We start from the raw sequence: 144,179 nt of genomic DNA on the forward strand, positions 1-144,179 counted from the left end.
CAAAAAGATCTTGAGACTAAAAGTTTATGAATTTTTGCTTTCAATTAAAGGCTAAATTCTGTCTGAATGTTCATCAAACATCACAGTTTGACCACTGTATTTTTTTTATTCATTTTTTTATTTAAGAAAGGAAAAATTAACAAAACCATAGGGTAGGAGGGTTACAACTCCACACAATTCCTGCCACCCAATCTCCATATCCCATTCCCTCCCCTGATAGCTTTCCCATTCTCTATCCCTCTGGGAGCATGGACCCAGTGACCACTGTATTTTTCTCCAAAAAATCTGTCTCTGTTACTTACTTATATTCTAAACACATTGAATTTTCTATTTTATGCTCTCTCATGCTCTTCTTCCTGCTAGAAATCTCTTTTTCCCTTTACTTGACTAGATCTACCTCTCTCAGCAGTTATCACAGGAGCCTATAATCACATGTTCTATTTGCTTCTGTCTTATAAGATCATAACTGATCTAAGAGCAAGAACTATGTTTTCTTAGTTCATCAAATAATAATGTAGCAGACAAATGTTTTTTTAGATGAATTAAAAAGTTTTTTGATGTTTACCTAGATACAGAATACATAAAAGATTAGAGAAAACAACATCTTTTCATATGATAAGACCACAAAGAGATTTGGAGCAAGTGAATTTTTCTAGTAATCTCAAAATAAATTCTCTTACTTTGGGCACAAGATATGTTATACCAAATGCTGTGAGTAATGGAGTTGTCAGCTAACAGAATTATGATACCTTTAATTCCATACACATAAATCCTTCAGTCCTGAGATTCTTAAGGATTTGACCAAGAAAGTCACCCAAGCATTGTAAAACAGAATCTGCTTTATAACTAGTAGTATACAACCACCCAGTCAAAAGAAGAAATCCATGAAATTGTTTAATGAGACAGCTGAAGAACTTTTTGTGGATAGTAATCTGTACTTGGCAAAACCAAAACACAACTCATTTTTTTCTAGTTCTTATATTAATATCCTCAAGTGTAATGATTAAGATCTTGTTACTTATGAAACCTAATGGGGTTAAAGAGGATTGGACTGAATTGATAAAATGATAATTATCTCTTTCTATGTTGTGCTATTTGCATTTGATTAGGGACACATTTAATTTTCTTGCAAGAGTAGGAAATTAAAAGGATGCAGTTCTAATTGGCAAGAGATGTCTTCAAGTTTAAGTGGGAATTTCTCACATAAGTCACAGGAGAGTCAACATTACAAAACAAGTTGTAATGAGCAATTAGGAATGATTAAGCTTTATATTTAAGTCTAGAGAAATCATAGGAACACACCTAGTTTCCCAGCCCTAATATCTGTTACCATTCTGAGGCTTGGGGTGATTGTATGATGAATTCATGTTGTGGCTCAATGTGGACATAGACCTTAATCATAAGTGGTTACCTGGGAGCTTGTTAGAAATGTCACACTTACCTACTGTATTATTTACGGATTGCTATAGAACAGACTGACACACATTTAACAGTATAAATCAACAAGTTACTTCATTGTTGTGCCTTAAGAGTCTGGTCACAGCTCATCTGAATCCTCTGCTAAGGATTTCACAAGGCAGCAGTCAAGATGTCAGCCAGAACTGGAATCTGAAATGAGACAAGTCTTCTTCCAGGATCATACTTATATTGGCAGAACTCATAATCTTAGTCTCCTTCCAGGCTCATACTTATATTGGCAGAACTCATAATCTTACTTCATCAAGGCCCAGAAAGTTTCTGACTTCCATATGTGTGTGTGTGTGTGTGTGTGTGTGTGTGTGAGAGAGAGAGAGAGAGAGAGAGAGATACAGAGACAGAAACAAAGACAGAAGCACAATAGCATCACAAGGGAATGAGTCCAGGGCCTCAAGCTTGCTTGATACACCAGGTCAGTCTTCCCACTTTTTGCTAGAGAGATAGGGAGATAGGGAGACAGAAGAGAGATAATACAGTACCAACTCACCATCCATAGGACTATCATGGTGCCATTATTGCTTCTCCCATGTAATACCAGGCCTGAAACCCACTATCTCATTCGTGAAAAGGCACATGTTTAACTCAATAAGCCATCTCCAGCTCCTAGTCCCTCACTTAAGGGATCCGATTGTCTTGATTAGATCAGATTCACCCAGAATAACCTCCCTGTTGTTAGCTCACAGTCAACTGATTTGAAGTTTTAATTATAGGAGCAACATCCCTTTGCCTTTGCTATAACATAAACCTAATCATGGGAGTGATAGCCTATCCTATGCACATTTGCTGCCTATGCATGAACAAGGGGTGGAAATTAAACAAGGTCTGCACACTTAGGTGCAAGAAACTTGAAAGCACTCCTAGAATTCTGCTTATAGAATTCTGCTTACAAAATTCTGTTTACAATTTTATAGCCACAGATAAGCATCTGCATTTTAATAAGATACCCAGGTGATTGTGTGCTTATTAAAACTTGAAGCATTGTGATCTATCACCTTCTGCAATATGAGAAAACCAAAGCAACCACACAGGTTAACTAATTTATACTAATGTCATAGCTTGTTAGTAATGAAACCACTTAAACCCAAGACTTTAGTTATTGATGAACACAAAGTGTTCTGTGTTGATCAGGCCCCAGAATTGGGAGGATGAAGTCCCTAGGGAAGGTGGAATTTTAGGAAGCCACTATGGAAGAGAAGCTAATGTTTGTTGAGTAGTAAGTACTATGTACAATGCACTATTCTTGCCACTCCCATGTATGCCACTGCATGCAATGCTCACAATTACCTTACCAGTGGATAGTAGCAACATTATGGCATTGATGAAAATAGTGAGGAGGAAAGTGGCTATCATCATAAGTGGACCTAGGAATCAAATGGTTGTTTTTTCTTTCTTTCTTTTTTTTTTTAAATAATAAATTTAGTGAATGAGAGAGAGATACAGAGAAGATACACACAGAGAGAAAGAGAAGCAAGAATATTGCAGCTTGGGTTTATGGTGGTGCTGGGGATTGAATCTAGGACTTCAGAGCCTCAGGGATCAAGTTTTTTTGTTGTTGTTGTATAATCATTATGCTGTGTCCGCAGCCCAAATAGATGATTTTTCTACCACATAGCAGTCTCCAAAATAGAAGAAAAGGAATGCCTAAGCAAAAAGCACATCACCCTAGAGAAACAGTTTCCAGTATTAGGGTTTTGAAGATAGCCTTTTATTCTGTTGCCACCTTGAACTTTTGAGCTCCTTGGAGCTTTCTAGAATCTAGTAAATGGTGATACAAGGTGTAGCCTCTGCACTTTCCATTGGGATCACCTAGGAGAAAGCAATCCCCTGACTGTCAATATTCTGAGAAAGAAGGCTTAGAGAATGATGCCTGAGGGTGAAAGGGAAGACTGTGTGTTTGTTAAGTATATTTACATTCTTGAAAGTCAAAGTGGAGACAGAATGGTTGACATGTAAACAGTGATAGTAAATTTATTAGTAAACACAGTGAAAAACCTTTCTTTCTTCATTCCCACAGTTTGTTTCTAGTTCTTTCTTTCTACCTTTCTTTCTCACAGAGTAAATTTCAAAAAATAATATCACAGATTAACTGGGTAGCCACATAAGACAGGGGTAAAAATTGACTTAATCTTGGCAAAGACTTTGTGAATGTAATGTCAAAAGCCAAGCCTGAAAAGGAATGGAAACAAGTGGGACTTTATCAAATTAAAAACCTTCTGGGCAGGAAAAGAAATGATTAACAAAATTGTAAGAAAATTTAAGTAGTAGGACAAAGTATTTGTGAACTGAACATTTTATAAAAGTTAACATAAAAACAGCTTGAATGGGTTTTATCATAGAAAAAAATGCAGATGGTCAACTGGTATATGAGAACGTGTTCATTATAACTAACCATTGGGGAATACAAATTAAAACTATAATGGTATATTACCTCACACTTGTTAGAATGACTGCTATCAAAAGAAAAGAGATAACAGTGTTCAGGATTTGGAATAAGGAACCCTACTGTTGGTGAAAATGAAAATTAGTACAGTCACTACTGGGGAAAATATGGTGGTTCCTCAAAATATTAAAATTAATGGTGGGAAATGTTCAAAATTCTATTCCTCATAATAACCTAAATATTTAAACAACCTAAATACTCATCAAAAGGTTACTGGATAAAGAAATTATAGGACATATGTACTCCATGGAATACTACTCTGAAATTAAAGATAATATTATGTCTTTTTTTGACAAAATGGATAGATTTAGAGGTAATTATTTTTTGTTAGTGATATAATAGTGATTTACAAGACTTTAAGATAATAGGGTTATAGTTTCACATCACTCACACCAACAAAGTGCAGAAACTGAGAAATACACAGAGAGGAATGGCAGAAACTCCTAATGACCAGACAGACACAGATGTGGGGAAAAAAATAGAACTAGAGTTCAGAAAATGCATTATTAAATTAAAGAAACTAAACATACAGACACAAATTCAAGAACTCACAGATAATGTTATCAAATAATTACAAAGTACAGGGGAAAAAAACCTCCAAACAAAGCTGTAGTGCATCAGTGACACTTTGAATGCAGTTCAGGCTGAGGTATGAGGTCTAAGATGTAGACTAAATCAGGTGGAGGAGAGAATATCAATACTAGAGACATAATCACCACATTCTGTGAATTTAAAGCTTTTGGAGAGGTAATGAATGCTTAGGAAAAAAGGAATCACTTCTCCATGAAACAGCAGACTTCATAATAGAGATGAATATCTGAGTTATTGGGATCCCTGAAGAAGAGAGGTAAAGAGTAAAGAACATATTCAAAGAAATTATAGCAGAAAATTTTCCACACTTGAGAAATGTTCAAAACATAGAAATACAAGAAGCAGGGAGTTGGGCGGTAGCGCAGCGGGTTAAGCGCAAGGACCGGTGTTAAGGATCCCAGTTCAAGCCTGTCTCCCCACCTGCGCGGGGGCGCTTGATTGTCTTTTTGAAGCCTAAGACAGCAGGAACCTCACATCTTCACTATAGAGCCCCTACTTCCCCCAGTCCTGGCACCCATGGATAGGGCTCACTTTCCCGTATGCTTCTCCCAATCCATACCAAATAATATTGCATCCGTCGATCACAACCTAACCAAAGCAACGATTGCCATCTCAACATGCTTCACCTCAGAGTGTATCCAGAGACTTCACGTGTGGAATGACAACCCTTCAGCTTCATTACTCGGGTGAGACCTTTCCTTTTATAGTACACTCTAATTTCATCTCAGGTAGTTCACTTTCTAACAAAGTCCCATAACCTAGACATACACCAGTTTCTGTGAGAGAGAGCGTATGCGCACACGTATCCATAAACTACTGCAAAATATATACCTGAAAGCAGGATTACACTAGAGTTTGCAGTGAGTACCTCCCCAACACTTCCTCTCCACTATTCCAATCTTGGGATCCATGTTTGCTCAACAAATTGTTTGGCTTTGTATGTTAACTCTCTTTTCAATCACCAGGTTCCAGATGCCACCAGGATGCTGGCTAGGCTTCCCTGGATTGAAGACCCCACCAATGTGTCCTGGAGCTCAGCTTCCCCAGAGACACACCTTACTAGGGAAAGAGAGAGGCAGACTGGGAGTATGGACCGACCAGTCAACGCCCATGTTCAGCGGGGAAGCAATTACAGAAGCCAGACCCTCTACCTTCTGCAACCCTCAATGACCCTGGGTCCATGCTCCCAGAGGGCTAGAGAATGGGAAGGCTATCATGGGAGAGGGTGGGTTATGGGGATTGGGTGGTGGGAATTGTGTGGAGTTGTACCCCTCCTACCTTATGCTTTTGTTCACTAATCCTTTCTTAAATTAAAAATTTAAATTAAAAAAAAAAAAAGGAAAAAAAAAAAAAAAAAAAAAGGATCCCAGTTCAAGCCTGTCTCCCCACCTGCACGGGGGCGCTTCACAGGCAGTGAAGCAGGTATGCAGGTGTCTGACTTCCCCTCCTCTTTCCATTTCTCTCTGTCCTATCCAACAACAATGACATCAATAACTACAGCAATAAAAACAACAAGGGCAAGAAAAGGGAATAAATAAATTTTATATATATATATATATATATATATATATGAAATACAAGAAACAAAACATACACTTAAACTCCTGAATCCAAAATTACATATGCCAAGGCAAATCATAATAAAACTATCCAAAACTAAAGGCAAAGAAAAAAGTTTACAAACTGCTAGGGAAAGTGAGGAAGAAAGCCACATACAGAGGCATAACCACCAGACTTTTATCAGATTTCTCATCATAAACCCTAGAGGCAAGGAGGAAGTAGAATGGCATATTAAAAGTATTAAAAGATAAGAATTGCCAGACACAAATACCATACTCTGCTAAATTACCTTTCAAATATGAGGGAGAAGTAAAGATCTTTTCAAACATTCAGAAATTGAAGGAGTTCACCAAGACCAAATCCTACCTTGCAAGAATTATTGAGAGGAATCCTACATGAAAAGAAGAATCAAGTGGTCCAGGAGGTGGTGAAGTATATAAGGCATTGGACTTTCAAGAATGATGTCCTCAATTCAATAGCACATGTACCAGAGACTTGTCTGGTTCTTTATATATAAAGATTCCAATGGTATTTTTTAAACAAATTGAACAACTTTTCCAAACTACAAAAATCACAAAAGACCACGAATTGCCAAAGTACTGAGAAAAAAGGAAAAAAAATATGGAGGCATAACTTCCCAACACTTATACTACAAAGCACTAGTAATCAAAACAGCATGGACAGGAGTAAAATTGGACACTTGGATAAATGGATCAGAATTGAGATCCCAGAAATAAGTCCACACATACAACCACTTAATGTGTGAAAAAGAGACCAAAACCATTCAGTTGCATAAAGAAGGTCATTTCTCCCAGTCCTGGAGCCTTTGGGACTTTGCTTGTATTTCTTTATGCTTCCTATCTTTATCCCTTACCTTGTGATATTACTTCTGCTGTTCCCAACTAAATCAGCACAGCCAATGCTACCACACCATGTTTCACTTCAGTCTGTATCCAGAGGTGCCAAGAATGAGATGTCAACCTCCAACTAACACATGGGACTCCCTCACTCCATTTCAAATGGAACACTCCCTAAGAAAGTTACAGAACCTGGATATAGACCAGGGCCTAAGGGACAATGTACATGTGCACTTGTATCCATACATTAGGATATTCAAAGTAAAAGTGCTCAGTTGTCTGCTATGAATAGATTTAGATTCAGTAAGTTAAGCAAGCGAGAAGATAGAAAGAAGACGCCATGAAGTATCTAATCAAATACTTATTATGTAGGCCTGAAAACCCTCCTTTCCTACCCCCTATGTCACTTTAAATCTAACCTCATTAGATAAAGTATGGACTACAAAATCTGGATTAGGGCAAGAGACTGGAACAATTTAATGGTGGCCCTTTTGGTCAATACCAGGCCAGCTCATCATCTAGGGATCTCATCAGGGAATCCTTGGATTTCCATATAGATATGATGGGCCTAGACCATAGATCCCTCTCTCCACCATCACTAGTCACTTCCTGCCAGGATAGTCTGAGGGTGCTTCTTCCTGAGCTAGTGCTTTTTGGGTTGGAGAGAACTCAACTGGAGCCGATCTAGGCTGCTGTGTGGGAGAGGGATCAGGAACTCGTGCCGCACTAACTTCGCAGAAGATACACTCTGGAACTCTCGGAGCCAGAAAGCAATTTCCAAGTGTCTTTAATCAGAAGAGCAGCTGTTTTTATACTCTCCAAGTAGGGTGGAAACAGGATGTGACATAGAGAGGGTGGAGCGAAAAGTGACTGGTGGAAGATCAGGGTGTGACAAGGAGAGGGGGCGGAGTAGGCGAGAATTCTATCACTGAACCACCAATGCCCTGGAGGGAAGGTGGTGCTTTATGTAAATGTAAAAGTGATTTATGTAAATAGACCACAGCTTTGAATGGGATCAAATTAATCTCATACAGACATACTGGTGTTTAAGCTGGGGGGGGGGAGCTGGCATACTATCCAACAACTTCCATCAGGAACATCATCTATAGGACCTTCCCTCATTGCAGAACAGCAAAGGTAGGGACTGCCCCTCTCTCTGAGGGGAGGCTGGGTCAACATACTTTCACACTAGAAGAAAACTGTTCCTGAAATCAGGTTTGTCTAGAATGTTCCTACCTGTGACCATGAACTGTGACTTAGACTGACAGGGACTCAGAGTGTAAATTCCTGTGCTAAATATGAATAAATATGGGCCCTAGGTCAGATCAATGGGATTTACAGTTAACAGTATTTATATACTTTCTCCATATTTGGGAGCTACTCTCTTCCCTGATCCAGCTTTCTAGTCCTTTTCTCAACTCTGACACCCTATTTCCAGACAATACTTTTAGTTCACCTGCATGTTAGCTATCAGGTTCAGGCAACAATTACTAAAGTCATAGGCCCCATGGAACATAACTAAAATATACTTTCTAGCTTCTTCCCACACGAAGACCCCTAGTTTCATTTGCTCTGTTCCTACCTTTGGAATCCTTTTCATTGAACAATTTGCTTTATATCTTGCTGCCTTTCAGTCACCAAGTTTCAGGTGCTACCAAGGTGTCACCCTGACCTCCCCAGGCAAATGACCTTGCTACTGTGTCTAGGAACCTCACCTCTCTAGAGCCCCACCCACCATGGAAAAATAGAAACAGGCTGGGGGTATGTATTGGCATGCAAACATCCATGTTCAATAGAGAAGCAATTACAGAAGCTATATATTCCACTGTCTGTACTCCATAAAGCATTTTGGTAAATATTACCAGAGGGATATACAGTGGGGAAGCTTCCAATGAAGTGGATGGGGCATAGAACTCTGATGTTGGGAACTGTGTGGAATTATACCCCTATTATCTACAATTTTGTTAATCATTATTAAATCATTAATAAGAAAAATTTTAAAAAGAGGCAGGTACCATAGCATCAATGCAGTGGGGATGGGCTCCAAGTTGGTCCCCATGCATGGGAAAGTAGATACACTATTCAGCTTAGCTATCTGACAGCCCTCACATAAAATAAATAGAAAAAAAATAAGAAGGTTTTTTTTTTTTTCAACAATGGGTGTTGGGAGCAAGAGTAAATAAATAGGCTTGCATGAAACTAAAGAGCTTCTACACATCAAAAGCAAACTACATAAGCATAACCAGGCAACCTAGTAAATGAGGGAATATATTTGCACATAGCACATCTGATATGTGGCTGTTATTTAATATTTATACAGAATTGGTACAAATCTACAAAGAAGTAAAAATGGCCCAGTAAAAAAGTGGGTCAAAGAACTAAACAGTTTTCTAAAATGATTCACATGGCCCATTGACACATGAAAAAAATATTCATGGGACTGAATGGCACACCTGGTTGAGGGCACATGCTAACACGCTCAAGGGTTCAGGTTCAAGTCTCTCACACACCTTTCAGGGGTGAAGCTTTGCAAGCGGTGAAGCAAGAATGCAGTCTTTGTCTCTCCCTCTCTAACTGCCCCATCTTTCTCTCAATTTTTCTCTGTCTACCCAATAAATAAACAGATATAAAAAATAAATACTTCACCAAACTTATCCTTAGATAAATGTAAGTTAAAACTACAGTGAGATACCATCTCACATCTGAGAAAATGATTTCCAACAACAAATCAGGAAGTGATAGGTCTTGGTGAGATTGTGGTGAAAAAAGAAGTCTGCTACACTGCTGGAGGGGAATGCAAACTGTAGCAGAACCTTTGGAAGGTTCTGTCCATAATGACTGTATGGACAGTCATTAAAGAAATAAAGATGGAAGTACTTTATGATCCAACAATACCACTCTTAGGTACTTATTTAAAGGACACTGACACATTAATTCAAAGGTACATATGCACCCCTATGTTTATAGCTGTTTTATTCACAGTAGCAAATGGGTTGAAACAGCCTAAATTTTCTTCAACAGATGACTGGTTAAAGAAGTTATGGAAGATGTATTCTACAGAATACTACTCTGCAATTAAAAAGATGACATTGTGTCCTTTGGAACCGAGTTAATGGAACTGGTGGTGAGTGTGCTGAGCAAAATAAGTAAAGAGATGTAAGTTCCTGATGGCTTCACTCCAATGTGGAGTCTAGAAATATGATACACATAAACTTGAAAATAAAACAGAAGCATTAGACTGTTTCTAAGACTTATGAGAATTATAGTGGTTATTGTTTGGAGGTTGGAGGATGGGAATACAGAACTTTGATGGTGGGTGTAGTGTGGAACTATACACTGAATCTTACAATCTTGTAACCTATTATTAATCACAAATAAAAATTGGAAAATGAATAATAAACTAAAATATGATTGATAGTATTATTCATGAAGAAAACTAAAATTAAAACCACAATCTGGTAACAATCCACAACTATCTGAATGACTTCAATATACATCACATCTCTAATACCAATCCTTAGTAAGGCTGTTGATCAGCAAGTCTCTCTCTTTTTTAAAAAAAGAATAAATCATAAAAAGAATATTCATAGCAACTTTAGTAAAAGAAAATTAGAACTGGAAAGAACTCTAATGTACGTCACTGTGGACATGGCTAAACCTATGGTGATATATTCATACAAAGTAAAAATGATCCAAAAAGAAACACTTTTGAAAAATATTTTACTTATTTTATTTGAATGAAAGATACACACAGAGGGAGAAAGAGAACAGAGAACTTTTCGATTTTGACTTAATGTGGGAATTGAACCTTGGACTTCTGAGCCTCATGCATGAGTCTTTTGCAGAACCTATAAGCTGTATCCCTCCTTCCTTACAAAAAAAGGGACAGTTTATATATACAAACTATGATTTGATCACACCAACAATTTTCTGAGTGATAGAAGCCAAGGATAAAAGTGTAAAGGCTGTGTGATTGCATTTATATAAAGTGTTAAAGCAAGCTAAAGAAATTTATGGTGAGCAAAATCTGATTAGTGTTTGGGGGAGGATAATCACACAGACCTTGAGTTTATCAAAATTAATTAAGCCATACCTCTAAAATCAGTGCATTATATTGTATGGAAATTATATCTCATTAATCAAACAAAGGAGACCTTGTACAATTTAACTTTGTCAACCATCAGCAATGATATCTTAAGACTGCATAGCAATTCTATTTGAGTGTGAGAAGCAACTGGGATTTAAAAAAAAAAACACCATCATATGACTCATTACCAAATAACTGAGCAACCCTGACATACCATGAGAATCATTACTCTAACAACTGGGAAGTTGTTACTATAATAGCTATATTTTCACATTATCTTGATACAAAAAAAAAAAAGTCCATCCCCCTGATCAAATGAACTATTCCATGCCTACTTGGAACTGTGAATTGTTGCTGCAAGGATGTAGCCACAATATTTACAGTTATGCCGCACATTCCAGAATAGATTCCACTTGCCATGAGACTGTCAAGAGAGGATTTCTATTTGCTAATTTTATTCTAAATGCAATGGGGTGGGGGGTGCGACAACCCAAACTATGTCACTATACGCTATTGAACTACAGATGGTTCTATAAACCCAGCCTCCTTCACAGCTCTCATTAACAGAATGTTTGTTTAAAGTGATAATGAACTCTCTTCGAGGATATATATATATAATACAGTAAACATTAGCAAGAGAATTAAATAGATACCTATTTTTTGGTCATTGATACAAAGGCTATTACTGGAACTCAATACCACTTCTCCCAGTGCTTTCCCCCCCTCTTTTTCTTGGGGATAGAGAAATTGAGTGGGAAGGGGGCCATAGAAAGTGAGAGAGAGATACACCTGCAGCACTGCTCTACTACTCCTAAAGATTCCACTCTTCAGGGACTTGAAGCTATGTCTGTGCACTGTAATGTTTGTACTCTACTAGGTGTACCACTGCCTGGCCTCTGAAATATTTTTTTTTCCAAAAACTAGAAGGGGCCACAGTAAACTAAAGCTGACACCACCAGTGGAGAAGGAAATAGAAGGACTGGAAACTGTTTAGAGAGACAACAATATGCCAGGATTATCTGTTTCCGATGTAAAAGGACAGCCTTAGAAACAAAACACAAAACTCATTTCTTTAATTAGCAATTTAATAATGGTTGATGAGATTGTAGGATAAGATGGGTACAGTTTCATACATCTTCCACCATTAGTGACTTGTCTCTCATCCCCTCTATTGGAAGTTTCCTTATTCTTTATCCCTCTGGGAGTATAGACCAAAATTCTTTATGGGGTGCAGAAGGTGGAAGATCTGGCTTCTGTAATTGCTTCTTTACTGAACATTGATGTTGGCAGGTCAATACATACCTTCAGCCTGTTTCTATATTTCCCTAGTGGGCCAGGGCTCTGGGGAAGCTGGTCTTCCAGCTGAGGTCGTCAGCCCAGGGAATTCAGGTTGGCGTCATGGTAGCATCTGCAAATTGGTGGCTGAAAAGCATTAAGATACAGAGCAGGACAAATTGTTTAAGAATAAGGAACCAAAAGGTAAGAATATAGCAGATGAGATTTGGGTTTTTATGTTGGAAGAAACTACAAAGTCTATTTTAGGTATATTCCAAGGGTCCCATGGCTTTACTAATTTTACACAAGCCTGACAGCTAACATGCAGGTGGGCTACACGTATTATCTGTGAAGATGGTGTCAGAGTTGATAATAGGACTAGAAAGCTGGATCAGGGCAGAAAGTAGTTCCAAAATATGGTAAAAGTATATAAATACCATTAACTGTAAACCTCATCAATCTGACCTAGGGCCCATATTTATTCATATTTAGCACAGGAGCCTGCGTAACCTCTGAGTCCCTGTTAGTCTGAGATCATAGTTTACGGTCACAGCTGGGAATATTCTAGGCTACACTCACTTCAGGACAAGGAGCATATGTTAACCCAGCCTCCCTTCAAACTGCACCACCACAGCAGTGTGATTCAAAATATGCAGAATAGAGGAAAGTACCTCTGACTAAATTTATGATAACTAGAATCGCAGACTAAAGCAACTTTTGCAAAGCGTCTTTTCTCCTCTGAGTAGTTTCACCTTTATGAAGTGAAGGGATGTGGTCATTTGTATGACTGATCTATTTTGGCTATTGTGACACAGTTTCAACTCCAGTGTATACTATTTTCCATGATATGAATGTACCTCTAACATAGTGGCCCTTGGGTCCCAGTAGAAGAGAGGAAAAGCTGCGGACTGGGCTTTGATATGTATAAGAGAGGTGAAATAACAACTGAGGAAATCAATGCCAATTTGGTTCAGTTGGATTGTTTCCCATCTTTCTTTGCATCTCTAAACTTTAAATCTCAGCACACAGAAAATAGGTTTACCTTACCTGCATCTTAGCTGTGGTGCTTTGGTAAAAATTAGTAAAGTCATGGGCCCCTTGGAATATATCTAAAACAGGTTTTCTAGTTCCTTCCAACATGAAGACCCCAAATCTCATCTGCTATATTCTTACCTTTTGGTTTCTTCTTATTAAACAACTTATTCTGTTTTATATCTTACTGATTTTTGGTCACCAAGTTGCAGATGCCACCATGATGCCTACCTGACTTCCCTGGGCAGGCGACTTCATCAATGTATCCAGGAATACCACCTCCCCAGAGTCCTACCCCACTAGGGAAATACAGAGACAGGTTGGGGGTATGGATTGATCTGTCAACACCCATGTCCAGTGGAGAAGCAATTACAGAAGCCATAACTCCCACCTTCTACACCCCATAAAGAATTTTGGTCCATACTCCCAGAGGGATAAAGAAAAGGAAAGCTTCCAATGGAGTGAAGCAGGTATGGAACGCTGGTGGTGTGAATTCTATGGAATTGTATTTTGCTTATCCCACAGTTTTGTCCTTTATTAAATCACTAATAAAGTAAAAAAAAAATCTCAACACACAAACTAGTCTTATTCTCTATGTTGTATTGCAGCAGTACCCAGGAAATCACTATCTGATAGACTGTTATTTGTAAAGCCGTGACACTGCATTTTCAGTAGAGATAAGAATTTCTTTCTTTTTTAAAAAAAATATATTTTATTTGTTTTACTTAATGCAAGAGAGATATAGAAAGAGAGACAGATACAGAGTTGGGGTGGGGAGAGAAGAGAGCAATACTTAACTCTGGCTTATGGTGGTGTGGGGATTGAACTTGAGATTTTGGGGCATCAGGTATGAAAATCTATGCAACAGCATTATCTCCCCCCCCCCACCATCCCTGTCCCAGATTGAGATAAGGATTTCAATAAATGCATGTGGGTGTGGGTTTAGAGTGGTGGTTTCCATTTATGAATAGGATTCTTGCATGTGTTCTGAAACTCAGCATATCAAGCAGCATGGTGGCTGAGTGTTTATAATATTTTACATGAGCTATGCATGCAGATAACTGACACAGAGCAACTACAACATTTATAGTACTTTGAAATTCTATGAGGGTGTTTTGCTTAGCTTTCTAGCATCTAGTCAGAAAATTCATATCAAAAGATCAGAGCTGTTTGTGGTCAAATTATTAACAATTATGCCCTTTAGGTCACCTGAAATGAGTTCTTGCCTAGAGAGATAACAGCAGGCTAATTAGCTTCTCCACTGGTAGTATTAGCTCAAAATGGAAGACAATCTTGTCCAGGAATAACTCTCTCTCTCTCTCTCTCTCTCTCTCTCTCTCTCTGTGTCACACACACACACACACACACACACACACACACACACACACACACACACACACACTTCCATTACAGGTCAATAATATTCCAAAACCAAAGACCCCATACGAGTGAATAATACTACAAACAATATTCTCTCAAAGCTGGGGAAAGAAGAATTTTTTTAAAATTCTATGGAAATGGCCAATAAGCACAGATAAAAACATGCGAAATATCATGGCTAATCATTATTCTCCCTAATGCAAAGAGCAATTTTGATGCAAGAAGACACCATTTAACAAACATTTGATTGGGGGATGATTGGTGGCACAAATGGTAGAGTGCACACATTACAGTGCACAAGAAACCAAGTTTGGGAGTCAGGCGGTAGCACAGCTGGTTAAGTGCAGGTGGCACAAAGCTCAAGGACCAGTGAAAAGATCCCAGTTAGAGCCCCCGGCTCCCCACCTGCAAGGGAGTCGCTTCACAGGTGGTAAAGCAGGTCTGCAGGTGTCTGTCTTTCTCTCCCCCCTCTCTGTCTTTCCCTTCTCTCTCCATTTCTCTCTGTCCTATCCAACAACAACAACAGCAATAACTACAACAATAAAAGAACAAGGGCAACAAAGGAGAATAAATAAATATAAAAATATTTTTAAAAAAAGCAATCCAGGTTTAAGCCCCCAATCACCGTTTACAAAGGGGAAGCTTCACATGTGGTACAGCAGTGCTGCAGGTGTCAGTCTCTTTCTCTCTATCTCCCTTTCCTCTCTTAATTTTTCTATCCTAACAGAAGAAAGGGGGAAAATCAGAAGTCCACTGGGAATGGTGCAGTCATCAAGCAGGCACCGAGCCCCAGCAATGACCCTGGAGGCAATTAAAAAAACCTTGGACTTGTGATGATCAAGAATATATCTTAGCATGAAAAGCCCAATGTTTGTCGCCTACTTTTGTTTTCAAGTTGCCATTTATTTACTAAGCCTGAACCTAGGTGAGAAAGTGAACGTGAAGGAGAAAATGTCTCCAACTTGTCCCTTCCCTAATCTCACCTTTGGTAAGAAAACTTGCATGGTTTAATGGAAAAGGTTTTGAGTCCAGAAAGATGAAAAGCCTAGATAACTTAAGGGACTTTGGAAGAATTCCTTTTCTCACTTGGCCTCAGTTTCCCCATCTGTAAAATGACTGAATTAAATTAAATGATTTATCAGTATCTTTCCTACACGGAGAGTCTTGGCATTTGATTATATTGGAAAGAGGTCCATCTACTCAGCTCCTGGAATGTATCTGAAGGTATACACAGGCACAATAGAGTGCCAGACTCTCACTCATATATACCTCTTTGGGATAGATAGATAGATAGATAGATAGATAGATAGATAGATAGATAGATAGATAGATAGATGATAGATAGATAGACAGATGATAGATAGATATAGAAAGATGGGGAGAGAGTTAGAGACAGAGAGAGAGAAAAGAGAGAAGAGATCACAGACCAGAGTGGCTTTCCTTTGGTATCATAGCTGCTCCCTTATGATTCTAGGTCCCAGATCTGGGCCACACATATGACAGGGCATGCACCCTATCCTGGTTAGCTATCTCTCCTGTCCTGAAGATCCCACATATCTGATAACACATCTCCAAGTAAGTATGTAGCATGTAGGACTATCTCTATAAAGTCTCTGGCTATACTTGCCATTTTCTCAGCAACCCTCATTGTGATCAGTAAGAAACCACACAACATCAATTCCCTTTTGAAACTATAATGTGGAAAGTTGAATTGGTTTATCAAGACCAGAGAGAGCACACAATAAAGATCTTTGTCTCCTAATTTCTTTGTTACCATCCTTTTCAGTTATTCACTACCTCTTTAAATATTTGCTTTAAGCTAAATACTTAGATTGTATATCCACTCCCCCCACCTCTGTTTAAGATAAGGTTTTAACCTAATTCTCCTATTATCATTCGGGCATGGAATTACATAGTTGCCCCCATTCTCACAGGAAGTTAAATTAATGAAGAAAGAAGAGTGTCACTTTGCCAGCGTTCACTCTTCACCATCTCTCTAGAGAAGGATATTAGTGTTATCATCCTTGGTGGAGGATTCGTTTGCATTTCCTTTATGAAAAACAATTTCATTATCTAATAAGCCACATGATTTTCAATTCTCATCTGTGCTAATTGATTTTTCTCTATTTATATCTTCAGCAGCTGGGAGAGTGTTTCTCTAGATAAGGTAGATTTCATTTTTGAGTCTTCATTATATTCACAACTTCACTCTGTTGGCAAGTTCTGCTATTAGAGTTGAAGATCATTGTGCCCTAACTTGTTCCTATTAATTAATCACTATCTTTATACATGTAATAAATGGTGTGACTGCCAACAGGAAAAAAATGGTTAGTCTGAAAAAAAAAACAGGTATTTTTGTTCCTCTGAAAACAACTTCAGACAGCATAAATATTGACCTCAGTATGATGCTTTGCTGTATAAATAAAATAAATTGTCTGAACTTTCTACTTTCAGGCTCCAGTGGAAAAAAGACAGGACTACAATTGGAAACCGAAACCTTCCACATCAAGCTAAGGCTAGATACAGCTCGAAGGTGGTTGTAAGCACCTTCATTAATTAGCATCCTATCTGCACTTGTCCTGAACTCTAATCTTTTGTTTCCATAGAGGTTATTTTTCTATCTGTGCATGGGGAGTGGTTAATGCCTAATAAGAAACTGAAATTTAACAAGTTGTGAATCACATATCTTGCATTTTCAAAAGAGAATCCATTATGTTACTTTTTTTTTTTTTTTTTTGCCTCAAAGGTTATCACTGGGACTCAGTGCCTGTATTAGGAATACAATGCTCTTGGAGGCCATTTTTCCCCTTTTGTTGCCCTTGTTGTTTATCACTGTTGTTATTATTGTGGTTGCCATTGCTGTCATTGTTGCTGGACAGGACAAAGAGAAATCGAGTGAGGTAAGGAAGACAGAGAGGAGGAGAGAAAGATAGACACCTGCAGACCTGCTTCACTGCCTGTGAAGCGACCTCCCTGCAGATGGGGAGATGGAGGGTGGAACCGGGATCCTTATGCAGGTTCTTTTGCTTTGTGCCATGCGTGCTTAATCCAATGGGCCACCACTGGGTCACCGCTGAGCCACCACTGGGCCACCGGCCACCCACCTTATGTTGCTTTCACATGTAGGGTTGCAGAGCTGTGATTCTCAGAAGTACCCAAGTCCATTTAAGTAGATAATCATGAGCCAAGGCCCAACAGGATCCTTGACCATACATTTTCTTTCATTTATTTTTTTTAATGAGTGCAATATTTATTATTATTACTTTTATTTTTTTAATTAGAAGATAATGGTTTATGGTATACTATTAGTTATTATTGGAACACGTGCCCTCAACCAGGTGTGCCACCACCCAGCCCCACTATTAGCTACTATTGATATCAGATGGTGGTTTTTAAATTAATGTGGACCTCAACTAGAAAAAAAAATGATGATACTTGAAAGAGGACCTCTCATGTATGTGTGGGTTTTTATTTTGGCATTTTCAAATGGATTTAGCACACAAAAGCTACCTAAATGGAGAGGGTGGGGTGGGGTGGAAGAAAATACAAAAATCCAAACACATTTACTGATACATTGGTGCTTGGATATTGTGATATTCATTGCCTTAATGAGTCACTACTATGCATGGGGATTTACCATAGCAGTCAGATGCTATTACCATAGACTCACATGGAATAATCTTAACCCTTCTCAGACCCTTCCTTTAAATAACCTACCAAATCATACCACATATGAATGTCTACCCTTGTCTAGCAAGGGGAATTTATATTAATTAGATTTACTTGTATTTTTTTTCTGCATAGCATGCTCTTCCTTAGTATCTTTGCATGATTTATACCATCATTCCCTCCAAGTTTTTCTATTCAACAGAGAAATCTTCCCTTGCCACTTTTCTAAAATAACAACATGCTACCTTACCATCACCATCTCCTTACCTTGCTTTTTCAGAGGATTGATTTACCACAGCCTGAAATATTAATTGGCTGTTTGTGTTTGTTTATTCTCTTTCTCCTCTGACTAGACTGTAACACTTTACTTCATTCATTATTCTATCCACCGGGGCTAGCACATGGTTGGCATTCAATAAATACTGACTGGATGAATAAATACGCATTTATAAGCATAACAATGTGAGCAGCAGGCTATATTTTAAGAAAACACCCTTAGCCCCTACAAATAATTTGGAAAATGTATATTTATGCAGATGTATGGGCACTATTAAATATGCAAACTAATACATGAATGCAATAGATGCAAAAATCAGAAATGCATGAAAACTACCTCTCTGCCTTAGAGATTTCTCTTAATATAAGACTCTCCAAAGAGATCTTTCCAACTTCTCAATTCAGGAAGTGTTCTGTATCATCAGGTATATATACCAAATACTTTGCATTATTGCTTAAGTACATATCAAATGTGCTGATCTTAGAAAGGGAAAGGGCATTTTTTAAAACATCATTCTATATTTTCCATTCTATAGCACAGTACCTTGAACATGTTAGACAGTTTCATAACATGTAATAGATTTATTATTTACTATATATTATCCTACTGTGTGCATAGGGAATAATACTTTTACCTCATTTGTGTAAAAAAGGGTTGAACTAAATAATCTTTTAAAAATTTAATATTTATTTATGCCCTTTTGTTGCCCTTGTTGTTTTATTGTTGTAGTTATTATTATTGTTATTGACATTGTTGTTGTTGGATAAGACAGAGAGAAATGGAGAGAGGAGGGGAAGACAGAGAGAGGGAGTGAAAGACAGACACCTGCAGACCTGTTTCACTGCCTGTGAAGTGACTCCCCTGCAGGTGGGCAGCCGGGGGGCCCGAGCCGGGATCCTTACGCTGGTTCTTGCACTTTGTGCCATATGCGCTTAACCCACTGTGCTACTGCCCGACTCCCTGAACTAAATAATTTTTAGCATTTTCTTCTGACTGGTTCTCTAGGATTCTATAAACAATATACCTTCAAAACACACACACATACACACACATATAAACACACACACACATATATATATAACTTAGATTTTTTTACTTCAACTATAATAAGCAGGAAGCGTTACTACTTAATTCCTAACAAAAGACATTTAGTTAAATTGGTTAAAAATTAGCAACTGTCTGACATGTCAAGCTGAGTGTAATAATGAGCTGAGTTAAAAATAATTTAATGAATTCATGTATCCTCTTAACACTTATAATTTAAGATGGGCTAAAAATGACTTCTATGAGAATGGACGATGCTAAAATCTCTCTACCACATAACTTAATCTTTTTGTCTTGTTATATTGGGCCCAGATGCTATCATAACCTTATTACCAAAGAAATCATTTTGATTTTCTAACTTTATCAGATAATTCTGACCTTGAAGTACAAGCCTGGTTTAACTACCATCTTTTAACATCTCTATTTTGGATTTTAAACAATAACTTTATTTAACTATATCTGTCTTCTCTTCAATCAGGTCATGTTGTGTTTGTATGTTTTCAATTGTAATTTCACTTGTAATCTCATACTGCTAGTATGCCTCGTTAGCCACCCACAGGGTCAAAAGAGGGGCTCTCACCCCAATTCTGCAATAAGGAACCACTTTTACCAAACGTCTCTGCTCCACGTAAAGCATACACATTTCTCCTTGAAAGCAAACACTAAACCATCTCTAGGATCTACTTAATTCCCACACTTTCACTGCTTTGTTAGAGTACCAGTATTCCCCTCACCCCTACAGAAATGACAGCAATGAACTCTATGTTAGGCCAGTAGTCAAAGATGGAAGTTATCAACCATCATGCACCAAGACAACAAAGCCCCTCCCACCTTCTCCCTGCTCTCCTTCACCAATGTCCTTTGCTTTGGTGCAATACACCAAACCCAGAACAAGTTTTATGTTGTGTTTCCCTTTCTGTTTTTCTTTTTTTTTTTTTTTTGTTTTTCTGCTTTTCTTCTTTCTTTCTTTCTTTCTTTTTGTTGTTCTAGTTCACTTTTTTTTTTTAAGTTGGAGGTGAAGTGTTTTGCAGACACTTGTCATGGTGTGATGAGAAATTTTACCCATGCTACTCTGCCACTCAAGGAATACTAGCTCTGAAATGTGTGCAGCCTAGAATGTTACCAGCTGTGACTATGGACTGTGAGCTCTGTCTGACAGGAACTCAGAGGTTGTACAGGCTCCTGTGCTAAATATGAATAGATAGAGGCCCCAGGTTAGATCATTGCAAACAATTAATTACATTTATATATGTTCCTCAAATTTGCAAGCAATCCTCTGCCCTAATCTTGCTTCCTAGTTCTACTCTCAATTCTGACAAAGCAAAGATTATTAAAATATAGGCTCCTAGGATCACTCCTAAAACAGACTTCCTAGCTTCCTTTTACCCTACAGTTCCCTACTTTCATCTGCTCTATTTCTACTTTATGGTTCCTGTTTATTAAACTTTTTGTTCTATTTTCCATCTTACTGTGTTTCAGCCACCATGTTCCAGATGCTACTATGATTCTATACCGACTTCCTTGGGCAAAGGACCTCACCAATATATCCCAGAACCTCACCTCTTCATATCCCAACTCCACTAGGGAAGGACAGAAACAGACTGGGGTATGAATCAATTTGCCAATTCCCAGTGGAGAAGCAATTACAGAAGGCAGAACTCCCCTCTTCTGCACCCCAAAAATAATTTTAGACCATAGAAGGTCTAAACTCCAATTCCATCAGGACCTGGGGGAAGTAGAGGAAGAAAGGAAGGACATTTGGAAGTAGCAGTGGGTGTAGGTGTGACTTAAGAAAGAAGGGAAAGAGATGGCACACCTGATTGAGTGCACATGTTACAATGCACAAAGGCCCGGGTTCACGCTCTCAGTCCTCACCTGAAGTTTTGCAAGTAGTGAAGCTGTACTACAGATTTTCCTCTGTCTCTCTTCTTCTCTATCAACCCCATTTCCCTCTCAATTTCTGGCTGTCTCTATCCAATAAATAAATATAAAAAATAATTTTAAAAAAAGAAAGGAAGGGAAGACAGGACCATAGAAGAAGTGGACCAATGTATATAAATACAGATAGATAATTTAAAAAATAGTAGTAAACCCACATCTGTGACCTTGAGAGAATTATTAAAGTTTTCCAGTGGAGGGAGCAGGGACACACGATGTTGGGAATTGTGCAGAAACATACCCCTGTTATCTCATTATTTTGTAAATCAGTATTAAGTAACTAATAAAATAAAAATAATTCTGCTCCATACTCCCAGAGGGATAAACAATAAGTAAATTTCTAGTGGAGAGGATGGGATATAGAACTCTGGTAGTGGGAATTGTATGGTCTTCCTGTCCTATGATCATGCCTCTTAACTTTGTATAACAAAAATATTCCCTTTGTTTTAATATACAGAAAAGAACTATGGGGAGAGGGTAATGTTTATCACAAATGGTAGAATTTCAGGCACAAAAGAAAAATAATCTTCATATAATCATCAGTAATCACACTAGGTGGTAATATAACCAGCTGAGCATACATTACCATGCATAAGGGACCCAGGTAGAAGCCACTGGTCCCCGCCTGAACTGGGAATCTTTCTGAGCAGTGAAACAGTGCTGCAGGTGTCTCTCTAGCTCTCTCCCTCTGTATCTCCTTATCCTCTCTCATTTTCTCTCCATCTTATCAAAATAGAAATGGAGGGAGGGAGGGAGAAAGAGAAAAAGAGAGAGAGAGAGAGAGAGAGAGATGGAGAATGGTTTGGGGAGGGAGAGAGAGAGAGATGGAGAAAGGAAAAAAGAAAATGGACAACAGGAGTGGTGGATTTGTCTTACAGGCACTGAGTCCCAGCAATAACCCTGGCAGTAATTAATTAATTAATTAATTAATTAATTAAATCTTCACTTATACCCTACATGCCACTACTACAAACAGACTAGTTAATTGAGACTTATGTGTATGACTACTTCTGGTCTGCCATACTATCACACTGTCTGTGGATACTGGTACCTTGAAATTATGTTTTTGGTCCCCACCTGTAGGGGGAAATCTTTGCAAGTGGTGAAGCAGGACTGAAGGTATCTCTCTGTCTCTCCGCTCTCTATCAACTCCTCTCAATTTCTGACTATCTCTATCCAATAAATAAAGATAATAAAAAAGTGTTCTTTTAAAAAAAGTTAGTCATCAGAAAACTATATAACTCAGTAACAGAAGTATTAAAGGCCTATAACTGATTTATATTCAGTATATTTTCCAGTAATTCTATACCTCAGTTTTCATTTTTAAGAAGCAATCATAGTTATACACAAACATTTCAAACAAAGAGCTGGAAAAATAGCTCACTTGGTTTGTGTGCTGCCTTCCCATGTATAGGACTCAGATTTGAACTCTCATTCCCAGGGCACTGAAGGAAGCTTTGGAGCTGTAATTTCTTTTACTATCTATCTTGTCTTTTTTTTTATTATTTAAGAAAGTATTAATTAACAAAACCATAGGGTAGGAGGGCTACAATTCCACACAATTCCCACCACCCAATCTCCATATCTATAGTGGAGATGTGAGGTTCCTGCTGTCTTGGGGTTCAAAAAGACAATCGATAGTTAATGTTATCATCACATTATTTGATAATTGGCTTAACTTTGAAAAGTCCTTTTGTTAGGGTTTGCTGTACAGTACCCATTATCTTGTACGTAGCTGTGCTATCGGTTGCTTCTGATCTACTTGGTCTAGGCTTTTGAGAGATTCTGCATATCAATTACACTGCATATATTGAGAAAAGATTCAGTTTGTGTTTTGAAAAACTTCGAGACATACAATTAATTTTCCCCCTCTCGTATTATTTAACTAGTGATGTATATGACTACATTTTACTAGAGAGTGTACATAAACACCATTCCCACCACCAAAAGACTGTGACCCATCCCTCCCACCCACACTCACCCCCCACTGTCCCAGGAAGCTGCATGTCTACCCCTCACCTCAGGGTTATTACTTTGGTGCCCTACTTACAATTTGGTCAGGTCCTGCTTTTAGTTTCCCTTTCAGATCTTCTTCCTCCACTTCTGTTGATGAGTGGGATCATCCCATACTCATCTTTATCTTTCTGACTTAGCTCACTTAACATAATACCTTCTAGCTCCGTCCAAGATGGGTATCTTGCCTTCTATCTCAAAAAGAAAACAAGAAAGAAAGGAAGAAATAAATAAATAAATTAATTAATTAATTAATTACAGGGTGAGAGTACATAGCATAATGTTTATGCAAGGAAACCCTCATGCCTGAGGCTAAAAAAGTCCCAGGCTGAATCCCCCACACCACTATAAATTAGAGCTGTGCAGTGCTCTGGAATAAAATAAAATAAAATATAAAATAAAATAAAATAAAAATAAAGTATGTTTAAACAAATAAAGAAATTTCAGGGAGTCAGGCTGTAGCACACCGGGTTACAGGTGGCGCAAAGCGCAAGGACCAGCGTAAGGATCCTGGTTCAAGCCCCTGGCTCCCCACCTGCAAGGGAGTCCCTTCACAGGCGGTGAAGCAGTTCTGCAGGTGTTTATCTTTCTCTCCCTCTCTCTGTCTTCCCTTCCTCTCTCCATTTCTTTCTGTCCTATCCAACAAGGATGATATCAATAACAACAACAATAATAGACAATGATAAAACAACAAGGGCAACAAAAAGGAATAAATAAATCTTTAAAATAAAAAGAAATAAAGAAATTTCAAACCACTAAATTCCAACAGCTTTATATATATATATTTATTTTAAATATCTATTTATTTATTCCTTTTGTTGTCCTTGTTGATTTATTGTTGTAGTTATTATTGATATCATTGTTGTTGGATAGGATAGAGAGAAATGGAGAGAGGAGGGGAAGACGGAGAGGGGGACAGAAAGATAGACACCTTCAGACCTGCTTTACCACCTGTGAAGCGACTCTCCTGAAGGTAGGGAGCCTGGGCTCAAACCAGGATCCCTACGCCGGTCCTTGGGCTTTGCACCACCTGCGCTTAACCCGCTGTGCTACCGCCTGACTCCCCAGCTTTATATTTTTATATTAGCACAGTAAAAATAGTTGAGCAATCACCAAATAAACTACATTGCAGCTACTCTGCAGAAGATCATACACCTATTTTTTTATTTGTATTTATAAAAAGGAAACACTGACAAAAACCATAGGGTAAGAGCGGTACAACTCCACGTAATTCCCACAACCAGAAATCCATATCCCATCCAATACCCTGATAGCTTTCCTATTCTTTATCCTTAAGAATATGGACCTAGGGTCATTATGGGATGCAGAAGGTGGAAGGTCTGGCTTCTGTAATTGTTTCCCCACTGAACATGGGCATTCGAAGGTCAATCCATACTCACAGCCTGTCTCTCTCTCTCTTTCTCTAGTGGGGCAGGGCTCTGGGGAAGCAGGGCTCCAGGACACATTGGTGGGTCATCTGCCCAGGGAAGTTCGGTTGGCATCATATTAGCATCTGGAACCTGGCGGCTGAAAGAAGAGTTAACATATAAAGCCAAACAAATTGCTGAATAATCATGAACCTAAAGGCTAGAATAGTGCAGATGAAGAGTTGGGGGTGGGGGGTTTTGCAGATAGTTAGTAGGTCTATTTTAATTATATTCCAAAGGGTCCATGACTATACTAGCTTAATTTTTTTCCCCCTGAGCATGACATCTGCTATGCAGGTAGATCCAAGTTATTGTCTGGGGAGATGATGTCATAACTGGCAAAAGGACCAGAAAGCTGCATCAGGGAAGAGAGTAGCTCCAAAATATGGGAAAGGTGTATAAATATTGTTGACTGTAAATCCCATTGATCTGATGTGATCTGGGGCCCATATTCAGCTTAGGAGCCTATGTGACCTCTGCATCCCTCTAGATCTGAGCTCACATTCTGTGGTCATGTGTAGGAACGTTCCAAGCTGCCCCAATTTCAGGACCCAACAGACATGATGGGCCTAGACCTCAAATAAATCCCTCTCTCCACACACCTATTTTTTTCTTGCCTATTTCTTTTTTTTAATTTTTAAAATTTATTTTAAAAAGGAGACATTAACAAAACCGTAGGATAAGAGGGGTACAGCTCCACACAATTCCCACCACCAGATCTCCATGTCCCAACCCTCCCCTGATAGCTTTCCTATTATTTATCCCTCCCTAGGTCATTGTGGGAGGCAAAAGGTGGAAGGTTTGGCTTTAGTAATTGCTTCCCCGCTGAACATGGGCGCATAAACAGAAGTTGAGAAAGAAGAACAGAAAGGGAAACTAAAAGCAGGGTTTGACTAAATCTGGAGTAGGGCACCAGAGTAAAAACCCTGGGGTGAGGGTGAGGGTGGATATTTGGCATACAACTATTTTTAAGTGTGTTTTCTCCACTTGGATTCAGCCTTAGAAAATGCATTAAAGAAAATTATATTTCTAAACCCTATATACACATGATTCTGACTTTGTTTTATATTAATATAGAGAGAATAAATAGGAAGGATAGATATCAAAGAAAAGTTAACAGAGGTTATCTCTTGAGTTTATGAGATGAAAAGTGATACTTTTGAATACTTTCTCACCTCACATTTTCAGAAGAAAACAGTTAATAACATATATATAATGACAGATAAGATCCTCTGGCTTTCTAGACTGACTGACCACAGGCATTTATCTCCAATACTTCCAAAGACTACATTAAAATGACAAACAATGAAAAATGATGTGCAAACACCAAGCATTTAATAGAATCTAAGTGAATAAAGGTGTGGCATTAGCACACCAATGCCATGGATAAGTTCCTGGCAGCAGACAGAGGTCTGAGAATTCACAAAGCAGGGTAAAAAGGACTACCACCTGGAGAAAGAGCAATTGGCCTTGGCTGCTGTTGGGGAAAAGGGGGACATTCTCCCCCACCCCAGCTCTCTGGGCTCTTCTGAGGCTATAGGAACTAACAAATGAACTTCAAAATAGTAGTAAGAGAAAAGGACCAAAGGGGACCTGCTGGTTGAGCACACTTTACAGTGTACAAGTACCTGGGTTCTAGACCCCATCCCCACCTGCAGGGGGAAAGATTTAGGAGTGGTGAAGCAGGGCTGCAGGTGTCTGTCTCTCTGTCTCTCTATCTCTCCATACCCTCTCTATTTCTGGCTGTCTCTATTCAAGATAATAAAAAAACACTTAAAAAAAAGAGAAAAAGACCGAAGTCAATCACAGACATATGGAAAATTTGCATGAATGTCAATTTTAGAGTAATGAGAAATATGGGGACTTATGTAGCCAGAATCAGGGCTGGATCTTGGTGCACCCAGTAGCGTACATATGTTACCATGCACAAGGACCTGGGTTCAAGCCACCTGTAGGGGTGGGAGCTTCACAAATAGTGAAGCACTGTTGAAGGTGCCTCTCTTTTTCTCCCTCCCCTCCCCTCCTCTCCCCTCTCCTCTCCTCCCCTACCTTCCCCTCTCTTCTCCTCTCCTCTCCTCTCAATTTTTCTCTGTCCTATCAAGTAAAAAAATAAACAAACAATGCTATATAACCTGAACCAAGGGATGGGTCAGGGTTGCGTCACATGAGAGAGAGAGAGAGAGAGAGACCAGGAACTCGTGGCAGAGAGGGAACGCAAATCTTTATTCATTTAGGAGCTCCAGAGTAGGATGTGAGCACAGTGGGTTTAGGTCACGTGGAGCTAGCAAAATGGCCACCTCCCACTGTGCACACCAGCCCTTCTCCAGTTCTGGGTGCAGAAGAGAAAAAGAGCAAATTCAGGAACAGCAGTGGGCTTTATAGAGTAAAAATGGAAGTGGCAAGTCAGGAACGGGATTGGGTAGGAATTGGGATGGAGAAAACAAGACACTCTGGGAAGGTAGAGAGCTAGCAGGATTATTGTAACCTGCAGACATGGGTGGGGATCTTTTAGGCAAAACAATGATTATGTAAATAGGCCATAGTATCAATCAGTGCAGGGGAGCTGGCATAATGTTCAACAGGGATGGGGCCTGGAGCATCAAGACAGGGAATCTAACATGACAAGGAGAGGATGGCTTATGATACAGCCAGATGCTCTGAATGCTTGTCTTGAGGTTTCTCTGAATTAGGTCTCTTTTTGGAGATCTCTCTAAATCTAGATTATTTAAACTCTTAAATATTGCAGTATTGATTTTTCCAGACATGCAGAGGTGATATTTAGATTAAAAAAAAAAAAGCCCCAAAACTTGTTCTGGATATCTTGGAAAAAGCATAGCTGACAGTTTTCTTGTTGGTGTTGTTGTTGTATTTTACTCATTTGTTTGTTTTTAAGCTGAACCTACAAGGCACATTGAAATCACCTGCTGAAGCATCTACCACAGCCCATCCCTACCAGCCTCATGAGATTCTTATTTAATTGGTTCAGGGTGAGGCTTGGAGCATCCGTTTTTTAATTTATCTTTATTAGTGATTTAATCATAGTTTGCAAGATTATAGAATTACAGACGTACATTTGCACACTGTATTCATCACCAAAATTCTGTGCCCTCCTTAGCAACAAACACAAAGCTCACTAAGCATCCCCCCTGCAGACGGGTAGCTGGGGCTCTAACCCAGATCTTTGCGTGGGTCCTTACATCTAGTTTCTATGTGGGCTTAACAGCACCACCCTTCCTTCCTTCCTTCTTTCCTTCCTTCCTTCCTTCCTTCCTTCTTTTATTTCTTTCTCTCCTTCATTCTTTCTTATTCAATGTCAACTCTTTAGATTCTTCATATGATTGAATATCATATGGTAGTTATCTTTCACCTTTATACTTACTTCACTATGCATAATCAACTCCAGCTCCATCTGCTTTGTCCCAAAGGGACACGATATCATCCATTTAAATTGCAGGATAGTATTCTGCTTAGTATATATCCCATAGCTTGTTTATCCAGCCATTTGTTAACGGGCATTTAGGTTGCTTTAATTTCTTGGATATTATGCACAATGCAGCTATGAACATAGGGGTACCAATGTTCCTTTGAATTAGCATTTTCATGTTCTTTGGATAAATGCCTAAAAATATTATTGCCGAATCATAAGGCAGGTTCATTTTAATTTGTTTGAGAACTTTCCATACTGTTTTTCTTTTTTAAAATTTATTTATTTATAAAACGGAAACACTGACAAGACCTAGGATAGGAGGAGTACAATTCCCACCACCAGAGCTCTGTATCCCATCCCATCCCCTGATAGCTTCTCTATTCTTTAACCCTGTGGGAGTATGGACCCAGGGCTGTTATGCGGTGCAGAAGGTGGAAGGTCTAGCTACTGTAATTGCTTCCCCACTGAACATGGGCATTGACAGGTCAATCCATACTCCTAGCCTGTCTCTTTCTTTCCCTAGTGGGGCATTTATTTATTGGATATAGATATAAATAATTCTGGAGATGTATGAGCAGAGGCAGCATGGTGACACACCTGGTAAAACATGCACTTTACCATGCTCAAGGCCCTGGGTTCAAGTCTCTTGTTCCCACCAGTGTGAGTGTCATGAGTGGTGAAGTGGTGATGCCAGTGTCTCTCCTTCTGTCTCTCTCAACCTATCTCTCTGTATCTCTATGAGATAAAAAGGGGAAAAAATAAGTCCACTGGGTGCTGTGGAGTCATTGTGCAGCTTTTAAGCCTTCCTAGTAGAAAATAAATAAATAAATTGGGGAGAAGGGGCAAAATTTATATTTCTAATTGCTTTCCAAGTGTTGTCACTGCTACAAGTCCCTCCATGGACAACACATTCAGAGCCAACATTTTCACTTTGTTGTTTCAGTTTAGGAGGGAGATGCATTGGATCGACCTTCCCGTGGTGCATCTCGTGAGTACCCATTCATTGGGGAAACTGACGATCCTTCCTAGCCGACTGAATCCACATGGATCCCAGTCACTTTCAAAGCCAGCAACAAGCAGCTCCTGACAGCTTTCAAGCTGTTGGTCCTGCTCTTTGAGTCCTCCAACTTAATGTTGAGGGGCTGTCCTTTGCCAAACGCGTTCTTATTGGTCAATTGGCGATACAACATCAGGCAGATGTTATCTGCCTACAAGAAACACATATAGCAGTCGATGAAGCTGCTCAATTCACCATCAGTGGATTCAATTTAATATGCTATAATCTCCATCCTAAACACGGCTGAGCCATCTACGCCAAATCCTGTCTTGCGGACGTTTACCATACGGCCTCTTTGACCTTCTACGACTCCATTACTATTGGAACTATTCAGCTCGTCAACATATATAAGCCTCCCAGTGCCTCATGGGATAATGAGGTCCTGCCTAGCCCGAATCACCCAGCCATTTACGTTGGAGACTTTAATAGTCATCACCAAGACTGAGGATATTCCTCCACTCGTGCTGACGGCTCTATCTTAGCCGACTGGGCTTCAGCGAATGACCTCTCCCTATTATACGATCCCAAACAGCCAGGCTCTTTTCACAGTGCTAGATGGAATAAAGACTCGTCACCCGACCTGTGCTGGATTAGCACAGTCAATGGCCAAGCCTTTCCCGCTACAAGACAATTTCTCAAGGACTTCCTGCACGGTCATCACCGCCCAGCTATCATCCACATTGGTCTCCAGCTCCCACTGATTCTGTGCTCGGAGAAACTAAGATGGAACTTTCGGAAAGCAAACTGGCGTCTGTTCAGTGATCTTACCAACAAATCTATTCCTGCAATTCCAATTAACTCTATCCCCTCTGAAGATTCCTACAGGCGCTTCCGCCAAGCCATCTTCAAAGCAGCTTCCCAAGCCATTCCTCGTGGGAGACTTGCTAACTATACGCCTTGTCTTGATCCTGAATGCGAGCAACTACTAAAGCAGTATGATGAGTCGGGCGACCCAGATGTGGCTGACCATCTCATTGCCTCCCTGGATGCAGCACGCCAAGCCCGCTGGCAACAACTCACGGAAAGTCTGAACTTCACCCACTCAAGTAGGAAGGCCTGGAAGCTTCTTCACAGACTGGGTGCCGGTAGCCAACCTCCTCCCGTCTCCCATCTCATCCTCCCGTATCTCCAAACTCAGTGGCCAGTCACCTAACTCAAGTTGGACGTGCTAAGATCGACCCAGTCTGGAAAAGAGAAATTTCCCATGAGTGGTCATCCCACTTCTGGTTATCTTGTCCATCTCCAAAACTCTCTCCCTTTACACTGTCTGAACTGGAAGACACTTTGAAGAGGGTTAAACCGGGAACAGCTGCTGGCTATGATAACATCACCCCAGAACTCATTCTTAACCTGTGTCCCATGGCAAAGAAGTGGCTCGCTTCATTCCTGTCCCACATCTTGGAATCTGAGTCTATGCCCAAAGTTTCGCGTCCTGCGAAGATAATAGCGGTTTTGAAACCAAAGAAAGACCCAACACTGGCCGCCAACTATAGACCAATTTCTCTCCTCTCCCTGTGTTACAAATTCCTTGAGAGGCTGCTTCTGTCACGTATTTCTCATCTTACAGAGAAATTCCTATCACCCGCCCAAGCTGGTTTCCGCCCAGAAAGATCTACCTGCGAACAAGCCCTGGCCCTCTCAACTTACATTGAAAATGGATTCCAGAAGAATTTAAAGATGGGTGCTGTCTTTGTTGATCTCACAGCAGCTTATGACACGGTCTGGCACCGTGGTCTCCTAGTCAAGATCTCAAGATACCTGCCTCCATGGGTAGCCAACACTATATCGTTTCTTCTCCAAAACAGAAGATTCCAGGTGCATCTGGGTGACAAGTCTAGCAGATGGAGACTTGTCTCAAGTGGCCTCCCCCAGGGCTCTGTTCTGGCTCCTACGCTATTTAATATTTACATCAATGACCTCCCAGAAACTTCTTCAAGGAAGTTCATCTACGCCAATGACATCTGCTGTGCAACTCAGGCATCAAAGTTCGACATCCTCGAGGAAACACTCATGAAAGACATGTCTCTGATATCTGATTACTGTAAAAAATGGTGACTAATCCCTAGCACTGCAAAAACGGTATCATCTGTTTTCCATCTACACCATGCCTCAGCCTCTGTGAGCTTAATGTGCAGCTTTGCGATACGAGAATCCGGCATGAAGCCCAGCCAGTCTATCTTGGCGTTACTCTCGATCGCACCCTGTCATTTCACAAACATCTCATAAAGTGCAGCAAAGGTGGGCGCGAAGAATAACATCATTGCAAGACTGGCCAGCTCCTCATGGGGTGTGAGCGCTTCCACACTATGATCATCATCTCTGGCATTATGCTATTCCACTGCAGAATACTGTGCCCCAGTATGGTTCCGTAGCCCCCATGTCCACTTGGTCGATTCCAAATTATATTCCTCCATGAGTATAATTTCTGGAACCACCCGTTCCACCCCGGTTCCATGGCTGCCAGTTCTTAGCAACATCGCCCCGCCAGATATTCGTCGGGATGTGGCATCATCTAAGTTCATTTCCCACGTCTATGCTCGACCGGACCTGCCAATATACGCAGATATCTTCGCCCACCCTGTCCAACGCTTGACATCTCGTCACCCAATCTGGTCCCCTACGCCTACACTGAACTTCTCTGTTCCAGACTCTTGGAAACAGAGTTAGCAGTCAGCTGAGGTAAAGAACAAACACCTCATCACAGACCCCTGCAAACGTCAACCCAGCTTTGACCTAGCACGTTATGATTGGGCCCTCCTCAATCGCTATCGAACAGGCCATGGCTGGTGCGCCGCTATGTTCCATTGCTGGGGAGCCAGAGACGACCCGAACTGCCCCTGCGGCTACAGACAGACTATGACCCACATAGTCAACGACTGCCACCTCTCCAGATTCAAAGGAGGTCTCGAAGCTTTACATCAGGCTCAACCTGATGCTGTTGACTGGCTACAGAAGAAGGGCAAATGCTAGAAGAAGAAGGAGGGAGATATTACATTCTCCAATACTCTGCAGAGTATTGGATCTACCTGAGATACCATTTATTTATTTATTTTTTGATTCTGTTTATTTATTAATGAGAAAGATAAGAGGAGAGAGAGAAAGAACCAGACAGCACTCTGGTACATTGTTACCAGGGATCAAACTCAGGACCTCATGCTTGAGAGTCCAATACCCTATCCACTGCGCCACCTCCTGGACCAATATTTATTTATTACTTTTTTATTTATAAAATGAAAATAGTAACAAGACTATAGGATAAGAAGGGTACATTTCCACACAATGCCCACTCCCAGAGCTCCTTATCCAATCTCCTCCCTTGATAGCTTCCCTATTCTTTATATCTCTGGGAGTATGGACCCGGGATCCTTGTGGGGTACAGAAGATGGAAGGTCTGGCTTCTGGAATTGCTTCTTCGTTGAACATGGAATTTGGCAGGCACTTCTATCTTTAATTCTATTCCACTTAAGACTCCTGACAGCCAAGCTTCACTCTTTCTATATTATAAAAACAAAAATACTCTAAGTCTTTTCCCTAAAGCAATTGTCCAGTTCTAGAGCAGTCTTATGAATTTTGGCATGTATTGTCCTCATGGTTTGAAAAATAAGTCTTTTTAGATTTGAAACAAAATACCCCCACCCCCATATCATACAATCTCTGAGTTTTTATTATTTTTTCCTGTTTTATAGCAGAAATTAATAGAATAACATGAAATAAAATAGTAAATCTTCACTCCTCCTCACCCAGTGGTCTTAAAGAGAAGCGGCTTAGAATTTTCACTGTGGTTCAAATTCTCATGTTAAGTTCAAGAAACTTATGAGCTCTTAAAAAACAATTCTGTGCTGGAGAATGAATCCATTTGGGTATAGTCCAGAGAAAGGAAATATGAATATCGTGGTTTTATAACATGGTGTGTTAGTCTTTGAACAAGTAAACATCATAAAACAATTGAGCTGAGCAGATTGAGAAAAAAAGTGTGAGGGAGTTAATTTCCTCATTTCTCATAGCAGAGAGTTAACACAAGCATAGAAAAGTGAAGAAAGGCTACAGCTTCATAAGCATTATCTTGTGTGTGAGAGACCAGAGCAAGTGCTTTTTTTTCTTCTTTCTTTCTCTCTCTCTCTTTCTTTTTTTTCTTCTTTTTAATGAATATCTTTCCTTTTGAGGTATCTCTGATTTACAAGTCTATAAGTAATTTCTTGTTTTTTACTCAGCACTGGCTACTTCGGAGCCTCAAGCATGAGCATCTTTTCGCATAACTGTTATGCTATCTTCTCTACTTTCCTATAAGTGCTTTTGAAGTATAATTTTTACCTTTCAAAATGTGCCACCTGAACCTCTACCATATCACCAAAATCCCTTCACCAAAGTCCTATGAGCCACCCTGCCACAAGCCCACACCCCATGAGCCATTGTTCCAGCCCCACTTTTTTTTTTTAACTTCAGTTCTGATGTCCAAGTCCATAGACCCCATTGGATTTTGCTTATATTCCTTGTTTTGCTTATTTACCACCTATGGGTGAAGTTTAGGTTTTCATTTCATGAGTCTCTTCAATATTTCTTGTGGTTCTACTTCAGTAGTGATACAGTCTTCCAGCTGTCGCTTGTCTGAAAAAGTTCTCTGTACCTCCTTTTTATAACCTAAAAAGGATAAAGTATTCTTGTGCAGTAGCCTTTTCCAGTAAAAATTGTTTTTACTGTGTCTTGCCAATTCTTTCAAGCCTTTATAGTTTCTTTTGAGAAATCAGATGACAATCTTATGAGATTTCTTCTGCTTTTTTCAGAATCCTCTCTTTGTCTTTGATCTTTGCCATTTAAGTTATTATGTGTCTTGGTGAACATACACTTGGATTCATTGTTCTTAGAACCCATCGAGCCTCCTGAATTTGGGGGTCCATATCCTTTAATCTGAGAAAATTATCAGCTGAAATATCTTCAAATATAGTTTATGAACCTTTTTATTCACCTTCTTGTACCCCCTATGGGATGAATGTTATTTCTCTTGATAATGTCTCATAATTGTCTTACATTACCCTCAATTGTTTTAGTGTTTTACTTTTAGCTCATTTTTTTTCAGGGGGAGGGTGACATCTACCTTGTGTTCATGTTTTCTATTTCCATTATAGGTGTCTATCTTCTTGCAGGTTTTATTTTTCATTTTTTCCCTCGAGATAGCTCCTGTTTTCTTTCAGGGTTTCATTGGTTATTTCCCCATTGCTGATAGTATTTATTTACTTATTTTTCCCTCCAGGGTTATTTCTGGGACTCAGCGTGTGCACTAAGAATCGACTGCTCCTGAAGGCTATTTTTTTCTATTTTGTTGCCCTTGTTGTTTATTTTTGTTGTAGTTATTATTGTTGTTGTGGTTATTGTTGGACAGGACAGAGAGAAATCGAGAGAGGAGGGGATGACAGAGAGGGGGAGAGAAAGACATCTGCACACCTGCTCCACTGCTTGTGAAGCAACCCCCTTGCAGGTGGGGAGCCTGGGGCTTGACCTAGATCCCTACAACTGTCCATGTGCTTCTCGCCATGTGCACGTAACCTGCCTGCCCTCCCCCATAGTATTTTCCTCACTCCTGTGATAAATGTACCAATTAATATTTGGATATTTTCTTCATTTTTCTTCTGGCTTACTTGAATTTTCTTTTCTATTTTCTTCTGGCTTACTTGAATTTTCTTCTAGGTTCCTCTCCTGACTCATTGCTGTAGCTGAATTAACTGTTTTTGATTCAACCATATATGTGTGTGTATGTGTGTGTGTGTGTGCGCGCGCGCCCTGGCTGTTGCTGTTTAGTTATTGTGTTGTGCAAGGAAAACACAAATGATATTGCTAATACAACAACAGCAACAGAAGCAAAGGTTAATTAAACCAGATAGTAGGAAAAAAATAAATGAGTAAGATAAAAGGGGAAAAAAGAAACAAAAACAGAGAAAAAGCTCCAACTAGACTCAGCCAAATCCCTCCCACTGCAGAGAACACCACCCACTACCAGCCAATACAACATAAGCAACCCCAAAAGCTTAATCAAGCCAGAAAGAAGGAAGAAGTTAAAAAAAAAGAAAAAAGAAGACAAATAAGCAAATAAAATCATAAACAAATCTCAGTAAATATAATAACAACAATAGCAGCAGAATATCGAATTGGTCAAACTGGAGGGGACAAAGAAAACAACAAGAAAGAATCAATAATAAAAACAAAAAAGCAGCTCCAAGCCAAATGCCTCCCCCAAAGAGAGCCACATCAACCACTATCCAATGTAATAACCACAACAAAGGTGAAAGGAAAGATTGATCAAGTCAGAGAGAAAGAAGAAAGAAAAAGAAAAAAAGAAAGAAAAAAGGTGTGTGTGGGGGGCAAACTGCTACAACACAGATGCCTCCCACAGGCGAGATCACAAAAACACCCTTAGACAACAACCAATAACAAAATAACAAGCTATCTATCTAATACAATAACAAACAGCCTGTAACTCAAGTCAGACCATGGGGACTGATATCCATCCCACCCATACTGTTCCTTGGTAATGTTTTAGGATGTAATCCAGTGAGGCAGCTTTATATGACTCCCCACTGATTTCTGGTAAAAGGTTTCCCTTAAAAATTTTGCTTGCTGATTTTAACTCCACAGGTGAGTGGGCACCTTAGTTTCTGCCCTATTTCCCCAAGCAGGCCACATCTGGCTTGGGAGCTGGGTGCTGGGGGGGAGACTCACAGTTTTGCTTCCTTTGTTCTTTAAGCTCCTTTTTACTGGCTTCTTCTTCTTCTAGCGTTTGCCCTTCTTCCATAGCCAGTCAACAGTGTCAGGTTGAAAGCTGTCAGGAGCTGCTTGTTGCTGGCTTTGTAAGTGACTGGGATCCATGTGGATTCAGTCGGCTAGGAAGGATTGTAAATTTCCCCAATGAATGGGTACTCACGGGATGCACCACGAGAAGGTCGATCCAATGCATTTACTGGCTTAGGATGAGTTATAATTTTACATTGTGGTTCCTTTTAATTCCCTCCTTTATAGTTTATCTCCTATAGGTCTGAAAATCCTGTTTCTGCTTAGAATTCCCAAGGTTGGAACCAGTTTTTTGGAAGAGTCTCTCTGATTCTTGCCTTCAGGTCTCCATCTTGACTCTGCCTTTATATGTTTTATTCCTTTGGTGTGTGGGGGGGATGATGGTGGTGTTTATGTGTTTGCACACATGTGCGTGCTCACTGTGTGGTTCTATTCTTTATTCCTCTCATCACTACTGTGAATTTATCTATACAATATTTCTCTTAATTTATTGTAGTCCTCTTTCATAATTCCTCTTAATTCAGTAAGCATCTCTAGGACTGTTGTTTTCACTGGGCTATGTTGTTTTCACGGGGCTGGCTTCACGGGTGGGTAACAGATGACCAGGGACTCATGGTTGAGCTGTAGGCAGTATCTCCTTATTCATGCAGGAGGCAGCACAATCTAAGCCGAGCTAAGCTAAACTCAAGGTACAGTAAAACTCACAATGCTGTCTTTATATATACTTGCCAAGTAGGGTAGAAACAGGATGTGACATAGAGAGAGTGGAGAGAAAAGTGACTGGTGAAAATCAGAGTGTGACAAGGAGAGGATCAGGGTGTGACAAGGAGAGGGGGTGGAGCAGGTGAGAATTCTATCACTGAACCACTAATGCCCTGGAGGGAGGGTGGTGCTTGTTAACAGCGGTTATGTAAATAGAATGAAGTGGTTATGTAAATAGAATAGTGTTAAGCAGGGGGGATTTAAACCAAATGAAACAGAAGGGGTTTTTAAAAGCATACCAACATAGGACCATTGCTTTGAGTTCTTCACTTGGAGGTTTATATGATTTTGTTAAATTGAGTGGTTTCTTTAAATAAATTATTAGTTATTTAATATTTATTTATGAAATTATGAGATAATTGGTATAATTTTGCACAGTTCTCATTACCAAGGTTTTGTATCCCATTCTCTCCATTGGAAACTGCAGTAGTTCTCCTAAGGTCACAGATATGTGTTGACTATTATTTTTAGAACTCTCTCTCACCATATATATATAATATATATAACATATACAATATATATAATATATTATATATAATATATGTAATATAGAATATATATTATATATATTGTATATATTACATATATCATATATCGTATATTGTATATTATATATAATATATAATGTATATATATATCCATTTTTCTATGGTCCCGCATTATCTTCCTTTCTAAGTCACACCTACTTCTGAATGTCCTTCCTTTTCCCTCTTCTTTCCCCAGGTACCAATGGAATTGGAGTTCAGAGCCTTCTGTTCATCTTCCCCCTATTATCCCCCCCCTCTTTGGGAGTATGAACCAGAATTCTTTTTGAGGTGCAGAAGGGGGGAGTTCTAGCTTCTGTATTTACTTCTCTGCTGGACATGGAAGTTGACAGATCGATCTGTGCCCCCCAGCCAGTTTCTATCTTTCTCTAGTGGGGTAGGGGTCTGGAGAGGTGATATCCTAGGACACATTGGTGAGGTCTTTTGCCCAGGAAGGTCAGGATGGAATCATAGTAGTGTCTGAAACTTGGTGGCTGAAAGGCAGTAAAATATAAAGCAGAAAAAATGTTTAGTAGACAAAATCCATAAAGTAGGGATATAGTAGATTAGAATAGAGATCTTAGGGTAGAGAGAAGCTAGGAAGTCAATTTTGGGTATGATCCTAAGGGCCCATGACCTTGATATATTTTTTTTCTTGAGCTTGATATCTAACACGCATGTGACCTAAAAATATTGTCTGGGAAGATGGTGTCAGAGTTGGGAATAGGACTAGAAAGTTGGATTAAGCCAGACAGTAGCTACCAAGCTCAAAAAATGCAATTAACTGTTTATCTCATGCATATGATCTAAGTCCCACATATTTTTATATTTAACACAGGATCCTGTGTAACCTCCGAGTTCCTGTCAGTCTGAAGTCACAGTTCATGGTCTCAGCTGGGAAAATTCTAGGCTGCACTTGCTTCAGGGTCAGTCTTCCTTGAGTGGCAGAGTAAGAGGATTCGGCCTCCCTTCAGAGAGTGAGGAAGTCCCTACTTTATAGTGATATCAAGATCCTGGAGAGGCCCACAAGAAGGTTTGTGATGATGTTCTTGATGGAAATGATCATAATGGTAAACAGAGTGATATATTAATGGTCTAGGCCCATATTATCTATGTGGAAATCCATGAATAGATTCCATGAATAGAACCACCAATGATACACCTTGATATTGATCAAAAAGGCCATCCTTACGTGAGCCAGTCTCTTGCCCTTATCCAGCTTTTGTAGTGTTTTTTTTTCCTTCGGATGAGTTTAGGCTTTCTCTTCAGTTTTTAAAGTGTTGAGTGTCATTTATTGTACCCAAACCAGTATTATGTTTATAAGGTCTGGTCTCAATTTAAGGAGGAAATACACCTCAGATTTTTGTGGGGTCTAAGTTAAACTTAAGTTGTTTTTTTATTGGTGATTCAGTAATGATCAACAAGATTGTGGGATAAGAAGGGTACAATTCCACACAATTCCTTCCACCAGAGTTCCATATCCATTCTTTCTACTGGAAGCTTCTCTATTCTTTTTCTGTCTGGTAGTATAGACCAAAGATCCTTATGTGGTGCAGAAGGTGGGTAATCTTACATTTTTGCTGAACTTACTTGTCTGACGATTTTAGTAAAGGTTGTCATAGGGACAATAATTGTCCTGTAGTTGGTATGTACTATATGCCAGTATATCTCTTGGTCAGTTGTATACAGTATTTCTTCATTTATTTATTTTTAATTGTGTTTTAATGATGATTAACAAGATTGTTAGATAAAAAGAGTACCATTCCACATAGTTACCACCACCAGAGTTCCATGATCCATCCCCTCCATTGGAAGCTTCTGGCTTCTGTAACTACTTCTCTGTAAGACATGGACATTGTCAAGTCAATCCATACCCCCAGCCTGTTTCTAACTTTCCTTTGTGGGGTAGGGCTCTGGAGAGGTGAGATTCTAGGACACACTGGAAAGGTCTTCTGCCCAGGGAGTTCAGGGTGGAATCACAGTAGTGTCTGCCACTTGGTGGCTGAAAGATAAGAGGATATAAATAACGGCAAAATTGTTTAATAAACAGGAGCCGAAAGGTAGGAATAGAGCAAATGAAACTAAAAGTCTTCGTGTGCAAAGAAGCTAGGAAGTATATTTTAAGGTATGTTCCAAGAAGTCCAAGATTTTAATAATTTTTACCTGATCCTGTTAGCTAAAGTGTGGGTAGACTAAAAGTATTGTCTGGAAATATGGTGTCAGAGTTGAGAATAGAACCAGAAAGTTGGATTGGGGTACAGAGTAGCCTAACATGAGAAATTGAGAGGAGTATAGAGAGGGAGAGAGACAGAGAGATACCTGCAGCACTACTTCACCACTCATGAAGCTTTCCCCTGCAGGTGAGGACCAAGGGCTTGAACCCAGGTCTTTGTGTACTGTAGTATGTGTGCTTAACCGGGTGAGTGGGCCCTCTATTTCTCTGTCTCTATCTAATAATAATAAATTTTAAAATCCAAAAGATGTCAACAACTATACTGTAAGTGATTAACCCTTCCCAACAAAATGATAAGAAAATAAAACAAGAAGCCCAGCAGTGGCACACACAGTTGAGTCCACATATTACCATGTGTAAGGACCTGGGTTTCAACCCCTGCTTCCCACCTGCAATGGGAAGCTTCAGGTGTGGTGAAGAAGTTCTGTAGGTGCCTCTCTTTCTCTATCCCTCTCTGTTCTTCTTTCTTTCTTTAATTATTTATTGGATAGAGAGGGAGAGAAATTGAGAGGGCTGGAGGAGAGAGAGAGAGGGAGACAGAGAGACACCTGCAGCTCTGCTTCACCACTCGTGAAGCTTTCCCCGTGCAGGTGGGGGCCAGGAACTTGAACCCAGGTCCTAGCGTATTATGTATGTGCACTTAACCAGATGCACCACCCTCTCTTTTCCTCTCTATCTTGCCACTCCTCTCTATTTTTCTCTGTCAGATCAAATAAAATACAAATCTGAAAAGAAAAAATGGACACCAGGAGTAGTGGATTTGTAACGCCAACATCAAACCCCCAGCAATAACTTGGTTGTAATAATAATAATAATTTTATTTTGTTAATTTTTTCTTTAATAAAAAAACTTAAGTCTTGTGTATCAACTGTGAAGCACATGCATTTCACACATGAGTCCTTGGGTTTGATCCCTGGTACAGCATGAAATGGAAAAGTATTACTGCTTTCTCTCTCTCTCTCTCTTTCTCTCTCTTTATTTTCCTCTATATATCTCAATAAGTATATAAAACAAATGTATAAATAAAAATTATTATAGATTATTAAATCAAACTTAAAAAATTCTATAACTTATTTGTTTGGAAAGACACATTTTGTCACTAACCTTGCTATTTCGTTGTTGTTATCATCACCAAGGCTTCACTGCTCCAAGATGAATTTTTCAAATAGAGAGAGAGAAAGAGAGAAGGGGGGCAGAGAGGAAGAGATACAAAGAGGCAGAACAAGAGAATCAAAGAGACCACAGCATTAAAGCTTCCTTTAACATGGTGGGTGGCTGTGTACAAATCTGGGTCATGCACATGGTGAAGCAGCACACTACCCACGCAAGCTATTTTGCTGGCTTCCCTGCTACTTGTGATGGAACAAACCACAGGAGAGTTTTGAGACTTACACAAGAAAGCAGAGGAAGAGGCTGCCTGCTTGTCACACACATCATAGGACTTTATTAACATGCAAGCAAAACTATTTTAATGCATAAACACTTCACCTCATCATGTAGTTGCTTCTAGTAAGCACACAGTTTATACTCATTTGTCAAAAAAGATTATCTCTCACTAATGCCATCCGTGAAGTGATAATTAAAGATAGAAGATTTGTCCCATTTTCTCCAGCTCATGTGCTGCTATCTTAGAGGAAAATCACTTGACATGTTTATGTATGCAATGAAATTCTGAGTAAAATCAAGATAGTTTAAAGGATGCTTCTCTTCAATAACCTCCCAAAGGTACCAGTGGCTTCTTGATCAACTAAGGGGATACTCAGCCATGCCTTAAAACCATCAATATAGTTGAAGATTTAGTCTGAGAACAGTTTTGGCACTATGTCAGCCCAAACAACCCTATCAGTGCCTGACAACCCCCATTCCTAATGGCAGATAAGGCTGGCTTTAAGGATACATATCCAGCCTAGGAAAGTACAATAGATCTGCAAGTGACTCAAAAAGAGTGCTTTACATATTAACATTGGGGGACCTAAGTAAACCTTTGAATTGTTCCACAGTGAGCTGCTTTCCACTGTCACAGTTCAAACTTCTTAAACACAGAGACTCATTTCTCCATTGTAGACATATGCTAGTCATCTTGAAACTATGCTTGCTGAGAGCATACCAAGCCAGCCTGGAAACAATCACACTGTACTATATATCAAAGAATAGCCAGATGTTTGCCTGATGTGGGTTTCTTTGGCAGGTGTCACCCTAAGAAAGGGGTTCCAACCAGGATGCTGTCAACACTCAAAAGGCATGTCATACACCTTTTCACAGTGATGGAGTAATCAGTCATTCCCTCCAGATTGGAAACAAAGACCAGATGGCACTTCTTTTCAGAAGATGTTGCTAAAGTATCTTTCAGGGTTACCAAATGATTCTACCACTCCTTTTATTATAACAGACAGTTACTAATGCCATCCTCTGAGCAGTTTGAAGGCAAACACTTGATTGCCCAAATTCATATTTCTTGAACTCCATTGTTTAAAGCAATGCTTAGTGCTTATGGCTCTTACAGGAACATTTGCTTGAAGCTTTGGTTGAAATACAGCAGAGAAAAGTAAATTTAAATGTAAAAGAAACACAGATGGGAAGCTAGAGAAAAATTAGTTTTTAACAGTGAGCTTTGCATTGCATTTTCAAGTCTACTTTTTCATTTCATGTTTTCTACTCAGTAATAGCATCTTAATGATTATATTGACAGGCTGGAATAGGGTCCACCTCAAAGGAAGAGCAATTTCCTTGTGTTTGCTTATTATTTTTGGAAGTACACACACACACACACACACACACACACACACACACACACACACACACACACGTGAATTACAAACTCAAAATTTGCACCTGCAAAAAAAATTTAAAGTATCTAACCCTAGGGAGAAAATGAAGGTAAGCAATCTGTAATCAGTCTAGAATAGTATTTCTCTGTGAATTCTTGAGACTAAATGTATTAGAATATCACTGGGATACTTGTCAAAAGATACCCAGGTCTGGATATATATACCCAGTGATATTTACATCACTGGTATTCAGCATTAGTAATATCCAGATACTATTGGGTAGTGCTCATAGAACTTAGGTGATTATGGCTCCCCTTATAGTATGAGAACCACTGTTCTTAAACGAGATATATGCTGCTTTATTTAAGTGCATCTGAGGCCCCAATTTCACCTTGAAATTCATTTATTAGAATCTCTGTTTTTGTTTATTGTTTGTTTTCTGTTTGACTTTTACCAGAGAATTGCTCAACTCTGGTTAATGGTAGTACTGGGCATTGAATTTGAGACCTTTGGTGCCTTTGGTATAACAGCCTTTTTGCATAACCATTATGCTGTCTTTCTAGCCCAATTACCTGTATTTTACTCAAAGAAAATAGGACCTTTCTTATAAAAATAACTCACTAAGGCCACCTCCCTCCCCATGATTCCAAAGTGACCATAGTTCAAATGCAAGTCTCTTGTAAAACTGTCCATGTGGAATAAAATCTAAAACTGCTCTGGGAAAACTTGAAAGCAACTGCTAGGGATTGCAGGGGCTGGAAACGGACCCCTATAGTGTGAAGTCCTAGTGCTTTTAAAAGGAGATTGGACATCTTCCACTGGTATAACAAACTATTCTTCCTGACATTCAATCTGAAAATGTGAAAGGCATCTTACATCTTACTCTTTTTTAATTCCTTAGCTCCTATAGCTTTGAAGTCTGTCATTTGATGACCAGACATAAGCCCTCATAACTATCCCCTTCATACCTATCTTACTTTTTGCCACCATTCTGCAGCTCTACTAAGAGACAAGATTGGATAAAGCATAAAACTGCTCAAAGACTTCAGATAATTCCTTATTTCCTGAAGGAGCTGCCAGGCAATATGACAAAAAAGTTTTTCCTTTCTTTCTGTCAATGGAAATCTTGCCTATTCTTCCATTTGGCCCTGGTTTATTTGAAAAGACAAGTGATCACATGAAGCAGTATTTATACATTTTATTTAACTCAGTTCTAAATTTCTTGGGGGCCTGAGAGTGAGTTTTTGCAGTTCCCTCAAAACCAAACATAGCACTACAATATTTGCTAAAGATTGAATGACACTGGGTTAAGCTACCAGCTTCCATTCTCACTTCCTGACCAGAGGTGCCACATAGCAGTTCATGAAGTGTCTCTGTACTGAGCAACCATAGGAATTCAATCTTCTTCATCACCTCCCCACGCATTCTTCAACTGTAATAAACTGATCACAGAAGTTTGGGACTGTTTCTTAATATATGCAAAACCCAAACAGTCCTGCAAGAAGGGTTTATGTTGGGAAAACAATACAAACTCTGTGTCTAGCTGGTTTTTCTTAATAGCTTCAAATGCCAGTGTGAAAACTGTTACAATCTTTACCACAGTGAAAATTAAGTGATGTGTGAACTACTTGAAGAAATTTTCCATCTCAGATCAATGACAGAGCAGACCATACAAAGATTTTAGTGGCTACAGATGCTACCGATTTAAGTTATTGTAATAATTCCTCCAAAGGCAATAAGATCAACAGTGTCAAACAATGTATTAGGGCTAATGTACATAAATTCCTAGTTTGTCTAAGTAACAGAATTGCTAGATGTTTCCTTTAAAAGTTGTGTCAAATAAAATCATTTTATGGTTAATCTATAGTTGAATCCAGAGACTTGAAAAAAAGTTTTGCATAAATTTTTGTCCAAGTATGCATAATGAAAATAATCAGAATTTTATTAGATTATTTTAACACTCTCAGAAAATTTGCTTAGTAGTTAGCATTTAGAGGTCACATTTATTTGGATTAAAATTAATGTTTTATATCTTTTTATAGAGACAGAGAAATTGAAGGTGGAGGGAGAGGCAGAAAGGGAGAGGAAGGCACACATACACATCTACGTGCAGCACTGCTTCATAGTTTGTGGAGTTTCTCATCCTGCAAGTGAGGACTGGGTACTTGAACCAGGGTCCTTGTACACTGTAACATGAGTACTCAACCAGGTGTATTACTATCTGGCCACTAAAAGTTAATTATAAAAATCTTTAAATTGCAGTTGAAGTATGAATGAGGAGTGCCCTGCAAGAGACCTAACATTAAGCATTCAATATACAACCAGATTTTAAAATGTCATATTTATGGTCAACACGAGAGCTCACCTGGGAACATACCAGCTTTGGCATGCAAATGACCCAGGTTAGAGTCAGGTCCTCAACACACTGGAGGAAGTGTTGTTTCTGATAGAGATGACAATGGAGAGAGGGATTAATTCAAGGTCTAGGCCCATCATGTCTGTTTGGGAATCTCAGGACTCCCTGACTTTACTAGTTTTTGCCTGCTCCTGACAGTTAACATGCAGGTGGACCCAAGGTATAGTGATTGTTATGAATAAACCTCTCTCTTGTTTAAACCTAAACTGAACCATGTGTTGATTTTACAATAAATGTCATCATTCATAGGTGGGTCTTAGGAAACAAGGACAAAAAGAAAAAACACAGGATGCAGCATGAACTAGGTGTGGTCTATTGCAGCAAACCAAGGAATGTGGGGCTACAGGAGGTGAGACAGAGTTGAGAGAGTAGTAAGGACTTAGTGCATGATGATGGAGGAAAATTTTTTCTGTTTTATTTTGTAATCCTTTTATTATCCTTTTTTAACAAATGACCCCAGGGATAGGGGGCCAGGGGAAGGGGGAGGAGGGGAAGTGAGGCCCTAGCCCCACAATCCCTCCCCACCCACCCCTTTTCCTGTTATATATTTATAATCTATATACTACATGCTCCAGGGGTAGGGGTGGGGGGGTAAAGGGAATTTCCTAAGTGGGGAGAGGGTAACCCAGGTTCCTTGTCTCCTTGGGACCCAGGTTTCTCTGCTGGCCGGGAGTGCCTGTCTCTAGAAGGTGAGCCTTTCTCTGGAAGGTGGCCTTGTTTGCTCCCAAGGCTTGGGCATCCAGTGCAGGGCATCGAGTGGGGAGGTCTGCTGGTAGAGGTCAGCACAGTGGGTGCGGAAGACACCACTATAGGTGGAAGGTGGGGCCTTTAGGCGGAAATTGAGGCCAGAGAAGGACCTGCCAGCTGGGGGAGCACATGATGACCCGGGTCCCCCAAGATTGCTGCTCAATTTTTGATAATCCTGGAAGGGCTTTAGTTCCACTGTGTGAAGCTCTGCTTGCCCTAAGCTAGGAAGGAAGGGCCTGGCAGGTGGAGGCAGCACCCGAATACCAGGAGCAGGTGGATGCCACACAGCTGATGGAGGAAAATTTAAGTTGGTGGTGTGAGTGATGTTCACACACCTATCATGAGGAAATAAGAAATTGTACTTATGTGAATACTTTCTTGTACATCATTATGTCCTTAATAAAGCACGTTTAAAAATTAAGCTACTGTTTTGATCTATCAAAAAAAAAAAAAAAGAAACTGTACATCTGTGATGACAGACATATAAACCAACATTTCCTCAGTAAAGTGAGGAAAATTATTTCTCACACAAAGTTTTAAGCAGCATAAGACAATATCTTAGATAAATTCTGATTTTTTTTTACTTTGGGGGGTAACGTTTTATATTACAGTTGTTGACAGAAAAATCTCATTTCTCCATGATTAATGTCTGCAAGACACTGTAACCCCCAACTGAGTCCTTTTCCATCATTGTGTTCCAGGGTCTCACAGTCCCTCCATCTCAACTCTTTCCTCAGAGTCCTTACATTTACCTAGTCCAAGTGCCACCTTATTTTTCCTTAATATAATGTTTTAATTTCCCCATATCAGAAAATGTGAATTTTAAATGTCTTATTAAATTTTTACTATATCCTTAATCCATAATACCCACTGGATACATTTGAATAACAGTGGTTGGGTTCAGGGACTATACCAATAATCATTACATACTGCTCTTTCCTGGATATAATTTTATAGACAGTTCCATTAATAAACACATACTTAGTGTCTTGTTACCTCAGCTTTAATTGGGATACACTCAAATGGATAAACATGGTTCTGGACAGAGTATCTCCACTAGATACTTGAGTATGTGCAACGTGTTGCAATTGTGGAAATACAGTCTTTCAAAATGCTGGATAGTTGAATAAATTAAACTAAAATTTTGCATGAGTCCCTTGAAGTCCAATCCCTTTCTTTTGTATACAGAGAAACTAATTCCAGAGAATTGAAATGAATCATCAGCAGTTAGCTTCCAGGACAGGATCAGTTATCTCTACCATTATTTTCTCAAGCTTTCTCTTGTGGGTAAATTTTAATTCTAGGTTGGGTTTGATGGGTGGACTTGGGTACTTGCTAAGTTTATTTTAATAGCAGACTATTAATCTCAAATGGGCACTATACGGACCCATCGCTCAACTGTAAAACACAGGGAACATTTTAAACTTAGTTTTGGTAAACATAGAAGGGAATTTAAAAATCTGAGTTGTAGAGCTTAAACCTAAAATTCCCAAGCTGAGCTCTTTGAATATGTTTGTACCAGTTTTTGAAATGCATCTTGTTCCTGTTATAGCCATGTCCGGGTTATTGTCCATACATTCAACTCCAAAATCACTATGCCAGTAAGTTTGTTTACTATAGCGTTAAGAACAAGGGTCTTTTAACAAGCTTAAAAATGGATTTAATGTACAGTAATAAACTTTGCAAAACGTAATCATGAAACTATTTATTTTAAAAAGAGAGAGTGTGAGAGAGAAGCAAGAGCATATCAGTATTAGCATATGTGGGACCTTATATACAAAATTTTAAGGGAACATCTATAAAGAAATTAGCTGCCACACCTGATTCTGCATATAAACACTATCTTCCAGCTTCTGTTAAGGCTAACTTATGAGCCTTCTTTGACTCCTCCACCAACTAAACTGCCTTATGAAAGCTGCTCAAGAAAGAGATTTGGTTGCTTGCACCATCAGGACATTTCTTAATGTCCTTTAAATTTTTTTCAAAGCATTATACCTGCTTTCCTGAGAAATCATGAAAGGATGCATTTCTGGGAAAAGAAATGAAAATGGTGACTACCTGAATGATGAGCATGACAATGAACTCAAATCAATGAGTATAATGTTCTTTGGAAGTTTTTCGTAAAGATCCTTTATCACATGAAGAAGTTCACTCCCATTCCTAAATTGTTGAGGCTCTCTATCATGAAAGAATGTTAAACTTTTCAAATCTTTTTCTGCTTCAATCCATATAATCGTGGGCTTTGTTTCCTTCACTTTGCAAAGTCACATATCCCAGTTAGTCTATTATGTCCATCCCTAGATTCCTGGGATAACATTTTCTCCAGATATATAGTCACATAACACGCTGCTAAATCCATACAGTTGGTATGTTGCTGAGAATTTTTGCATCTTCATAGAGATATTAAGTTATATTTTTCTTACGATGCCTTTATCTGAATTGTATATGTAACTTTTATATCTGACATGGGGTTAATACCTAAAATACAGAAGCAACTCATGTAGCTCCACACCAAAATATAAAATAATTGGAAAGGACATTGTCTCCAATGAATTCATATAGATGGCCCACAATTATATAAAGAGATAATCAACTCCACTAATTACAAAGGAAATATAAATCAAAACTATAATGAGCTATAACCTCATACCTAATTCAATGATTGGAAGACCTATACCCCTCTTATAATTTTGTAAATCACTAGTAAAAAGTCTAAAAATGATAAAAGATAACAAGTGTTGATATATTTGGGAGCTACTCTCTTCCCTGATCCAGCTTTCTTGTCCTTTTTTCCAGCCATGTCATCATCTCCCCAGATAACAACTTGGGTCCACCTTCACATGAGATGTCAGGCTCAGAAAAACAAAACAGAGCACACTAATATAGTCAGATGCCCTTTGGAATATAACTAAAATAGGCCTATTAACTATCTACAAAACGAAGACCCCCAAATCTTCATCTGCACTATTCCAGACTATAGGTTCATGGTTAGTCAACAATTTGTTTGGCTTTATATGTTAACTCTTCTTTCAGCTACAGATTCCAGATGCTAACATGATGTCAACCAGACTTCCCTGGGCAGACAACACCACCAATGTGTCCTGGAGTCCTGCTTTCCCAAAGCCCTGCCCCACTAGGGAAAGAGAGAGACAGGCTAGGAATATGGATCCACCTGTCAATGCCCATGTTCAGCAGGGAAGCAATTACAGAAGCCAGACCTTCTACCTTCTGCATCCTATAATGTCCGTTGGTCCATGCTCTCAGAGGGATAAAGAATAGGAAAGGTATCAGGGGAGGAGATGAGATACAGAGTTCTGGTGGTGGGAATTGTGTGGAGTTGTACCCCTCTTAGCTTATGGTTTTTGTCAGCATTTCCTTTTTATAAATAAAAATTTTTAAAAAAGCATTGCTTCTTTGGTGAATTTCTTATTTTATTTTTAATTTTGAAATATAAAATTTCTATTGCCTTAATAATTTTCCTTTGTTAACATCTCCCTTTGTTAAAATATCATTGTCTTAGCTGTAGATACAGCTCCGCTGGCATGTTCCATGTTTGTGATTCAAGTTTGAGTCCCAGAACCACATGGGAGGTGCTATGGCACTGGTAGCAGCTCTGATGCCATAGTGTCTCTCCGTCTTCATTACTCTGTATCTCTAAATGAGTGAAAAAGCAGCCTAGAGGGTCAAATTATCATCTTACGCAAATAACAAAACAAAATCCCCCCAAATAATGGTCTTACTTTCTGTAATTATTTAGGCATAGTTTTAGTTATTTTATTAAGTTAGCAATAGGCTATTATAGGGTTTTTTGGTATTTTATAGGAAAGTCACCACCTAGGTCTCTTCAGGGCCAATTTCTATTGACCACAGGGATCAACTTTCCTGTTTCTACGTGTGCCTCATGAAATTTCATCAAAAACTCAATGTTTCTGGTAGTGTCTTGCGGCATCACCTGAGATAAAACATCACTCCCTTAGTTTTTGTTTGTTTGTTTGTGTACTGCTTGATGACTTTTCTGAGCTAATCCTGTACTGTAAAATCTGTATTCTCTCTTTTATGTGTGCATGTATGGTCCTACAATTTTAGTTTATTGGTCAGTTAATGATTGAGCTAAGATTTCCTTAAATGATTGGAGCTGGTACATTTTCCAGCCTTTGCCAAGAGTCTGTGTGTGTTGAATCATGCTGTCAACACTCAACCTGGTGGTTTACAAGTCTGCTCCATCCTCTCTGTGCAAGGTTTCAAGGTAGGAGATGACACTTTGTTTTCCTTTCCGTAATTACTGAGTGTGTACACATCTACGGCCTTCTAACCTGCCTGGGAATATTTTAGAGCTTTAAAAATTCCCCCCCACAATATATTTCTCCTACATCATTCTTTCAAGTGTTACAGCTGTTTCAAGAAAGTGTGATATTAAGCAATTGTCACTGATTGTTTTTGACAAATGCTCTGGGCGTAGAGCTGTTCTGCAAAGTAAGAACTGAGTTAGGTTGAATAATAACACACTTGGAGTGGGGTTTATCCAGGGAGTTGTAAGACAGGCCAAATAACTACAAAATTCTAGAAATGAGAATGCTCTTGGAATGGACTTCTTGAGCTCTAGGCACAGTCTGCACATTCTTGTAACTGAAAGTCTGTTGATTTTTTACAGCAACCATTATTTGTAAGGCTGGTGATTTTCAAGGGTACTACATAGCTGCAGAAAATGTGGAAAATGGGAACTAAGTTATAAAACATAAACGTTGCTTTATTTTCCCCTCCAGGGTTATTGCTGGGCTCGGTGCCTGCACCATGAACCCACCACTCCTGGATGCCATTTCCCCCCCTTTTGTTGCCCTTGTTGTTGTAGCCTCTTTGTGGTTATTATTATTGCCATTGTTGATGTTGCTCATTGTTGGATAGGACAGAGAGAAATGGAGACAGGAGGGGAAGACAGAGAGGGGGAGAGAAAGATAGACACCTGCAGACCTGCTTCACCGCCTGTGAAACGACTCCCCTGCAGGTGGGGAGCCGAGGGCTCGAACCGGTATCCTTATGCAGGTCCCTGCTCTTTGCGCCACATGTGCTTAACCCACTGCGCCACCGCCTGACCCCCTAAACGTTGCTTTTATAATCAACATTCAGCAGTCTTTCTTGAATATATAGTCCTCAAGTTGTTGCAAGTCTTGAGTTAATCTCCAGGTTTTTTTAATTAAAAAGTTTTATTGTCTTTATTTATTTATTGGATAGAGGCAGCCAGAAATTGAGAGAGAATGGGTAATAGAGAGGGAGAGAGAAAGAAAGACCTCTGTAGCACTGCTTCACCACTGGCAAAGCTTTCTCCTTGTGAATTGTAACATGCTCTCAGCCAGGTGCAATACCACCTGGCCCCAATTTATTTCTTTCCTTCTTTCTTTCTTTCTTTCTTTCTTTCTTTCTTTCTTTCTTTCTTTCTTTCTTTCTTTCTTTCTTCCTTCCTTCCTTCCTCCCTCCCTCCCTCCCTCCCTCCCTCCCTCCCTCCCTTCCTTTCTTTCTTCCTTCCTTCCTTCCTTCCTTCCTTCCTTCCTTCCTTTCTTTCTTTCTTTCTTTCTTTTTTTCAGTTAACTTTGACAGTTTTCCTAGTGGTTAGGATAATTTTTATGGAGAGGCCCACTCACTAACATATGTCTTTATTACTCTGTGAATAAGTTCTGCAGTGGTTCACATGCGTGGCAATTATTACACATTATTCCAAACTCTGATAATAAGGTTTATCTTTCTGTCCCCATACCATACCAAAAAGAGAAGAGTCTGATTTAACTGGAATACTAAATATAATAAAAATTATAGCATATGTACTGATGTCATACAGTTTTATAAATCTTTATTTATAAAAAGAAACACTGACAAAAACCATAGGCTAAGAGGGGTACAACTCCACACAATTCCCACCACGAGAACTTCGTATCCCATTCCCTCCCCTGATAGCTTTCCTATTTTATTCATACATTTTGAAAATACTCTCCTCTGTATACTGAAATGATGCTTCCAGTACAATACTAGCCAAGTCTGTTAACCCAGTAATGGTGATGAATCCATATTATTCTCCCAAAGTTCCATATTCAGTCTCGTTATGATACAGAGAATCTGTCAGGGACAAAAAGATTGACTTGGTTGGCTTAATGAGAATAAACCTGAAATGGTGATCTCCGTTTCATGGTGGTCAAAGTTAACTGATCCATCCACCAGTTCTGATATGAAACTGTTATTACTTGAAAGATGGAGTAGTACACATGATGACCCTTGGTCCATACTCTCAGAGGGATAAAAAATAGGAAAACTATCAGGGGATGGGATATGGAGTTTTGTTGGTGGGAGTTGTGTGGAGTTGTACTCCTCTTATCCTATGGTTTTTGTCAGTGTTTCTTTTTATAAATAATAATTTAAAAAATCTTTATTTGGACAAGGGTTTCATGCTTCCTTAAGGAATAATAACCACTTTTTCCTTTTCATGTGGTTATCTTCTTTTTTAAATTTATTTATTTATTTATTTGCCTCCAGGGTTATTGCTGGGGCTCGGTGCCTGTACTATAAATCCACTACTCCTGGAGGCTATTTCCCCCCATTGTTGCATTTGTTGTTTATCATTGTTGTTGTTATTAGAATTGTTGTCATTGTTGTTGGATAGGACAGAGAGATCAAGAGAGGAGGGGAAGACAGAGAAGGGGAGAGAAAGACAGACACCTGCAGATATGCTTCACTGCTTGTGAAATGACCCCCTGCAGGTGGGGAGCTGGGGGCTTGAACTGGGGTCCTTATGCTGGTCCTTGCTCTGTGTGTTTATCTTCTTATATTTAATATAATTTTATTTGAGGGGGTTAATGATTTATAGTAAAGTTGTTGATATATGGGCACAACATCACATATCCCCGTGGTAGCTGTCTAAAAAACTCCCTCTACCTCAACCTAAGTCCTTTTTCACCATCATGCACTGGGACCCCAGAACCTTCCTCTTTCCCCAGAGTCCTTTGCTTTGATGCAATACACAAAACCCAATCCAAGTTCTACTTGTGCTTTCCCTTTCTTTCTTTCTTCCTTGAGTTCCACCTGTGAGTGAACTAATTTACTATTAATCCTTTTCTTTTGGGCTTATCTTACTTAGCATGATTCCTTCGATCTGTAGCCAAGATGAAGCAAAGGAGATGATATCATCACTTAAGACCTGAGTAGTATTCCATTGTGTATATATATCACAACTTTCTTAGCCACCTATTTGTAATTGGACAGATGGGTTACTTTCAAATTTGGACTACTGAAAATTGAACTGCTATGAACATAGATATCTCTTTAGATAGGTGCCGTTGTTTCCTGTGAATATATCACCAGAAAAGCAACTGTCAGTTCATAGGGTAGGTCTATTTATAGCATTATGAGAATTTTCCAAACTGTTCTACACATCATTATTTTCTGGTAAAAGAGCTAACAAATAGAGAACAAAGCAATTAAAGATTTGACTATTGGAAAACTTACAAATGATATTAAGATGGTATACACATTTTTGGGATATTGCTGACTTGACAGATACCACACAGATGAATAAAATGGCATATCACTCCAGTTTCTTATAGACAAGAGGGAAAATTAATTTTTAATTAAATGTTTACAAGTATAAAGTCCCTTAAGTAAATTGCTTTTTGATATTGCAATTTTGGGGGCTGATTGCTTCTTCCTTGCCATTATAATGCAACAGAAATAAAAATGGGTCTATAAACTTCACTTGCACTTAGCTTTATTAGTGTAACTTTTTAATTTTTCTTCAGTATTACAAAAGCAGTTAAGGTGTGCTCTACACAGAATGGTCCCTTGTCGGGCAATTGTGAGGATGTGGTTGAGCTTGGCAGGGCTTGACCTGAGGGGACATCCATCCTCTCGTCTATATGACTCCCTGCCTCACAAAGCACCCTGCATTCCTGATACTATGGCCTGCTCCCTTAGTATCTACATAATCATTGTTTTGCCTGAAAGATCCCCACTCATTCCATCCCTATTTTTTTTCTACCCTCAAGACCTTCCCTGCCTGCAGGGTATTATTAATCCTACCAGTTAAGACCCTCGCAACAATTGCTAAGGAAGTTCCTACTTTTCCCGGCACCCTTTTGCCTTTGTCCGCCCCTTTCCAAACCATGTCAAGCCATTTCCATTTCTGACTTGCCACTTCTGGGTCTACCCTTTAAAAGCCTTGGCTCTTTGATCAATAAAGAATCAAATTGCCTCGTCGTCACAAGCTCTGTTCCTGAGTCATCTCCCTCACATTGCTGAGTGAGTAGCAGCCCAGGCTGTCTTTGGTCACATTCTCTCTGACCCAGAGAGTACGCACCCTGCAAGAGGCACCCCCACACTAGCCCGGAAATCCCTTACTTGTACACTTTTGTTTCTTCTGAGAACAGCATACATAACTGAAAATACAGATGGTGGCACATATATGTAATGGAGGAAATTAGAATTAAAGTATGAAATAAACTATGGCATACAATGGAGCCGTGTACTGCAAACATTCTTCCATGTGCAAATCACTCAGGGGAAGATTGTTAAATCACAGATACTGAAACAGGAGCTCTGAAGAAGGGCATGAGATTCTACATTTTTTAAGATTTATTTATTTATTAGAAAGAGAAGAAAAGAGAGAACCAGAGGATCACTCTGGGACATGCAACACCAGCAATTAAACTCAGGATTTTATGTTTTAGGGTCCAACACTCTAGTTACTGTACCACCTCTTGGGCTGCTAGATTCTGTATTTTTAACAGGTTCCCATGTGAAGCAGAGTTGATACTCCTTGAACAATATTTTGTGTAAGAGAAAGTGAATATATCTAGGTTTTGGTTTTTGTTCTATTTTAACACATCCTGACTGTTATTTGTATTTTTTAAATATATTAATGCTACTAAAGTCATCTCAAATCCTTTAGAATAAGAATAAATAAAAAATGGTAAAATATTGATTTACCTATGAGCTAGGAACGGTCTCACCAGAGTACTGGAGCTGAAGGGTTGACATTACAGGCCTTTTGTCTGTGCACACAGTCTGAAGAGAAATATGTAGAGGTAGTACTGGCTGCATTGATTAGGTTGAGTTCAGCAAATGCAGTATCGGTTGGCATGGGTCAAGAGCAGCCTGTTGAAACAACGAGCCATGCCCCAAAGTTTCCAGGACTGGGAGAAATATGGGTTTTATAAAGGATGGGGAGGGTTTCTGTTGTCCTGGGGTTTAAGAAGGAGATAGACAGTTATTATAACCAGATTATTTGGAAATTTGGTTGACTTTGAAAGTACGATTGTTAGGATTTTCTGTGTTGTACAAGACCTCACTATGATTTATGTCTTTTAATGCTACTTGCATATAGCTCTATCTAATATAGTGACTCAGCTAGTTGCTTCTGGTCTCTCTGGTAAGCCCCAACACCTAGAGATGAACCAGGGTCCAAGAGACAGAGCACATGTACACATGTATCCATAAGTTAGGGGAAAATATATACCTTAAAGCAGAAGTACACAATAGTTTTCAGTGACCCAGTAAGCACAACAAACAAATAGAAAGACCTAAAAAAGACAACATAAATTACTTAATCAAATAGTTCCAACTTAGACATAGATACTTTCCTCATCTACCTCCTATTTCACTTCCTTCAACCACTCCAAGGCAAACCTTGTCAAACAAAGTATGGACTACAAAAGTTGGATAAGGGCAAGAGATTGGCATACTTTAATGATGGCTCTTTGGCTTACGACCAGGCCACCTATTTCCTTGGGCCCTAGCCAGGGAATCCTGGGATTCCCACACAGACATGATTGACCTAGACCTCTAATAGATCCCTCTCTCCAACTGTCACTGGTCATTTCCATCAGGAACAACATAATGAATCCCTTGGTGGGCCCACATTGGACTTTGCCCTCAATGTAGATTAACAATGGTAAGGACTGCCCCATTCTCTGAAGGGAGGTGGGACCAAAATCCTCTACCACTCGAGGAAGATGGGTCTGGCAGTGGGTGCAGCCTAGAACCTTCCTAGCTATGACCACAGAATTCAAGCACAGACCTAAAGGGATACAGACTTCGCACCAACTACTGCACTGTATATAGGCCCTAAATCAAATCAATGGGGTTTACAGTTAATGGTATTTATATACTTTCCCAGATTCGGGAGCTATTTTCCCTGATCTAGTTTTCTAGTCCTATTTCCATCCCTGACACCATCTCCCCATATAATACCTTTGGCCCACCTGCATGTTAGCTGTCAGGCTCAGGCAAAAATTAGTAAAATATTGGGCCCCTTGGAATATACCTAAAATAGACCTACTAGCTTTTCCCAAAATGGAAACCCCAAATATTATCTGGTATATTCTTGCCTTTAGGTTCCAGATTATTAAACATTTTGTTATTCTTTATATCTTAATGCTTTTTCAGACTTCAAGTTGCAGTTGCTACCATGATGCCAGCCTGACTCCCCCAGGGAGACGACCTCGCCATTGTACACCCTGGAATCCCATCTCTCTGGAACCCTGTCCCACTAGGGAAAGACAGAAACAAGCTGGAAGTATGGATCGGCCTTCCAATACCCATGTTCAGCAGAGAAGCAATTACAGAAGTGAGACCTCCCACCTCTGCACTCCATAATGATCCTGGGTCCATACTTCCAGAGAAATAAAGACTAGGAAAGCATCCAGTGGAGGGGATGGGATACAGATTTTTGGTGGTGGAAAATGAGTGGAATTGTTCTCCTTATCTATGGTTTTGTCGATATTTTCTAGTTTTATCTTACAAATAAATTTTGAAAAATATTGATTTACCAAAAGTCTAAACAAAATAATATATGACTAAGGACATGCTCATACAATTGAAAAATTGAGAAAAATCTGTTAAAATACTTAAAATAGATTAAAATACGTAAAAATAATATAGCAAACTGATTTAATTTTCCACCATGGTTGTCACTGGGGCTCCATATTGTAGGATCCCAGCTCTCTCAATAGTCATTTTCCTCTTCTTTCTTTTTTGGCAGAAGTTGAGATGGAAAGGGAAAGGAGAGGTGAGGAGAGAAGGGGGGGAGAGTGAAGAAAAAAAGAGACATTTGCAGTACAGCTTCACCATCTATGAAGATTTTTGCTTTGCAGATGGGATCCAGGTACTTGAACCCTGATCTCATATATGGAAATGTGTTAATGCAACTGAATTCACCTCTGCTAACCCTCATAACCACCTTATTTTTTAAAATTGCCAAGATTCTATCCTAGTTTTCCATGGAACTCAACTAATGGAGTATTGGATTAGGTGTCAGCAATGCTGAGGTCTACCTTAACAAGCATGAGCGCTACCCTAAATATCTCTGTGTGTAAGAATGTTAACTTATTTTTCCTGAGGTTCAGAGGAAATATTTTGGAGTAATTGATTTTCAGATTCTCTTATAGCTCTATTTCTTTTCTGCTTCTCTTATGAAATATTTGGCTGATGCAGATGCTATCCTCTCCTTTTAAAAGTTATTTGTTATTTGAGAGTGTTTATTCCAAAAATATGAGAAGTGTCATAATTTCTTTAGGTTAAGGAACATCTAAAGTTACTTTAAGGTTGATATCAAGACCGTGCCAGGTTTCCATACAAGCAGCATTCATCATTGGCTTTTCCACCCTGTAGTGAGTCCAATGGGATTTCCTCCCCTTGACAGAGTATCAACCCAGCTGGATGCTGCCCAAGGCTGTGGGTCCAAGTAGGGGTTCTGCCAAAGGTCAACGCCTGACTAGAAGGGAAAACAAACCTCCACCACTTCCCTGATTTCTCTGTCTGGATTTTTAACGAATTACAGATGAAGCTTTCTGCTCTATTATGTCCATGACATGCCAATGGAAAGACCAACAAAAGCTCTTGCAGAATTTTGTGGTGACCATTACTTCAGAGCAATCATTTGGAGGGTTCAGAGGTAGTGCATGTACATAACTGACTCTTCAAAAAGTACTGAAAATTATTTTTCCACCTACTGGTGGAAAATTGGGGTTGACAGTTTACAGCATAGTTGACATGTGGGTACATCCTTTTATGTCCCCATGATAGGTGACTACAAAATACTCTCTTCTCCATCCCAGGTCCTTTCCCACCATCATACATACATCCCCTCTCTCCGTCTCATCTCATTCCCTTCTTCCCCAGAGTCCTTTGCTTTGATTCAATAGATCACACTCAATCCAAGTTTCACCTTATGATTCCCCTAATTGTCTTTGCTTCTTAAGTTGTAAACTATTATACAAGTCTAAAAGTAACATTTTTATTCAAATATAACTGAGGTGCTGTGGAGTATTCTGTTTGTGAGTATGTATACTACAGGAATCTTTATACTGCCATTATATGGCAATCGAGCAAACTGACTTTTCCCTGGTTCACTTTTCTCTTCTATGAAGTGTACTTGGTTTGTGAGTTAAGTGAAGTCATGTATGTCCTTTCTGTCCTAAGTGTTTTGTACACACCACCAGAAGCAGCATCACCTGGGAAGATACTAAAATGGTAGACTCTAAGATTCCACCCCCAGATTTATTGAATGAGAATCTTTAAACAAGATTCCCATATGGTAAACACTCAGTATAATCTCTGCTTTGGAGCAGTTATTCATTAGTCAGAAGTCACTATTATCAGGATCTAGACGTCACTGTATTCTCATCAATATCCTATACATCAACATAACATAACAGTTATTTTTAGCTTGCCTGGATTTCCACACCAACTGTCCAAGCCCACTACTAGCTTCCTCATAAGCTACTGATTTTCTTCTGGTCCACTGATCCAATTCCCTTTCATCACTTAGGTTTTATAAATATGCAGGCTAAATTTATTTTTTATATTTTAATAGAGGGATGGGGCTAATGTCTCACAGTACAGCTGTTAACATCTGTATACCATTTCTCACCTCTCTATGACAGGGTTTTGCAAAACATTTTTGCCCTCAACACAAGTCCTTTCCCACCATCATGCACCAGGACCCCAAAGCCCATTTCCACTCCTTCCCTTCCTCTTCTTCCCCAGAGTCCTTTACTTTAGTGCAATACACCACACCCAGTCCAAGTTTTATTTTCGGTTTTCCCTTTCTGTTCTTCTTTCTTTTTCTTTCTTTTTTGCATCCAGGGTTATTGCTGGGGCTCAGTGCCTGCACTATGAATCCACTGCTCCTGCAGGCTATTTTTCTCATTTTATTGCCCTTGTTGTTGTGCCTGTTGTAGTTGTTATTGTTGTCATAGCTGTTGTTGTTGTTGTTGGATAGGACAGAGAGAAATGGAGAGAGGAGGGGAAGACAGAGAGGAGGAGAGAAAGATAGACACCTGCAGACCTGCTTTACCGCTTGCGAAGCGACCTCCTGCAGGTGGGGAGCCGGAGGCTCAAACCAGGATCCTTATGCCTGCCCTTGAGTTTTGCGCCATGTGCACTTAACCCACTACGCTACTGCCCAACTCCCTTTGTTCCTATTTCTTATGTTTCAGCTGTGCTGAACTTCACCTAATTTGAAGAACACCACACTGCTGAACATATCCATTTCTGATTTTGCACACATATCACCTGCTTACACTGGAATTAATAGAATTCATGTTCTATTTCCAGTTTTACTTATTTTTACAGTTCCAGAGTAATTTTGAACATAGTCCCTAAAACTGTTCTTCCACTTACTATCCCTTAAATGTGGAAAAATCACTTTGAACTTGACTGAAAATGGTAAATTTAAATGTAATCATGTAGTAAGGCTGGGTATACTGGAGGACAATAAATGCCAGCTCTTAATATTATCATGATCATGTTTACTGCTATTTTCATGTTTGCATGGTTTCCATAGTCACTTATTTCTCATAAAAGGGTCTTTAACCAACTTCCAATAAAAGAAATGTGAAGTAATATACTACCCGAAATTATGCAGTTAATCTGTACGGAACTGGATACCTGAGTTTAGAACTTAGTCTGCTTCCCCACTCCCTATATCACAATTACATGTATTGCAATATATCACACTGTTTCATAGGATCAATAACATGGAACACTGGGCATGTAGACAAGATGGAGAATACCAAATGAGGGCCTAACAAATTATCAGTCTGATGAAATGACAACGGGTTTACTTATAGTAAAATCATGTTAAATTACTATCCAGGTCTTATGTTGGATAAATATCCAAAAAGTTTCATGGCAGAGTAGGATTTTAAATTTAGCAGTCATCCCTACAAGGTTAACTTCAGGAGTAGTCCAGAGGCTACTCATTAAGGCAAGAAAACTACCATTGTTGTTGTCCTTATAGTTGTTGTAACTGAGGCTTCACTGCTCTGCACTGAATTTTTCACAAAGAAAGAGAAAAACCAAGGGACCAGGTGGTGGCACACCTGGTGGAGAGCACATGTTACAATGCTCAAAGACACAGGTTCAAGCCTTTGATCCCCATCTGCAGGGTGAAAACTTTACGAGTGTTGAAGCAGAACTGTAGGTGTCTCTGGCTTTCTTCCTCTCTATCTCCACATTCCCTCTTGATTTATGACTGTCTATATCCAATAAATAAATATAATAAAAAAATTTTTAAAAGAAAGATTAAGAGAAAAGGAAAGCCACTAGAGCACCAGAACTGTCTCCAATGCCATAGGGATTGGGCTGAAACCTGGGCTGGATGTAAGGCAAAACAGGTGTACTATCCAAGCAGGTTATTTTGCTGACCCAAAGTTTCTTTCTTCCATTTTTTTTTTCTTTTACTAATGCACTCTTTGAATATGGTCAACCCTGAGAGATAAGGCAAGTTAATTCAACTTCACATTGGCTGTCTCTTCTACTAGGAATGTCTTTAAAAAAAAAAAAATGTTGGGGTGTTTTGGGCGGTAGTGCAGCTGGTTAAAGTGCAGGTGGCGGAAAGCTCAAGGACTAGCTTAAGGATACTGGTTCAAGGCCCCGGCTCCCCACCTGCAGGGGAGTCACCTCACAAGCAGTGAAGTATGTCTGCAATTGTCTTTATCTCCCTTTCTTTGTCTTCCCCTCCTCTCTCCATTTCTCTCTGTGCTATCCAACAACAATGACCTCAGTAGCAAAAACAATAATAACTACAACAATAAAACAAGAGCAACCAAAGGGAATAAATAAGTAAATATTTAAAAAATAATGTTGGATTTGGATAGTAGCTCACTGGGTAAGCTTGAGAGAGGTGAGAATCACACATGTATGAGACCTCACTTCCCCACTTCCCACTTTAATGTGGATTATGGGGCTATGTGTAAGCTTGATAGAGCTTAGGGAGAACTCCCCCCATCCTTGGATGGAGGTCTGAGAAGATACCCTCTTGTTAGTCTCTCTCAACCGAGGTGAGCAAAGGGGAAAAAACACGTCTCTCAGACTTAGCTCTTTCCTTCTTGACTCTCAGGCCCACAGAAACCTTACTACTCCTCTCCATTAACTGCAGGCCACATGGCTGCCTACCTTAAGATTAATTTACTCAAAGTTCACCTCACCTTCTGATCACAGAGGAGAACACACCTTATCACACACTCCATCATACACCTCAGACTCCAGACAAAAGAAATTCCAAACTATATGGCCTTTTGATATCCATCTTCTCTCTGTCTCACCCTACTGGTTTAACCCCTATGCTTCTCTCAAATACCTTTGGATACTTAAGTTGCTTGCATCATGGAGAAGAACTGTCTTGCATCTCATCAATTCTTGTCATACCAGCCCCCTACCATAGGGGCAAGCTGACCTTTAAGAAACCTGTAATTTCTGACATGTTTGAAATATGTTCTTTGTTTGGTTTTCTATTTAAACTCATGTCCTGCCAATAAACGAGATTTGAGATTTGAGAGCACATCATTTCTTCCTGGTGTCTCTACTTCGTTTCGTCCCTTGAGCAAGTGAGAGAGAGCCGGTCGGTTGCCTTCCTGCTGGTGTCACCCCACGTGAACGCCAACAGTGGATAGGGAAGACAAGGCACACAAACAGAAGTGGAACCAGATTAGGTTCTGTACCAAAAGATGGCTACATGGTTGTTTTGAAACTATAGGAAAAGAGTGCAAGTGTAGCTAGTTTGAGGAAGTACCTTCAAGGCAGTGTCATTATTGTGAATGACATTGCAAATCCCAGTCCTTTGGGAGAGTAATTTTTCCATAAGTATCGAGAACCTTAAAATATTTTTGATCTTGTATTTCTATTTTAGAGAATATATCCTGGAGAGGTAATGCTATTATAACTATAGGAGTAGTGGTGAAGGCGATATTCTTAGCTAAAACCATATGACAGAGTTAGCAATCTTGAGAGCCTGATTGATTAACATAAAGCTTGGAAAACATTGTTTTTCTCTTCAGGTTCCAGTGGCCATGCTGGAAAAGGGGTCTAATCTGGCAAGAACCTGACCACTTCCTATGTTAGTTACAGGAACCTGATTTTTTAAAAACTTTTTTATTTTAAATAAGATAAGATAAGGATAAGAGGGGTATAACTTTGCACAATTCCCACCCCCAGACCTCCATATCCTATCCCCTCCCCTGATAGCTTTCCTATTCTTTAACTCTCTGGGAGTATGGACCCAAGATCATTGTGAGATGTAATTGCTTTTCCTCTGAATATGGGCATTGGCAAGTTGATCCATACTCCCAGCCTGTCTCTATCTTTCCTTAGCAGGGCAGGGATCCGGGAAGGCTGGGCTCCAAGATGCACAGTGGGGTCCTCTACTAAGGGAAGTCAGATTGACATCATGGCATCAACTGGAACCTGGTGGCTGAAAAAGAATTAGATATAAAGCAGAACAAATAGTTGACTGTTCATGAAACTATGGGCAAGAATATTGCAGATGAAGATATGAGGTCTCCATTTTGGAAAAAGCTAATAGGTGTATTTTAGGTATATTCCGAAGGGCCCATGATTTTGCTAGTTTTTGCCTGTGCCTGACATCTAATATGCAGGTGTACCCAAGTTATTGTCTGGGTAGATGGTGTCATAGTTGGAAAAAGGGCTAGAAAGCTTTATCAGGGAAGAGAGTAGTTCCCAAATATGGGGAAAGTATATAAATATTGTTAACTTTAAACCCCACCAGTTTGATCTGGAGCCCATATTCAGCACAGGACGTATATAACCGCTTCATCCCTGTAGCTCTGAGCTTGCATTCTGTGGTCATGTCTAGGAACATTACAGTCTACACTAATTTCGGGACCCATCTTCCTAGGGTGGTAGGTAGAGTATGTTGTCCAACCAGCCTTCTGAGAATGGAACAGTCCCTATTGTAGTTGATCCACATTGAGGGCAAGGTCTTATGGGAGCCCAGAAAGGGGTTCATTGTGTTATTCCTGATTGAGATGACCAGTGACAGTGGAGAGAAAGATCTATTAGAGGTCTAGGCCCATCATGTCTGTGTGGGAATCTCAGGACTCCATGACTAGGGGGCCCCAGGTAATGGGGTGCCTGCTAGTGACTAAAGAGTTATCATGAAAGTATGCCAGTCTCTTGCCCTTATTTAGCTTTTTCATCCCTTACTTTGCCTGACAAGGTTATCTTTGAAGTGACTGAGGAAATGTAATTTGAGGTAGGTGAGGAGGGTATCTTGGTCTAAGTAGAAACTGTTTCATTAGACACTTTAAGGTGTCTTTTTAGGTCTTTCTACTTACTTGCTTCATTTATTGACTCACTGCAAATTATTGTACACTTTTGCTTTAAGGTATGTATTTTCCCCTAACTTATGGATAAATGTACATATGACATATCTCATGGGCCCTGGTCTATATCTATGTTTTGAGGTTTTGTTAAGAAGTGTGCCACTAACAGCAGAAGATGTTCTATCCTTTGAAGGGAGGATGGACAATATAATTTATCTTCTACCTGAGGAAGATGGGTCCTGAAATTGAGGCAACTTGGAACGTTCCTGCCCATGACCACAGAATGTGAGCTCAGATCTACAAGGATGCAGAGGTCACATAGGCTCCTAAGCTGAATATGGGTCCCAGATCACATAAATCAATGGGGTTTATAGTCAACAATATTTATACATCTTTCCCATATTTGGGAGCTACTCTCTTCCCTGACTCAGCTTTCTGATCCTTTTTCCAGCCTTGATATCATCTCCCCAGACAATAACTTGGATTCATCTGCATATCAGATGTCAGGCACAGAAAAAAAAAAACACTAATATAGTCATGGGCCCTTTGGAATACAACTAAAATAGACCTACTAGATATCTACAAAATGGAGACACCCCCCTCCCAACTCTTTACCCGCACTATTCAAGCCTTTAGATTCATGATTAGTCAATAAACATGATTTGTTTGGTTTTGTATGTTAATTCTTTTTTCAGCCACCAGTTTCCAGATGCTAGCATGATGCCAACCAGACTTCCCTGGACAGACAACCCCACCTATGTATCCTGGAGCTCCGATTCCCCAGAACCCCACCCCACTAGGGAGAGAGACAGGCTGGGAGTATGGATCGACCTGCCAATGCCCATGTTTAGTGGGGAAGCAATTACAGAAGCCAGACCTTCCACCTTCTGCACCCCACAATGACCTTGGGTCCATATTCCCAGAGGGTGAAAGAATAGGAAGGCTATCAGGGGATGGGAAGAGATATGGAGTTCTGGTGGTGGGAATTGTGTGGAGTTTTACTCCTCTTATCCTATGGTTTTGTCAGTGTTTTCCTTTTATAAATAAAAAATATATATAAGCAAAAAAAATGTTTGAGACAGTCAATCTATTTTTTCCTGACTCTTATTAATTAAATAGTTATTTATGAGACTTTAAGTTATAGGGGTGTATGTTAACATCATTCCCACCACCAAAGGTCTGTGTCCCTCCCACCCCTTGCAGTGAAGCTGAACATCTACCCTCACCCTGCACCCCAAGGATTTTTACTTTGGTGCCATACTCCAAACTCAGTCAGATTCTGACTAAGCCCTTCTATGTAAATATGCAGAGACTGTTAGAAACTATTTAACCGGTAGTTTCCCAACAACAGTTTCTTACCTTTGTTATCTGAGAATGTTCCTGGGTTCTAGCATGAAACTGATTTTTAGTTGATAATCTGTTTATTTAATTAATGTAATTCTACTTTATTAAAGAATTAGTGTAAGTACATGTAATCAGAGCCAAAACACACAGCTTCATAATCGAGTAATTGTAAAAATCATTATGAAACCGAGTATAATGCTTTAGACTTCTGCAGATGTTAAATACTTTTATTTGAGTTAAAATGGGGTTTTATTTACTTTTGATGTGAATATCATGTTCAAGTGTTAAAGAGATTCTACAAAGTATTTCAAACAATAACCTGTATGTTCAGTTAACCACTTCTTTCCAATTTCAAGGTGAAACTCAACTGTTCTTCAAGACCATTACTTATGTGATACAAACTAGATCAGTTAAAAATAGTCCTCTCTACAAAGCTGGAAAACCCTTAGAGTGCTCAGGAATAGCACAAGACAACCCTAACAAGAGACAAATAATGTCACATTCTAAAAATCCCTAAAAACTGTGCACATGAGATTTTAAAAAGTTATTTTTATTATATCTGAGGATACCAGATTCGAGTTCTTTTGATTTGAGAGTAAACTCAAGGAAAATAGGTTTGTTGTTGCATTTGCCTAGAAGGAAGGCTTAGAATGAGAATTTTTTCAGTTGCAACCTGTCATCTCGTATTTTGTGCTTCTATGTTAAATATGTGATTACATTTGAATGCGAAGGTTATGGTTATTTTAATTTAAAAACCTTAATGTGCTCTGACCTGTAAATTTTTTATTTTGTTTCATTTTGTGCTTGGATGGGGAGGTAAGATTCTGATGACTATAATTATTCAGGCAAAGGTGCTTTCTAAGTATGTCTTAAATGGAATCTATGCATGGATCTATAAATTATAGTATGAGGCATCTAATATCCCTTCAAAGTATTTATTTATTTACTTATTTATTTAATAAATGTGTTCTATATTTATACTTTTAAACTTTATTTGATAGAACAGAGAGAAATTGAGAGGGAAGGGGAATAGAGAGGGAGACAGAGAGAAGACACCTGCAACACTGTTTTACCATTTATGAAGCTTTCTTCCTGCAGGTGAGGGTCTGGGGCTTGAACACAGGTCTTTATTCATGGTAATATTTTCACTTACCTAAGTGAAATACCATCTGACTCTCTTTCTAAGTTTTGTGTCCTACAGTGTCTGGTTTTACAAATGTAGGAATATGTGAAAAATAGTTTAGATGAGAGGGAAAAAAGGAATACTTGGCATAAATGTATTTGCAGTCAAGAGACAGATTACTGTCCTAAACCCACTATGGAAGTCAGCATTGAATAGACTTGAATAAGGCAAATATTATGTTTACTTTTTAGTATTACATTAAGTAAAAATAACTGTGATCTTGTGGTCTAGGAGGTGGCAGATTGTATGAAACTTTGGTCTCTCAAGCATGATGTCTTGAGTTCAATCTCTGGCAGCACATGTACCAGAGTGATCTCTGGTTCTTTCTCTCTCTCCTATGCTTCTCATTAGTAAATAAAAAATATTAAAAAAATAAAAAATAAAAATAACTATTGAGTACTTACCTGTTTATGATCTCTTATTAAATACTTTTACATGTTTGATCCTAACCGTCCATCAACCTTTTAAAGAGACACCATTTCTCTTTTTTTAATTATTATTATCACTTTATTGACAGTTAATGGATTATGGTACAGTTGCTGACACATAGGCAGAATCTTTCATCTCCCTGTGATAGATGTCTGCACACCACTCCTACCCCAAACTTGTGCCCTTTTCCACCATTGTGTGTCACTATACCACTTCTATTTATCTTACTGATGTGTAAATTGACGTTCTAAAATATCATTACTTATCTATTGTAGAATAGTTAGAAGTGGTATAGCCAGGATCTTAGTTTTCAGATATCTGAGTCCAGGTCCTAAGTCTAGATATTCTGACATGCCTCTCAGCTCTCTAGAAATTTGCTTTCTATCCTCCAGGGTCTGTGTAATCCTATTAGGCTATCCAGTGAAGAAGAAAGCTAGTAGTGCTGGAGTGGTGTCTTTGTTTTCAGTGCTCTTCACAACATTTTCAGTGCTGATTGTATATTCAACCAGGAGGAGTATGTTTTTAAAAAATGCAGTGCAGGGAGTCGGGCTGTAGCACAGCGGGTTAAGCGCAGGTGGCGCAAAGCACAAGGACCGGCATAAGGATCCCGGTTCGAACCCCGGCTCCCCACCTGCAGGGGAGTCGCTTCACAGGTGGTGAAGCAGGTCTGCAGGTGTCTATCTTTCTCTCCCCCTCTCTGTCTTCCCCTCCTCTCTCCATTTCTCTCTGTCCTAGCCAACAACGACAACAACAATAATAACTACAACAATGAAACAACAAGGGCAACAAAAGGGAATAAATTTTTTAAAAATTAATAAAAAAATGCAGTGCAGAGGGTCCTGCCTATATTAATAATGTTATAATATTGGTGAGCAGAAGTCAGACATCAGTATTGTTGAAAACCACTGGTTTGCAGATTCAATTACAAACACCAAAGTCCTTTCCAATTTGGACATTGATTATATATATATATATATATATATATATATATATATATATATATATATATATATATATATGTATATATATATATTAGTTATTTGATAATGATTTACAAAGTTATAAGATAACAGGGGTATAATTCTGTACAGTTCTTTCTACTGGAAGCTACAGTAGTTCTCCCAAGGTTGCAGATATGAGTTGACTATATATATGCATTTCCCCCATATGCTACTTCTTTCTCTTCTTTCCTAAGTAACACCTATTAATACTTGAAAATGTCTTTTTTTCCCAACCCTGACATCATGGAGGTGGACAAAAATATTTTTAGGAAAGATGGTGTCAGGGTTGGGAATAGTACTAGAAAGCTAGGATTAGGGCAGGGAGTAGATTCCAAACATGATAAAAGTATATAATTACCATTAACTGTAAACCCCATCAATCTGACCTAGGGCCCATATATATTCATATTTAGCACAGGAGCCTGTGTACCTTCTGAACCCCTTGAAGTCTGAGCTCACATTCCATGATTACAGCTAGGAATATTTATTCTAGGCTGCACTCATTTCAGTATCAGTCTTCCTCAACTGGCAAAGCAAGGTGACCCAGCTTCCCTTTAGAGAGTGCGGCATGCACACTTCTTTTATGTCCATTCTCCTGACCATTCCAAACCTCACCTCCAGTGCTCAGACCTGCTTACACTGTCGACTAGCCAACTCTGCCCTTCTTTGTCTAGTCAATTTACTCATCTATTTAACTTGTTTTCCCTTGGTTGTGATACCTTCCTTAATACCTAATGCTTAAAATGAAGTCATTCTTTCCCTGTTTCCCTTCTCTGTTTCCTCATGTAAATTCCTATACATAATTCCAAAATTTGTTCATTTGTTCTTTCCTGGCTTCCATATTAGACTGTGTTCTTAGAAATCATTATAACCCAGATGACCACCATAGGGACTATAATATAGTAAGCCTCAAATTCTTCCTGTTTTAGCAACCTCTATTAATGAATTTAACAAAGGTATTTATGTTTTAGTATGTTTCTCTTCCCAGAAGAAATGCTATTTAAAAATGAAATTGACAGGGAAGTGACTGTCTAAGATGCAGCATTAATAGTCGAGTTCCAGGTAACAGCAGGAAAGCCTTTCTTTTTATCCTCACTGTTATGATATGATATCATTAACACGGATAATTATTCTCTTTAGGTGCAAATGTAAGTCCACAGGAGGAATGGTCTTCTCTGTCAGATCACATATTTGGTCTCAGCTCCAACAGGTAGGATGTGACAAGCATGTATACTCTTTCAAATGGCTCAGTGTTCAGGTCTCCCCAGTGCGTCCTCCTGTGCTTGTGACAAAGCAGGGGTGATCTTGCAAGCAGGATGCACCCATACAATCTCATTTCTCTTTTTGAAGGGTCATTAACAACTGATAGAAGACAGGAGGCCACCAAATAACAGTGCTAGGTGGTCACTGTCATTTCCTTACTGCTGTACACAGTCCCTTTTGGCATGGATTACTGATCCTTGCATTACCATTTCATATAAGAAAAGCAAATCATGTTGGAGTCATTAGTTTTTATGGGTCTTGGGAATTTTACAACACCATTTTCTAGGAGGCATTTTTCTACAGTAACATTCTGTTATGTAACAGACCTTTCCCAGCAGCCTGCCTTTCAAGTTTGATTTTCTTATGAGCATATTTTCACAGAGTCATACTTGAAAAGGATCCACAAAAAGTGCACACACACACATACACACACACACACAAACACACCCTCAAAATACTACAGTGACATGGATTTGTGAGTGTGTGTGAAATATGATTTTCTTGCATGCTTACACCTGATTTTTAATATTTTATAGATTTACCACTGGTTTACAAAAATGTATCAGTTTAGGAACTATAGCTTTATACATATATATGCTTCACTTCATCTCCCACCAAAATTGTAGTGCCTTCATATTACTAAATTGACCCTTCTCCTCCCCCTCACTTTTTTCTTTTTTCTCTTTCTTTCTTTTCTTTTCTTTTTTTCTTATTTCTTTTTTTTTTTTTTTTTTTTTTTTGCCAGACCACTGCACAACAGAAGCTTATCATGGTATGGGGGATTGAATCTGAAAATTTGGAGCCTCAGACCTGAAAGTCCTGCAGGAACATTATGCTATCTCTCCCACCCTACTCACCTTTCTGTCACCACAGGGTGTTGGTATGCTTCTAAGACCCCTTCTGTTTCATTGGTTTAATCCCCCCTGCTTAACACTGTAGTCTATTTACATAAACCACTGTTAACTAAGCACTACCCTGCCTGCAGGGCATTGGTTTAATCCCCACTGGTTCATGATGTCTTTTTGCTCCGTCCCCTCTCATAGTATACCTTGATTTGCACCAGTCACTTTTCGCTCCACCCTCTCTGTGTCACGTCCTGTTTCCACCCTACTTGGAGAGTATATATATATAAGGACAAGACTGTGATTATAGTTTAGTTTGGCTTAGATTGTGCTGTGTTCCGCATGAATAAAGACTGATCTGCGTACCACTCAGCCATGAGTCCCTGGTCGTCTGTCTCCCATCCCCAAATCTAGACTGACAATAGAGCTTCCTCTTTCCCTCTGGAGGCTACCATATATTTTTTCTATATTGAAGGAATTATCTTTACTAAGAATTATTAGTTATTTGTTTTTATTACTTATAGTCCATACATGAGAAAAATATTTAACAAATATCTTCCACTTTCTGACTTAATATGTGTTGCGTAATTTCCTTAAGTGACACGAATGTTGGGAACATGATAGATGAAGCTATGGGGCTGGGGAGATATCAAAATGGTTCTGAAAAACGACTGTCATACCAAAGACTCCCAGGTCGAGGTTCAATCTCCAGCATCATCATAAGCCAGATATGAGCAGTACCGTGTTCTCTCCAGATCGTTTTTCTGTCTTATTGAAATAAAATTTATAATATGTTGATAAAAGAAGTCTACAGCTATAAATATTCTATATTAAAAAGAGATAAATCTATGGGCTGGAAGTATAGCTCCTACCTTGTGTCTGAAGTTATGGGTTTGATCTCCAGCAACATGTGAAAGTTATAAGAAGACCTCTGTGAGTAGGGGAGTAGTGTTATGTTCTCTCACTGATAATAGAGTAAGTAAATAAAAACAAAGATAAAAATCAACAAGAAGGGGATGTAAGTAAAGATAATTCAAGATAGGTGGTGGAGCCAGATGGCAGACTAGCAAGTTCTGATTTCCTTGACCTCCATAATTGCAAAGCTACACCATATATGGAAAAACTTGCAGATAAATAGGTTTGTCAGGAAAATCTCAGACAAGCTACCACAGAAAAAGTACAAGAACTCAGCTTCTAGGCAGTAAGGACAAAGAGACTCAGTCACCATCAAATGTAAAGAACTGTTCCATTTCATATGCCCATTCAGTCCCACTCTACAGATTGACCCTATTCACACAGTAATAAGCCATAGTTGGGAAGAGACCACACATTGATATTTTGCCTCTAACACTACATTGGTGCTTCACAGTGCTGTGATTCTACTGCTCCAAGCAGACTTCTTTTTCCCCCAGAGAGGGTGAGAGACAGAGAAGAGGAGAAAATGAGAGGAGAGAAAACACCAGAGCACTACTCCGTCTCTTATGAACCTTTCCCTTTGCAAGGTTCTCCCATGTGGTAGCTGGGTGCCTGAATGGGGGTTCATGTATATAGTAAAATGTGTATTCTACTAGATGAGATGCCTTCTGACCCCCGATATTTTAGTTCTCATTATTTTATTTCCATCTATTGGTATCACTTAAATCTTTAGATATCCAAAATAAGCCATCGTACAGTGACCACATATCTGAAAAAGATATCTTTGAAGCTTTAGAAATCGTAATATTGTCATTTCATGAGATGATCTCAAATTCATACTCTGGGTCAGCTACAGTATTCTGTATAAAGAATGCAGCCCTAAACCAGCCCTAAATAAAACACTAACATGTCTTATATAAAAGAAAATACTGAATGCTATCTCTAAGATGGAAGAAATTTTAAGAAAACAAAGTAAGGAAAGAGGCAAAGTCAAATAAACATAAACATTTGGTCTCTGCTGAACTGAGGTGCAGTACTCTGGTCTCTTATTTCATAAAAATAAAGTTTAAAACATCTTTTTTTTTAAAAAAAGGAGGGGGCAAGAAGGAATAGATAATTCACCCGAGAGAGTGTTGAGGTTTACCCAGAAGTAGACCTAGCCTGACTTTGGAGTATCTTAGGCCAAAGGAAAATTCAAACGCACATGATGTTTTGGAAGACTCTAAAACTATGGCATTACCTAAAAGAATCAAGAGCTATTAGGATTAACACTTAACATGGATTGGGCATCAAAGGTGAAGCTGTGCTTTAGAATGAAGGGGAAATTCAGACTGAAGTGCAAAAGCCACTGGTGAGGACATAAATTTTCCTGGGGGAGAATTGACAAGAAGTAATAACAATACAGTGGCTTGGAGAGAACGGTTAGGCAGATAAAGGAAATTCCAGAATGAACACTGGAGAGTGATAATGATCAGATTCAGCCTTTCCCTTTATGTCTCTCTTTGTCTACAGGAAAAATGTGTCTGCAACCATGAGCTATCCAAGAAAATGGCTTCCAGAAGACCAGTAGAATGAACTAACAGATAAGGTGCTAAATGTCAAACCATTTTTTTTGTTCAAAATAATAATGTTTACCTCCTCCCTTTGTTATAATTTAAATTGAGGCAGGAAATTAGGGGTGAGGAGGGGAGACCCTAACAGCAGGTTTGGTGGGCATAACCAGAGGGGGGAAGTATTGACCCAATTCCACCCGCGGGGTGAGTGCAAAACCAACATTCCCTCATCTTATAAGGCTCTTGGTGTCTTTTTGGGGAGGGGAGGCAGAGCCATGGTTTCTAGGGAAACAATTTTTTGTTGTTGACACCAACCTCCATGCAAATCAGGTTTGCTTCACGGGGGACTCAGAGGCAGACTATAGGGTCCTCCCCCTGCAGTGCTTTGCCTTGCACCCCTTACTGGTGTCCTTGCCCTGCCAAGGTTGGATGTCTCGATGCATAATTCTGAGTTTTATGCCATCTGAAAAGGAGGTCTGTCACCCTCAGGTTCAGCCAGGCCTCTATCAGCCAAATCAAGTCTGTGATAATGTATTTGCAAAGGTTTTGATGCCAAGGAGTCAATCTGCCGTTTTATAAAATCAGTAATCTTATTAAAAATAAAGGGTCCTAAGGTAATCATTAACAAAAGACTAATAAGGGTCTCATAAGGGGCTCTGTAGTGACTCAAGACTATTTGTGGTGGAGTCTATAACCTGTTGTAATTTGTCAGAAAATTCATGGGAGGAATATATAGAGTGTCCTAGCATGCCACCAGCAAGTCTAAGGGAAGCAGTCAGTGGATGTGATGTCCAGGGGAAGAAACAGCACGTCTGGACTTCTGGTGGTGAAATTTTTCTTCTTCATAGAGGGTCAGCTGTGGAACAAGCAAAACTAGGAGGCAAGGACCAAGTAGAGAAGAATTGACATGAAAATATAGGATGGTGTTGTACCAAAACACAGAGGAGGTGCATACACATTAGAAGTCAAGGTGAGGTTCCTTGAACATCGAGGACTATTTTGAGAAAAGTGAGCAGTCAATAAGCATGCAAAGATGAAGTCAGCAGTGGTAGGTCAGCAGAAAGAGAAGACTTGGATAGACTGGTGAGGTTAGCTGGACTATATACTACCATGGCGTCCTTTGTGGTAAGGACTTGCCAACAGGGACTCTGTGGATTTTGCAAGAGCAATAATGTCATCCACCATAATAAAAGGAAAACAAACATGGACATCCAGTGTTGAAAAAGAGAAAAAGGAAATATGTCTCTGTGACTGGAAAAGTGGGTGGCTTTGTCAATGAGATATAATAAATGGAAAATTAGAATTTTTTTTAATATTAAGAAGGTTTACTATGTTACTTCATTGACATTTTAGCCAACTGAATACTGGGGGGTGCATTCTCCTTCTTTTTTATTAAATAAGCTTAAGGGTTTTTGTTTTTCTTGTTTGAGCTGTAGCCCACATAAATTTAGAAAAAATATCAACTGAGAAAGAAAAAATTTTTTTTTGTTTACTAAACATGGGCAGATGAATTACATCAATCTGCCAGAGAGCATTGGCTTTTATCAATGGAGATTAATCTTAAAATTCTGAATAACAAGATCTTAATTAAACAATGCAGGAGCCAGTAAAGTGCTCTCACTATGGCAGGTCAAGCGTTAAAATTTTTAAGAGGCTTGTAAAAAAAATGAGAGAAAAAATTTTAGGATATGAGTGACTTTAGGAGTCATAACACACCCATAAATAAAAAATTAAAAATGTTTAGTTTTAAATCTTACCATATGAGCAGTCAGTTCTTCATGTGCAGATGTACCTATAATTATTTACTTAGGGAGAGAACTTGTACCAAGTTAATTGATGATCTAATGGTTAGAATTGGCTTGAGGTTTTTTTCTATGATTTTAGAAGGCTCTTTATTAGAATATACCAACATGTTATAGAAAGTCAATACCTAATGTGTTGACATGATAAAATGTTTACCATTTTTAGCATTATTTTAAACTGATTAGAAAGTTTAAGTACAATACTTTAACTTTAGTTTACTAAGATCTTTACTCATCACAAGGCTATCATGAGTAAGTGTAGATATAAAACTCTTAATAGATTTTGTTCCTTAGAACTCTAATATGGCAACTTAAAAGGCTAAAATAAAACCTCATAACTTAAATGTTCAAAATAATAATTTTGTTAAATCAGGATTTGTCAAAACAAATCTTCTATCAGACCAGAAGCACAATGTATTACCTTAATTTATCAAGAATAAACCTCTGGCAGTGTCTTAAAACAAACCAGATAATTTTCAAAAGCAGAAAGATATAAAGAGGAAAACCAGAGCAAAAGCCTCTGGCATGTAAATAATTAACATAACTATTGTGTTATCTTTTAAGAACCCAAGCCAGTCTTAAAAAACAATTTTAAGTAAAATGTTAAACTTTGTTTACTAGGATCTTTGTTTATCACAAAGCTATCACACCCTTAGGGCAGCTATGAACAAGAGTGGGTACACAACTTAATTGATCTTTCACTTTGATTTGGATAGGTAACTTAAAAAGCTAAAATAAACCTCATAGCTGAAATGTTAAAATAAATTTTTACTGTTAACATTTCTTTTAGATGATCATTTTACACTAAATAATTTTGTTGAATCACATCTGTTGAATAAAAATTTTTTATCAGGCTAGGAATTTGTTTAACCCCTTTTTTTTCCTGGCAAGGCCACTGCTCTACACTGACTGGGTTATTAGAAAGCCAGTTCAAACATGGAATTAAAAAATTAACAAACAGTGGCAGTTGGTATTGGGGTGCTGGTAATATTTACAATTCTCACAAGAGTGAGAGAGACTGTAGAGGCATTTTACCATGCCTAGAGATCTCAGAAAATCTTTTAACTAATGAATTGATGCTGATATTAGCTATCAGAAGGACGAAACTGTCTTATATTTTACTCTGGTAAAGGTGTGCCAACTCTATGATTCTGGATCTTTAAAACCACATTTAGCTTAACTAAATCTTATTTAAAACTTAAGACAAACTTTAGTTACTTAGGGGTTAACACACATTAATGAAAACAAGGTTAGCACAGACTTAAAACATACATTCTTGGTGAAAAGAAAAATTTTCCCTTTGAAAAACTGCTTTGGTTTTTGGATTCCTAACTCACAGACTATCTACCCCCCCAGGAGGGGTGTTAGTAGCTAGGGAATGATTGACTGGAGTCTTTGCCAATCTGTGGAGCAGGAGCTCTGTGCCGTGATTGGCTGTGCGGGCAGAACAGGCGGGCTTAGTTTACCACCGCCGCACAGAGAAAAATGTTTGAAATTTTTTTTCTTTGGGCTAAGGTACATTTTACAGTTTTAAAGAAACAAATCATTAAATTTTTATCAAAAGTGTGTACTGGTTCCGAGTAACAGGGAAAGCCAAAACTGGTTTTGATTTGGATGGTTTAGTTTTAGTTTTAGGGACTGGGTTTTTTGGTGAGGCTAAAAATGTAAGTTCTTCTCTAAATGCAGCTATTTCTTTCATTAATTGAAGCTGCTCTCTCTGGTCAGCAAGGACCTTGCGGAGGGTGGAAATTCCTGTAAGGGCTCCTGAGCATGCCCGCCTGATGGAGGGATTGTCAAGGAGAGGGTCAGGTTGGAGAGCAGGGGCATAAGTGTTGGGAGGGAGATTAAAGGGAGGAGGACACCAATCGGGATTGTAGTATTTGGCAGCCTCTTTTTCTAGCAAAGCCTCATCCTCCACGGGAAGTGCTTCAGGAGAGGGAGGGTTTTGTAAAACTGGATAGAGGCAGGGGAAAGAATGCTGGGTTTCATTCTCATGTGAATTAGCAATAGGAGGGTCAATGGAGGGAACTTTAGTAAGTGCGGTGGGACCTATAGGGAGGGGGACAGGGCTTTTACTTTCATCGGGTGATGGGAGGCTTTTATTTTGACTGGGTACTGGGGGATCAAGATCAATAATCACAGAAGGGCATGGGAATGGGGTCTTTGTCCTGGACGGTGGATGTGAAAGTTGCCGGAGGACCTTTTCACCCTCTGTAATAAGGTTTTTAATATCAGGGTGATTATTATAAATTTTTAAGATATCATTAATTAAATTCCAGTAATAAGAGGCAGAAACAGGTACACGTTCAGGACCAAAAGACTGATAGTGATCATTAAGACAGTCACCAATTCTCCTCCAATGCTTCTCATCTATAGTGCCTTCCTGGGGGAACCAGGGGCAAATATTTCCAATATAGTCTAAAAACTTCTTTAATTCTTTCTTTTTTAACCCTAGTTCCTCGTGTCTTGAGTGACTCCTTGAGTCCTTTAATAAATAAATCTTGTTTGTTAAATTCATGTCCCATGGTTTTGCTTACCTCAGCCGCTGTGACACTCTCCTCCAGATGCGACTCACGGCCGGGTATTTCCATGACGATCTCTGCAAGTCTTTGCATTACTCCCTCGGCCGCAATGACTCGGTGAATTCGGGTAGGCCTACCCCCTCGATCAGCAGAGTTCCTAGGTCCAGAAGGCTTCTTTACCCCAAGCTCAGGCGCCAGAATGCCCCGACCAGCAGGGCGGTGAACAGGGCCTAGGAACCTAAAAAGACCTGGAATGATATGGACATGAGACATGAAAGAACGACAGCAAGACAAGTTTCCGATCAAGCTGCAAAATTTTATTGTGTTCACAGGCATTATAAGGCTTTGGGGAAGGAGATGGAATGCTGGAGGGGGGGGAGGGGGAGCAAACCTCAAAACGGAATGTTCCTTGCAACAAATGGCTGAAACCATGTTTGTTACCACAACTGTGTGTTGACTCACTAGAATACTGATAAATGGTTTACCTGAGGGGAAATGGCCTGCCCAGGGGGGAATTCCATTGTTTCAAAGCTTATCATTTATCAAGCAGAGAAATGACTCCTGGCATTTACCTCTATTTTTCTTTTAAGTATATAGAGACAGTAAATATAGTTAAAAACCAAAGCAACACGGAATAGAAGTCAGGAACTAAGAACAATAAGAGAAAACACACAATGAAACTTGAAGTGGGTGTGGTACCCTGCATAAAAGCAAAAGAAACTGGACAAGCAGGAAAAAGGTTAAACGTTTTGGAGTATGATGATGAAATTATGATGATGTTGAGAACGAGAATATTTTGCAGACACTAATCATGAGTAAATGAGAGGGTTGTACTTCTGTGTCAATAACTGCACTATCAACTTTTAAATCCCTAATAAAATGGGGGAAAAGTGGACAAAATATTTTTCTTTTTTAAATTTTTATTTATATATTTATTCCCTTTTGTTGCTCTTGTTGTTTTATTGTTGTAGTTATTATTGTTGTTGTTATTGATGTTGTCGATGTTGGATAGGGTAGAGAGAAATGGAAAAAGGAGGGGAAGACAGAGTGGGGGATAGAGAGACACCTGCAGACCTGCTCCACCACTTGTGAAGTGACTCTCCTGCAAGTGGGGAGCCAAGGGCTGGTGTTGTTAAAATTCGGAAGGCTCTGGCCGGGTGGGTAGCTTCACGGGTGGGTAACAGAGACGCGGAGACAACGGCTGGGCAGGGAAGCTGTATTTCTTTATTCAGGAACAACGATTCATAAACTAAGACAAACTAATCACCAAACAGTACTCTGCCGTTTCTTTGCGGCGGCGCAAGCACTCTCTCTTACTCTCCAACTCTGGAACTCCCAGAACTCTGGAACTCTTCAACTTTGTCACTCTGCAACTCTGGCGAGGTTCCTTGGGGCGGGGCCAAGTGGGCCCGCGAAATTAGCAGGCTTGATCTAATTCTCTTGGCGGGGGAGAACTAGAACCCAATGTAAAGCATACAACAGGCTGGAACCAGGATCCTTATGCCGGTCCTTGCATTTTGCGCCATCTGTGCTTAACCCACTGCTCTACTGCCTGACTCCCAAAATATCTTTTCTACACTAATAAACATCAATTACTATAGATATTATTTAGCTATAAGGTTGTATCATATTTTACTTGTATTTAAGATCCTTCCTAAGGCTACATTTCTTCTTATAAACAAAGATGCAGGAAACTTCTGTTTACACATATTGTTATGCACTTAACTATCAACAGGTTCTTCTTTGGAGTAAAATTTATAAATGAGAGTTGCAGGAGGGTGGAGAAGTGTATCCAGGTGCCCAGTTGAAGGTACACATTATCATGTACAAGAACCCAGGCTCAAGCTCTCCAATCCCACCTGCAGGGGGATGCTTCACAAGCAGTGATGTAGATCTGCAAGTGCCTATCTTTCTTTATTCCTCTCTATCTTCGCCTCTCAATTTCTCTCTGACCTATCAAGTAAAACATGGAAAAAAGTGAAGAAAGGGCCACTTAGAACAGTGGATTCATTGTGCAGGTACCGAACCTCAATGATATTCCTGTGGAATAAAAGAGAGAGAGAAGAAGGAGGAGGAAGAGGAGAAGGAGGAGGAGAAGGAGGAGGAGAAGAAGAAAATAAGAGAAAAGAAAGGAAAAGAAAGAAATGAGAGTTGGGGAGACAACATAATTGTTATGCAAATAACTTTAATGTTTGATGCTCTGAGGTTGCAGGCTCAATCTCTAGCATTGCCATCAATCAGAGCTAAGCAGTGTCCTGTTCTTTCTGTATCTCTTTAATTAAAAACAAAATAAAAAGCAAGCATTAAAAAATGAAATGAAACCACTTGGTCAAACTGTATATATATTGAAATTTTTACTACATTGTTAAACTGTCCTCTGCCCCCACAAAAGTAGGGTTAAGATATTAATGTTTGGTCTTAGCTAAATCCATTTCTACTTGAGGAGCATTTCAAGATATGCTGCATTATGTTTGAATGCCTTTTATTTAAAAGAAACTGGTTGTATTTTAGCCTATTTATTGACCATTTTTAGGCATTAAGTTATGATACAGAAAATGGATCAATCGTGATCTCATTTACAAGAATAAGCCCAATCTTTATAATTGTATTTATTTATGCTTTATTGGACAGAGACAGAGAGAAACTTAGGAGGGGAATATGGATAACTTCACTATTCATGATACTTCCCTCCTACAGTTGGGGAACCAAGGCTTGTTCCTGGGTCATTTCACATGGTAACTTCTGCACTCTTCCCAGTGCATCACTGACTGGCCTAGCCTCATCTTTATTAATAAGAAGAAAAAGGCTACACCATGGTTCCAAATCAGTGAGTAAGTTAAAATTTGTCCACTACTCCTTACTGTACCATTTGCTAGCTGAAAAGGGATGTTACATGTTTGAATTGTTTGTAAAAAATATCCAAGGAATAATATTTTCTGATATATGAGTAATATCAACTTCAACTTTCCATGTCCATAAATAAAATTTATAGAGACACAACTACATCCACTCTTTATATACTATCTCTTGACTATTATTTCTTTAGAATAAGAGATCTTCATCACAGGTGGCGCTACAACGTGGGACCGGACCTGCGCAACTCCCAGATAAGTGAAGACTTTGCCTACCTATGCACTATGGTCTTCTCTTCTACTTATGAAGAGGTTTGCCAAAGCCTCTACTGTTTCATTATGAGACAGTTTCTCTGTCTCTGGAACATTTTACTCAGGGCCACACTTCGGTTCCCTGACTGGGAACTTTGGTTTCTTATGACCGGGATCATAGAGCTTGGGAGATGCACGGAGATTTCTCCTTGGACTTTCTGGATTCCCTTTCCCATGTTTCCTGAGGAAAAGGACTACATTTTGCTCCGGGCCACAGTTTGGTTCTTTATGACCGTGATCGTAGACCTTGGGATATGCATGGGGATTTCCCCTGGGACTTCCTGGACTTCTTCTCACATGTTTCCCATGGAGAAGGACTACTCTAATTTGAAGAACATTCTCGAGTACCCTGGCAGTTCCCAAGCATGGAGACACGTGGTTAGTTCTATTCTCCTGATTGGATTCTTTCTTCGATGGGAAGATGCTTTTAAAAATGGGTGCCTGAAGCAATCCAGCAGGAACAGTCAGAAGCACCCTAAATGGAATTTCAAGGAGCTTTTTGGACTAGGACACCCTCCGGGGACTACATTGTGAGATCTTGATAATCTGGTTCAAGTTGCGTTTCATAAGAGAATGATTTGAATGACTGAATTTTTGTTTGACATTGACTTAAAAAAAATGCTGGATGCAGCCATGATTTCTAGAGACATCCAGAAACAATCCAAAAAATTGTTTTTTCCCTCCTTTGATTTCTCTTTTATGTCTTGACATAAATCTGAAACGTTTAATCCTGAAAACTGTATGAATTATGGGTGGGGCAGATAGTGCAATGATTATGTTAATTATTCTCATGCCTGAGGCTTTTAACCATGGTTCTTCTGTTTACCTTTCTACATTTTATTGAGTTTAAACTGTTTAAACAACCTTAAAATCATACTAGAAAAGACTTCCAATTATAATGGAGTTATCAATTATAGTAAACTTCTAATCTGCTACAAGTTTTGTTTGACAAGTAAGTGAATTTCAGCTGTCAAGGCATCACATGAAAAAGCATCTACTCAAATGAAAATTTCTGGAAATCCATTTGGACCCCTGTTCTCTGACATCGCCCACAAGATGGAATGATTACAACACACCCCCGGAAACCAATGGTGAGACCTGGCACGACCTGAACAAACAGATTCACAGACTCCAAAGCTCACTCTCTACAGAAAAGCAGAATTCTGGTGACCGACATTCCCCATCGAGACAGACGTGCAGCAGCATTTCATCCTCCGGCGTTTTCTTCTGTGGTCAGCTACTTTGGACTGACACCTCCATTGGACTTACTGGTACACGCTGCTGTGTTTCTCAAAGACTAACTTCAGCCAATTGCCTTGAGACTTTATAGACCATGTCCCCTCACCTGCAGGCTCTGTCCCAGAGGCAGAAAACTCCCCCTCCTTATTAGGTTATGCCCACAGAGGCATGAAGCGCCCCAAGAGGCAAGAGATGACCACAGAGGCAGGAAACGCCCTTTGAGGCAAGAGATGCCCCCAGAGGCATGAAGCGCTCCCAGAGGCAAGAAATGCCATATCGCCTGCTAGGCCATGCCCTTTGAGGCAAGAAAAGCTCCCCTTGGCATCACACTGGTTATTGCTGCTCGCCTATTTTGTTTTCCATGTCTTATGCCAGTTCTTTTGAAAACACCTGTACGATATAGGTTTCTGTTCACCCCACAATGGCCATTAGTTAAAAAGAAAGGGGGAATTGTTGGTATGCATGAGACCCCTTCTGTTTCATTTGGTTTAAATCCCCCTTGCTTAACACTATTCTATTTACATAACCACTTCATTCTATTTACATAACCACTGTTAACAAGTACCACCCTCCGTCCAGGACATTGGTGGTTCAGTGATAGGATTATCCCCTCCTTGTCACACTCTGATTGTCACCAGTCACTTTTCTCTTTACCCTCTCTTTGTCACATCCTGTTTCCACCCTACTTGGCAAGTATATATAAAGACAGCATTGTGAGTTTTACAGTACCTTGAGTTTAGCTTAGCTTGGCTTATATTGGGCTGCGTCCTGAATGAATAAAGAGATACTGCCTACAGCTCAACCATGAGTCCCTGGTCATCTGTTACCCGCCCATGAAGCCAGCCCTGCGAAAACAACATAGCCCGCGCAAAACAACACACAGTGGCTAAGTTGTGATATACATATGTATATGTATATATATTACTTAGCTGTAAAAATGATGAATTCACTTTATTCACCCTATCTTGGATGGATATTGAACAAATCATGTTTAGTGAGATCAGTCAGAAAGAGAAGGAATAATATGGGTTGATCTCACTCATAGAAAGAAGTTGAAAAATTAGAACAGAAGGGAAAGCACAAAGTAAAACTTGTACTAGAGTTGCTTTATTGCACCAAAGTAAAAGACTTTGGGGTGGGGAGAGGCAGGGTAGGGGGGTTCATGCTCTGAAAGATAGAGGACGACCTAGTGGGGTTTTAATTGTTATGTGGAAACCTGGAAAATGTTACACACGTAAAATACTATTGTATTTTATTTTACTCTTGACTGTAAACCATTAATTCCTCCAGAGAGAGAGAGAGAAGAGAGAGAGAGAGAGAGAGAGAGAGAGAGAGAGAGAATGAGTTTCATTATTTGGACAGAGAGAGAATTCATAACCTGACAGGGTTAAAATATGTACTATTTGGCTGTTAGAAAAAAGTTTTTCAGGGGGCCAAGTGATGGCACATATGGTTAAATGCACATATTACAGTGCATAAGGACCCAGGTTTAAGACCCTGGTCCTCATCGACAGGGGAAATCTTCGTAAGTGGTAAAGCAGGGCTACAGGTGTCTCTGTATCTCTAACCCTCTCTGTCTCCCTCTCCCCTCTTAATTTCCCTCTGTCTCTATCTAATAGTAAAATGAATACATAAATAATAAATAAACAAAACTTTATAAATAGTTAAAAATTGAAAAAAATGTCTTCTGAGCCTGGGCTGACAAAATAGCTCATACAGAGCAGCCTGAGAGGTGGTACAGTGCATAAAGCACTGACTTTTCAGGAATGAGGTCCTGAGTTTGATCCCCAACACTGCGTATGCCAGAGCAACATTCTGCTTCTTTCTTCCCTCTTATCTCTCTTTTATAAATGATGGTTTTGTTTTGCTTTATATCTTACTGCCTTTCACCCACCAAGTTCCAGATGCTATCATAATTCCATCTTGACTTCCCTGGGCAGATTACCTCACCAATATTTCTTGGAACCTCACCTTTCCAGAGCTCTACAAGACTAGGGAAAGAGAAGAAACAGGCTAGGGTTATGGATCAACTTGACAGTGCCCATGTCCAGCAGCGAAGCAATTCCATAAGCCAGAACTCCCACCTTCTTCTGCACCTCAAAAATAATTCTAGAAAATAAAAAAAGAAGAATTCTGGCCATATTCCCAAAGGGAGAGAAATATTAGGGGATGATTACCAGAGGGCTTTGAGCTCTAATTCCATAAACCCAGAGGAATAAAAGGAAAAAAATAAAGATATTCATAAGTAGCAATATAACTATGGTCATTCCAATATCATACTCAATGTACAGAAGCTGAAAGCATTACTCATAAGATCAGGAACTAAAAATGATTGTACATTATCATCATTATTCTTCAACATAGTATTGGAAGTTCTTGCCATAGAAATCAGGCAAGAGAAAGGAATCAAAGGAATACAGATTGGAAGGGAAGAAGTCAAAATTTCACTTTCTGCAGATGATATGATAGTATACATAGAAAAACCTAAAGAATCCAGAAGAAAGCTACTGGAAATCATTAGGCAATATAACAAGATATTAGGCTACAAATCAATGTACAAAAATCAGTGGCATTTCTTCATACAAACACTAAGTCCAAAGAAGAGGATACCCAAAAATCACTCTCATTCACTATCACAGCAAAATCAGTAAAATATCTAAGAATAAACCTGACCAAAGAAGTGAAAGACTTGTATACTGAACCGGGATCCTTATGCCTGTCCTTGTACTTCGTGCTATAGACAGACTATGACCCACATAGTCAATGACTGCCACCTCTCCAGATTCAAAGGAGGTCTCGAAACTTTACATCAGGCTCAGCCTGATGCTGTTGACTGGCTATGGAAGAAGGGCAAACGCTAGAAGAAGAAGGAGCAGTGTGCAGAAACCTATTAAGAGGAGAGAAGAAACTATACAGAAGTGTTGACAACTATGTTGTGAATCATTTCTCCACCAGTAAATTATTATTATTATTATTTTAAATTTTTTATTTAAGAAAGGATTAATGAACAAAAACATAAGGTAGGAGGGGTACAACTCCACACAATTCCCACCACCCAATCTCCATAACCCACCCCCTCCCATGATAGCTTTCCCATTCTCTAGCCCTCTGGGAGCATGGACCCAGGGTCGTTGAGGGTTGCAGAAGGTAGAAGGTCTGGCTTCTGTAATTGCTTCCTCACTGAACATGGGCGTTGTCTGGTCGGTCCATACTCCCAGTCTGCCTCTCTCTTTCCCTAGTAAGGTGTGTCTCTGGGGAAGCTGATTCCCTCAAAGACCTTAGAATACACCTATTCTTGTTTCTCTTTATATCCTGGTTGTTCATTCTGTTTCGCTCTGAGTTCTTTCCTTGGCCTACAATCCCATTTCTGATGTCTTGGTCTTTTTATAACAGGAACTTAGCCCTAATTCTTTAATCATTTATAGTTTCACAGGTTTCCCATGTAACTATTTTCTCTTACTGAGAGATCTTAAATGTTCATTTGCTAATTTTGCTGCAATTTTCCTTCCCATGCTTTTAGTGATCTTAGATAATTGATCAAACATTGTTATTAGCACATTGGTAGGTATGGCGACCAAATCAACTCTGCTGGTTTAACTAAAATCGCCACGTTTCTGTCTATAGACTACAGAAATGTTGAATAAGTAGCAGATAGTTCTGGTAGTGGACGTGCCCCTTGTCTTTGGAATCAGTCAAAGCTTGTTCTTATTCACAAATAATTTTGCATTAACTAGTAGAACTAGTTGGTTAGCTTAAGTTTTTAAGTGGGAATCACTGATTTGGTTTTTGAATTCACTCTCCTTAGTCTCCTGACTTTAACATCAGGGAAAACCTGAGTACTTTACAAACATTTTTACCATAAGAGAAGAAAATAGCCTGCTTCATCCTGATAATCACAGGACAATTATTCAGTAGACAGAACAACTCTCAACTGTTGGCCAGGAGGTTCTAGGGTCAGGAGGAACTCATCCTACTACCACTGAAGCTCTGAAAGAATTGGTGGACCTTGCTGGTACCAAGGTTCCAGGTCCTACTGATGCCCTGGTTGCTTCTTCTGGGCCCCATCTTGGTCATAAATACTGCCAAATGAGCATTCTTGGAGGTAGTTCAGTGGATACAGTGATGAACTTGCATGTATGAGTTTTTGAGTTTGAACCCTAGTATTTCATGTACCAGTGATACTCTAGTTCTCTCCCCCTTTCTTTCTCACTAATAAATAAATAAACATTTAAAAATACTGCCAGATGAAATAGAAGGATATAGTCACAATCTGTTCCCAGGATCCTGAAATCTATTACCTCAGATGTTAAAAGGGATTTCAGAGAACTGCTTGATGTTATGAAGCTTGAAATCAGGAGATTATCCTGGATGATTCACGTAGTGTGTTATACTTGCAAGCATCCTTACAAGGTGACAAGAAGATCAGAGTTTCCCTCTACGCATATACATATACACATACTCATATACACACACACATAAATATGTTTATACACATATATAAAGGAATATGCACATGGAAATATACATATGTATATAAGTATACATAAAATGTAATTATGGAAGAAGAGGTCATATAAGAGAGAAGATGCCATACTTACACCCTTAAAGATGGAGGAAGAAGCCACAAGTGAAGGAAATATAGGTGACCTTAAGAAACTGGGAAAGGTCAAAACATGAATTATTTCTTACAGCCTCCAAATGGAATACAGCCTGGCTTAATTTATAGTACTTCTGACCTTAAGATATGTAAGATACTATATCATTATTGTTTGAAGTCAACAAGTCTGCAATGGTATGTTGCCACAGCAATAGCAATAAACTGACACCGTCACACTCTCACTTTGAATCCCAAGCAGAGCGACTGACACATAGAAGACGATGATTGATTTGTTTGATGACTTAATGAACAGAATCAGTAACTACTAGATTTTTGAGCAGCAGTGCTGAGCTCAGTTGTCATTCAAGTCCTAATACTATATAGTCTGGAGCATACTTTTACTCCAGAAAGCCCTATGACTCTTAGTTCAGTGGTCTTCTGATTAGAATTTTGGAAGACAATGGGAAAACATTTCTGAGAAATGGACTTGGGTCTAGAAGTTTATAAAAGATAACCAAGCTTCAAAATCTTTTATCTTAGTGGGTCAGGTGTAGTGCAGTGGATTAAGCGCATAATGGTGCAAAGCACAAGGACCGGTATAAGGATCCCGGTTAGAGCCCCTAGGCTTCCCACCTGCTGGGTGGTCACTTCAGGAGCAGAGAAGCAGGTCTGCAGGTGTGGATCTTTCTCTGCCCCTGTCTGTCTTCCCCCCCCCTCCATTTATTTCTCTCTGTCCTATCCAACAACAACAACAATAATAATAATAACCACAACAATGATAAAGCAACAAGGGCAACAAAAGGGAAAAAAAATAGCCTCCACGAGCAGTGGATTTGTGGTGCAGGCATTGAGCCCCAAGCAATAACCCTGAAGGCAAAAAAAAAATTATCTTTATTCTTATGAAATCAGCAGCAAGAACATAAAACACTACCTTCTATCATTTTATGATACTCTGATGTTATGAAAAGAATACAAAACAGTACAGGGAATCAAAAGGTGTCATGAGAATCTTTGTTCCTAGAAAACTTTCCTGCGTGACAAGTTCCTGTGCCATGTTACAGCAACAGGTGGTTTGACAAGTTACCACTTGAATGAGGGACTCTTCTAGAATCTAAAACCTTAGCTTAAGCCTTACCTTTCACTACTTCTCATCTATCTCTAATAACCTACTGGAGATATATACATTCAGACTCAACACTTAAAGAGCTGAGAAACACATCAAAGGAAGTAAAAATGTAGGGTGAAACATTAATTGACTGGTTTGGTTCAGAAGATTCAACAATTTGAAAGGAGAGACAAGAGTTATGTGAAACTGAATTGGGGGGCCCAGTGCACTAGTGTGAAGAGAGATGGCAATCAGTCAAGGGGAAGGCATGCTGACACCAATCTTCTGGAGCTGTGAAATTGCATCACTGTGACAATAGCCATGTAAGAGACAAGTCCTCAATTTAAAATAAAAGTGAATAAGTTTGTGATCATAAGTGGATAAAGATTATAGCTCAATTTTCCAGAAGCAGCTTTCCCGGGGGCGTGGTAGAATATAGGAAGTAAGGATTTTATATGGGAAGTCCAATAAAACTGCTTTAGAATGGTTGGTGACCATTGAGCAACAAGGACTAGATAATAACACCCTGGAGAAACCAGATGAAAAAGTAAACATTAGCTCTAGGAATCTTACACTACAACCTACAAAGTTTATGGAAACTCACTGAAGGTAAGGTGTGGCACATGGAAATAGGTTGGAGAGAACAACATGAGACAGAGGTAGCTCAAATCCAGAGCTATACCCTAGGCAAGTGGAAAGAAGATAGAGCCTTTCTGAAGTGCAACAGATCATTTTCAATGGGGAAAAGCTCAAAGCCTCCCCCCAACTAAAATCTGGAACCAGATAAAGATGTCAACTATCTCCACTGTTATTCAACATAGTTCTCAAGGACCTTAGCACGGCAACCAGACAAGAAAGAGATGTCAAAGGCATATAGACTTGAAATGAAGAAATTAAACTATCACTCATTGCTGATGATATGGTATTATACCTAGAGAACACTAAAGACTCCAAAAAACTACTGGAAATAATAAATTCAATAGAGTAGCAGGAAGCAAAATCAATACGCATAAATCTATGGTGTTTCTGTATATAAACAAGGAATCAGAAAAAGGGAACTATTCAATCCCATTTACAATTGAATCCAAAAGGATAAAGTAACTTGGTTATAATAACAATTATCTATTGCCTTTTAAAACTCTAAGACAGCAATGAACCTTCCTCATTCTCTTTAAAATCTATATTTCTCCCAGTCCTGAAACCTCTCGGGGTTTATTTGTTTTTCTTCGTGCTTCTCTTGATCCATATCATTTGCTTCTGCATCTGCTGACCTCAGCCAAATCAGTGCAACCAGTGCATCATGCCTTGTTTCATTTTGGATTGTATCTAGAGATACCAAACCTGAGATGTCAATCCTTCAGCTCTAATACTCTGGTGAGACCTTTCCTAACTCATGTGACTCCTTAGTTCCATTTCAAAAGTAATACTTCCTAATAAGGTTACAGAACCTATAGACCAGGGCCCAAGGGATAGAACACATAGGCACATGTGTACATGTATCCATAAGATAGGGGGGAATACATTTATTTTATTTCTTTATTGGAGGATTAATGGTTTATAGCCAACAGGAAAATACAATAGTTTATACTTGTGTGACATTCTCAGTTTTCCACATTTCTATTCAACTCTCACTATAGGTCCTCCTCTGCCATCATGTTCCAGAAACAGAACCTGACCCCCCAGCCCAGAGTCTTTCATTTTGGTGCAATGCACCAACTCCAGTCCTAGTTCTGCTTTGTGTTCCCCCTACTGTTATTATTTTTCTACTTCAGTCTATGAGTAAGAACAACACATATTCTTCCTGATTTTTCTAACCTGATTTCTTCAAGCCCTATTCAAGATGAAGTGAAGAAGGTGAATTCACCATTTTAAATAGCTGAGTAGTATTCCATTGTGTATATAGACCACACTTAATTAGCTACTCATCTGTTGTTGGACACCTGGGTTGCTTCCAGGTTTTGGTTATTACAAATTGTGCTGCTATGAACATAGGTATACACAGACCTTTTTGGATGGGTGTGTTGGGTTCCTTAGGATATATCCCAAAGAGAGGAATTGCAGGGTTATAGGATGGGTCCACTTCTAGCCTTCTGAGGGTTCTCCAGACTGCTCTCCATAGGGACTGGACCAATTGACATTTCCACCATCAGAGCAGGAGGGTTCCTTTGCCCCCACAATATATCCAGCATTTGTTGGTGCTACCTTTTCTGATGTATGACATTCTCAGTGAGTGAAGGGGTTTTCTTTATTTGCATTTCTCTGACAGTCGATGACTTGGAGCATTTTTTCATGTCTGTTGGCCTTTTGGACCTCTTCTTTGGTAAATATTCTGTTCATATCCTCTCCCCATTTTTATATGGGCTCATCTGTTTCCTTGTTGCTGAGCTCTTTATATATTTTGGTTACTAGCCTCTTGTCTGATGTATAGCATGTAAAAATATTCTCACATTCTATAAGGAGTCTTTTTGTTTGGGTAGTAGTTTCTTTTGCTGTGCAGAAGTTTTTAAATTTGATGTAGTCCCATTGGTTCCTTTTTGTTTTAGTCCTCTTTGTAATTGGATTTGCATCATTGAAGATGCCTTTAAAATTTAGATGAAAAAGAGTTCTGCAAATATTTTCCTCTAAATATTTTATAGTTTCTGGTCTAACATACAAGTCCTTGACTCATTTGGAATTTACTTTTGTGTTTGGTGAAATACAGTGGTTCAGTTTCATTCTTTTGCATGTTTCAACCCATTTTTTCAACATGATTTGTCGAAGATACTTTCCTTTCCCCATTTAATAGTCTGGACATCTTTGTCAAAGATTAGATGTTTATAGGTGTGGGGGCTTATTTATGAACTTTCAATTTTATTCCACTGATCAGTGTGTTTATTTATGTTCTATTACCAAGTCATTTTGATTACAATGGCCCAATAATACAATTTGAAATCTGGGAGTGTGATGCCTCCAGTTCTGTTATTTCTTCTTAAGACTGTTTGGCAATTCTATGTATTTTCTGGTTCTATATAAACCTTTTAGCGTTAGTTTTATTCTCAAAAAAAAAAAAAAACTGGATGGAACCTTGATGGTTATTACATTGAATTTGTATATGGCTCTGGGTAGTATATTCATTTGATGATGTTGATTCTTCCAACTCATACACATGGAATATCTTTCAACTTCCTTGTGCTTTTTTTCTATTTCCTTGAATACTGACTCATAACTTCCAGTACACAAGTCTTATACCTCTTTTTCTAGGTTTATTTCTCGATAAATTGTTTATTGGTCAATTTTATGATAAATCAGGCACACTCCAGGTGATCTATCTCTCTGGTTCTCATTTAACTGTTCACAATAAGCATGGTGATAAAGTACATTATTAAGACAAAGAAGTGTCTTATTTAACTGTATTTTCATGTATTGACTTTTCCAGGCACACATTTCACTTGCAATTACTTATTTACCTCACCTCCTTTTGCTATTACAGATGCCAGTCCAAATTATAGGTGTCTGTTCAAGTCATTTAAATTTAAATCACTCCCTCATGATTTTGATTTGAAGAACTCATCCAGCCATATGCACTGCAAAAAATACTTCATTCCACCTGGAATTATTTGAAAAGTATTATCCTGAGAATTAATGACCACATCATTAGACATTTTTGTAGGCCACCTATCAATTAGTTCCTCTGCTTTAGTTCTTAAATACACAGAATGTTCCAAGGATCAAGCCCTATATATGAGGATTTTGCTTTTCTTCTTTATTACTTTTGACATTTAAGCAAATGCAAAGCTTACATAACCTACATATCATACTCAAAAGCTCCCTCAAGAGATACTGTCTCAGGACTAAGAGTTGGCACCCTGGTTGACTTCCTAATTTCATTTCCATAATGAAAGTTAGGATTTCTAAAGATATCTAGCTGGTGTCTGCAGTGGCTATAGTGTTTCTGCAAACAGTATACAGAGCGGTGGCAGGTGATCTCTCCATTCTGCCTTCTGCCAGTGTGCCTCTGGCCTCACCTAAGGCACTGTATTCACTCCCTGTCAGCCCTTGATCTTCTTGCTAAAGCTTCCTACCAGGATGCCAATTAGTGCCAATATAATCATGGAAAATGAGTGCACACAGGCTCACAGAAAAGAACAGGCAGAAAAAGCCAGCAAATTGCCATTGGTAGCATAGTCTAAATGTAATGCACCAAAACCAACTTGGTAGTCAAACTCTGTTCCTCTCTTTAAATTAAGATGGTTTCTCTTAACAACCCATAGGATAATAGAGCTAAGAACATCGTGATGGGTTGTACTATTGAGCCTATTATCATTGACACCTTGTTGTTACCAGTATTAGTAGAGTAAAAGAGTGAAGCCAGACTTTGAGCTGAGTATTTTTTTATTTTTATTTTTACTTATTTTAAATTTTGTCCTTGCCTCTAGGGTTATCACTTAAGCTTGGTGGCTACACAGTGATTCCACTGCTCCCAAATGCCTTTTTTTTTTCTTTTATTTCACAGTGATTCCACTGCTCCCAAATGCCTTTTTTTCTTTTATTTCCTGTCTCTGTCTGAAAGTCTGTTTGTCTTTCTTGTTTTTTTTTTTTTTTTTTTTTTTTTTTTTTTTTTTTTTTATAGAAACAGGGAGAAATGGAGAGGTGTGGAGAAAGGTCCACTGTCTGGGAAATCCAGGCCATTATCTCCATGAGAGTCTGAGAGGGTCGACCCCGAGCTCCCTCCTCACAGGAGGGGCAGTAAACAAGTTCCCACTTGACCCCATAGTTGGTGATAATATTTTCCAGACTGGGGACTTTCTTGCACATACCTCCTCCTTCCTTTTGAACAAAGGCCATAAGTTACCATATATGGCCAACTGAAATCCACTGCAAATATCCTGGTTTTGCTTAACTGCCCTCTTCCCTCCTGCCCTGAGGTGTTCTGGATTCGCCTTTAGAAAGAAGCCTACCTATGCATGGTGAGCTCATGACCAGACCTTATATGGTAACTTCCCAGTAAGGATCAAACACCTGATAGGTCAAGATTTAACCCTGTACTGTGTGTGTGGCTTAATGATTATCATAACCTTTTCCTAACCCTTGGGTATACCTGTTGTACCCAAATAAACGAGTTACCTCTCTGAAGCTTCTCCCGGAGGAGGTCGTGATTCCTCTCTGTGCACTCGCCCTCGTCAACAGGGTCCTCAGGACCCCTGGGGTGGCCTGTCTCCCCTTCTCCTCCACGGTTGCTGGCCAATGCTCAGAGGAGAACTGGCCTCCACAGAGAGGAAAAGAGGACATAGAGAGGGAAAGAAAAAAAGAGATACATGTAACACTGCTTCATCACTCTTGAAGCTTCCCACATGCAGGCGGACACTGGGGGCCTTAATCTGTATCCTTGTACATGGTAGCATGTGCTTTCTATTGAGTGCACCACCACAGACTTTGGGCTGGGTACTTTCATAAATCTCATTAATACATATATCTGTAAGAGTGCAAGTTATGAAATAGAGATACAGCAAATGCATCATCTCATTGAATTCTTAAAAACTCTCTGTAAGATATGTATTATTAAACTAATTTATAATAGAAAAGCATAATGTAATTAAGTCATCTGATCTCAAATTCCATAAGTCACTGAATTTAGAATTAAGATCAGGGCCTGTCCTAAAAATTCTTACTAGATTCATTTTCTTGTGTTCTCACTGTATGCTTATCCTATGTCTCTCTTCCCAGAGCACACTACTGCTGAATTTGTTTGATAAAATTAAATGTCATCAGATTTCTATGCACAGTAATGCTCATTATTATTTATCAGGGAATTCATACCACCTCATACCCACTGGGATATCTATAAATCAGAAAGATGTAGAAGAAGCTTTGGAGACTATATACTGATGCTGGGCATGCCAAATAATACAGCTATTTTAAAAAACAATCTGGAAGCTCCTTAAAGTTGTGAATATAGTTATTACATGATACTTTCTCAATGAAGCAAAATTTCATTCAAGATAAAGGCTACCAATTTCCACACAAAACATGTATGTTTGTATTCATAATTATACCATTACTCTATTTCCACTTTATTGGAATGTTAATTGTTTACAGTAAAGTTATTGACATATAGGTACAACTTCTCATCTCCTCATGATAGGTGTCTGAAAGACATTCTCTTTTCCAGTAACAAGTATATTATTAATAATAGCCAAAATAAGTGGAGCCAATACAAATGTCTATCCTCAGTTAAAATAAAATATGGTATATTAATCCAATGAACTATTACTCAGTGATGAAGAGGACTGAAGTATTGATTGCTATTATGCCATGTATAAATCTTTTTTAATATTTATTTTATTTATTTATTCCCTTTTGTTGCCCTTGTTGTTGTTTTTTATTGTTGTAGTTTTTATTGTTGTTGTAGTCGTTGTTGGATAGGACAGAGAGAAATGGAGAGAGGAGGGGAAGACAGAAAGGAGGAGAGAAAGATAGACACCTGCAGACCTGCTTCACTGCCTGTGAAGCGACTCCCCTGCAGGTGGGGAGCCGGGGTTCGAACCGGGATCCTTATGCCGGTCCTTGTGCTTTGCGCCACCTGCGCTTAACCCGCTGCGCTACAGCCCGACTCCCTATGCCATGTATAAATCTAAAAAACACTATGCTAAGTGAAAGAATCTAGTTACAAGAAGCAACATATTATATGGTTAATATATATTATATGTCCATCAACCATAAATTTAAGGACACAATGCAGATTAGCAACTATCTAGGACAGGAATGGAGGTGGAAATAATAGTGATGAAAGAATAGTGTGTGTGTGTGTGTGGGGGGTGTATGTGTGAGAGAGAGTGAGCAAAAATATCCTTAAAATCTTTTAATATGATAAGTTAATGCTTATGAATTAAAGTTTAAAATTTGCTTAATTACATTGGCCACAGTTTTTTGGACCTCAAATATTGTTTCAATAAAATAGGCAGTGGTGACCACAAAATGCCAGCTCAGACCTACTGGGATGCAGAGGTTACATAGGCTTCTGTGTTGACTATGGGCTTCAGATCAAATCTATGGGGTTTACAGTTAACAAAATTTATATACTTTCACCATATGTGGGAGCTACTTTCTTCCCTAACCCAACTTTCTAGTCCTTTTTTTCCCAACTATGACACCATCTCCCCAGGCAATAACTTAGGTCACCTGCATTCTAGATGTCAAACTCAGACAAAAATTAGTAGGGTAATGGGCCCCTTGGAAATAAACAAACCTACTAGCTTTTTCCAAAATGGAGACCCCCCAAATCTTCCTCTGCAATATTCTTGCCTTTAGGTTCATGATTATAACATTTTTGTCTTGCCTTATATCTTAACTCTTCTTCAGCCACCAAGGTTTCAGACTCTATCATGATGCCAACCTGACTTCCCTGGGCAGACGACCCCACCAAGGTGTCCTGGAGCCCAGCTTCCCCAGAGTCCTGCCCCACTAGGGAAAGAGAGAGACAAGTTGGGAGTATGGATCGACCTGTTGACACCCATGTTTAGTGGGGAAGCAATTACAGAAGCCAGACCTTCCACTTCCTGTACCCCATAATGATCCTGGGTCCATACTGCCAGAGGGTTTAAGAATAGGAAAGCTATCAAGGGAGGGGATGGGAAACAGAGTTTTGGTGGTGGAAATTATATGGAATTGTACCTCTCTTATCCTATGGTCTTGTCAATACTTCCATTTTATAAATAAATTAACAAAAAATAGCTGGTAAGGAAATCAGTGAAGTTGATAAAATATATATATCAAGAGAAGATTACTATAAACTATACTAGGAATGAAGATAGCAGACCAACAATTCATAGTTTTCTTTAAAAATATTCAATAGTATTTATTCATAAAATTAAACATTTTCCACAAAAGTCTTGATAAGTACTATATGTCTGTCCATTGTGTTATTCAAGAACAATGTCAGGGAAATGTTACAAGTATGTGTCGGGTAAGGAAGTAAGACAAAATTAAAAGTTTTTCAAGATTTCATTGCTAAACAATGATATCTGTGTTCTAATCCTATGCTTTTCATCATTCATTCAGTTGTTGTTTTAAAAATATATACTATTTTTATTTATTTAATAAATTTGATCAACAAGAAAATAGGATAAGAAAGGTACAATTGCACACAATTCCCACCACCAAAGTTCCATATCCTATCCCCTCCATTAGAAGCATTCCTTTCTTTATCCTTCTGGAAGCATGGACCCAGGATCATTATGTGGTGCAGAAAGTGGAAGGTCTGGCTTCTGTAATTTCTTCTCTGCTGGACAGAGGCATTGGCAGGTCTATCCATGCTCCCAGCATTCTTTTCATAATGGGGAAGATGTCTGGAGGGGCTCCAGGGCACATTGGGGAGGTCATCCTTTCACTGAAGTCAGGTTGGTGTCATGGTAACATCTGAAAATTGGTGGCTTAAAAAGCATTTAGATAAAAAGCAGAACAAATTGTTTAATAACCAGGAATCTAAACGTAAGAATATAGCTGATGAGATTTAGGGTCTTCATTTTGGAAAAAGCTATTAATTATATTTTAGGTATATTCCCAGGGGCCCATAACTTTACTAATTCTTGCCTGAGCCCCACAGCCAACATGATGGTGGGCCAAAGGCACTGTCTGCAGAAATGGTGCCAGAGTTGGTAATAGGACTAGAGAGCTGTATCAGGGAAGAGAGTAGCTCCTAATTATGGGAAACATATACAAATGTTGTTAACTGTAAACCCCATCAGTTTGATCTGGGGCCTATATTCAGCACAGGAATCTGTGCAGCCTCCGCATCCCTGCATGTCTGAATTGGTATTCTGTAGTCATAGCTAGGGACGTTCTAGGCTACTTTCTTCGTAGGATCCATCTTCCTCGAGTGGCAGATTATGCCAACCCAACCTCCCTTCTGAGAATGGGACAGTCTTCACCACTGTTGACCCACATTGAGGGCACAGTCCTGTAGAAACCCACAAGAGGGTCCACTATGCTGTTCTTGATGGAGATGACCAGTGACAGTGGGGAGAGAGGGGTCTGTTGGAGGTCTAGGCCTATCATGTCTATGTGGAAATCCCAGGATTTCCCTACCAGAACCCTGGATGATGGGGTGGCACAGTAGCAGCCAAAAGAACCATCATTAAATTATGCTGGTCTCTTGCCCCTATCCAGCTTTTATAGTCCTTACCTTGTCTGAGAAGGTTAGCCTTGAAGTGGTGGAAGGAAGTGAAATAGGAAGTAGGTGAGGAGGGTATCTAGTCCTAAGTAGAAACTATTTGATTAAGTACTTTATGGTACCTAATAATAAAGTGTCTTTATTTTTTTAGGTCTTTCTACTTGCTGCAATTATTGAGTCACTGAAAACTATTGTGCACTTTTACATTAAGGTATATATTTTCCCTTAACTTATGGATACGTGTGGACATGTGTTCTGTCTCATGGGTCCTGGTCTATATCTAGGTTCTGTGGTTTTGTTATAAAATGCACTGCTCAATATGGAATTGTGGAGTCCTATGAGCTAAGAACGGTCTCACCTGAGTACAGAGCTGAAGGGTTGACATTCCACACATGGCATCTCTGGACATAATCCAAGGTGAAACATGTTGAGGCAGTACTGGTTGTATTGACTTGTTTGAGATTAGCAGATGAAGTATCCTAGGGAATGTACGCAGGACCTTGTGCTTGAGAGTTCAATACTTTATCAACTCTGCCTGCTGTGCTTATTTGCTGTTTACTTTTAGCTTTAGATGTTCCTATGTGTTAAAGGTACAACCATGAAACAGACATTATTCCTTCACATATTTAAATTACAGTCTTTTCCATTTTCATCAGAGTTGTGAAATATGCCACATTTACATCAAATTCATAGGCACCCCCTTTAGCTTTATATTTCCAAGTCATCAAAAAAAATTAGAAGAGGACATGAACAGAATCTTCACCAAAGAAGAGATATAGATGGCCAAGAGACATATGAAAAAAATCATCAATGCCTCTGGTGATCAGAGAAATGCTAATAATGATAATTTTGAGATACCACTTCACAATAGAGAAAATGTTATACATTAGAAAAGACAGAAACAACAAGTGCTGGTATGGGAAAACAAAACCCGCACTGCTGATGGGAATGTAAATTGTTTCAATTACAGAAAGTCTGGAGCTTCCTCTGAACATTAGAAGTGGACCTACCCTATGATCTGGCAAATCATCTCTTAGGGATTTAACCAAAGAAATGAAAAGTACCTATCCAAAGTGATCTGTGTGTCTATGTGTATAGCAGCACAATTTATAATAGCCCAGTCATGGAAGTAATCCAGATACACAATGATAAATAAGTGATTAAGAAAATTATAGTGGGGGGAGTCGGGCTGTAGCGCAGCGGGTTAAGCGCAGGTGGCGCAAAGCACAAGGACCGGCATAAGAATCCCGGTTCGAACCCCGGCTCCCCACCTGCAGGGGAGTCGCTTCACAGGCGGTGAAGCAGGTCTGCAGGTGTCTATCTTTCTCTCCCCCTCTCTGTCTTCCCCTCCTCTCTCCGTTTCTCTCTGTCCTATCCAACAACGACGACAACAACAATAATAACTACAACAATAAAACAACAAGGGCAACAAAAGGGAATAAATAAATAAAATAAAAAATATTAAAAAAAAAAGAAAATTATAGTGGGGCTATGGAGGAAACATAATGGTTTTACAAAAGACGTTCATACTTCAGTGGTCCAGGAGGTGGCACAGTGGATAAAGCATTGGATTCTAGACCCTGCGGTCTCAAGTTCAATCCCTGGCAGCACATGTACCAGAGTAATGTCTGGTTCTTTCTATCCCTCCTATCTTTCTAGCAAATAAATAAATTCTTTAAAAAAGAAAAAAAAAAGACTTTCATACCTGAGGTTCCAAGATCCCAGAATCAATCCCCAGCACCATCGTAAGTCAGAACTGAGCAGCGCTCTTCTCTCTCTCTCTCTCTCTCTTTCTCTCTCTCTCTCTCTCTCTCTCTCTCTCATTCTCTGTGTCTCTCTTATCAAAACAAATAAAATACTTTAAAAAATAATTCTTCAGAATTAAAAAAAGTTTTTGCATTATATTTATTTATTGGATAGAGAGCCAGAAATAAAGAGGGGAGGGAGTGATAGAGAGGGAGAGAGACAGAGAGACACCTGCAGCACTGCTTCACCACTTGTAAATCTTTCCATCTGCAGCTGGGAACTGGGGGCTCGAACCTGGGTCCCTGAGCACTGTAACATGTGTGTTCAACCAGGCGTGCCACCACCCACTCCCTCTCTTCAGAATTTTTAAATAAAACGAAGTAAAACCACGATGAGATATCACCTCATACATTTGAGAAAGCTACATCAACAAAACAGGAAATAACAAATAGTGGTGAGAATGTAGAAAAAAAAAAGAGAACCCTGTTACACTACTGGAGGTGAAAACTGATGTAACTTCTACAGGAAACAGTTGGAGGATTCCTTAAATAAAGATGGAAATGCTAGGGGGTCGGGCGGTAGCACATCGGGTTAAGTGCACTTGGCAAGAAGCACAAGGACCCACATAAGGAGCCCGGTTTGAGCCTCTGGCTCCCCACCTAAAGGGAAGTCACTTCACAAGTGGTGAAGCAGGTCTGCAGGTGTCTATCTTTCTCTCCTTCTCTGTCTTCCCCTCCTCTCTCCACTTCTTTCTGTCCTATCCAACAACAACATTATCAATGACAACAATAATAATAACCACAACAATGATAAAATAAGGGCAACAAAAGGGAAAAAATGGAAATACCTAGTGAGCCAGCAATATCATTCCTAGGCATATGTCCAAAGATCATATAGCCACAGAGCGAAAGAAACCTAAATGTCCATCAACTTGATAAAGAAGATATGGGATATATATTCAATGGAATGTAATTCTGCAATAAAAAGATGCGATGGAGATATCATGATGGTTATGCAAAAGACTTCCATACCTGTGACTCTGAGGTCCCAAATACAATACCCAGGACCACCATAAGTCTGAGTTGAACAGTGCTCTTGCCCCTATCTGTCTTTGTGTCTGTATCTTTCTTATTAGAAAGGAAAAAAAGTCAGTAGCACATCGGGTTGAGCGCAGGTGGCACAAAGTGCAAAGACCAGTTAAAGGATCCAGGTTTGAGCCCCTGGCTCGCCACCTGCAGGGGAGTTGCTTCACAATCGATGAAGCAGGTCTGCAGGTGTTTATCTTTCTCTTCCCATTTCTGTCTTCCCCTCCTCTCTTCATTTCTCTTTGTCCTATCCAACAACAATGACATCAACAACAATAATAATAACTACAACAACAACAAAACAAGGGTAACAAAAGGGAATAAATAAATAAATATTTTTTAAAAGAAAGTAAAAGAAAAAAAATAAAAGAATGATGTGGTATATATACACAATGGACTATTCAGCTGTAAGAAATGATGAAGTTCTCTGCATTGCCTCATCTTGAATGGAACTTAAAGGAATCATGCTAAGTGAGTTAATCCAGAAGAAGGAGGAATACCAGATGATTTTACTTGTAGGTTGAGCATAAAAGAACAAAGAAGGAGAGGCAAGACAGGGTGAAACATAATCTGTTGCTGCAAGGACAAGGACTTCTGTGAGAGCAGGAGGACAAAGTTGAATGAGCACTGAGCAATGTCTGATGGTGGAAATGGATTTATGTTGGGCATACTGTGCAGACAGACCACAGAAGCATAAGAAATTGTATCCGTGTGCCCACAGCCATCTTTTAAGTCATCATTTCCCTAACAAAACAATAAAGATATGGATTAAAGGTCTGAGAAATTCTACAGTAGCTTATTACAATTTTAAACTCAGATTTTGCTAAACATACCAGATTAATAAACTATTCCAGATCACCCTAGATATTTTCTAACACATCATTTGCACAGACTATATTATAGGAAACACTGATTGAACAATGAATAGATTTGACAAACACAAGTCTGTCCATTGACAAACATCAGTACAATCCTTTACATTGTTTTACAGTTATTGATGTCTTGACAAAAGATTGATTATAAGCCTAGCTAGAATGGTATCATTGGGAGCTTTGAAAGTCAGAAGAAAAAAGGCTTGTGAGATAAAGTTTAGGGTAGCTTCAGGGAAGGAAGTAATGCTGATTTCATTAGCTCTCTATAAGGAATCATTCCCCTAAGAATTTTGCAGTGAAAGTAGGGTTTTCATTAGAAACCGATCAAGAATATGATTGAAGTGTAGGGTATTCCAGTAACAGATTCTCGGGGAAGGGGAAATAGGAGGGTTTAGAGAGGTCATTGAGGACCCAGAGCAGGTTGGTGAAGGACTTAATTTGGTAACGGGAATGGCGTACAGACACTTCTAACAAGGAAACAAGAAATTGTACCCATGTGTGTCAAGAACTATCCTATAAACCATTATTTTTTCCCCAACAAAATGATTTGAAAAAAATATATATGGCTGAAGGTAGAAAACGTTCATTTTTGGGTCCCATAATAATAATATTCACCTTTTCCCCAAAGAGATAATTTGGATATGTCACTGAATCAACAAACTAGGTGTGGAAATAATGAAGGAAAGATAGTAACCTGTGAATACATTTATCTAGTTTCATTTGTGCTCACAAAAAGATGCCAAAATTTCAGCAGGGCCAATAGAATGTGGTGCATCTTATAATGGCTATAACCAACTTAAGCTAAAATTTTAAGGCAACTGATTGGTAGTATGACATTTATTATATGACTTATGATAAACAAAGAATGACCTGATTTTTTTCAGAAAAGTTAATATTATTTTTCTAGTGAATTCTTACCCCTTTTCTTCTCTATTTGACCAGCTAAATCATATTTTACTCTAGACCCAACTACTATCTTCCTTGGTGTTTCAAAAGAGCATTTAGCGTATGGTATTATGTATTCTGGCATTTTTTATCTTTTATTGCGATAAACATGAAATAGCCTAATTTCTTAGTTTGTGACAGAGTAGAAAAATGATCTAGTGGGTAGAGTACATGCCTTACATATATACGGCCCCTGAATCTGATAGCCTTCACCTTCAAAAACAGGAAAAACTATGGAAACACCTCTCCACCCCCAGCTATATTGGGGGGAAGGTAATAATTTACAGTACAGTTGTTGACACACAAATACAACCTCTTATCTCCCTACTATAGGTGTCTAAAAGACACTCTCTTCTTCTGAACTAGGTGCTTTTCCATTATCATGCACTAGGACTCTAAAGCCCCTCCAAGCCATGCCTTAACTTCCTTCCTTTTGCTTTGGTACAATACAATACAATACACTCCCAGTCCAAGTTTCATCGTAAGTTTTTCCTTACTGTTCTTGTTTCTAAATTTGAAACATCTTTTGTTTTAATAAGTCATATCAAAGAACAAGATAAACTATGTGCTAATATTTTACCTGCTTGTGCAGTAAAACAAAGCCATATAACCTATTTTTATAGATATTTTATAGTATATTATCAATAATTACATCTTTTAGTGATTTTAAGCAAGTATGTTAACTTGATTAGAGAGATTCTTCTGGATGGCTCTCATATTACAAGTTCAGGTATAAATATCCCTATTAAAGAAAGTTTGGACATTCCATGATAATGGCATCTTCTCTAGTTTTTAATCTACTGTACTAAGTTATCCTTTGCCACACTGCACCTGTATTAGGCTTGCCCAACATATGACACAACATCATACATGCCACTTTGTCTCCTATCAGTAATCTGTGCAACCAAATATTCACAGATATTGGTAATCTTCTTCTCTGTTCTTGTTTAAAGTTCAACATACAGAAATCAAAACCTTGTTTTGTACCATAAAGAGGATCACTGGTGTCTATTGCTTTATCTATTTCCTTTCTTCTTTACTACCATTCATAGCATGGTCAATACTGAAATGCAGGAAGTGTTACTGACCTCAATATAATATCCTTCTCTGCTAATGACTTCAGATAAATAGCTTTTGGAGCTGTCGTGAGATGAATTTTATGACTTCCTGCACTGTAAAGAAATATCTTACCCAGGTCAAGTCCTATTTGGAAGATTTTTTTCCCTGAAGCCTTTTTCAGTGGCCTCCTGTTTTGTATTCTCAAAATCTGAGATTTTAAGTACCTAGGTAGAATTATTGCTCCTATTATATAACACTTTCATAGTCCTTACTGTTTTTTTTAACTCACTCCATGTTGAATTAATATACCCATTCTTTAGTCTCATCTCTTCCTCCCATTAGTTAAATAAAATATACCTGGTATTAAGGAAAACGAATAAAGGAGAAACACATCATATAACCACAGATCACCAACCAAAAGACTAAACATACACTTTTTAAAAAGGTGTCCTGGAACCTCACCTTTCCAGAGCCCTGCCCATCTAGGGAAAGATAGAAACAGGCTGGGAGTATAAATCAACCTGCCTATGTCCATGTCCAGTGGAGAAGCAATTACAGAAGCCACAACTTCCACCTCTGCAACCCATAATGATCATGAGTCCATGCTCCCAGAAAGATAAAGAATAGGAAATCTTCCAGTGGAAAGGATGGGATACAGAACTCTGGTGGTGGAAATTGTGTGGAATTTTACCCCTCTTATCCAATGGACTTGTCGATTATTATTAAATCAATTAAAAATCATACAAAATAAAAAAGATATTTGTCTATTTAAACAGAAGTGAGAGATACTGAGGACGACTCCAACATATATGCTATCAGGGATTGAACTCATGTATGCAAGTCCTATGACTCTTTGGTAAAAGAGTCACCACCCTAGCTACATAAATAGATATTTCTTTTTGTAATATTTATTTATATTTATTTTTCCTTTTTGTTGCCCTTATTGTTTTTTATTGTTGTTGACATCATCTTGTTAGATAGGACAGAGAGAAATGGAGAGAGGAGGGGAAGACAGAGAGAGGTAGAGGAAGATAGACACCTGTAGACCTGCTTCACTGCCTGTGAAGCAACTCTCCTGCAGGTGGGGAGTTGGGGGCTCTAACCAGGATCCTTATGCCAGACCTCACACTTCGCACCATTTGCACTTAACTCGCTGCACTACCACCCACCTCCCCAAAGATATATATTTCTCTTGTAAAGAAAACATCATTGTGGGAGTCCACAATGTGGCTAAAATGTTGGACTCTCAAGCACAGGGTCCAGAATTTGATTACCAACATCTCATGTGCCAGAATGATTCTCTGGTTGCCTCTCATTCTTATTAACAAACAAAATTCATAATTTTCTGATATTTGGAAAGAACTCTGTGCCATGATCTAGCTTTCTAGTCCTATTCTCAAATCTGACATCATCTTCCCAGACAATACTTTTAGCCCACATGCATGCTAATTATTGGGCTCAGGCAAAAATTAGTAAAGTCATGGGTCTCTTGGAATATATCTAAAATGGACTTACGAGCTTCTTCACACATGAAGACCCTTAGTTCCATCTTCTCTATTCTTATCTTTAAGTTCATGATTATTAAACAATTTATCCTGCTTTGTATCTTACTACTTTTCAGCCACCAAGCTGCAGACGGAATGATGACACCATCTTAACTTGCCTGGGTAGAGGACTTCACCAATGTGTCCTGGAACCACATCTCCCCAGAGCCCTATCCCACAAGGGAAAGATATAAACAGTTTGGGGGTATGGATTGACCTGCCAATATCCATGTTCAGCAGAGGAGAATCAATTACAGAAACCAGACCTTCCACCTTCTGCATCCCATAAATAATTTGGGTCCAGCACTTTTTAATGATGGCCTTTTTGGTCACTACCAGGCCACACCATCATCTGGGGACCTAGTCAGGGAATCCTGGGATTCCCACACAGATATGATGGGCTTAGATTTCTAACAGATCCCTTCCTCTACCATCACTGGTCATCTCCACCAGAAAAAAATATCATAAACCTTCCTGTGGGTCTCTACAGGACCTTGCCCTAAATGTAGAAAAGCAGTGGGAGAAACTGCCCCACTCTCCAAAGGGAAGCTGAGTAAACTTACTCTGTCACTCAGGGAAGACTGGTCCTGAAATGAGTACAGCCTAGAATGGTCCTAGCTATGACCGTGGCATATGAGTTCAGACTCGTGGGGATACAGAGGTTGCACAGTCTTCTGTGCTATGTATGGATAGACCCTAAGGCCCTAAGTCAGATTGATGGGTTTTACAGGTAACAGTATTTATATACTTTCCCCATAATTTAGGAGCTACTATTAGCCCTGATCCAGCTTTCTAGCCCTATTTCCAACCTTGACAATATCTTCCCAAAAAACACTATTAGCCCAATTGCTTGTTAACTATGTGACTCACGCAAAAATTAGTAAAGTCATGGGCCCCTTGGAATATAGCTAAAATACCCTGCCTAGCTTCTTCCATCATGATGACTCCAAATCTCATCTACTATATTCTTACCTTTAGGTTCCTGCTTACTAAACAGTTTGTTCTGCTTTACATTTTAATGTTTTTCAGTCACCAAGTTGCTGATGCTACCATGACACCAACCTGACTTCCCTGGGCAGACAGCTTCACCACTGAGTCCTGGAACCATACCTCCCCAGAGTCCTGTCCCACTAGAGAAAGATAGGAATAGGCTGGGGGTAGGGATCGACTTGCCAACACCCAGGTCCAGTGGAGAAACAATTACAGAAGCCAGACCATCCACCTTCTGCATCCCATAAATGCCTTTGGTGTATACTTCATAAAGAATAAGGAATAAAAAGAATAAGGAATAAGGAACCTTCCAATGGAGGGGAGAGGATGTGGAACTCTGGTTGTGGGAATTATATGGAATTGTAACCCTCTTATATAACCATACTGTCAATCATTATTAAATCACCAGAAAAAAATTTAAATAAAAATAAATTTCAACAAAGAAATATGAAAGAACATATTGAACTATATAAGATGATATATGAAAAAAAGAAATATAAAGAAAGAAAACACTATGAAGCAAATACCCTGCAAAAATCTTCTAGAATAACTAATAACTTCCTCAATGATGGCCAATTTTTAATTTCTAAAATCTGCAAATATATTCTGCTACCTTATGGGGAAAAAAACATCTTTGTAGATATGGTTACAAATTTGGAGGTCAAGGAGGTGCTTTAACAGAAGAGAGCTAATCTTACATATAGGATACACTGGGTTCCATTCTCAGTAATGCATAAACAGAAGAAAAACCAGAAGCATCATGGATAAAGGAGTGGTAATGTCTTCTCTCTCACACACACAATCTAAAAATATTAAGTTATAGACCTTCAGATGGGAAAACTGTCCAGGATTATGAGAATGGGAACAATCTAAGTATGAGTCCTTTAAGCAGAGAAATTTTCCCAGCCAAGTTTAGAAAGAAGTGTGATTATGGAAACAGGGTCAGTAAGATGCAGTTTTGGGCTTTGAAGATGAAGGAAGAGGGTCATGAGCTAAGGAATGTAGATGGCCAACAGAAGACTACCAGAACCTTCAGAATAAGCACAGCTACCTTGATCTTTAGCCCACTTGGATCTATATAGGAATTTTTAAGGCAATGCAATCCAAGATAATAAATATGTATTGTTTGTATCAAGCTAGTAAGTTTGTGGATTTTTTTTTCCAAACAGCAGTTATCAACTAGCACAAGTAAAAGCTAGTTGTCACATTAAGAATTATGTTCCCCAGATCAAATTGATGGGATCTATAGTCAACAATATTTATATACCATTCCCATATTTGGGAGATATTTTCTTCCCTGATCCAGCTTTCTAGCCCTTTTTCCAGCCATGACATCATCTCCCCAGACAATAACTTGGGTCCTGGCATATCAGAGGCCAGGCTCAGGAAAAAAACTCGTATAGTCATGGGCCCTTTGGAATATAACTAAAATAAGCCTACTAGCTATCTTCAAAACAGAGACCCCAAATCTTCATCTACAATATTCCAGCCATTAAGTTCATGATTAGTCAACAATTTGTTTGGCTTTATATGTTAACTCTTTTGTCAGCCAGATACTACCGTGATGCCAACCGGACTTCCCTGGACAGACAACACCACCAATGTATCCTGGAACCCTGCTTCCCCAGAGCCTTGCCCCACTAGGGAAAGAGAGAAACAGGCTAGGAGTATGGATTGACATGTCAACGCCCATGTTCAGTAGGGAAGCAATTACAGAAGCCAGACCTTCCATCTTCTGCACCCCATAATGACCTTGGATCCATATTCCCAGAGGGCTAAAGAATAGGAAAGCTATCAGGGGAGGGGAGAAGATACAGAGTTCTGGTGGTTGGAATTGTGTGGAGCTATACCGCTCTTATCCTGTGGTTTTTGTCAGTATTTATTTTTATAGATAAAAAATAAAAAAAAAAAGAATTATGTTCTGGATCAGGAAAGAGAGTAGCTCCCAAATCTGGGAAAAGTATATGAATACCTCTAACTGTAAACTCCATCGATTTGATTTGGGACCTATATTCAGTGCAGGAGCATGTGTAACCTCTGTATCCCTATAGGTCTGAGCTTGAATTCTATGGTCATAGCTAAGAACTTTCTAGGCTGTGCCCATTGCCAGGCCCATCTTCCTAGAGTGGTAGAAGATTTTGGTCCAACCTCCCTTTCGAGAATGGGACCGTCCCTACCCCTATTGATCCACATTGAGGGCAAAGTCCTATGGGAGCTCACAAAAGGGTCAATTATGTTTTTCCTGATGGAAATGACCAGTGACAGTGGAGAGAGGGATCTATAAGAGGTCTGGGCCCATCATGTCTGTGTGGGAATCCAGGGATTCCCTTACTAGGGCTCCGGGAAATGAGGTGACCTGGTAGCAAGCAAAAGAGCCATCATCAAAGTATACTGGTCTCTTGCCCTTATCTAACTTTTGTAGGCCTTATTATTTTTTTTAAATAAAGTTGGCCTTGGAGTGATTGAGGGAAGTTAAATAGGAGGTAGGTGAGGAAAATATCTATGTTTAAGTTGAAACTATTTGATTAAGTACTTTGTTATCTTTTGTAGGTCTTTCTACTTGCTTGCTGCACTTATTGGGTCACTTAAAACTATTATGTACTTTTTCTTTAAGGTATATAGTTTTCCCTAACTTAAGGATATAAATGTACATGTGTACATGTGCTCTGTCTCTTGGGCCCTGGTTCATATCTAGGTGTCGGGGCTTTGTGAGCTACTTTCTTCCCTGATCCAGCTGTCTAGTACTATTTCCAACCCTAACACCAGCTCCCCAGATAATACCTTTGGCCCTCCTGCATGTTAGCTATCGGGCTCAGGCAAAAATTAGCAAAGGCATGGCGCCACCTGTAATATACCTAAAAAAGACCTACTTTTTCCAAAATGGAGACCTGAAGTCTCACCTGCTATGTTCATACCTTTAGGTTCCAGATTAGTAAACAATTTGTTCTTCTTTATATCTTAATACTTTTTCAGACACCAAGTTACAAATGCTACCATGACACCAACCTGAATTACCCGGCAGACAACCTCACCAATGTATCGTGGAACCCCATTTCTCCAGAGCCCTAACCCACTAGGGGAAGATAGAAACAGGCTGGGAGTATGAATGGACCTGTCAAAGCCCATGTTCAGCAGGGAAGCAATTACAGAAGCCAGACCTTCCACCTTCTGCACCCCATAATGATCCTGGGTCCATACTCCCAAAGAGAAAAAGAATAGAAAAGCTTCCATTAGAGGGGATGAGATATGGAACCCTGTTGGTGGGAAATGTGTGGAATTGTACTCCTCTTATCTATGGTTTTGTCGATATTTTCTATTTCATAAATAAATTAAATTTAAAAAGTTAAAACATTTTGAAAGAAAAATATTATCATATATTTTAATTAAACTACAAATTTAATTTGAAGAAAATTAAAAAACAAAAAGGGAGCAGAGCCCAGAGAGTCAGATAGCTTTGTGTTTGAGTCTCTTCCTGGCAATAACCAACTAGGGGACCTTAAGTGAATCACTAAAGTCCTCTGAACCTCAATTTCCTCATCTGAAAAATGGGCATATAGGCCAGGTGGTGGTACACCTGGTTAAGTGCACACATTACAATGTGCAAGGACCTAGGTTCAAGCTCCCATTTGACCCCACTTGCAGAGGGAAAGCTTCACAAGTGGTGAAGCAGGGCTGCAGGTGTCTGTCTCTCTCCTCTATCTCACCCTTAGGTCTCTATTTCTGGCTGTCTCTATCCAATAAATAAAGATAATATTTTTTAAAGAATTATTTTCTTTATTAAACATTTGAAAAGTGTTTAATAAAAAATGATAGTGTGGTCCAGTAATTGACACAGTGGATAAAGCGTTAAACTCTCAAGCATTAGGTCCTGAGTTCAACTCCCAGCAGTACATGTACCAGAGTGATGTCTGGTTCTTTCTCTTTCCTCCTATCTTTCTCATAAATAAATTAATTAATTAAAAAATGATCATTAAGCCTTTTTATATCAAACAAAAACATTCCTCCATAGAGAAATTTTATAAATAGCCTTTTTTTTTTACATTCATTTCCCACATTTGTCTGATATTACGATTTTCTTCTTTTACCATCAGTGTTATTATTGGTGGTCAGTGCCTGCATAAATCCACCATTCCCCAAGGGTGTGTGTGTCTGTGTGTGTTAGGGGATGATGTCTTGGAGGATGAAATTCACTATGTAGCACATCAGTCAAGGTCATCACTGATGTCTGAAGTAAGCGCTTCAGTTGGATTTTCAGAAAAGTCATGATGCATTTTGTATAGAAAAATATAGAAAAAATACATCATGACTTTTCCAACAACCCAGTATATGAAAGACACTGGATGCATAAGCTGCTTTATTAATGTAAAAGACTATTATTATCACTACCAAATTTCCATCAGTCTATTCACAATACTCTTCAAGGCTAAAGGCATACTCAATAGCTCATTAATAATGACAATATCAAGTTATATTTGCAGAGTTATCTCAGCCCTCTATTGTTCACTTACTTGCATTATCTCACTCCATTTTAACAACAACAAAACAACTATCATTGAGGATGTTCAGATTTTACTTGCCCCATGGGCAAAGGAGGGCACTGAAGTAAAAATAAATGACTGAAACTCATCAAGTATACTAAAACAAACGAACAAACAAAAGACATTGGGAAGGAAAATTGCTCACTTGAATAGTGCACTACTTTGACATATGTGTAATTCAGGTTCAAACCTGCACTACACTGGAGAAAGCTTTTGGTCTCTCTCTCTCTCTCTCTCTCTCTCTCTCTCTCTCTCTCTCTCTCTCTCCTCCATCTAAAACAAGGACAATACCCCACTTCAAATAGGTGAATTGTATACTATGTGCATTGTATACTATTGTATACTATGAATTATATACTATGTGCATTACAACTACAGTACAACTAGAGAGATAGCATAATGGCTCTGTAAAAAGTCTTTCATGCCTGAGGCACAAGAGGTTCCCTCATTCAATTCCCAGTACCACCATAAGCCAGAGTTGAGCAGTGCTATGGTAAACAAGTAAAATCATTATTTTTTTCCCAGGAGGTAATGCAGTGAATAAAGTGTTGGCTCTCAAGCATGGAACCCTCAGTTTGATCCTTGATGTCACATGTGTCAGACTGAAGCTCTGGTTCTCTCCTTCAAATAAGTAAATAAACAAAATCATTCTTACTTGTTCATTGAAAAAGCAAGTGACAGGCCCAAGGTCCTACAGGCCATAACAATTCAAAGGTGGATTCTGCTGGCAGTGATGGAGACTCAGGGAATTTGGAGATATGCAGAAGTAGAACCATGATTATTATACCACACTCCATGTCAGCTCACAAGACATGATGATTTCAAGGTCTATTGAAAACTGAATACTCCTTGCCTAATGCCCCTGCAGAAACTTTTAAGTCTCTTCAAGCTTTGATCAGCTCCTCAGGCATGATGTTAAGCCTGAACCTAGAGGTGTAGTCTGCCAGCAGACGTAGCTGTGCAAAGCAGGTCAGACAGATGCTGTGGCAATGAAGCTAGATCCCCAGTTTCTTAACAGCCTGTGTTTAATGACATTTACTCTGTAGTTCTCATGCATAATGTCCAAAATGACCATGGATATTTCAAGCCTATTTACTTTCACGTGCACATCAGATACCTGTGCAGCATACAGAAGCTTTGTCTTCCAAGCATCCTCTATGATAATTTCCATTTCAACGTTTAGATGAAAGTGTGTTGCGGGGGGAGAAAAAGCTACAATAGTCCACAAAGTTCCATGGCAACCAAAATTTGAGCTCTGAAACACCATTGTTCTTCATTTTGTTGCTCCATTAGAGAAAAAATATGGAACTTGTTATGAAACAAACATTCTTTTTCTAGGCAGAATTGTGCATCTCTCCCTATTCCCATGAATGATGTATGCAGACTTTACTTCCACATAATTCCCAGGGTGCACCTGATCTATGGGCTGACATTTCTTTGTGAATATTTAAGCTCATGTCTGCTTTGGTCTCCTGTGCAGAAACTAACAAAACTTTCCCCACTCAACTTTAGTCAAGTCTTCTGTATTTGCTTATGAATATTGCCTGGGAAAAGAAATGGGCCATCTATTTTAAAGAGATTATGTTGCATCTGTATAAATAAGGATTCCTACAAGGCTTTGGGGGGAATTGTAGTCTCAAAGAATACGTTTTCAAAGAAGCTTTATATATACTTAAACTACAGAAAACTATCTCAGTTAGAAAATGAAAATGCCATCCCACTAATTACATTCTTTCATTAACTGGAATAACGTTCTGTTTGATGTGCAGGAGCTGTTTCCGTAAATATTAAATTCAAATGTTTTTTTTCTCTGAAGATGAAGGACATTTAGTCTACTTCACTGTCCTTACAGGCATGTCACCTGAGAAAAAGTGTTATCACCTGCTCAGAATGGGAAACCTTTTGCAAGTGTCATTTTGTGTTCTAGAACTTTTCCATTATTAACTCTTGGAATTACAGCTAGTATTCCTGTAACAATCTTGTATTTGCTACTTGAATGATTGGCCTGTAGGAAAATGTGTTATCTCTTAAGCTTCCAAAATTAAAAAGAAAATTCCATTTCAATTCAAGTTTTTACTGATTTTCTATCTTACTACTATATCTATGTGAGCACTTACCACACCTCAATCTGCTTTGGCCACTTGTTAACATTAGTGACCTTCCCTCATGTCTCTATCGTTCATTCATCTGACCCAAGTTTCATTTCCATCATTTCTTGATCATAGAAGCCACTATATGTAGATTAACTACATTATGTTATCTACTCTGTCCATCAGTTTGGTGAATGTGAAGAGAAAAGGTTAACATTCAGTAAAGAAGGAAGCAGTGGTGTTCATAAAATGACCTTAGGAGGTAGGGGAGACAGCATGATTATGCAAAAAGACTTTTGTTCCTGAGGCTTCTGGTTCTAGGGTCAGTCCTCAGTGCCATCATAAACCAGAGCCGAGCAGTTCTCTAAGGACAAAAAAAAACATAGCGACAAAAGCAAAGGAACAAAAAGTAACAAAAACTACCTCAGACTTAGTGTCTGCAAATCTAAGATAAGTAAGAAGGGGAGGAGCTAGTGGGGAGCCCACTAGGTTGTTCTGGAGGGGAAGGTCACATTGGTGCTGGATAAGGTGAACTAGTGCATATTTTAGGGACGCGTGAAATTATACCTCTGAGACAAAGAATCTTGTCCAACAACATTTCCTCAATAAAAATTAATTTAAGGGAGTCGGGCGGCAGCGCAGCAGGTTAAGTGCCCATGGTGCAAAGCTCAAGGACAGGCTTAAGGACCCCAGCTTGAGATCCCGGTTCGAGCCCCAGGCTCCCCACCTGCAGGGGGGTTGCTTCACAGGTCATGAAGCAGGTCTACAGGTGTCTCTTTCTCTCCCCTTCTCTATCTTCCCATCCTCTCTCCATTTCTCTCTGTCCTATCCAACAACAATGACATCAATCACAACAACAGTAAAACAACAAAGGCAACAAAAGGGAATAAGTAGATAAGGAAATTTTAAAAAATAATTGAAAAGGGTGAAGAACTTTTAGAATTCATCTGTTCTACTGTAGGAAATAAGCAAGAACATGGTCACCAGGTGGCCCAAAATTTGCACCAAGAAAATACAGGGGCTCCCTAACTGTTCCCTGTCTTTGACTTTTAATTAATTTATTTTTTAAATCATGGTTATAGGGTTGGGTGGTGGCACAATTTCATACATGTTACCAAGTGTAAAGACCTGGGTTCAACCTCCCAGTCCCCAATTTCAGGGTGATGCAGTGGCACAGGTATCTCTCTGATTCTCTCTACCCTTCTCTCCCCCTTTTCTTCTCAATATCACTTTTCTTAAAAAAGAAAGAAAGAAAGAAAGAAAGAAAGAAAGAAAGAAAGAAAGAAAGAAAGAAAGAAAGAAAGAAAACGTGGATTCATTGTGCAAGCACTGAGCCCCCAGCTATCATCCTGGTGGGAAAAGAAAAAAAAAGAACCATAGCCTATTGTTTTCTAGACTTCAGCACTCCAACCCAACACACAACTTTTTCTGGGAGATATGGATTCATTCATGTACAATTTCACAGTACTCAGGATGATACTAGAGTATCAGAACTTCTCTGGTATCATGGAGCTTTCATGTGGTGCCCACTGGGACAAGGCTGTGCACGTGAAAACACCTGCATCCTACTTGGAATGAACTATGTGCCAGCACTTCACCTCACAACTTTGTAATACAGCTTTGAGATATTAACAGGGTGTCAAAACCATGTGCACCTAGTTATGCTAGTTATTTTTTTGCCTCGAGCATTATTGCTTGGGCTCAGTACCAGGGTTATCACTTGGAGTTGGACTCCATTGCTCATAGAAGCCGTTGATTTCATTTTTTTCTTTCTGAAATAGGGTAAGAGAAAGGTACAAAATAAGAAGTAAAGACACCTGCTGCACTGCTCCATCACTGGTAAAGCTTTAACTCAGCAGATGGGGAACATGGGCTTGAGCTTTGTTCTTCATTCATGGTAAATTGTGAGCTCTTCTAGGTGAGCACACCTGCCTGCCTTATACACATTTAAGACTCTTATGTGTAAATAAGAAACTTCATATGGAATGGGAGAAGATTTTTACATGCCACCCATGAGACAAAGAGCTAATAACTAAGGTACATAAAGAACTCACCAAGCTCAGCAACTGAAAACAAAACATCAAAAAATGAGGAGAGAACACAAACAGAAAACAACTTAGAGAATGGGATATGGTTATTTTATTTATTTATTATTTTTATTTACTTATTTTGCCTCCAGGGTGACTGTGGGGGCTTGGTGCTAACATTATAAATCCACTGCTCCTGGTGGCTATTTTTTCTCTTCCTCTTCCTTCTCTTCCTCCGCCTTCCCCTCCTACTCCTCCTCCTCTTCCTCCTTGTCTTCTCCATCTTTTTTTTTGGATAGGAAAGAGAGAAATTGAGAGGGGAGGGGAAGATAGAGAGGGAGAAATATAGACACCTGCATGCTTGATCTGCTGTTTGTCAAGTGTTCTCCTTGCAGATGGGGAGCCAGGGGCTTCACCCTGGGTCCTTGAGTAGGTCCTTGCATTTAGTACTATGCTTTCTTAACCGGGTTTGTCACCACCACCCAGCCCCTGGGATAAGATATTTATATGCCACATATAAGAAAAAAAGATTAGTAACCAAAGTATATAGAGAACACAGCAACCTCAGCAACAAAAGGACAAACAACTCTGTTTAAAAATGGGTAGAAGACATAGACAGAATCTTCACTAAAGAAGAAATATAGAGGGCTAACATAGGAAAAAGATGTTCAAAGTCCTTGATGATCAGAAAAAAAAAGTGAATAAAAATGAAGTACTCATTTATGCCTGTGAGAATGTCCTACATAAGAAAGAAAGAAGAAAGAAAGGAAGAAAGAAAGAAAGACCAACCTTTTTTTCTCAACCAGTTGGAAAGACTGGAAGAAATGGAACTATTCTACACTCCTGGTTGGAATATAAATTAGCCAAACACCTATGGAAAACAGTCTGGAGACTAGAAACTGACCCACCATATGCCCTGGCAATTCCTCTCCAAAGGAGAACAAAGGGAACAAACACACCTATCCAAACAAACATACCTATGTTCATAAAAGCACAATTCATAATAGTATAAATTTGGAAGAATCCTAGATGTCCACCAGCACATGAGTGGCTAAGAAAGTTGTGGTATACAAAATGAAAAACTACTCAGCTTTTAAAAATGATAAAGTAATCTTCTTTGCCTCATCTTGGATGAAACCGGAAGGAATCCTCTCAAGTAAGATAAGTCAAAAGGAGAAAGAATATCCTGGATGATTTCACTCATAGGTGTTACTGAAGAAAGAAGGACAGAAAGAGAAAACACAAAGGGAAACTTGGATTGGGTGTGATGTATTGCACTAAAGCAAAGAACATTGGAGAAGGTGTTGGGTCCTCTTTTATAATGGTAGAAAAGGACCTAATTTGTTTTTTGCATACAGCTATCACAGAGAGATGAGAAATTGTACCCATGTGTCAATTACTAATCTTTAAAACATTAAATCCCCCCCTCCCCGTAAAATGATCTCATGGACTCTGGTGTGTGTATATGAGCAGTCATGCTTGACAAGTAAGTTCCTTTACTTAATAAAACTACCACCAACCAATGTGGAGTGATATTCCTCTTTCTTTGGTCTCTCTTTGCCCAACATGTACAAGGGATCATTTGTAATTCAATATGGTCAAGTCCTTTAATTTCTTTTTTATACATACAGAGATATTGATAAGGAAGGAGAGATAGAGGGGGAGAGAGAAATAGAAACAACTGTAGCACTGCTACACCACTCAGGAAGCTTCTTCCTGCAGGTGGGGACCAGTGTTCTCTACAAGGTGAGCCACTGTCTGGTCCCAGGCCTTTGCTTTACACATGTGGAAACTAAACATCATGACAAATTCTTTTTCGGACATCACAATCAGTTATGAAAACAGTGGCATTAGAACTGAAGTTTCCTACTTAAATGTATGCCTCTTGTGCTTCATAGATGTACTTAAGTTTGGGCAGCTCTTCACCTAAATCTACATACTTCTCATTCATCTATCTTGAGTTTCTCTCTGTTTCCTTCATTTATATCCCTGAGATAAGCTATGCATTCTTTTATTTTTGCATGCATGATGCTGTTCTGATACAGTTGGCTTTCCTTTACATTATGCACTTTTGTTTTTCTTTTTTTGCCACTAGTGCTATCACTGCGTCTTGGTGTCTGCATGGAAACTGAGTAGCTCCATTTTTTCCCTTTCTCTTTCCTTTTTTTCTTATAAATACAGGAATACAGAAACATAGGGAGAACTAGAGAAAGAGAGAAAGGAAGACACCTTCAGCAGCACTGCCCTACCACTCATGAAATTTTCCTTCTGCAGGTGAGGGCCTAAGCCTTGAAGCCAGGTCCTCAGGTCCTCATGGTAGCATGTGTGCTCTTCTGGGTGTATCACCACCTAGTCCTGTGTTGTAGACTTCTTGAGAGCAATAGCCAGATCTTACACAGTTTTGAATAAGTACAGAATTACACCTGACACAAAATAAGTGCATATCAAACATTTATGGAGTAAAAGGAATACAGTTTGATTTAACATTCAGTTTTAGACCAGAAGATCACTTACCAGGTAGGGCATGTGCTTTGCTATGTATGCAGTCCAGGTTTCAGTGCTGGCACCATATGAAAGAACCACAGCACTGGGGGAAGCTTTTGTGCTGTGGGGTATCTCTCTGTATCCCTCTTACTCTCTGAAGTAACAAAGTTGACCCAGGAGCAGTGAAATCCCACTTGCATGAGCCAAGAGCACTGCGACAAAATCATCTGAAACATTCAAATTCAAATTGCGCTAAAACACCATTTTCACCTACTAAGCTGAAAAATACTTCCAAGTTTAATAGAGTAGTTTGTGGCTGTGAGGCCACAGGCAAATACACATCTAAATTATTGCTGCTGAGAATGCAAAAGACTGAAATGTCAGTTGGGATAAGGACTTAGCAATATCTAGGAAAATTACATATATATATTTAACTCTTGACCTAGCAATCTTAAATGTAGGAACTAATCAAAACTATACTCTGGCTAAACCTTGTATAGTATTGGAGTGGTGCACTTACAGTATTATTTACTGAATCACTACCTGTAATAGCAAAAACAAACAATAACTGGATAAGCAGGCAAACATTCGTCTATAGAGGATTACAAGAACAAACTAAAAGACTTCGGTTTATCTGCAAAATGGAATACTGTGTGGTCTTAAAATGGAAATGGGAAAGAGTTCGTACTTCCTATTATCAAGTACAATTATCAAGTAGTTATTATGATATGTTGTTTAAATGTAGCAAGGTATGAAGGGGGAAAAGCAACCCGATTGTCTCTAAGACTTTATTCTAACTCTGATTGTCTCTAAGACTTCATTCTAACTCTGTCAGGAGAGGGTGAGGTGGGGTGAGGTTGAAGGGAGAGAGGCACAGAATCTTGGTGGTAGATGTGGTGTGGAGGTATTCCATTGTGATCTTATAATCTTGTAAATCATTTTTGAATCACTAATGAAGAACAGAAAAAGACAAATAAAAACAGTAACATGGAGTAAGACTTCTATGTTGTATTATCTCTTATTTTCATTTATATAAGGTGTGTTTGCTTTACTAAACAGAAAACTAAAAGAATACATAACAAGTCAAAATACTGGTTAAGAGTAAAAGAGACTACAGAGAAGGAAACAATGATAGAAGTTATACTTCCTTTTTGCATAATATATATTTTTATTTTTTGGAGGGATTAATAGTTTACAGCAAACAGTAAAATGCAGTAGTTTTTACACGTGTAATATTGGTCAGTTTTCCACATAGCAATTCAACCCCCTCTAGGTCCTCCTCTGCCATCAGGTTCCAAGACCTGAACCCTCCCTAAGATCCCAGAGTCATTTACTATGATGTGATACACCACATCCAATTCAAGTTCTGCTTTGTGTTTTCTTATTTTTCAACTTCTTTTTTATTATTAGTGATTTAATAATTATCAACAAGATTGTTGGATAAGAGGGGTATAATTCATACAAGTCCCACCACCAGAGTGCCATATTCCATGTCCTCCACTGGAATATTCCCTACACTTTATCCCTCTGAGAGTATGGACTGGATATCTCTATGGGGAACAGAGGGTCTAAGGTCTGGCTTTTGTAATTGCTTCTCTGCTGGACATGGGCATTGAAAGATGGATCCATTTTAATTTAAGTTCATTCCTCAGCACTCAAAAGCAAATGCTAAAATAAAGGGCATTGCTTATTCAATTTGATATAGTCCCACTGGTTTATTTCTGTTTTTGCTTTCCTCAGAATACTACAAATGAACCTGCCCTATGACCTGGAAATCTCTTGCAAAAGGATCTATCCAAAGAACACAAAAACTCCTATAAAAAGATCAGATCTATGTAAAACTATATTTTCAGCAGCCCTGTTCATATTGCCCAAAGTTGGAAGCCACCAAGATTCGCAATGACAGATGAGTGGCTAAAAAATTTGTAGTAGGAGTAAGGCAGTGGCACACCTGGTTGAGCTCTGACATAATAGTGCACAACGATCCAGGTTCAAGCCCCTGGTCCATATCTGCAGGGGAGAAGCTTCACCAGTGTTAAAGTAAGGTTGTAGCTGTCTCTATGTCTCTACCCCTCTCTACCCCCCTTACCTCTCAATTTCTCTCTGTCTCTATCCAATAACAAATAAGTAAATAAATAAAAAATATATAACTGAGAAGGGAAGGGATACAGAGAGGGAGAGAGATAGACACCTGCAGCCCTACTTCACCACTTGTGAAGCTTTACCCCTGCAGCTAGGGACCAGGGGCTTGAACCTGGGTCTTTACATATTGTAATGTATGCACATAGCCACCTGGTCCCCAATAAAAATATTTTTAAAAAAGAAAGTTGTAGTATAGGGGGCTGAGTGGTGGTGCACCTGATTGAGCACACGTTATCATGCACAAAGACCTAGGTTGAAGCCCCTGGTCCCCACCTGCAGGGGGAAGCTTCGCACATAGTAAACTGGTACTGTAGGTAGGTATCTCTTTATCTCCTTCTCTGTATCTTTCTTCTTTATCAGTTACTCTTTATCCTTGTTATTTAAATTAACAAGATCTTAAAACAAGATTCAAAAAATAGAGGGAAAGGGTTGGTGGTGGTACACTTGGTTGAGCACACATGTTATAGTATGCAAGAACCTAGGTTCCAACTTCCATTCCCACCTGCAGGGGGAATACTTCAGGAGTAGTAAAGCAGATATGCAGGTCTTTCTCTTTTCCTTTCTTTCTTCTCTTGCATTATCAGTTTTCTGTGTCCTATCTAATAAAAAAATGAATGGGAAAATTTAAAAAAAAATGTCCACAAGGAGTGGTGGATTTATTTGTGTAGGCAACAAGCCTTTGTCTTGTAAGGGGCAAAATAAAAATAATAATAAAACCAGAGAGAAAGTGGAAGAAAGAGAGAAAGAAATAAAGGAAGGAAGGGAGGGAGGGAGGGAGGGAGGGAAGAAGGAAGGAAGGAAGGAAGGAAGGAAAGAAGGAAGGAAAGAGAAAGACAAAATACATAAGGTTATCCACAGTAATAAAAATGAGATGCAGTTTTTGAATAGGAGATTTTCTTTTTTATCTGTGATTTAATATTGATTTACAAAATTACAAGATAAAAGTGGTCCAACTCTGCACCATTCCCAGCACCAGAGTTCTGAATCCCCAGGCCCTCCATTGTAAGTTACAGCAGTTCTCTTAAGGTTGCAGGTATAGTAAAACTATTATTTCCACAACTATCTGCCTATATTTGTATATTTTGGGGCCCTATTAAGGCTTTCATTGCTAAATAATCATACCAAGCCAAGGAGGGATTTGTTAGACTTAGTTGCTGGGAAAATTGGGTCACACTGCCTTTTTAGCATAGCAAAAGCACAGTTTAGTCGTCAACATTCCATAAAGAATCATGTTTTACATGAGTTGTATAGATGAACTCAGCTAAGTTCATATTTCTGTGCTGCTGGGGAAGATAAGATTTGTTTCAGGTTGTCACTTGTAATAACATAAGACAAAAATTCGACTATTCCTTTCGAAAGGAAGATAGTGTCTTAGAAAAAGTTTAAAATGGGAATTCCAGAAGATGGCGGACTGAGAAGCTGCTAGTGGCTTGAGCTCTGACAACATCTACTGGAAATGGTAGCATTTTTTGCCTTTAGCAGGACAGTCAGTAAGGGGTCTTAGCGGTAACACCAAGGAGGTGACTATAACTCAATTTGGGTTAGAAGATAGAGTAAAAAGGAAGGAAAAAAATTTTTTTTATTATTATTCCCAAAGCACACCCCTGACCCCCTCCACTCCCCATAACCAGTACCTGAGGGCCAGAGATCTGCTCCTAGCAGGCTCCCCTGATGAGCTTCTTTCTTTACCAAGATTCCTGTCCCACCAGTGGGTGTTATTCCAACTCCAATTCTATTCCTTTCTGAAAACCTTGGCATTTCTTCCTTCTAAGTGGCCAGTTCCAGCTACAAATATTCCATCAAGCAAAGCCTTACTCAGACAGGGAAAGACCACCAGAGGTTTTTGGTTGTTTTTTTTTTTTTTTGCTTTATTTTATCAGCAATTAGCTGCCTCAGCTCAGAGGGCCTGAGGCAATCTGGAGCCAACCAAGCTGAAGACAGGACAGGTTTTTTACTCTGTTCTATTTTATTATCAATACTAGATAAATGTGTATTCCTTTCCCCCTCTCCTTCAGGTTGACCAGAATTAACTCTTAGTGTATTATCCATTGCTAGGGGATTGGATGTCTTATCCACTGCTAAAGTAACTTGTTTAACTCTTCCTACTGCCCCTACCCATTCTCCCCCATCCCTCACCTGGATAATTAAATAATAATAATAAATAAATAAAAACTCTTTCCTTTCACTGTTCTTTTATTACTGTTCTTTTTTATCTCTATCTCTCTTTTTTTCTTCTTTTTCTCATTTTTGTCATCCTTTCTTCCTTCTTCCAGCTTTCTGAATTCACTGATACACCTTTGGGAATTATTTTGGGGAAGAAATCTGACTCAGAATGGACTCTCTCTGCATGTATCACTGCTCTACTTCCCTTTCTCCTCTAGCTACCCCTAGAATATACAGTGGATAGTAGATTTGCATAACTGTCTATTCTTGCTATTCTTGTCTATTCCTGAGGGTTTTTTTGTTGTTTGTTTGTTTTACTTTCTTAACAATTAGCTGCCTCTGCTCAGGAGGCTTGAGGCAATCTGGAACAGGTTTTCTACCCTGCTCTATTTTTTACTAATATTATATAAAGGTGTATCTCTTCCCCCCCCCCATTTAGGTTGACCAGAACTAACTCTTAGGGTATCTTCCACTGCTAGGGGACTGGGTGTCTTATCCATAACAAGAGGAACTTGTTTAACTACTCCTACCTCCTCTACCCACTGTCCCCTTCTCCCTCCTCCTAGCTAGTTAAAAAAATAAAATAGGGAGTTGGGCTATAGCACAGCAGGTGAAGCATAGGTGGCGCAAAGCACAAGGACCGGCATAAGGATCCCGGTTCGAACCCCAGCTCCCCACCTGCAGGGGAGTCGCTTCACAGGGAGTGAAGCAGGTCTGCAGGTGTCTATCTTTCTCTCCTCCTCTCTGTCTATCCCTCCTCTCTCCATTTCTCTCTGTCCTATCCAACAATGACAACAACAATAATAACTACAACAATAAAACAACAAGGGCAACAAAGGGAATAAATAAATTTAAAAATATAAAAATATAATAAATATAAAAAAATAAAATAAAAAATAAATTAATCAATTAAAAAACTTTCCTTTCACTGATCTTTTATTACAGCTCTTTTTCTTATCTTTTTTCTCTTCTCTCTCTTGTTTCTCTTTTTTATCTTGTCTTCATTTCTTACTTCCTTCTTTGGCTTTCTGAATTCACTGATATTCATTTGTGAATTATTTTGGGGAAGAAATCAGACTCAGAATGGACTCTCTATGTGTGTATCTCTGCTCTACTTCCCTTTCTCCTCTTGCTAACCCTAGAATATACAGTGGATAGTAGATTTGCATAATTGTCTATTCTTATTATCCCTTTTTTCCTTTCTCTTTCTTCTTCACTTGGACTTGGTTGCTAATTTTTCACAGACTGGAGACATTGTTTGGCTACTGGTAGTGATTAAACTGCTTCAATCCTTGCTTCAATTGCTATTGTAATTTCTGAGGTGGGTGATTGCATTTTTCATAAAGATATTTAGTACACTGTTGCTTGTAATCAAAACACAACAACTGAGGAACAACAGAACATAAAAATAAGAAACACATAAATAAATAAAAATGGGTAGATCAAGAGCAAATAAAACTGCTACTATAATGAATGAAGACAAGAGCCCAGAAGAAACTACAAGTCAGCCAGAAGTAACCATAGATAAGAAAAGTATGCAAGCAATAATAAACTTATTAATCACAGAAATTAAAACAACTTTGGAGGAAAGGAATGGCAAAATGAGGGAAACAACAGTTGAGACCCCCAAGGAAAATACTGATTATCTTGAGGCAATTAGAAAACTGAAAGCTGAAATAGCTGAACTGAGGAAAGAAGCTGAGGGAAGGGAAAGCAGACTAACAGAAGCAGAAAACAAAATTAGAGAAAACTAACAAAGAGGTGAAAGAGCTCAGAAAGAGATTGAGAGACATTGAAAACAACAACAAAGACATATGAGATGATCTCAAAAGAAGTAACATTTGTATAATTGGCCTGCCACAGGAAGAAAGAGAGGAAGGGGAAGGAAACATTTTAGAGGAAATAATAGAAGAAAAGTTCCCAGACCTGAATAGCAGAAAGGACATTAAGATTCAAGAGGCACAGAGAGTTCCAAACAGAATCAACCCAGACCTGAAGACACCAAGACACATCATAGTCACAATGAGAAGAAGTAAGGATAAAGAAAGGATCCTAAAGGCTGCAAGAGAAAAACAAAAAGTCACATACAGGGGGAAACCCATAATACTATCAGCAGACTTCTCCACTCGAACTCTAAAAGCCAAAAGAGAATGGCAAGATATCTATCGAGACCTGAATGAAAAAGGGTTTCAACCAAAGATAATATATCCTGCTAGACTTTCATTCAAACTAGATAGAGGGATCAAAACCTTCTTAGACAAACAACAGTTAAAGGAGGCAACCAACACCAAACCGGCCCTGAAAGAGGTTCTGAAAGACATTTTATAAACAAGAACATTACTATAATACTTGCAATATATCAGAACAAATAAAAATTTGTTGAACAATGGCACTACAATACATTAAATCCATTCTTCTTCTTCTAGCATTTGCCATTAAATAATATCAATAAATATCAATGGCTTAAACTCACGCATCAAAAGACACAGAGTGGGGGGATGGATCAGAAAACATAATCCAACCACATGCTGCTTGCAAGAATCCCATCTGACACAACAAGTTAAACAAAGACTTAAAGTGAAAAGATGGAAAACTATCCTACAGGCTAATGGACCACAAAAAAAGGCAGGAGCAGCCATTCTCATCTCAGACACAATAGATTTTAAATTAAATAAAGTAATGAAAGATAGGCAAGGACATTACATACTGATTAGAGGATCAATGAGCCAAGAAGACTTAACAATTATTAACATCAATGTATGCAATGAGGGACCATCTAAATACATCAAGCACCTACTGAAAGAAATTCAAAAATACATCAATAGTAATACAATAATAGTGGGAGACTTTAACACCCCACTCTCACACTTAGACAGATCAACAAAGATACAAGAGAATTAAATGAAGAGATTGATAGACTAGACCTCTTGGACATTTTCAGAGTCCTTCACCCCAAAAAACTGGAATACACCTTCTTTTCAAATCCACATAACACATACTCAAGGATAGACCACATGTTAGGCCACAAAGACAGCATCATAAATTCAAGAGCATTGAAATCATCACAAGTATCTTCTCAGACCACAGCGGAGTAAAACTAACATTTAACAACAAACAGAAAATTATTAAAAGTCACAGAATTTGGAAACTAAACAACATACTCCTTAAGAACCCCTGGGTCAGAGAGTCACTCAAGCAAGAAATTCAAATGTTCCTGGAAAAAAATGAAAATGAAGACACAACCTATCAAAATATTTGGGACACAGCTAAAGCAGTATAGAGAGGGAAATTTATAGCTATACAATCACATATTAAACAGCAAGAAAAATCTCAAATAAAGGAGCACACATCAAGGACTTAGAGGAAGAGGAACCAAGGAACCCTAAAGCAACCAAAAGGACAGAAATCACTAAAATTAGAGCAGAAACAAACAATATTGAAAATAAGAGAACCATACAAAAGATCAATGAAGCCAAATGTTGGTTCTCTGAAAGAATAATCAAAATTTAAAAACTCCTAGCCAGACTCACCAAACAAAAGAGAGAAGACTCAAATTAATAGAATTATAAATGATGGAGGAGATATCACAACTGACACCACAGAAATCCAGAAAATTATGCGAAACTTCTACAAAGAGCTATACGCCACCAAACTAGAGAATCTGGAAGAAATGGAACAATTCCTAGAAACATATGCCCTTACAAAACTGAACCAAGAAGAACTACAGAACCTAAATGCACTAATCACAAACAAAGAAATTGAAACTGTTATTAAGAATATCCCCAACAACAAAAGTCTTGGACCAGATAGCTTCACAAACGAATTCTGTTGGAACTATGTGTAAGCTTGATATAGCTTAGGGAGAACTACCCACATCCTTGGATGGAGGTCTTAGAAGATACCCTCTTGATTAGTCTCTCTCAACCGTGGTGAACAAAGAAGAGAAGCTCAGACTTAGTTCTTTCTTTCTTGACTCTCAGGCCCACAGAAACCCAATACTTCTCCCCATTAACTGTAGGCCACATGGCCACCTACTTTAAGATTCACTTACTCAAAGTCACCTTAACTTCAGATCACAGAAGAACACACCTTATCACACACTCCATCATAAGCTCAAATGCCAGACAAGAGAAATTCCAAACTATATGGCCTTTTGATATCCATCTTCTCTCTGTCTCAGCCTACTGGTTTAACCCCTTTGCTTCTCTCAAATACCATTGGATAATTAAGTTGCTTGCATGATGGAGAATAGCTGTATTGTATCTCATCAATTCCTGTCATACCAGCCCCCAATCATAAGGGCAAGCTGATCTTTTTTTTTTAAATCTTTTTTTTAATATTTATTTTATTTATTTATTCCCTTTTGTTGCCCTTGTTGTTTTATTATTGTAGTTATTATTGTTGTTGTCGTTGTTGGATAGGACAGAGAGAAATGGAGAGAGGAGGGGAAGACAGAGAGGAGGAGAGAAAGATAGACACCTGCAGACCTGCTTCACCGCCTGTGAAGCGACTCCCCTGCAGGTGGGGAGCTGGGGTTCGAACCGGGATCCTTATGCCAGTCCTTGTGCTTTGTGCCACCTGCGCTTAACCCGCTGCGCTAGAGCCCGACTCCCAGGGAAAGCTGATCTTTAAGAAACCTGTAATTATTGACATATTTCAATAAATCGCTTTGTTTATTTTTCTATTTAAATCATGTCCACCTGCTAATAAAAGAGATCTGAGCACACTGCAGGTCTCCCCGATGTTTTTGCTTCACGTCATCCCTGTTCTGAGCGAGAAAGAACCGGTCCTTTCCCCTGGAGATCACCCCGCCAGAGAACCCTACACAATTCTACAAAACTTTCAGGAAATAGTACCCATACTTCTTAAGTTATTCCGTAAGATTGAAGAAACAGGAATACTCCCTTCCACCTTCTATGAAGCCAACATCACACTGATACCAAAAGCAGATATGGACACTACAAAAAAATAAAACTACAGACCAATATCTCTGATGAAAATAGATGCCAAAAAATTAAACAAGACCTTGGCCAACCAGATACAGCAGCACATCAAAAAAATTGTTCATCATGACTAAGTGGGATTCATCCCAGGAATGCAAGACTGGTTCAACATCCATAAGTCAATCAATGTCATCCACCACATCAATAAAACAAAGCCAAAAACCACATGACTATGTCAATAGATGCAGAGAAAGCCTTTGACAAAATTCAACACCCATTCATGCTCAAACTCTACAAAAAATTGGAATAGAGTGGAAATTCCTCAAGATAGTGGAATCCATATATAGCAAATCTACAGCCAACATCATACTCAATGAACAGAAGCTGAAAGCATTCCCCCCTCAGCTGGGGGACTTAGACAGGGCTGTCCACTGTCACGATTACTCTTCAACATAGTATTGGAAGTTCTTGCCATAGCAGTCAAGCAAGAGAAAGAAATAAAAGGAATACAGACTGAAAGGGAAGAAGTCAAGCTCTCACTATTTGCAGATGATATGATAGTATACATGGAAAAATCTAAAGAATCCAGCAGAAAACTACTGGAAGTTATTAGGCAATAAGCAAGGCGTCAGGCTACAAAATCAGCGTACAAAAATCAGTGGCATTTCTTTATGCAAACAATAAAAGAACAAGAAGAAGAAGAAGAAGAAGAAGAAGAAGAAGAAGAAGAAGAAGAAGAAGAAGAAGAAGAAGAAAAGAAGAAGAAGAAGAAGAAGAAGAAGAAGAAGAAGAAGAAGAAGAAGAAGAAGAAGAAAAAGAAGACATCTAGAAATCACTCCAATTTACTGTTTCATCAAAATCAATAAAATACCTAGGAATAATGTTGACCAAAGAAGTGAAAGATTAATATACTGAAAACTATGACCCACTACTCAAGGAAATAAAAACTGATACCAGGAAATGGAAGGACATCCCATGCTCATGGATTGGAAGAATAAATAATATCAAAATTAATATTCTCCACAGAGCCATATACAAATTTAATGCAATACCCATCAGAGTTCCACCAAGCTTCTTTACGACAATAGAACAAACACTACATTCATTTATCTGGAACCTGAAAACACCTAGAATTGCCAAAAACATCTTGAGAAAAAGAAAGATAAATAGAGGCATCAAACTCCCAGATTTCAAACTATGTTATAAATCCATCGTCATCAAAACAGCATGGTACTGGATCAAAAATAGGAACACAGACCAGTGGAACAGAATTGAAAGCCCAGAAATAAATCCCCACACCTATGGACATCTAATCTTTGATAAGGGGGCCCAGAGTATTAAATGGAAGAATTAGGCTCTCTTCAATAAACGGTGCTGGGAAAACTGGGTTGAAACATGCAGAAGAATGAAATTGAACCACTTTTTCTTGCCAGAAACAAAAATCAAATCCAAATGTATCAAAGACCTGTATGTTAGACCAGAAACAATCAAATGCTTAGAGGAAAACATTGGTAAAACACTTTCCCACATACACCTCAAGGACATCTTTGATGAATCAAACCCAATTGCAAGGAAGACTAAAGCAAAAACAAACCAATGGGACTACATCAAATTGAAAAGCTTCTGCACATCCAAAGAAACTATTAAACAAACAAAGAGACCACTCACAGAATGGGAGAATATCTTCACATGCCATACATCAGAAAAGAAACTAATCACCAAAATATACAAAGAACTCAGCAAACTTAGCACCAAAAAAGCAAATGACCCCATCCAAAAACGGGCAGAGGATATGAGCAAAACATTCACCTCGGAGGAGATCCAAAAGGCTAACATATGAAAAACTGCTCCAGGTCACTGATTGTCAGAGAAATGCAAATTAAGACAACATTGAGATACCACCTCACTCCTGTGAGAATGGCATACATCAAAAAGGACAGCAGCAACAAATGCTGGAGACGCTGTGGGGACAGAGGAACCCTCTTGCATTGCTGGTGGGAATGTAAATTGGTCCAGCTTCTGTGGAGAGCAGTGTGGAGAACTCTCACAAGGCTAGACATGGGCCTCCTATATGACCCAGGAATTCCTCTCCTTGTACTCCAAGGACTCCATAACACCAAACCAAAAAGAGGTGTGTACTCCTATGTTCATAGCAGCACAATTCATAATAGCTAAAACCTGGAAGAAACCCAGGTGCCCAACACCAGATGAGTGGCTGAGAAAGCTGTGGTATATATATACAATGGAATACTATACAGCTATCAAGAACAATGAACCCACCTTCTCTGACGCATCTTGGACAGAGATAGAAGTAATTGTTAACTGAGCTAAGTATGAAAGATAAAGATGAGTATGGGATGATCCCACTCATTAACAGAAGTTGAGTAAGAAGATCTGAAAGGGAAAGTAAAAGCAGGATCTGACTAAATTGAAAGTAGGGCACCAAAGTAAAAAACATGTGGTGAGGGGTAGACATGTGGCTTCCTGGGCTGGTGGTTGGTATGGGATACAGTCTTCTGGTGTTGGGAATGGTGTTTATGTACACTCCTAGTAAAGAGTAGTCATATAAATCACTAGTTAATTAATATGAGGGGGGAAATTAATTGTATGTCTCAAAGTTTTAAAACACATACTGAGTATTTTTAATATATAGGCTGTGTATTTGATATGCAGACTCTCTCAAAAGCCTAGACCAAGTAGATCAGAAGCAACCGGTGGCACAGCTATATACAAGATATTGGGTACTATACAGAAAACCCTAACAAAAGGACTTTTCAAAGTTAACCCAATTATCAAATAATGTGATGATAACAATAACAACCCATTGTCTTTTTGAACCCTAAGACAGCAGGAACCTCACAACTCCACTATAGATCCTCTACTTCCCCCAGTCCTGGAACCTTAGGATAGGGCCCACTTTCCCACATGCCTCTTCCAATCCATATCAAATAATATTGCATATGCTGATCACAACTTAATCAACACAATGATGGCCACCTCAACATGCTTCAGCTCAGACTGTGTCCAGAGACTTCACGTGTGGAATGACAACCCTTCAGCTTCATTACGTGGGTGAGACCTTTCCTTTCATAGTATTCTCTAATTCCATCCCAGGTGGTTCACTTTCTAACAAAGTCGCTAAACCTAGATATAGACCAGGTTCTGTGAGAGAGAGCATATGTTCAGACGTATCCATAACCTAGTGGAAAATATATACCTGAAAGCAGAATTACACTAGAGCTTGCAGTGAGTACCCCCCAACACTTCCTCTCCACTAGTCCAACCATGGTTGCTCAGCAATTTGTTTGGCTTTGTATGTTAACTATCTTTTCAGCCATCAGGTTCCAGATGCCATGTGGATGCAGGTCAGACTTCCTGGACTGAAGACCCCACCAGTGTGTCCTGGAGCTCCGCTTCACCAGAGACCCACCTTATTAGGGAAAGAGAGAGGCAGACTGGGAGTATGGACCAAGCAGTAAACGTCCATGTTCAGTAGGGAAGCAATTACAGAAGCCAGACCTTCCACCTTCTGCAGCCCACAATGACCCTGGATCCATGCTCCCAGAGGGATAGAGAATGGGAAAGCTATCAGGGGAGGGGATGGGATATGGAGATTGGGTGGTGGGAATAGTGTGAAGTTGTACCCCCCCAACGTATGGTTTTGTTAATTTATCCTTTCTTTAATAAAAAATAAATTAAATAAAGAAAAAGCTTAAAATGATGTTAACCCTTTATGTCCTTTGTAATGCATAAGTAATTGAATGAAGTGCCTCATCAGAACAAAAACTTACAAGTGTACTTTTCAAGTGGGAGGGAAACTATCTTATTTGAAAAAAAAGACATCAAAAGTACAGAAAGGAAATGCTACCCAACTCTCAACCTCTTAATGTAACACAAATTTATCAACCAACTTTGTAAAACTGGGTAATAAGGAATAAGTTAAGTATTTCATGTAACTGAAGTTTATTTCTGTGTTATCCTGAATTGAACTAATGTCTCTACTGAACTAATAGAGCAGAGACTGGAGATATAGTTTTCTGGTTATGAGCAGTTACTTAAAGGTGGGCCAGATTAAAAAAATATGTTAGAAACTGATAGTCAATAATAAAAATAACAAGTAGCAAAGGTATTTGTTTTTAATTTCACACACAGTCTAGAGTCATTTGTTGGAGGGCCAAACAGCTTTACAAGCTTGATGGCCTTTGAGGATGTCTTAGACGTTATTATGTCTGAGTAGACTAATTATTGGCATAATAACAGCTATTTTTAAAAATTTATTTATTTATAAAATGGAAACACTGACAAAATCATAGAATAAGAGGGGTACAATTCCCACCATCAGAGCTCTGTATCCCATCCCCTCCCCTGATAGCTTTCCTATTCTTTAACCCTCTGGGAGTATAGACCCAGGGTCATTATGGGGTACAGAAGGTGGAAGGTCTGGCTTCTATACTTGCTTCCCTGTTGAACATGGACATTGACAGTTTAATCCATACTCCCAGCCTGCCTCTCTCTTTCCCTAGTGGGGCAGGGCTCTGGGGAGCAGGTCTCCAGGACACATTGGTGGGGTTGTCTGTCCAGGGAAGTCCGGATGACATTATTATAACATCTGGAACCTGGTGGCTGAAAAAGAGTTAAAATATAAAGCCATACAAATTGTTGACTAATCATGAACCTAAAGGCTGGAATATTGCAGATGAAGATTTGGGGTTTCTGTTTTGGAAATAGCTAGTAGGTCTATTTTAGGTATATTCTAAAGGGCCCATGACTTTATTAGTTTTTGCCTGAGCCTGACATCTGATAATGCATGTGGAACCAAGAATAACAGCTATTTTTGACTGGAAATGTGCTATCTGGATAGTAGCCTGTATACCTGACATTTAACTTCACCCTCATAACAATCTTATGAGATGGGTAGTATTGTTTCACCAGTATTGTAGATGAAGAACCAGAGAGCTGAAGCTACTGTCATAAACCACATAGATCATAAGCAACAGATTGAATTCTAGTCCTCTCTGACACTGAAGTTCTCCCAGGCATATTCATTCTACCATGCTGTTTTTCCAAGCCATGTTCATACCCCCTGTTTAATTGGAGAATGCAAACCTCCCTTCCTTGTCCATCTTGTAAGTTGATTGCTCCTCCTTTAACCTACTGAGCACAAAGTGGGACAAGCAATTCTTTAGAGATTTCCCAGAAGAGCCCCTAGTCTAGTGAGGGAGCACATGTGTAAGAAGTTATCAACAATGCTAGAAAATAGCTCTCACATTGCCCCGACCAGCGGGGCATGAACAGGGGCTAGGAACCCTGGGACCTGGAATGAAAGGGACAGGAGACACAAAGAACGACAGCAAGACAGGATTCTGATCAAGCTGCCAAATTTTATTGTGTTTACAGGCATTATAAGGCTTTGGGGAAGGGGGAGTGCAGGAGGAGGAGGAGGAGCAATTATCAGGGTGGAATGTCCCTTGCAACATACATAGCTGAAACTATGTCTATTAACTATAACTATGTGGTGTGTCACTTGTTTTCTGGTAAATGGCCTACCTGCGGGGAAATAGAAACTTATCTTGAGGGCTTTCATTGTTTTAAAGGCTTATCTTCTATCAAGCAGAGAATGACTTTTGGCATCACATTGTTCCTGGTTGGTGGAGGGAGATGGTTTATCACTATGTACTTATAATTATTCAAAGTGAAACCTAATTTCAGAGTTTGTTTTTCATTTAACTTTTATTCATCATTATCAAAAATGCTGCCACCTGAAAGTCCTATGACTTTTTCTCTTGTCCTTAACATATGATTAAGTGGGAGAGATTTGTAAGTAGAGTATTTCTGTATACAACTGCACAAAAGTTACAAAATAATAGTAATTTAGCAGCTAGAGTCTTCTATGAAGTTAGCAATGTTTCTCAATCAGGAACACCTTCATGAAATCAGACTCCTTGTCCTCATTTGGATGATGTTGATTCAGAAGGCCTGGGATAAGACTCACAAATTTGAATTTGAAGCAAGGCTCACCCTCTCACTATGGTGAATATGATGCCTGATATGGGAAAGATGCCCTGGACTTGAATTTTCTGAAGGTGGGAAGCAATGCTAAGCAAGATTCAGAACGTCTAGTTCAGCATTGCCACTAAGTCCCAGGAAACGTTTTGAGCTTCAGCTCAGGCTCCCATATGGAGTTATTCATAGAACTCATATATCAGGACTGAAAGCCACACGAACTGTGGAATCGTCACATACAAGTCAAATCACCTGTGGTTTTGCTTTGTGTTTCCTTAACTCAAGCTCTAATGGAGTCCTTGGAATGAAGCTAAGGTAGGCGCCATTTGGGCTACAAATCTCTTCAGGGGTATTAGGCCACATTTATAAGTCATCCTCACACACATACACATACATTATTCTTCTCTCTACCATTCTGACTCTTCCTGACTTCCATATGGCTCCCATGATTGTTCATGTGCTATAATTAGCCCATAAACCAAAGAGGAACTGTATCTTTCACAAATAGTTATGCTTTGCAGTTCTTTGGCCTGAAGATATAAAAGCAGACCAGCTGAAGGATAAATGGCCTATATTTAAAACACACCACAGTTAAGCTCTCCCTGAAACATTTCAAACAGGAAAGTGGTAAAAAGGGCCTTCAATAAAAAGCCACAGTGACACTATGACAAGAGTCAATTTAATACTTGATCAATATTCATTAAGCAGCCTGTGTCGTACTGGTGTAACAGAGCAAGAAAGGATCAACAGTGATTGTTAGGGAAGAAAATCTAATTTGCATCTCACTGTGATTGGCACTGGCATTTCCTGAGAAAAACTAGGTAAACAACAGTAGCAGGCATACCTGCCAAGAGAAGAAATGGGGCCAGATATCTGTGCACCTTGTTGAGCACACATGTTATACTGTGCAAAGATCCTGACTCAAGCTCCTGATCCCTACCTGCCGAGGAAAAGCTTTATGAGCAGTGAAGTAGTGCTGCACGTGCAAGTGTCTTCTTCTCTCTCCCTCTTTATATCTCCCCCTAGCTTTCTGCTCTATCCAACAAATAAATAAAATGAAATGACAGAAGAAAAGACCACCAGGCATCTTACATAGCCTCTCTACATATCCTGTCTCAAAAGGAACACCTGATGGGCAACACCTAGCTTCTAAAGGTGGATTTTAAGATTAAAACCCAGATTACATGGAGTCTTGCATGTTCATAGATGAGTCAGAAGCTATGTTAGAAGGCAGAGGGGGGGAACAATAATGGGGGAGGCATTAAGAAGGTTACATCCTTTCCCCTCATTTGCCAATGGATCTTTTGAGTAAAGTTGAAGATTTTTGTTTCCATTACAAGTAGCCTCTTTTAATTGATTTTGGGGAATATTCCTTTCAAGCTCTTTTTCATTGGAGTTACACAAATGTTATGGGTGAGAGCAGTATTTATGTTCCAAGGCAGTTAAATTTCAGTGTTTCATAGAGAAAAATGAAAGCACATGCAGTGTCACTAGGTTCTGCATCCAATTCCAACAGTGTCATTTTTGTGGGGACTCCTTCATACCAATAAGTTGATAATTCAGCTCAATTCTGATTCTCTCTCTCTCTCTCTCTCCCTCCCTCCCTCCCTCCCTCTTTGACAGAGAGACACCTGCAATCCTCCTTCACCAGGTGGAGACCAGGGGCTTGAACTTGGGTCCTTGCATATTATAACGTGCACTCAACCAGGTGTTCCACTACCCGGCCCAATCAGTCACACATCTGTAAAATGGGAGTGGCATCTATCAACTTCCAGGTTTTATGGTATTGGATGCTCAGTATACATTAGCCCTTATGTTTCCCCAGTCTTGGGTGAGGATGACCAGCATTATATCTTCACCTGAACTCAGGGCTATCTTTCATTTTTGTTTATTTACTTATTTTCCCTTTTGTTGCCCTTGTTTTTTTAATTTTTTTAATTTTCCCTTTTGTTGCCCTTGTTTTTTATTGTTGTTGTAGTTATTATTGTTGTTATTGATATAGTTGTTAGATAGGACAGAGAGAAATGGAGAGAAGAAAAGAAGAGAGGGGGAGAGAAAGAGACACCTGAATACCTGTTTCAGTGCAGAAGGCTCAAACCTGGATCCTTAATCCTGTCCTTTTACTTTGCACCACGTGAGATTAACCTGCTGTGTTACGACCTGACTCCAGACTCCCTCATATATACACATATATTTAATTTTTTAAAAGATTTTTATTTATTCATGAGAAAGAACGAAGGAGAGAGAGAAAGAGTCTAGTATCACTCTGGTACATGTGCTGCTGGGGATTTATTTTTATTTTTTTACTGGAGCACTGCTTATCTCTGATTTATGGTGGGGGGATCAAACCTGGGACTTCAAAGACAAAGGCATGAGAGACTCTTTAAATAACCTCTATGCTATCAATCCCTGCTGCTATCTTACTTTCTTTACCTTTTTCTTTTCTTTTTTTTAAATTTCTTTATTGGGGGATTAATATTTTAGAGTTGCCAGTAAATACCATAGTTTGTACATACATAACATTTATCAGTTTTCCACATAACAATGCAACCCCCACTAGGTCCTCTGTCATCCTTTTCCAGGATCTGTACTCTCCCTGGTACTCTCTACTCAGAGACAGGAACATTTTTTATAGGATGAAGGTTCAGTTCTACAAAACTGCCACTTACTACCCCACCTCCATTCAGAAAATTATCACAAGTCCAGGATGTTTTCAGTGCTTCAGAGTGGGCTACATTTAGATATTGCCACAATATTGCACTCTTCTTGGGTTCTATTATTTGACCAGAGCAGCTCACAGTACTCAGAGAAACAGTTACTTACTAGATTATTCAATTGACAGTCAGATAGAAGAGATGACTAGGACAAGGTAAGTCAGACAGGATTTCTTGTTTCTTGCTCTGGGAGGTTCTTTCCAAATCTCAATATGTTCACAAAGCAAGAAGCTTCCCAACCCCACCCTCACATCCTTCCCAGAAGTTGGGGTAGGGAGTGAGACTGTATATCTCAATCCTTTGATCACATAGTTGACCCCCACCAGCCCCTAATCTTAAATGCTACCCCCCAAAATCACCTCATTAACATTACACTAGACACTAGTAATACTCTGAGTGCTTAAGAAATTCCAAAGGGTTTAGAAGCTTAATGCTAGAAGAGGAGTATGGACCATCAGTTGGAGTCCTAGTTGGGGAGTCCTGGGATTCCCACACACACATGATGAGCCTAGACATCGAATAGATCCTTCTCTCCATTATCACTGGTCATCTCCATCAGGAACAACATAATGGACCCCTTTGTGGGCCCCCATAGGGACTTGCCCTCAATGGGAATACAACAATGGTAGAAAATGTTCCATCCTCAGAAGAGGGGTTGGATACATAATCTATCTACCACCTGAGGAAGATGGGTCCTGAAATTAGTGTAACTTGGAATGTTCCTACTCATGACCACAGAGAGAGTTCAGACCTACAGGGATGCAGAGGTTATATAGGCTCCTATGCTAAATATGGGCACCAGATCAAACCCTTCTATAGGGTTTATAGTTGACAATATTTATACACTTTTCCCATATTTGGGAGCTACTTTTTCCCTGATCCAGCTTTCTAGCCCTTTTTCCAGCCATTTACCCGGACAATAACTTGAGTCCAACTGCTTATCAGAGGTCAGGCTCAGGCAAAAACTAATAAAGTCAGGGGTCCTTTGGAATATACCTGAAATAGACATACTAGCTAGTTTTTCCCAAAACAGAGACCCCAAATCTTCATCTGCAATATTCCAGCTTTCAGGTTCATGATTGGTCAACAATTTGTTTGGCTTTCTATCTTAACTCTTCTTTCAGCCACCAGCTTCCAGATGGTACTGTGATGCTAACTGGACTTTCCTGGGCAGACAGCCCCACCAAGGTGTTCTGGAGCCCCACTTCTCCAGAGCTCTATCCCATTAGGGAAAGAGAGAGACAGGCTGGGAGTATGGATCAACCTGCAAACGCCCATGTTCAGCGGGGAAGCAATTATAGAAGCCAAACCTTCCACTTTCTGCACCCCATAATGACCCTGTGTCTATACTCCCAGAAGGTTAAAGAATAGGAAAGCTATCAGGGGAGGTAATGGGTGGGATATGGGGTTCTAATGGTGGGAATTGTACCCCTCTTATCTTATGGTCTTGTCAGTGTTTCCATTTTATAAATCAAAATAAAAGTAGAAGAGGGGTATGGAGATGAAGATGAACTGTGTATTTGCAGTGCATCCAGTTGAAATGTAGAAGTAAATTCCAATTAATGTTTCCCCTGGGGGGGCAGGGGAAAGAGTTGGATCTGAGGAAGGTGTTTTGCATAATTATTTGCCTAAATATTGCTGTCTAAATAGGAAGTGGACAACAGATTTGTGTTATATTAATTTTAAAGATTGAAAACCCTTTTTAAAAAGTGAGAATGAAAAAGAGTAGAAAATAAATATATATATTTTAAAAGTTACTTTGATATAACTCCTGGTAAGGTAAAACTTTTCAGCTATAAGTTGCAGATGCTACCATGATGCCAACTTGTTCCCTGGGAAGAGAACCTCAACAATGAGTCCTTGAACCCCACCACTCCAGAGCCCTACCATAATAGGGTATGATAGGAACAGGTTGGGGATATGGATAGATCTGTCAACACCCATGTCCAGCAGAGAAGCAATTACAGAAGCCAGACCTGCCACCTTCTGTATCCCATAATGATCCTGGATTCACACTCCCAGAGGGATAAAGAATAGGAAAGCTTCCAAGGGAGATGGTGGGATATGGAATTTTGGTGGTGGGAATTGTGTGGAATTGTGCCCCTCTTAGCCTACGTTTTTGTCAATCATTAAGGAAACCTTTCAATGAAGGGGATGGGATGCATAACTCTGGTAGTGGGAACTGTATGCAATTGTACCCCTCTTATCCCATAATCTTGTAGATCATTATTAATTCACTAATAATAATAAAAAATCCATTTTCCAATGGGGGAAAAGATTTATCTCTCAAAGAATGCCCCCCCCTACTCCCAACAGGGGCGGAGGGAAATAAATTCCTCAACTCATTTCTAAATCATCCCTTCCCCCCAACTATTCATGTCACCCTTTGTTAGTAAAATCTCTTCTCTTCCTCTTACAGCTAGACTCCAGGTCTTTAGAGTCAGTCATATGCTAAAAGAGTCCCTTTTGTAAAATTAGGCTTTCCTCCTTAGTGCAGGATATGCAAAAAGAACTGGAGCTCTCTTCTTTAACAAATGTTAACTAAAGAACACTACTAAAAGACCTTACCATTATTCCCTTCTTAGTGTTAATAGCTCCAATTTAAAATCTCTTTACTCTTTAAATTTATTTTTATATTTTATTTGTTTATTTTTGGATAGAAACAGAGAGAAATTGGTGGGGGGGCAGAGAGCAAGAGAGACACCTGCAGCAGCACTGCTTGTAAAACCTTCCTACTGCAGGTGAGGACATGGGGCAGAGGGCTTGAAGTTGGGCCCTGGCGTATTTTAACATGTGCACTTTACTAGGTGTGCCACCATATGGCCTCTCCTTATTTTATTTTATTTTATTTTATTTTAGTTTAGTTTAGTTTAGTTTAGTTTAGTTTAGTTTAGTTTAGTTTAGTTTACTTATTTTATTTGAGAGAACAGAGAGAAGTTGAGAGGGAGGGGGACATAGAGAGGGAGAGATAGCAAGACCTGCAATCCTGCTTCACCACTCATGAAGATTCTGCCCAGTAGTTGGAGATCGGGGGCTTGGACTTGGGTCCTTGTGCATAGTAACAGATATACTTAACCAGGTACACCACCACCCAGCACTCACCTTAAAATCTTTGTCTTAAATAATTATAGATGATGGGGCCCAGCAGTGACACACTACCTGGAGGGTATACATCACAGTGCAGAAGGATCCAAGTTCAAGCTCCCAGTCCCCACCTTTTGGGAGGAGGCGGTTGGGGAGGCTTCAGAAATCATAAAACAGTGCTACAGTTCTCTCTCTTCTGTTTCCCCCACGCTGCCAACTTATGTGTCTCTATTATAAGTAAATCAATAATTTGTAAAAGGGAATGTTTAAAAAAATCAGTAGATGCAAGCCAGAGTTTCTATATTAACTATGATTTTTTAAAAATAATCTTTGTTTTACCTTTTCTAGCTTGGTTACAAGAAGTTATAAGACTTGTTTTTGATACATTTATAAATTAAACCTGCAAAATTTATTTTTTTAAATTGAAAAGTTGTTGCTTTTGCTTTTAGTCTTTCCCTCCTCAACTTACTGCTCCCTTTATAAAGGTTATATTGCCTCCCCAATATAGAATGACAATAAAGTGGACCGATATCCTATGCAACCCTTTATTGAGGGGTAAACTGGCCAGGGTCCAAGGAGAGGCTCCCAGGGCCCAGTATTCTCCCAAGAAGAGGATCCTTTATAACTCCTTGGAAAGAATTACAAGTGACTCTGTGATTGGGTATATAAAATAGATGAGGTAACTGTCATGAAAAATAATGTTAAAGTCCCGGTTTGACCTGTCAATAATCATATCCAGTGGAGAAGCAGTTACAGAAGTCAGACCTCCCACCTGCACCCCATAGAGTCCTTTGGTTCATACGTCCAGAAGGTTAAAGAATAGGGAAGCTTCCAGTGGAGGGGATGGAATATGGCACTCTGGTGGCGAGCATTGTATGAACTGTACCTCTTTTCCCAAAATCTTGTGAATTATTATTATTGAATCAATAATAATAATAATGAAGTTGGAAAATAAGAAAGCACAAAGCAGAACTTGGACTGGATTTGGTGTATTGCACCAAAGTAAATGACTCTGGGGTGGGGGGTGGGGGTTCAGGTCCTGGAACATGATGGCAGAGGAGGATCTAGAGGGGTTTGAACTGTCATGTGGAAAACTGAGAAATGTTACACATGTCCAAATAAGTCAATTTTATTGTTGACTAAACCATTAATCCCCTCAATAAAGAAAAAAGAAAAGAACACAAATTATAAGAAAAATAATTAAAATAATGAATATAAAAGCAATCATTAAAAAAAGAATGTTAAAGTCGAAAAAAAGCTTATAGGGACACGAGGGCCATGAAGAGAGAAAAGGCTTACTCATTCATTAATTTTTTAATAATTTATTTTTTGTTCTCTTTCTTTTTTTATTGATTTAATAATGAATGACAAGATTGTAGAGTAAGAGGAGTACAATTCTATACATTTCCACAACCCCCTCCAGTGGAAGGTTCCCTATTCTTTATTCCTCTGTGAGTATGGACCAAAATTCTCTATGGTGTGCACAAGGTGGGAGGTCTAGCTTCTGTAATTATTTCTTTGCTGGACATGGGCATTGACAAATCAATCCATATCCCCAGCCTGCTTCTATCTTTCTCTAGTGGGGTAGGACTCTGAAGAAGTAGGGTTCCAGGACACAATGGTGTGCTTGTCTGTCTGGGGATGTCAGATTTTTTTGTTAAACTCTCCATTTTCACTGGGACTTCCTCCACTCAGAGTTAACTTTTTTTTTTCCAGGTTGAAATAGAAATGGAGAGAGAAAGGAACGTTGCCACAGCAACAAAGCTTTCTTTCAGTGAGCTTGGGGGGTCCTGTTTGAACTTGGGTTGTGTGCATGGCACAGCACTTAGTTGTCTTGTGACCCTCTGGTGTCAGTGCAGTAATTTTCCAGCTATGGACCTAGAAAAATAGATTCACTTCCTCCTCAATACCTTAAGAAGGACTTGGTCTTTGCCTCACAGCAGTTCCTCCTTTGCTCCTCCACCTCACCACCGTCCCATTAGGCTATCAACTGCTCTCAGTAAAGGTAAAGGGAAGTCTAATATTGCTTTTATCTAATTAGTGTTTTTTTTAAATTTATGTTTGTTTAGTTTTCAAGTTTCATATAAAAAAAAAAACAACCCCCTCAGTTTATATATCTCCAAGCAAAGTGTGTTGGTTCTGGGATACAGGAATGGACTGTTACAGATTTCATTACTCATGGGCAGAAAATTGTTCAGTACTCATCATTTACACCAGTTCTTTTGCCTTCTGGAACCAATTAATGTGTATTGAGGTAACACAGTCTTGGGCAGGAGGGAGATAGCTTAATGGTTATGCAAAGAGACTCTCATGCCTAAGGCTCTGAGGTAACACAGTCTTAGTTTTCTTTCTTCTTTATAAGTCCACCAAAAGGTTATTGCTCTTGTCTATGTTCTCAAAAAAAAAATTCTTGGTTTCATTCACTTCATTATCATTTCTGGAGCTTCACCATTCCAGGATGACTTTCAGATAGAGATGATTAGGGTAATGGGGTGGGAGGAAATAGGGGAGAAACCACATCTTGAAACTTCCTTCAGTGCAGTGTAGGCCAGGCTCAAACTTGGTCCCTGCACGTAGCAAAGCAGCTTGCCATCTAAGTGTGCTAATTTTCTAGCCCTTGTATGTCTATGTTTAAATCTGACCTCATTTGTTTCTCTTCTGATTTATACTATCTCCTTCTTTCTACCGACTTTTGGTTTTGTTTGCTGTTCTTTTTCCAGCTGACTTAGGTGTGAAGCTAATTTTTAAAATAAATATTGTTTCATATTAAACAGAGAAAATTTCATTAGAGAGAAAGAGAAAGAGGAATGGAGGAGTCAGAGCATCACTCTGATAAATTCAGCACTTGGGATAGAACCAGAAGCCACAGGCATACAAGTCTGGTGCTCTGCCTGCTATTCCCCAGCCACAAGGATACATCTGCAATGTTTATTTATTTCTTTCCTTTTTTAATTTATTGAGAAGATGCTTATCTATAAAACTTGTCACAAGTATAGAGCCTGACATCTGTTCGTTCTTGTTTCTTTATAAAGGATATTGCTCTTGATAACTTTCAATAACTTGCATTTTGCCTGCCATGTATCTACATACATTCACACACACACACACACACACACACACACACACACACACACCCCACACCTTTAAAAATTTTTTCTGCCTTCATATTTTCATTGACCAGGTGGTTGTTCAGTAGCAAGTTGTTTCATTTCTATATGTTTTAAGTTTTTTCCAGTTGTCTTTTAATGGTTGGTTTCTAAATTTGTAGCATTGTGCCCAAAAAGCATGATAAGATTTCAGTCTTCATAGGTCTTTTGATAATTGTTTTGTATCTCAACATAAGGTTTGTCCTTGAAAATGTTCAATGTGCACTTGAGAAACATGTAAATTCAGCTGTTTGGGGGTGAACTGATCTGTAAGTGTCTATTAAGCCCATCTGCTCTATTTTATAATTTAAGGCAAGGGTTTCCTTATTAATTTTCCGTTTACTTGATCACGACTATTCAAATTCTCTATTATTATATTGCTGTCAATGTCACTCTTAAAATCTCATTAATAGCTGTTCGGCATACTTTGATGCTTATACATATGGTGTACATGCATTAAACCGTTAATCATTATATAATGTCCATCTCTATTGCTTACACTTTTTTTGCCGTCATGGTTATTTCTCAGGCTCAGTTTTAGCTCAACTCTGTTTTTTCCAGTGGTCATTTTTTCATAGAGGGAGAGAGATAGAGATAGAGAGAGAGACAGAGAGAGAGAGAGGCTTGAACACTGCTCCACCACTTGTGAAGACCTCCCTCCCAGATGGGGACTAGGGACTCAATCTCAGACCCCCTGCACATGGTACCTTGTGCACTATACCAAGTCAGCCACCATCTGTTCCATTCTTACTATTTTTAGGTAGGAAATCTATCTCATTTAACTATATCTATATATACCTTTTTAAAGTTTATTATTATTATTATTATTTGTTTCTAAAGTTGTTTTCTAAAACCAGGGAGTAGCTGAGCAGTAGTGCACATGCATTACATGTATGCGGCCTTGTGTTTGATCCTGGTGAATAACAAAAACCAAACAAGTAGAATGGTGAGTAATCCTCTCCAGATAACAGTGTGTTTCTGTTTATTTGTTTGTTTGTTTCCTTCTCTGATATCTCTCACTATCTCCCCCTGCAAACTTTCTTGTTGTTAAAATTCGGAGGCTCCAGCTGGCCGGGCTAGCTTCACGGGCGGGTAACAGAGACGACCAGAGGCATACGGCTGGGCAGGGAAGCTGTATTTCTTTATTCAGGAACAACAATTCATAAACTAACCCAAACTAATCACCAAACAGAACTCTGTTGCCTCTTTCCCCAGTGACGGCACCAAGCACTCTCTAACTCTGCAACTCTCCAACTCTGGAACTCTGGAACTCTGGAACCCTCCTGGGGTTCCTTGGGGCGGGGCCAAGCGGCCCGCGAAATTAGCAGGACTGATCCAATTTTCTTGGCAGGGGAGAGCTAGAACAACCCAATGTAAAGCATACAACACTTTCTAGTCATTTCTTTTTCAGGAATCAGACTGAGACTCATACTTTCATCAGTGTGCAGGGAGGAACAGAATCTAGCATCTTTATTTGTTCACCCTTTTGCAGTAACTTGGAAATAGGTAAGTGATTTTGTGACTCACATACTACACACAGGGAAATCAAGGCTATGATAATCCTACATTGGTGGCAATGCCTTCTGTCATAAAAAAAAAAAAGATCACTTAGAGGGGCCAGGTAGTGGTGTACCTAGTTAAGTGCTCACATTACAGTGAGCAAGGACTCAGGTTCAAGCCTCTGGTCCCCATCTGCAGGGGGAAAGTTTCACAAGTGGTGAAGCAGGGCTGCAGGTGTCTCTCTGTCTTTCTCTATCTCTATCTCCCCATCCCCTCTCAATTTATCTCTGTCTCTATCCAATAATAAATAAATAAATAAATAAATAAATAAAATATTTTAAAAACTCTTTAAAAATTGCTTGGAGCTGGGTGGTGGCATCAATAGTTGAGCACACATGGTACAATGTACAAGGACCTGGGTTCAAGTCCCTGGTCCACACCTGCAGGGGGAAAGCTTTGCAAACAGTAAAGCAATGCTGCAGATATCTCTTCATATCTCTTTCTCCCTATCTCCCCTTTCCCTTTTGATTTCTGACTGTTTCTATCCAATAAATAAAGATAATAAAATTTACACTTTATCTAGTGCACTATTTTCACTATCATACTCCCAAAGGGATAAAGAATAGGGAAGCTCTTCGGGAGTCGGGAGGTAGAGCAGCGGGTTAAGCGCATGTGGCACAAAGTGCAAGGACTGGCTTAAGGATACAGGTTCAAGCCTCTGGCTCTCCACCTGCAGGGGAGTCGCTTCACAGGCGGTGAAGCAGGTCTGCAGGTGTCTTTCTCTCCCCCTCTCTGTCTTCCCCTCCTCTATTTCTCTCTGTCCTATCTAACAATGATGACATCAATAACAACAACAACAATAACTACAACAATAAAAACAAGGGCAACAAAAGGGAAAATAAATAAATATATAAAAAAGAATAGGGAAGTTTTCAAAGGAGGGGATTGGATATGGAGCTCTGGGGGTGGCCACTGTGTGGAAATGTACCCCTCTTATCCTATAGTCTTGTCAATATTACCCTTTTATAAATAAAAATGTTTAAAAAAGGAAAAATTCATACTAGAAATTTTCAAAGCATTTTTATGAAATTGGAAAAACAGCATAAAGGTTATACAAAAGATTTTCATGCTCAAGGATCTGAGGTCCCAGGTTCAATCCTTGGTACTACCATAAGCCAGAGTTGAGCAATATTCTGGTCTCTCTATGTATCTTTCTATCTGTATCTTTCTTGTTAAAATATATAAAATATAACAATAAGAAGGAAACCCTTTGTTATGAATTAAAACAACAAAATAATTGAATAGTATTTTGCTCAATATTTATTAATTTATTAATGAAACATAAAGAGAGAGAGAGGACTAGAGTATCACTCTGGCACATTCAGTGCTAGGAACTAAACTCAGGGCACCATGCTTGAAAGTCCATATCTTTATCCACTGTGTCACCTCCTTCCTCCCCCAAAAATATTTTTGAGGTGTAATCCTTTTAAAATTTATTTCCATGAAAGAGAGAGAGGAGAGAGAAAGTATTGTTCAGCTCTAGCATATGGTTGTATCAAGGATTGAACCTGTGGCCTCTGGGCTTCTGGTATGCAAGTCCAGATAGCCATTGAGCTATCTCCTTGGTCCTACAGTTTCCCTTTTTTTGTTGTTGTTGTTGTTTTCATTATCTCAACTTGTAGTTAAGAGTATAGAAAGAATCAAACCATCCTGCATCCTTCTGGGTTCTTTAAAACTGAACAAGTCATCTAAGATGCAGGAAACAGAATAATAAGGAGAAAAATAAAGAGAAGTTTATTAACAACATATGCATTTCCTGTAGAGATGGGAGAAACCCAGCAAAAGTGAATAACTCAGAACTTGATCTTTGAATACCAGTTTAAAGTCTTTCTGAGGCAAATGAGTTTGGGGAAAATAAAGGAGAAGTCAGTCAAAGTAACACAAATTATACCCACTCTGGGAACCTCCTGTAGGAAAGTTTGGCAAAAGACCACTGTATTTTCTTCCTTTCTCAGCATTCAAAAAGCTGATTAATTTGAAAGTTTAAACTCAGAACTCTTTGGAAAAAAATGTATATATATAACACAAACAGGCAGTTTGACTAAGCAGGGTTGCTGGGGAAGTATTCAATTCTTTAGAATAGTGCAAAAGGTGTAGTCATCAGGTGTATCTGCCAGTGTTGGTGGTAGGCCTCACAAAAGAGATAAGACAATGAAGAGCAATGTCACAGACAGGAAAGAGGAGAGAAATCCGGGGGAAGGTGAAACAATCTGGAAGTGAAATGTGTGTGTGTGTGTGTGTGTGTGTGTGTGTGTGTGTGTGTGTGTGTGTGTGTGTGGTTGGAGTAGCAAGTAATTCACTTGGCTAGCACATCTGCTTTGTCACACTTACTAGTTAAGTGTGAGCCCATTACCTATCACACTGGAGGAAGCTTTATTCCTGTGGTGTCTTTCCACTTCCCTCCCTCTAGGACAGAAAGAGAAAATAAAGTAAAACTTGGACTTGATTTGGTGTGCTGCACCAAAGCAAAGGCCTCTAGGGAAGGAGGACAGAAGAGGGAAAGGGAAGAGGCTTTGGTGTCCTGGTGCATGATGGTGGAAAATGACCTAAGTTGATAGAATATTCTGCAAATACCTAGCATGGGGAGATGAGGAATTGAACTCATGTGTCAACAACTGTACTGTAACCCATTAACCCTCCAATAATATGATAAAAGAATGGGGAAATGTTGACCTGAAGCAATAAAGCCCAAAGACAGAGGAAGAGGAAGAGAAAGAAAAAGAGAGAAAGAGAAAGGAAAAGAAAAAGAAAGTCTTCATTTTGTATTACAGAAAATGTCTCACTTCTGGATGAAGGTGTCTTGTCTGGCCTGCCATAATGTTAGCAGGCATAAATCCAAGAAACACGGCCCCATTTGTTTTCCTAATCCCTGTTGACTTTTATAAGTCAGATAGAGCTATTTTGCCCATTGTTCCCTTCAGCCTATTTGTCCTGCGGATTTGCTAATTCAATTATTTTATTCTTCCAATATTGATCCTTACATTGTAGTCTAAGCTTTTGCTGGGCCTGTTCCCTGAAGCACAATGATTTCCCATCAACTTTTAATTCTGCAGTGCACTCAGCTAGATCAACATCACCTTCTCCTTGGTATTCATCTTCCCAGATTTCCTTATTAGACTTTAAAATTAGATCTTTATGATGGAGACTGATTTGGGCACTTTCTAAAAGAAGCTGTATATGGAGCCTATTTCTCAGTTTTCAAAGACAGGGACCATATGAAACAAGTTGTATGTAGTTCAGGGACTTCAACTCTGTGACCACCCTCCCCCTGAAAAATTATATTTTAATGATTATTGGTATTAGGATAATCAACTTATGTAGATTAGTATATGATCTTTTTAAAAATGTCTTAGGAGAGCATAATGCAGTCACAGAGTGTAAGACTGACAAGAGTGGGGGAGTGAATGAGTGCTGGGAAATTGTGCCGATGCAGTCACATCTGCCATGTTGTCCCCTCAGGCTACTGCTAGTTCCCTCGAGAGTTGGGACATTCTTGGAGTGCCTCTTCAGCCATGTTGTGCCCTCAGGGCATTGTCTATATCCCCACGATATCTGGA

The sequence above is a fragment of the Erinaceus europaeus genome, chromosome X (genome assembly GCF_950295315.1).
Source record: "Erinaceus europaeus chromosome X, mEriEur2.1, whole genome shotgun sequence".
Lineage (NCBI taxonomy): Eukaryota > Metazoa > Chordata > Mammalia > Eulipotyphla > Erinaceidae > Erinaceus > Erinaceus europaeus.